We start from the raw sequence: 110,373 nt of genomic DNA on the forward strand, positions 1-110,373 counted from the left end.
AAAAATTAAAAAAAATGATATTCCATATTTAAAATGTCTACAAACCAATCTTCTTTATTTCTCAAGGTTGGCAATTTTTATCCAGTGTCTCATTCAGCTACTCTCATTCATTGAACCAAAAATGGGAAAACAACTGAAGGAATTGGGGACTAGGATCCAAGAGTTATGAGAAGCCATACCCGGTGATAGTTTTTCTTCCTTATACCTTAAATGTCTTATAATATTATGAGCAGCATAATGTCCCATTACAAACTAGTTTTGGAAGTTTTTTTCCTTAAATGTACCATTTGACAACACTGTGAAAGCTCCACTAGTTGTGTGAAACTCTTTTCAAAAGTCTTCCAATCAATGTAACAACAACAAAAAAGCACTGGGGGGAGAGAGACACTTCCTTTGATTCCTGATCAATTTTGTTTCCCTAGACATATGACATGGGTTTCTTTTACTTTATCCAGGAGCCAGTAGCTCTGATATGAAATGGTCTGGGACATCTTATATAATATTAAATTTAATAGCAAAGCACAGATTTCTATATGAACACCGAAACCCTTCTAGACTGAAACATATTCAGTAATTATGATGAATAAATTTATAAGCTCAAAAACCCACTAAACTTCGTTAGAAGCTATTAACTACTCAAGAAAGATTACATAGAATTGTCATTACTGGCTCAAACAGGTATAATCTTGTTCTCTCGTTAAAAAAAAAAAGCTTAATGCAGAAGGAGATGAGAGGTCCTTCCCTTCTTAAACAAAAATGGAGTAGTGAAGCTAGCAGTATATAGGAAGAAAGTATACTTTCTTCTTATAAGGGCTAATGGGAACTTTGAGCAAAGTCTTTAGATCAGCAGAATGACTTGGAGCCCATCCTGCTGACTTTATCATGCCCGGAGCTCCCAAGAGTTAGTTTGAAATATAACTATGCAAACCTCTTATGGTTGGATACCAAACCTGGAAAATAGCCCAACTAACTTTGTTATTCCAAGAAGACAAGATTCCCAAATTTAGAACATTATTTGGAACAACTGGATTTCCACCCTCTGAGCTTAGGAACAATATATTATAACCATGCAGGATAGAATAGAGTCACAATGTGGGTAACAGTTGACTGGTTCAGGCCACTCTTATCTGCAAAGGTTCACAAGGTAACTTTGGGCCTGTTGCTCTTTGTCTGGCCATATTACCTCACAGGACTGTCATTGAACGGAAAAATAGGAAGAGAGAACAGTGCTAATGTCACGTTATGGTTTTAAAGGAAAGGTAGGATATACATCTAAATACTGGTTGACTAACTTTGCACCCGTGTTAGAAAACAGAGGTTTCAAATTAGATATTAGAGACTAAACATCACAGATAGTTTTTAACCAGAGATAGGACAAGTTAGACAAGTCTGTCATGCTTCAAATATCTTAGAAACCACTTGAATTTATGCCAGTCTGTGATCGGTTCAGAGTCTATGCCAAATCAGAACACATTCCTACTCCTAAATTTTATTTATTTTTTTTGTTTTAAATGGGACATCTAATCACATGTCTCCCAAATCATACATATTTTGTCCATTCATAGTTTTTCAAGCATGACAAAAAACAAGCAAGGGCAGGAAAACATTCAAAGAACTCCAAAGCACTGGATTTTTTTTTAAAAAAAGCATTTTTTGGTAGTTTGGATAGAATTTTCCCAGGCTAAACATGCAACAATATGGATCCAGCATAATCAAAACCATACTTTGTAAAGTATAGAGAAGCAGCAGAAGCTGTATTATGAAAAAGATACCACAGAAAATTAATCCTGAAGTCCTTACAAAATGCTACCCAAGAGTCTATACATTTATTTCAGAATAAATCAAAATAAACTCTAAATCAGAATAAATGAAATAATCAAATGATTTTGAATGTCCAATATTTTGTTCCATTGAAAAAAACTTTATTTTATTAATAGGCTTTTAATCCTTTCATATATATATATATATATATATATATATATATATATATATATATATATATATATATATATATGTATGTATACTGTTTTTGTTCCTGCATGATTCAAGAGTGCTGGGTGAAACTAACAAGCATATCAGTATCACAATTAAATTTTTGAAACAGGTTGTCAAGCATCTTGTTTGTTTATTACCCCTTTGATTTTTCTATGTTCCTCATTTCTCATGCCATAGGGCAGTGGTTCTCAACCTGTGGGTTGGGAGCCCATTTGGGGTCGAATGACCATTTCACGGGGGTTGCTAAACAAGGCTGTCTGCCATTTTTTTCCCCTTTTCTTTGGCCACGCCCCTGGCACCCGGTGATGTATAAGTGGTTGGGGGTCACCACAACATGGGGAACTGTATTATGGGGTCGCGGCATTAGAAAGGTTGAGAACCACTGCCATAGGGAAAACGTTCTGAATGAAACTTACTAATTTTTCATGTATAGCTCCTCTCTAGAATACCCTTACTCCATTGGCAAATATAGGTGCTAGGAAAATGAAAATGCAAACTCAACTATTTCTAACTATATAGATTCTATTGTAAATGGCATATTATTATCCTCTTGTCTTTTTTTAAAAAGCCCATTTCATTATATCACATTGTTTCAACTTTCAGGAAAAAGAAAAAAAATAAGCTAAATAATCCATAAACATGTTCAGCTAAAACAATACAAATGTTGTAGATCAGGGTAACTATACATTTTCTGTCCATGCAACTGTCCTCTCTGAAAAACAGCCACTTCAAAAGTTCCCAACCACATCTGAAAAACCCTTTTGTTTACAATACTTGCAGCCCAGTTGAATTCCACATGAGAATTAAGCAACCTCTTCTAATCAGGCATTCCTGGCTAAGATTAAAGATGTACTAGATACAGATGAGTGAAATTGACTAGTATTCCAGGAATGAATTGTTACCCTCTCCTGTTTAATTAGATAAATGGCTAAGAACAATCCTGTAGATAGGGACCAGTTAAATTTCTGAGCTGAATCATTGTGTCTTTTGCAGACAAAGTAACAAAGTGGGTGGTAATGGAAAAGTTCTAGGATCTCCCAGATTATACATCAATGGGGCCTCTTGATAGACACACACTGGCTATGTTCACATAAAACACAGAGAACTTTTGAAACCATGATTTGTTGAACAAGAAGGCAGCAGTGGCAAGCCAACTCTATATTGTTGCTAAGAAAAACAGACAAATAACATGTAATCATTGGGTGTAAAGGTTGACTCAAAACGGTACGTACCACTGGTCAGGGATACCTTATCTTGACAAAGAACTACATGGCTAATACGTGAAAAAAATAGCTGGGAAAGCAGATAATAATAAGACCTGGCAATGGCTAAGAGCAGGAAAATTGAAGAAAGAGGCCGAGGGACTAATTCTGGCTGCACAAGATCAAGCCTTAAGGACAAATGCATACAAAGTCAAAATTGAGAAGACAGCAACAGACAGTAAGTGCCGCCTATGCAAAGAAGCTGAAGAAACAGTGGACCACTTGGTAAGCTGTTGCAAGAAGATTGCACAAACTGATTACAAGCAGCGGCATGACAAAGTAGCAACAATGGTGCATTGGAAGATCTGCAAAAAATATCATTTGCATGTAAGCAAAAACTGGTGGGATCATAAAATAGAGAAAGTCATAGAAAATGATAAAATTAAACTGCTCTGGGACTTCAGAATTCAAACAGACAAGCACCTGCAACATAACACCCCAGACTTAACAATTGTCAATAAGAACGATAAAAAAGTCTGGATAGTGGATATGGCAGTGCCTGGAGACAGCAGAATAGATGAGAAAGAACTGGAGAAGATAACAAAATACAAAGACCTACAAATAGAAATAGAAAGACTGTGGCAAAAGCAAGCAAAGGTAGTACCAATAGTAATAGGCTCCTTGGGTGCAATCCCAAAACAACTGGAGCACCACTTGAACACCATTGGCATTGACAAATTCGCTATTAGTCAATTGCAAAAGGCGGCCTTACTAGGAACTGCTTCCATCCTGCGATGATATCTGTAATACCATCAAACATTCACATCTCCCTGCGTAAGGACTCGATAGGTAGACAAAATGCCAAATCCAGTCTGAACATCTGGCTGACTGTGCGATGATCCAATATAATAATAATAATATAAAGTTGGAAGGGACCTTGGAGGTCATCTAGTCCAACCCCCTGCTCAGGCAGGAAACCCTATACCATTTGGACAAATGGCTGTCCAGTTTCTTCTTAAAAACTTCCAGTGTTGGAGCATTCACCACTTCTGGAGGCAGGTTGTTCCACTGATTAATTGTTCTCACTGTCAGGAAGTTTCTCCTTAGTTCTAGGTTGCTTCTCTCCTTGATTAGTTTCCACCCGTTGCTTCTTGTCCTGCCTTCAGGAGCTTTGGAAAATAGCTTGACTCCCTCTTCTTTTTGGCAGCCCCTGAGATATTGGAATACTGCTATCATTTATTTTTATTTATTTATTTTATGAGACTTATATACCACTTTAAGTGCAAACACTCTCTAAGCGGTGTACACCAGTAAGCAATGTATATATATATTTACATTGCCCCCAACCATCTGGGTCCTCATTTTACCTACCTTGGAAGGATGGAAGGCTGAGTCAACCTTGAGCCTGTGAGATTTGAACCGCTGACCTGCTGAACACAGTCAGCTAAAGTGGCCTGCAGTACTGCATTCTAACTGCATGTCTCCCCTCGTCCTTTTCTTCGTTAAACTAGACATACCCAATTCCAGCAACCATTCCTTATATGTTTTAGCCTCCACTTTATCTTCACTTTGTCTAAGAAAGCATGTAGAGTTTTTTATCACTGTCCTTCAGGTGGAAATGGGATCGTTTATCCTGAACAGAAAAATAGGGCAAATGTTTATAATGATATAACAGGAAAGGCTCCAAACTTACCAAAGCACTCTCTTTTGCATGCTTCTATTCATTTTATAGAATTTATAAACCGTAAAGGAAGAATATAATCCAAAACTAACACTAGGAACAAAGGAAGAGTAATTGCTTGTGGGGTGTACAGATATATATATAAAATCAAACTAACAGATGAAGCCAAGGTTTTTCGCTAATTCTAAAAACATTTGCCTTACACAGTTGGCCATATCCCAATCTTTCACTTGCTTTCTGAATACTATCTTGAAAGAATAGGGAGGCATCAAAAAGAGTTGGCTGCAAACCTAGGGAGCTTTATGAGATGCAGCTGGATCCATATCATATCTACCTTCAGTTCTCAGGACATATGCACATGTTTTATGGGTAGGTCTTCCATAAATGGCAGCATTTGCCTGCCAAATACATGTAAGTAGGAGCTAGGAAAAGGATTAAATTCCTTCTACCTAGGGGCCAAAGCTGTGATCATCCTGAATGGGATCTTCTTATGTTTTCTGCTGCAGCATTGGAGCACAAAATGGAAATGCATGCAACAACCGCATGTTTGCTCTGCTGTTGGAATAGTTAAGTGTAGACTGACAACAGAATGATCTGGAAAGCCCACACACTCAGAGAGAGGAAAATATCCCCCAAATTAAATCTATTGTGGTATGTTATGTTCCCCTTTGGGATCATTCTGTTTATCCTATGATTGAGTCAAGTTCTAAATTACAAGCATTTATTGTCATTAAACAATGTTCCCTTATAAGATATTTGTGCATGCAACATTTCTGCCAATCCAATTCTTCATGAGTATTTGGGCAGATTCCTTTATCCTAGACAGCCACAGATTGTAAATCTAGACTAATCAACAGTTAAAAGTAAATGGCAAATTAAATGAAAATCCTGATCCGTATTCCTAACTCTTCCCTTTTAGTTTAAGGACTTTATAAGGTATCCAAAGAATAACTAGAAAAAATTAATCATATTCTTTATTGACAAAATAATTGTGTAATGTGTGGCAGGTTTTTGTATTTCAGAAATGTACTTTATTTCTGAAATAAGAGTTTCCTTAAATTGGAAGAGTGACATAAGAAGTCTGTGATGGGAAAAGAAACATACCCATACTGCATCTTAAAGATGGGCATGTGCTTGATGCTTGATAGATCTTCAAAGATTCTCCTATAGGTCCTTTTAAGCTATATAGGTCAGTATTTATCTACTGAATAGCTGAAGTCACACCTGCTTACATGAACAAACTTTTTAAAAAAATAATCATTCCAAAGTCGGGATGGGCGAGCTAAATGGCTCTCATCACAAGCATCAAAAAAGTCCTTAGCCCTCAACGGAATTCAGTGCTCCCATTAGCCTGGGTGGAAACACTGCTCTGACCTGAATCCAGCTTCCACAATGATCAGATTATCCAAGCATTTTTCCAAAAGCATGCAGAAAGCATGGCCTGTGGAATACTTTCCAGCCTCTTAATGATAGATCTACTTTGGGTCACAGGACTAAGAAAGGAAAAGGAAGGAGCTTCAAATGGTCAAGCTGGCAGCAGTCCAACCTGTTGCCCAACTCTCTTTGTCAGCAGAATACATTGGGGGGAGGGGGAATTGTGCAATTTCTCTGCAGCCCTCGTTGGATATGATCCATTTTCAGACTTGATTTTGGTTTTGCTAGCTTCTCTTCCACATCAAATTTGGCCTCATATTCTATTTTCAAAGAGTTTTTCTGCTGCTATAGAAAGAGGTGGGCACCTGAACAGGCAGTTGGGGGGAGTGTATAGCCATGTTACATAACTTCTTTCAAATGTTGGTAGGGTTGGAAGGAATACAAATTATGTGATATTCAGCTAGTGGGCTGAAATCTCTTTAAAATGTTTGGAAAAGTACTGTAGGGTTAATCCAGTTTGCGCCAGCCTATTGTCTTTTTGAACACTCACTATAAAGAACAGATAGGGCTTTTATATATCTTGAGCCGCATATTCAACTACAACTCTTTTCCAATGGGGACACTTTCAAATGGATTATACTCCCCTCCTCATTTCCTGAGCTTTTAGCCCAATGCAGATGGAAGATTGAATGTTCACTGAATATTTAGAACAGTTGCAACGACTGGATGGTCTCAGAAACAAGGCTGCCTGACAAAACAAAGATGCTTTCATGCATGACAGTTTGAAATATTGTTAACTGAATTAAATGTTGGATAAAGCAGCTGCACTTAAAAAAAATATCTCCAAAGTTTTTGATGTTATTATTTTAGGCCACTGAAAATGAATGAAGATCATATCACCTGGGAGGAACTTTTAGAAAATTATCTGAAGAGAAAGGAAAGTGCATTTGAAAACAAGCTTTGGCTGTTATCTGCTACTAACTACTGTACTGCCAAGTAAGAGCAATGTGGAAAAATTAATTATTAGTGCTGCAAAGTATTAGAATTGCAAACGCGATAGAAAAACAAATTGCCTTGCTCACTTCTGTCTCTTTCAATGAGGCATGATTAGGTTTTTGATGGACCAAACCAAATGTTGGCTGCATTCCTGATCACTTGTAAAAAGTAACCCTGAGTTGGCCATTAATCTAGCAAGAGAAGAGGAGAGGGGGGGGGAGGGAGGGAGGGAGGGAGAGAGAAGGGGAGGAGAAAGAAAATAAGTTGGAAAAGAAGAAGAAGAAGAAGAAGAGGAAGAGGAAGAAGAAGAAGAAGAAGAAGAAGAAGAAGAAGAAGAAGAAGAAGAAGAAGAAGAAGAAGAAGAAGAAGAAGAAGAAGAAGAAGAAGAAGAAGAAGAAGAAGAAGAAGAAGAAGAAGAAGGAGAAGAGAGGGAGGGAGGGAGGGAGGGAGGGAGAGAGGAGAAAGGGGACTGGAATAAGGTATTTGAAAACTGGAAATTTCTGCAAAGCTTAGGATATGGACTATAAACTCCCACTATCAAAGAAACTATTTTTTCCAATTGTTTAAAAAGTTTTTATCCTTACAGCATGGAAGATCTGTTTGAATCCGGGTGGGGGATATGTTATGAAAATTCAAAGACAGAAGTTGCTGAATAAGATTTTCAGGAATCCATATAAGTTTTGCTCTTCTCATGACAAGGAGAAGGATTGAAAACTTCATAAATTTCATAAACTTTAGCCAAAGTTTCACAGATACCCACCACATTTCAAGACTTAGTCTGAAATGCTCATGGTTATCTTGATCAGTCATGGAATCCAGGTTTTCCTGCAAATTAGTTGAATTGTCATAGTGAATTTGCACAAGGTAACTTCCGTACTGTTGCCAAAGAAAAATAAATGTATTCCTCAAGGATCACACTTGGCCCAAGTTACATTTTGCATTTTGATTTGGCAAAGTAAAGAATGAGACAAGTTACTCACTTCTGCAGAGGCAACTGTCTGTGTTAATGCCCAGTTCAGTTCCTACATGCTACTGTTGGAACATGTAGAAGCCTCTGCCAAATGAAGACCCTTTCTGCAAATATAGCAAGCTAATTTTGCAACAGTGCAACAATTCAAAGAGCAGAGTCTGGAGGAACAGAGAAAGGGGAGGGGTATTTCTCCAATACCACCAAACATGCAACCCAAAATCTGAGCTTGCGACAGGTGCAAGTTGTTAGGGTTTTCAGCAGCAATTAAACTGCAGCTGTTCATTTGTGCCTGGAATACAAATGGATGCTCCAAAAGGTGCAAACTGGACCCTCTGAAAGGCATTCCCACCTTTTTTTAAAAAAATGAAAGAGGATCCAGGGAAACCTATATACAAAATGGGCATTTGGAATAACTTCCCAGAAATTTAACAGGATCAGATGCATTCTGTGCACTATTTTCACAGTAGCCTGTCATTTCTTGGCACAAAACTCTCGCTTGACACATCTCCAGTGCCTAGACAAATCCTACTGTTGGGCTGTACAAATTTTCGGAGGAGGGAGGCACTGAGTCTATTTTTGACTTCTGGCAATTGCCTGGATTCATCTCTGCAGTTTTCTTGGCAAGATTTCTGGACATGGTTTGCCATTAGCTGCTTCCCAGGGCTGATAGTGAGTGACTGCCCCATGGTCACCCAGCTGGCTTTATTATGCCTACAGCGGGCTAGAACTCCCGGTCTCCCAGTTTCTAGGCTGGTGCCTTAACCATTTCTCCAAATTGGCTCTTATTACTATCACCAAATCTAAGAGGCACGACTCCAGTTAAGTCTCTATAGTACTGCAGTTGTAGTAACTTGTTTGGAATGATTCATCCTCATCAGAACCAATAACTCAAGAGTTCAATTTTTCAGATCTCTACAGAAATCCATTTACGTAATGGCACATGGTAGTTGGTTTCTGAAAAGCAGGCTTTGAGTTATCCTGCCAGCAGTTTTGCCATTCACTTTTTTATTTCCAGCATGCCGTATGTATGTTTGCGGTCAAATCCATTAGTTAAGTCTTAGTGATAAACACCTAGACTCTATCAAAAACAAAGAGTCTTGTTCTATATGTGCCACTTGCCTGGGTGAACATACAAAAGAAAAAAGGAACTGCATAATTCAGAACTTGACCAGAGACGTGTTTTTTATGATGTGGCAGCATGACGGAGATCAAAGACCAAAACCAAATAAATAACAACTGGATACCAACAAAGAAAATCTGTTTAAACCTTAAAGTAATCAGAAACAAAGACCCAAAACTGCTGAAACTTCTGTGTGTGTTTACCACCACCCCTTTCATTAATAACTAAATAGCCACGAAGAATTGCTAACGTAGCCTTTAATAACTTGTAAATAGCTGTAATAACTTGCAAGATTTTTTCCAAGATGTGAACAGGCCCTAAAGGAATGATCATCAATCATTTCAATTTAATACTGCTGTGTCCAACCCATCTTTAAGGCTGCACGTGCCTTTCCAGTTAATACACAGAGACCCCATAGAGCAAAAAAGTACCCAATGGAATTTGCCAGCTCAGGTTTTAACCGTTTATCGAACCTGACTCCTTATCTGAAACATCTCTCCAGAAACTGGAACAATCTGTCTGGCATCTGTTGATTGGCAGAGCAAATTTTTCCAGGTGGTACAACTAGACACCGAGAATTACATGCCAACCCTATTTTGTAAGGGATTTTGATCAAAGGAGAAAACCCCATATGACTAATGTTCAATGTCATGTTTTTAGTACCTGCAACATATCTACATAAACAGCTTTCAATAACTACTGGTAGTGAAAAATATTTGGGACAAAGATACAAGTGAGAGAATTGAGTGGGCAAGCTGAAGCCTGTAGACAAGAAAAAAAAAGAAAGAAAGAAAAAGGAAGGGGGAGAATCCATCTGTACTTTATTTGTCAGGGCTTTACAATCGAAAAACTTTAACTCTGCAGATGATACACAAGATTATGCTTCCTGAAACCAGTTTATACAAATAATTTTCAGACTAGAGAAGATCTCTGGTACAATGGAATCTAGTGGAGAGTCACAAACTGATTTTCCACAATTAGAACATCTAGCAAAGTATTGCACTATATTGAATACAGTAGTGTTGAAACATAAATCCCATTAATAGTAAGGTTGCAGGTATAAAATAGAATCCAGGCTAGCAGAAAGAACCCTTGCCGAAGATAGTACCTCTTCCTAATTAAACATACAAATCCATGTTTAGTAACCAAAAACCAGTTGCCCAACCAAAGCTTCAGATGTTGCAACAAAATAACCCACCAATGGACTCATCTAGAAAAATGTTTCTGATGCATAATATTATGTTTAAAATGGTAAAAGCCAGACTTGAAGTCTATTTAAAACCTATGTGTTCTGATCAAGAAAACACTCTTAATAATTATGATTATGTCTGAATGTTTTGGAGAATGATGCATTGGATAGAAAAAAAAATTCTCTATCCAAATCTCCAATCTCTACTTTAATTATGCTGGTAACGCACTAAGTATTATGCCTTGGAATCTATAAGATAGTCTATTCCAGGGGTAGGCAACCTTGGCTCTTTTATGACTCATGGAGTTCAACTCCCAAAATTCTGGGAGTTGAAATCCACGAGTCATAAAAGAGCCAAGGTTGCCTACCCCTGGTCTATTCAAATGGCATCTTGCATTGCTTGCTTACTTTTTGGCTACTAATGTCAATTTTCATCAGCAAGAAGGACCAATTTTCCATCTGTAAAACCAGTATTATGGTTTTCTGTTTAAATATCTAATGTCTATTAGTGGATTTGGGAGTCTTATTTGCAGCTGTTTCTTATTATACTCATTTTTTTAAAAAAAAGAGAAGAAGAAGATTCCATAATGTTTTCTTGCAAGTTATAAACATTTGCAAGTTAATGTCTTGGAGAATGAGTTGGGCTAAGCATAATCACAAACTATGCCAGGTTAGAGATTGATGTTTGTCAAATGTGACTGAAAGGCAGTAACACAATCATTCTTGCTGTGTTCACTATCTTAAGTATTTTGTGGTTAATTTATAACTTGATAAGCCCTTCTAATCCCCTTCTATTATTCTATGAAAAATGAAGGAATGAATACAGACCAATAGTTAAGTTAGGGGAGAGGACTCTCCCAATAATTTGATATTTAGAAGTTTATGTTATCTTACTCTGAAATTTTACAGTATATGAAGTAAGAGATTACCAAGTTCACACAATAAAATTCAGTTGGCAAAATACCTATAATTTTTCTTTTTTTTCATGTTCTATAACGAATGAATGAAACTCTAGCCTTTCTACCAAGAGATTACAGGCCTCTAAATCTTATATCTGATTATTTATTTATCTAAAGAAATATAAGATCATACATTTATATGCCCCCATTCCCAAAAGAACCTGAACAAATATTATTTTTGAATAAAAAGTCATTTAAATCAAATTTCAGAATCAAATCAATTGGACGGACAATTCTGATCAACTCCCTAATTCAGGGGTTCTCAACTTTGGCAACTTTAAGACTTGTGGACTTCAACTCCCAGAATTCCTCAGCCAGCTTTCCACAAGTCTTAAAGTTGCCAAGGTTGAGAACCCCTGCTTTGGATGCACTCAGTTTGATTTATCAAATTAATCTGAAACATCTAAGTGAATCAAGAATTCAGATCAGACTGGATGTACTGGCATAATGATTGGGCATGTGCATCAGCCATGGATTAAGGAGCTGAATATGTTTAATTGCAATAAACAGGCAAGCAAGTGGGCAGATCAGAGGGACAATATGTACTACATTTGCAGTCTGAAGCTTGCCAACCTTTCAGAATTTGTTTTGACCAAAACCAAGAATATTTATGAGATGCCAAGTTTTTGTCTGGCAAGACCATGACCTGTCCAGACTGCTGCAGCTACATTTCTGAATTTTGGTTTGTGCTGTCTACAGAAGAAAGTAGTTTTCTAATTCCATACAGTACATCCTGCATAAAAATATCTGAAGTACACACACGCGCTCGTATGTGTGTGTATGTGTGTGTGTGTACAGTAACAAGGTCAATGAAAGAGACTTAAACCAAGATTCTGAATATGAAAAAAAAATGGGTGTTTCAAATTTAAATCAGTTTAAATTTGAAATATTTTACATAGAGAAAATTCTGTTCGTAACGGCAGCGCTATACCCTACAAAAAGTTATTGATTTGGACAGTAAATCAAGGGGACAACACTAATGAACTATACACACCAACCAAAGGCAATCTTAAATTCATTTTCATTTTAAAAATGTAGCCACAAGCCCAATAATGGGACTCCATTTAGAAGGAAAGGATTAAGCAGATCTCATTAATAATGCTACATAGGATAAATCAGTTCAATAGAAACAATAACAATAATGTTTAATAGTGTAGATTTATACAGTTGTTTAGCTGGCTTAGAAAATTGTTACTCAGGATAATGTGGCAGCCAGTTTTGTTATGTGACTCTAGTTAATTTCTCTTCCATCCAATACCATACTTAATGCCAGTAAAGGATTATCACAAAGCAATTTGTTTCAGATTTGGTCTGATCAGTTGCTGGTGAGAGCTTCAGAGACCACCCTAATCTCATGGAGAAAATAAAGCTATTTGATGATGGAAAAGCTGTTGATTATTTTTTCTAAAGCATTACATTTGCTTGTTTGGGAGAACTGTTCAACCCTTTTGTCATTTAAAATATCTTAAACAGACTTTGTAAGTCTCATGCAAAAAGTATTTCAATCTGGCAAGCTAAAATGAAAAGCAATTATAAGTACTAATTTCGCTTATTCAGTGATTAAGTAAAGACATTTTTAAATTTGGTATTGAGTACCAAGAAATATACTTAGCTGTGGAACTTGCTATGAAATATTTATTTGTCTATTAAAATGGGAGAATGATCCATTTGAATTTAGATTTCCACTTAAAACTCTTAAAGTGATTTAGTGCAGTGTTTTTCAAACTTGGTCATACATTAAGGTGTATGGACAAGCCTGCTGGCTGGGGAATTGTGTGATCTGAAGTCCACAAATATTAAAGTTGCCAAGGTTGAAAAACACAAGTGTGGAGCAACTTGGTAGGGTATGATGGGAGCTATAGTCCCACACATCCAGATGTGAATGGAATATAGTAGAGAAGACAATTTGAGAATGAAGGAGCAACTTGTTAAAAAAAAAACAACCATATAAAATGCTGAATGAATATTGTTGAAGGGACTTTATGTAGACAAATGAAAAGAAGGAAGATGCTAACTGTGAGCGCTAATTGGGTAATTTAAACCCTAAATTTGGATCTTTTCAGTGATGACATAGTAATAGTCATTACCAGCATTGTTGTAAGGTATGTGATTTGTTATATTGTTAAGGTTTTTCAAGTACGTTCTGTCTCTTGAAGACATCATAGAGAAGTCTATGTTGTTTGCTTGGCAATATTTTCAGAGGTGGTTTGCAGTTGCTTTCTCCCAAATTGGTGTGTGTGTGTGTGTGTGTGTGTGTGTGTGTGTGAGAGAGAGAGAGAGAGAGAGAGAGAGAGAGAGAGAGGGAGAGAGTGAGAGATTTGCCCAAAGTCTTCCAGCTGGCTTTTGTGCCTTGAAATGAATAGAAATCATTCATTTATCTATCAAATTTGTATAGCTGCTCATCTCACAAAAAGCAACTCTCGGACTTCCACACTACACCAATCTGGTTCTCAAGGCATGATGAGAATCAGATAAAGAGATATCTCAGAGACTTAAAAAATAATCTAGATAGTTTCGATTAGCTCATCAGATTCAAGGTATAGGTTAAGAAGGTGCTGTTTCTCTAAAACAGTGGTTCTCAACCTTTCTAATGCCGCGACCCCATAATACAGTTCCCATGTTGTGGTGACCCCCAACCACTTATACATCACCGGGTGCCAGGGGCGTGGCCAAAGAAAAGGGGGAAAAATGGCGGACAGCCTTGTTTGGCGACCCCCGTGAAATGGTCATTTGACCCCAAATGGGGTCCCGACCCACAGGTTGAGAACCACTGCTCTAAAACATAAAACAAAGTACAGTAAAAGACAAATAAATTTTTTTAGCTTAAAACTAAAAATGCAAGTAGTAGTATTGATAAATGCAATATTCAACTTAAGTATCAACACATAGTTATAATTGCTGCCAGCAGATTTTCACAAATACTTGCATATACATGCAAAGTGTCAAGTGCAGGAAATCAGGAATCCAGGTAATTCAAATGAATATATAGGTTTATTGTATACTAAAGCTCTCCACAAGAATCTGAACTATTAATAGTCAAAGCAAATTGGTGATAGGTAAGAGCCAATGGAATTCAAGATGGGCTAGACTTAGATCTCTTGTGGACATGAAGGGACTCTAGACTGATGACATGTTTCACCCCTCCCTCATGCTTAGCCTGGTCATCTCTCACATAAAGTAATATAACTAGATTTAGTTTTACTTTGCTCTGATAGTTTTCAGATGCACTGAATAGAAAGTCTATATGTCCCAGTATATCCAACCTAGGAAGTATACGATTATTATAAAGTAAAAATAGAGAGTAAACCTTCTTTCAAGAGCCAGTTTGGTGTAGTAATAAAGGCACCAGGCCAAAAACCAAATGATTGCGGTATATCCTGCACAACTCACTTTCGGCACAAGTGACTTTGGGAGTGGTCACTCTTTCTAAGCCAAGGAAGAGGTTAAGAGCAAGCTCCTTCTGGAAATGCTGACAAGAAAAATGCATGTGTCCAGGCAGTCTCCAGAAGTCAGTGCTGACTCAGAGGCACCTCCTTAAAGCAAGAAAATGCTTATTTCATGTGGAAGTCATCTCTTGACTATATGTGTATGTCCCTGTTGTTTTCTAGGCCAGGGTCCCCCACCCCCAATTCATGGACCAGTACCAGGCCACAGCATGCCAGCAACTGGTCCGCACAAACAAGAAAAGCCCTATCCACAGGATGTAGGCAGCACACAAAAACACGTCCCCTCTGGTCCATGGAAAAACCTCCTCCATGTAACCGGTCCCTGGTGCCCAAAAGGTTGAGAAACTCTGTTTTAGGAAAGTGGTTTGCTGGTACCTTCTGGTTTTTTTTTCAATTTCTCTGTCTAGCCTTGTATCCAAGAGTTCCTAGTGGTCCCTCCTGCAAGTACCAATCAGGCCCAACATTGCATGATTTCAGTTGGGTCCATTTATTAATTACCACAATTATAGCACAACTTTTCACAGCAAAACCAACATCACCCTCCATCAGCTCAATGGTGGAGAACAGTGAGGCATGGAGGAAGGAAGAACGTAGCTCCCTTGAACATCTTATGTAGAAAGCATTAGCTTGGATGACTAAGGTTAAAGATTGTGCTAATGGTACATTAATAATAAACACCAACATTAAATTATTGCAGCATTTTTTTGTTTCATAACAAATTAGAATATTAAAGTTTCCACAAACACAGGAATACCAGAAGGCAAAAATAAGTGAAATAGATTGAACTATAATTAATTGGAAATGAAAACAAATTGATTTGCTCTCCATGTAGCCTCCATAGAAGGGCAGAGAGTAATTATTAGCCTTGAGATCTCCACAATTCTTTCTTCTCCTCCCTTTTCCTAATCTTGTTCTTGGCTTCTTTTTATATTTTCCTTTCTTTCAGAAAACATTTTAAATGATTGCCATGTAAAGGACTAACTCAGCAGTTGGAAGCTAATTATGGAAAGCAATTGGAAGGTTTCTTTAACCAGTTGCTGCATACATTCTTTTCTCCAACGACTTTGGGAAAGCCTTCTGCTACTGTGCATATAATTCAGAGAAAAATCAGAAATACAGCCTAAATATAGACTAGCTGGCCAGCTAGCAAAGCAGGGTGAATACAATGGACTTCACATTCCTCTGGGTCTTCTCTCTCTTTTTTTTTTGGGGGGGGGGGCTTTTCCATAATAAAACCTTCAAGGAAAAGCTAAAGCAAAAACAGGTCAGCTACCAGTGAAAACATTGATGAGTGTTTTTTTAAAAGATTAATAAGCTGTTGGGTTAGATGCTAGAAATATACCCAAACCATTCTTTCCAACTTGGGGGCCCAGTTCAAAAATAGAACAGTTCAACTCAATGTCTAAAACTGGAATGAGCTTTGGAAAAAGTTATTCTTCAGCATCTGATTTGCAGGACAGACACATCTTTGCTTATAGCCACTGAACAAATAGTGTGTGATTTCTACCTTGGGGCTTATTCACCCTTTACCAGTGTGAGCTACCAATTGCTTTTGGATGGAGAAGGAGAGGATATTGTCCTGTAGTTAATAATAATAATAATAATAATAATAATAATAATAATAATAATAATAATAATAATAATAAAAAATAAAAAAAACATCCACATCTGCCTATCCCAGGTCCTGGGTAAGGACTCGATAGGTAGACAAAATGCCAAATCCAGTCTGAACATCTGGCTCGCTGTGCGATGATCCATAATAATAATAATAAAGTTGGAAGGGACCTTGGAGGTCATCTAGTCCAACCCCCCTGCTCAGGCAGGAAACCTTACACCATTTCGGACAAATGGCTGTCCAGTCTCTTCTTAAAAGCCTCCAGTGTTGGAGCATTCACCGCTTCTGGAGGCAGGTTGTTCCACTGGTTAATTGTTCTAACTGTCAGGATGTTAGTTCTAGGTTGCTTCTCTCCTTGCTTAGTTTCCACCCGTTGCTTCTTGTCCTGCCTTCAGGGGCTTTGGAGAAGAGGTTGACTCCCTCTTCTTTGTGGCAGCCCCTGAGATATGGGAACACTGCTATCATGTTCCCCCATCGTCTTCTCTTCATTAAACTAGACATACCCAATTCCATCAGCCGTTCCTTATATGCTTTAGCCTCCAGTCCCCCGTCACACCACAAAAAGGAGCTCCAAGCACATTTTCCTGCCCTGATTTCAAAATATTGTTTTCTGCTTTCAGTTCCTCAAACATTGCTATCTGCTTTGCCTGGGGCACATCATTTTCTTCTAGGTCAAGCTGATTGGCTAACTTCGCAGGGAAAGGAACAGCCCCCTCAACTGAGATAGTGGTTGCCATGGTTTTCAATATTTTCTAGAGCTATCATTAAGGTAGTTGTGCAATAAGGCAGTAATTATGAGATTTGTCTAGCATATAGAACAATGCTGGCTGGAAACCTAGCAAAACCGTTTTGTTTTTTTTGTTTGTTTGTTTTGTTTTGTTTAATTACTATTTTTCTTTCCCTGAGCTGCCTCCTTTTCCATTCTTTTCAAATTAAGTCTAGAAATTTGTTTCATCATTTCTCTTTGCAGCAAGTGACTGGAAAAATGATGAAATGGTGCTGTACTACAGTTCCTTAAAAAAAAAATAATCAGACAGTGAAACAAATAAGTAGCTTGAGAAACAAAAGTTGCATTATTAAAAATCTCCTAGCTTTTAATGAACATTAAATGATAAGCAAACCTCTCTCCCTTCCCCCCTCTCCTTCTACCAGTTTTGTGTAGTAGTTAAGGATAAAAACATGGCGACCGTGAGTTCTTTGGCCAGTCCACTTTCTTTCAGTCCTAGGAAGGAGGCAACGGCAAACCACTTCTAAAAAACCTTACCAAGATAACTGCAGGAACTTGTCCAAACTACGTCCAAGAATCAGACATAATTGAACAAAAGAAAACAAATGGAAGTAGATAAATAGGTACCTTTGGTGGGATGGTAACAACATTCAATGTGCCTTGGTCACACCAGCCACATGACCATGGAAGCATCTCTGGGAATTTCTGGTTCCCTCAGCTAGGAAACGGAGATAACTACTGCCTCCTAGAGTCAGGCATGATTGAACAGGCGGACAATTTACCTTTTTTAAAAATATCAATATTGCCATGCAGAGAAAGGGAAGGGAGGGGCTATTGATTTCCTGGAACAGGAAGGTGCGAGAGCATATCAGCAGAAGAACTGTTCAATAGCAGGATGTCAAAACTGGGTATTTTGCCTATAAGCATCTCAATCTGGACAAGATTTTCTTAAAATGATTGGCGTGCACTTAGGAGGGTAGCGGCTTAAGAGTACATTGTAGATACGAAGGGTGGTGTTATCTATGCTGCTCATGATCTCATTTATGGACAAAGGGCACTATGGCACAAGAAATTAAGGAGAAGACTTCAAGTAATTTCACTTCATAATTTCCTCCTGATGCTTTAAGACCTGTAGCTGGACTATTGGAAGTTCAAAGGGAGATTCAGTTGATTCTGTCTATTCAACTTTTTTACTGGTATTATTCCAAGCTTTGATGGTTTGATCATGCTACAGTAAGCATTAAAGAGACAGTCATTCGTATTGTCCAACACAGGAAAATCCCAACTATTCCAGAAAAGGCCAAGTTCATGCTGGTTTCAGAAGAGAATTATTGCTGATGTATTGTGAATAGTAAAGGAACCCCAAAAAATAAAATCACAAGTTATAGTGTTGTGATGTCTTGCTTAATAACCAAATGGGAATTGATGTCACAAGTCTGTTGCATTCATAGGATTTTTGTTCAGTGGCCACAGTGCTGAGGGATGGAGTTACTGGTCTCAACTCTGATTGCTAGGGGAAAACTACCAGTATTCTAATAGTTGCAAATGATCTGCAAGCTCTAGTAATGAAGGTCAAAGAGCATAAAAAATAGGGATATAGTTAAGTTGAATAAAGTCAACTAATCACAGAGTAACCAGCCATAGAATTGACCGTGGAGATACTGAAGATACTGAAGTGATAAATACCTTCTGTCTTTTTAGGATGACTATCTCTATTCTTGTAGGGTGAATATCATCAGTGAAGGAACAAGAATTCAAGAACTGTGCTGCAAACCAGCATTTGGTAGAGTAGACATGAAGACCTTGGGAAAGATATTCAGATAGCTGGATTTGCCTATACCTACAAAGTTCAGAATTGTAGATGTGAAATTGGACTTTGAAGGACTATTGATGTTTTCAAAAATTTGGTACTGGAGAAAACTCTTGAGAATATTATGGATATCCAAGGAAGCAAACAGATGGGTGTTGGTACAAATCAATCCAGAATTTTATTTGAAGCACAAATGACAGGCTAAAATTATCATATTTTAGATACATTATGTGAAGACACAAACCCTATGGAAGTTCACGATGCTGAGAAAGTGGAAGAAAAGACAATGACAACAAATAGCAAGATGGATGGTCTCATTCACAGCAGAAATGGATACACGTTGGGAGAAGTGAAAGACCATATAAGACACATTGTCATGGAGAAAGTCTATCTATGTTGTTGCTAAGAGCTGACACCAACCTGATAGCACATAATCAGTCAATGATATGTAAAACTAAATAAGTGTATATTTGGTTCCAGATTATTACAACCTGGATAGAATTAATTGTTCCCTTAAATAGGTATTTCTTGTACTGGGCCTGATACAGTCTTAAAAATCACCTATATTGGTCAGCTCAATTTAGTAGATTCTACTGGCTAGAAATAGTGACTAGAATGTAAGACTCTTGAGTACCACCTGAGATACATTAACTGCAGTTCTTATTAATTGACTAAGCAATAGCTGTCCAGCTTAGTTTTGCAACACTGAAGAAAAAAAAATTGGAAGAACTATTGGAGATTGTTAACTGCTGCCACCTGCTGGTACAATTCTTTTGGTTTGAAGTGCAATAGACTTTTAAATGCATTGCATCCTTAGAGTTACAGTACAGCTAATGGAGGTAGTCTCTTCCTGGTACACCTAGACCCGTGGTGGTGAACCTATGGCACGCATGCCACAGGTGGCACACAGAGCCCTCTCTGTGAGCACGCACACCATCACCCCAGTCCTAGACCTTCAGCTGGGTTTTATAAAACCTTTTCGCTTTAGGCCTCCACCGCCCTGTGCAAAAAAAAAAAGGGGGGGGTCAATCAATGTCAATTTCAATTTTTCGCGGGGAAAAAAAAGATCTTGCAAAGTTGGAATTAATCGATTGAACTTTTTAGTCCCACCCAGTCTACCATTACCACTGTGGCCACGCCCACCCAGTGGGCCGCACCTATTGGCATCCGACGATACATAAGTGGGATTTTGGTTGTAGTTTGGGCACTCGGTCTCTAAAAGGTTCGCCATCACTGACCTGGACCTTGGAAAAAGATTGGAAAATTTGAACTATTTTTAAAAACTATGGTTTTCTTTTTAAGCTGACTATTAGCCTGTCTAAACATAATTGTCTGATAATTTATATGTCTCTGTGTATATATAAATAAAGACTGCTCTCCAGAGGTTAAAACTGGGATCTCCTTTTTTTTGTTCCCTGGTTGAGGCAGAAATATTAACTGTAAAACAAGAAGCCCCTCAATGCTGAACCATATCTTGGATGTCAGCCTAAAGATTGCACTGCCATGCAGAACATTAATAATAATTTCCCATTCCATCTCAGGCAAGGAGCTATGGTTACAAAAGCAACTTCAGATCCTTACATCAGCTCCAAAGAACTTCAAAGATTGGACTTGTTTGGCAGATGGCAATATTAGATTCCTGGTGTGATAAAACTAGAAATGACTGTTCATTATTAACTTCCAGCTGGAAAGGATGAGAAAAGCTGCTGAATCTCTGGCAAAAATCTCGGTATCTGTGAGTTCCAGTCATGATGACTTAAGCCATCCTGTCAGAAACACATAACATAGCTGAAGAAGCAAAATGTTTGCTAAAATTCTGCAAGATATTTAAAAGTTACAAGTGGCAGAGACAACTTTGCTGCATTGGAGATCAAATTTCCTTTTTGTCAACAGGACCAGACTAAAACCCTTCATGTTTTTTTTTAAAATAAGCATTTCTTACATTCATACAATTGCGTTGGATGGCAAAGACAACATTTAGCAAATTATTAAACAGGTAACAGATAAATTTAAAGCCAAGGGAAAATAATAAAAAGCTAAAAGCTAAATTGAAAATTAATGTTCCATTCTGGGAAAAAGGTTTTAGAATAACCCCCAGCTACTGAAACCTTTGCTAGCCAATTTTCATTGCTAATTCTATGTTTAACATAAGAAGTACTTATACCTTCTTATAATCGAAATCTGTAAAGTGAATAGATTGAACTGGAATGCAAAACGCAGGAAAGTTTTTCATATAATTTTAATAAAAGCTTTTGGCTCTGAATTCTGCAGGGCAACTCCTTTGAAAACAATTCTATTCTTATTACTTTCCAGTTTCAAAATTCCTTCCTGCTTAAAAACAGTCCGGCAGCTATGCTGAAAACATACATTTGAAAAAGTATTTTTTGGAGCAAGATTGTAGAAACCTTACAAATCCAGCACAGCCAATTCTGAAGTTCAAATCTCAGAAGTATTTTATAATGGTTTACACTAGAATACAGGATTTCTGCATTGGAAAAATAGCTTACGATAATGTTTCTCAGCCTTAGCAACTTTAAGATCTGTGAACTTTAAGCAGCTGGGGGATTCTGGAGCTTGAAGTCCACACTTCTTAAAGTCACTGAGGTTGTGAAACCCTGGTCTAGGATTTTTCTGGGGGGGAAATGATAGTGACAGCAACATTTATTGCAATTCTTACAGATGGCTGCAATGAAATGGCCCTAAGAGAAGCCAAGACCCACCCCATGAGTGAGACATGTTTAAGTCATCTTTAGAGGTACTGAGGTTAAAATAACATTTTTCCATCTTATTCTAGCACTCCCTAAGGGAATTCTCAAGATCTGTAAAATCTGTTAATCTTTGTCATCTATTATCTTCGAGGAAAGATTGGTTGTGACAGAGGCAATTTTCCTTAAGTGCTACTTGCCTTTGCTGCAGCAGAACCCCAGTTTCTGGACTTCAGTGAGGGCTGATTATGGTGCCTAAAGAACTCCATGGCAGATTTTACCCTCATTGGTGATGTACCTGAGGAGCTTAGCCCTCACTGAAGTTCAGAAACTATAGATGATTAGGCTGAACCTAAGGAAGGGGTCAAATGCATCATATGTCATGAGTCCCTTCGTGCCCACAAAAGATCCAGGTCCAGCCCATACCTTCTACTCTTATTTCCCGCTAATTTCCTTTGGCTGTTAGTAATTCAGATTCTAGCTTACAATAAATCTTTATACCCATTTGAACTGTCTGGCTCTCCTGATTTTCCTGGTGCTTGACAGAAACCAAATATATGAGTCAGAATATGGCAAACAGTTTGGATATAGCAGGGGGTGGGTAGAACTAGTGCCTTTTCTCAGATTCCAGGAGTGAATTTATTATTTATTAAATTCATTTGCCGCCTATCTCACCGTGGAGCTACTCTAGGCAGCTACAACAATAAAAACAGAGAAATGAAAATGAAGTAAATCCCGGTTTCTGGAAAAATGCCGTAAATTGAAATCATGTGACCATGGGGTGTTGCAAACAGGCCAGTTGCCAAGCACTCAAAATGCAGTCACTTGTCTGTGGAGGAGTGATGTTGAAACTGGGTCATAAGGGTATGTTATAACTTCAAACAGTCACTAAGTGAATAGTTGTAAGTTGAGGACTATCTGTACACATTTGATGGGTGTGTTTTTTTCCCCACATTTGTGTTCCCACTACTTCATGAACTGAGGGTTCCAACCAGAATTTCTTCAATATTTTCCCCAGAGGCGAAGGCCATATAGATCTAAACTAAAATGAACATTACAAAGAAAAGAGAGTTTAAGCCCTTTAAAAGGATGACTTAGTCTGCTGCTATGAAGTGAAAAAAGCAAAGAGGAAAGTTTCAGCATGAGATGGGAAACATCAGACAGAAAAGCAAAATGGTGGATTGAAGAATTGCTCAAGAAGAATTGAGCAAAAGGAAGGAAGGAAACAATGTTGGTCTGGTCTCCTTTCCAACATCAGTAGCTTGCTGCTGTTGCACTGGCCTTGTGCAGAACATAAATACACCTAGCACACTGGTAAAGAAAGCCAAGTACATCAAACGTAGCAGACATGCTTGGAATGTGACACAAAATGCCCTTGACAAAATTCTGCTGAGAGGAATCAAAAAGAGGCTTGATAGATTTCAGTATTCTCAGATTCAGACCATGAGTTTATCAGGGCCCTGGATGGTGGAGGAAGAAAAGAATTGTCTGAAATCACTTCTTTGAACAGGGTTGTTAGTATTAATCCCTGACAAAGCAGTTGTAGATTCACTAAGCCACCAAAAGAAGAAAATGTGAGAAGAAAACGTGTTTCACTGTAAGTGAAAAATGTCTGTTGCTGAGAGTTAATCTAATGAAGAGAGATGGGATAAGACAATTGCACCTTTAAAGGCCATTAAACCACCTAGACTTGCTGAGAGTAGGGCAGCATATAAATTTAATCTATTGTCCTTGTTGTTGCTGTTGTTATCAGGAAACTAACAAATAACTCAAGCCAACATCATCTGGGACTGAATCAGTCTAGAATTTTTGTAGATTGCCTTGTAAACCTTGATGTCATTGAAGGCAGCCACTGAATAAAACCACATATGTAAATGCTGAATTATCAAAAGAGTTAAGGGTATTAAACAACAGCTAAACTCTTCTGCAAGCAGTAGGTGTGAACTTGAATGGACTCCAGAAAATGGTAGAGGACTGGAAGACCTGGAGGAACGTTGTCCATGGGGTCGCGATGGGTCAGACACGACTTCGCAATTAACAACAACAACAAACTCTTCTGCAGGCACATCAGTATTGAAATCAAGCCCAGTAATATTTAAAATGCCATCAGGCAATAATAACCTCCTAATTCATAATGCCAGTGGTAAGCAATCTTTTTATGCCTGCTATGGACGTTCTTTCCATTTAAATTAACTTTCCACTCAGGTTGCAGGGAGGCTGTTAAGAAAGAAACAACTGTAGAAAGTATTCACTATTTTCTTAATTTGAATCTTTAAACAATTACACATTTACTTATTTAAAATATTTATATAGGCTTCCGACTTTCAACCTACTCAGGGCAATTCCCATTCATTCATTCATTTGTTCGTTCATTTGTTCATTCATATATAGGAATATATAGATTAGAGATAGAGATAGATAGATAGATAGATAGATAGATAGATAGATAGATAGATAGATAGATAGATAGATAGATAGATAGATAGAAACAGTGCTTTTTTGTAAAAAGAAAAGATGTCGGAACTCACACACGTCATACAACCCGCCTTGCCTATCCTATAAGGTTCCATCCAAAAAAGGTGACAGAATTCCATTCTGGGCATTCTATGACAAAAAAAAGCCCTGGTAGATATAGATATATCTCTCTGAGAAAATCTCTGGCGTGGTTTGGTTCCATTCTGTTAAAGTTACTCTTAGGTACAACAATACTGCAATGGTTGTATCTATCTAGAGCAGGGGTCTTCAAACTTAGCCCTTTTATGACTTGTGGACTTCAACTCCCAGAATTCCTCAGCCAGCATGCCTGGCTAAGGAATTCTGGGAGCTGAAGTCCACAAGTCATAAAAGGGCCAAGTTTGAAGACCCCTGATCTAGAGTACCTCATAATGTCTTCTCTATCACATTATAACTTCTGTGATTCATTTGACCCCAATCATGCTGGCATTTTATACATCCTTGAAGAATTGGATGTTCCCTCAGGCATGGAATCTGGAGGCTGGATAAGATCATCAACATCTTTCGTGATTGTAATTCTGTGTATTTGAGTTAGATAAGTTTTTGGTTTTGTTACCTTTGCTGGCTTCAATCCCATGTTTTCCACTCATATATAGGTGCCTTTAAGTCAGTATTGATTCCTGGAAACTGTCAAGATTAGTTCTTGCAGTTTCTTGGTGACATTTTCAGAAAGGTTTGTCTTCTTTCTAGGACTGAGTTGATGGCCCAAGGTCATCCAGCTTGGATCATGCCTAAGGTGGGACTACAACTCACAGTCTCTCAGTTTCTAGCCTGGTGTATTAATCACTACACCAAGCTGACCGTCAAATTATATACACAGTAATACAAAAAGAAAATGCAGCACCAACAGATAATCACTTACCAAATAGGTCCTACAGAGCAGTTGGAAAGTTGCCAAATGAGGGCAAACATAATCCAGTCAGATGGCTCCCAGAATCATCTTCTACCTGTAGTATCAGCCCAGAATTTATAATAGAATCTATTGTGGTACTGCTGTAGCAACAAAACATTGATTAATGTATTAGAAATCGGTATCCCTGTGTTGATTTCTGATTTTGTACGCTTTAAATTAGCTCTCTGCTTTTTAGTTTAAGGTTATTTCAAATTCTGGTGGGCAACTGAAACACTGAAACACTATATGTGATCTGTTCTGAGTTTCATTCCATGTTTACAGATGGAAGAAAATCACATTACTGGTCCATTATTATTTTAATATAAAAGAATAGGAAGGCATGACTAAAATTGATGGCTCAAACTTGGTATTGCTTCTCTGTCTATATAATACAACGCAACTGTATTCTTAACTCCATTTTATTACTCTGTCAGGACTTTAGTAATATTCATCAAGTGAAGCTTTATATTAACATTCCTCCACCTAATTGGAACCATCCAAGCACATTTTGGTCCACATTCTTATTCCTGCTGGAGAAAAAGGGTACTTTGTTACCACTTCAGCATATGTTAGGGTGGAAATTATATTTTGCTAGCAATTACAATGAAATATTAAGAGTGAGCTTTGTGATCAGTTGGAATTTGTTCTACTCTTAAAAGCAGTTGGCAGTGTAAGCTAAAAAAAATGCCTTGACAATTAAATCAATCATCCAGGAGTTTAAATATTCCCAGAATTTTAAGATGCAACACTGGGTCACCCTTTCAGAGATATTTCCTTACCTAAACAGAGGAACAAAACGACCATGGGTGGGCAAAAAAGCAGTGGAGCAACTTCCGACTTCCTGCCAGATTTCCTGTTGATTTTGCTTGTGGGAAGCTGGCCTGGAGCATCAGGAGTCATGAACAAGTGACTGTGGCTAACTGCAGCAATGCTGCACTGGACATAACTTTGCAAATATAGTTTGTGTGAAGATCACTGAAATTTCAATAACATGAGAGTAATGAGTCCTGGATCTTGTACACATTCTTTAAGCTAAAAGATTTTACAGAATAACAGAGTTGGAAGGGACCTTGGACTCTTCTGATCCAATTGCCTGCTCAGGCAGGAAACCCTATACCATTTCAGACAAATGGATGTTCAATCTCTTCTTGAAAACTTCCAGTGTTGGAGCACCCACAACTTCTGGAGGCAAGTTGTTCCACTGATTAATTGTTCTAACTGTCAGAAATTTATTCTTACTTCTAAATTGGATCTCTCCTTCTTAGTTTCCATCCACTCTTCTTGTCTTACCTTCAAGTGCCTTGGAGAATAGGTTTACCCCCTCTTCTTTCTGGCAGCCCCCCCTCCCATTTGAGGTACCTTGACTCAAATCTTTGCACAAACATGAAACGTTTAGGCTAATTGAAGGTTACAAGCAGACACACAGGAGAATTTTAATAGTATACACATAACGATCGATTAGAAATCCTTTTAACCTTTTCCCCTCCAGTTTAGAGCACCTATGGAAGCAGGGCACTAGAAGTTCAATGAAAGCAAGATGAAATGGAAACAACAGAACTGTAATAACCTTGTATTAAACATAATTGCATAATTAGAATTCAGTAGATGAAATAACTCCTTGCTGAGTAAAACTGTCAATTGGACATAATAATTTGAAGTATTAAGTTGCCAAATAATGATCATTCCATTTTAAACTTACATTTGAAATGTAAACTTGCATTATGAAATTTATTTTATCCTATTTAGACCCTCCAAAATCAATAGTAGATAGAAATGGGCAAAATATACACATAACAGAGTGAAAAAGTATAAGATATGTTATGTCCTGGGCCTGCTGAGTCATTCAGCAGGTGCAGGAGGCTGCTAAAAGGCCCGGGCAGAAACGTGAATGCCCGGGACCAGACAAGCTGTCTCCTGCCTTGTGCGCATTCGCAAGGCGGGAGAAAAGCCTTGCATTGATTGGCTGTGACTGTCCCTGCAAGGGGGTATAAGAACAATCCGCGCCATTTTGTTTTGGTTCTGTTGGAGAAAACAAAGAGAAGACTGTTTTACTTCTTTGCCTCATCTCAATGCCTTTGCGAATGAAACAGAACAAGATATATGAACAATTTCATATAAACATGGGGAATACATGCCTCCCCAAACACCTGCTTACACCAATAAGTTTTGACACTAACTCTTTTGGAGGGTCGGTGTTAGAAGGAGTTGAACAGAAGTTGAATTCTTCTGCATCTGGCATTTCCCATAGCAGATGGGAATAAAGCTAATAAATTATAAATATTTTAATGTTAATTTTCAGGACTTCCGCTTCTGCTATGAAGCTAATGTTGCCAGACACAATAGCTATTTGCAGAGTTGAAATGTTACAGCTAAAACTTTGTTCTCAAAACAAATTTCAATTTACCAAACTCTCCAAAGACAACAATTTTGTTTTCAGGAAAACAGTTAAGAAATTGCTAAATATTTTTAAGTTGTGTTGTGGTGACATCGACTGACCTATTAATTATGGTGGTTAATTGATAGCAAGCTAGTTTCTTTCAGGAGATCTAATCTACTTTCTTGACAAAGGCAAGCAAACTAATCTGGATTTTAAAAAATGAGCTTTTCCTCTCTTTGAGAAAATGTTTATAATAATGGTGTTTAATTTGGGCCTATAGGGCTAAATCTAGTCTGCCACAGGCAAAATGACTGGTTATTTTAAGTCATAGTGTTTGCAACAACATTCAACTACATTTATTAGACTAGTTCTGTTTCAGTCTGTTGTCAATTTACCTTTTGTACTAACACTTGCTTAACTCTTTCTAGTCAACTATTTTTCTCAGTGCTACTCTGGACCATATATTATATGCACAGATCCATCAATCATGTCTGTTTTGTACGTTAAAGAGTTTGACTGTGGGGTTGTGGGGAAAAATGCCAATTAGGTGTACAAATCTTTTCCATCTTGCAACATCAGCAATGATCTCTTTCATGATGCTAATATTTACCCAGGACAGGAATTAAGAATTTGTGAAGGAGTGGGGGTGTGGGGGGAGGGGTCCAGACTCTTTCCCCACCCTAAAGTTTATCACCACAAAGTTTATCCTAACTGATTTTAAAAATCAGCTTTCAATGGCATATTTGGCCTAGCTGAAAGTTGGCCTTTTGGGTGTACATCAAAAATAATGCACAAATTTGGCATTTTTTCACAATAGTTCATGCACCAATTAGGGAGCTAAAACTAGTTTGGGCAGATATATAAAATCTGCCTTACAAGTATTAGTAATTTTGGCCATTCCTCCTACAAAAGAAACTGCTTACTGGGACTGTACCTTTACAAAGATCCAGATTTGAATGGCAAAATGCAATTTAGAGTTCTTACAGGTGACCATATAATACCTATCAGAAACACAATAAATTCAAGGCATGCTTTGATGTTTTCCATATTATGTTTTCTCCTTCAGATCCAGGTTATTCCAGCATGTACTAGCTACGTAAATATTGTAAATTCATTAGCTACCTTTTATTCCTTTAAGAAATCCTACAATATGAAACATTGCAGGTTGCAAGCAATGATTCATTTTAATTCAAATGGACTCCCACTAGTTGCAATACTCACTAAGACTCCAAAGAGCCACTCTTGTAGATTTTTTTAAAAAAATAATGTTTTTTTCAATGCTTCCATCCATCAACCTTCATCCATAAAGCTGAATCTGCACTTTACAATTCATTGTCAAATCCAATCTACTTTTTAAACTATTCTGGTTAATAAAGGCTTCCTTCTGTATATTTTTAATAGAACATTATCTTTGTTGTGTATTATGGCAAATAAGGTATAGCCAAACAGTGCATTAAGAACTGTAACTCCATCTGGGGGTTTGTTGACACTGATAATCCACTCAGGTTTCTCTAACCATTCAAGGCATCATTAGAGCAGTGCTCAGAAAACTTTAGATTTCAGTCTGCATTTGGATATAGACAAGCCTGGTACCTCATGTGGTTTTGGGCACTGAATTGAGTTTTGTAATATAATTCGAGCCAATATTTTAAGAGTTCAAACTATGGCCTATATTCTTTCACTATGCATGCAATTTTAATATACTTTCCTTTTAGCTTTGACAATGAAAATATACAGGTCAGATATATTTTCATAAGACACAGTCCATCTGAAATTAAAACTCTCTGAGGTTCTACCTGTTGTAAGTAGGAGAGAAAGGTGAGTGCTGCATGTGTTTAATTCTTTCAGTATAAAGAAGATGACTTAAGAATATGAGACTCTGCATGCTGGACATTCAAATACAAGGTCAGGATATACCCAGCTACTTCAGCCATGCAACAGGGTGAAGCAATCTTGCTTTAAATAGACATTGAAGGCAGTGATAAATAATTGCTGGTATTTTACACAGTATTTTACATATATAGTGATGGGGTCTGGATTGTCCACAACTAGCCAGGGAAAAGATTTGGATGCATGGTGAATAGCCCAAAGAAAGTGCTGACACATTGAGTGGTGGCTGTGAAAAATGCACATTCCATGTTAGGGTTCTGTAGAAAAGGAATTATATTAAAACTGCCAATATTATAATACTTTTATACAAATCTATTAGATAGTGGCATCCAGAATACTGCATACAGTTCCAGTCACCACTTTCAAAAATGAATTCAGTTGAGCAGGCAAAAAGGGCAGAAAATCTATAACCAAAGTAATTGGAAGTCAAAGCCTGTTTTACGAGAAATTCAAGGACTCTAGCTTAGACAAGGGGCAACTGAAATGGGATATGATTGAGATGTGCAGTATAAGGTCAAGCATGGTCTGGACAAAATTTATCAGGAAGTAGTTTTTCCACCTTTCTCAAAATATTAGGACTAGGCAATTTAATAACAAAAGGAGTTGCAAAAGTAGCCTATGAAATTCATTAACATAAAATAAGGTGACCTGAGTCTATTTAAAAGAAGTTAGATAAATGCATGGCGGTCTACTAGGAGCCAATAAGGCTTCCAATATCAGTTGCACAGGAACAGTGGGAAGAAAAGGATAGATTGCCACTCTCTGATATTAACACCCCAGAGACATCTGGTTGATCTTTGTAAGAAACCATCAGCTGGACCAAGATGGACTTTGGCCTGAACTAATCTGGCTCCTCTTATGCTTAAAAAAGAAAAAGCAGGCCAATCACACAATCTACAAAGCAACAGTCTAATTGCTACAGTTGAAATACCTGAAAGAACATTACTCCAAAGCAGGGGTAGGATTCAGCCACTTTGCACCACTTTGGCAGAACCAGTAGCTAATTTTTTGTTGCCCAGGCCCAGAGTGGACTTCCAGAAGCGGCACCCACACAGAGAACTGGTTGTTCACATATTTGAATCCCACCACTGCTCCAAAGTTTTATTTACCCATGATTTGCTCTGAGTTCAGAATACTTGAGATAGTTCCTTTGAGGTCAGACACATTATTAGAGATTGAAATGTTTCGCACTACAGCCCATGGTGTCCCCAAATATCCAGGAAAAGAATATTGCAGGTAGTTACCGAGCCATATAATATATTGCAATATTAATCTGCAACTTACAAAGTATTACTTTCCAGATTTTAGTTCTGGATCGAGTAAGATTTTAAATAAAGTAATTGCTTAACAAGCTATTTAGGCCACACATGTTCAGTGGTGTAGAAAGACACCCATAACTCTGTCATATTTTACTTCACTCTTATGAGACTAATCCTGGCAGAAAAACCCCACACACATTGTATTCCATAGCTTCCAGCTGTTCTTGCCCATTTATTCACATTCATTAATATAGACTAAGTGTCTGCTTCAAAGTATAAACTTTCCACTCAACTAGACTATTGTTTTAAATTCAGGATTCTTGGCAGACTGCAATTTAATTATCCACCTGATGTAGCTATTTAGTTTGTGTTGAAATATAGAATGAAATATTGATGAGGAGATTCTTTTCTTGTTCCAGCTTTTCTACATGTGCTGGACTGAATGTGTATACAGTATTATGCTGGGCTTAGGCACTTCCAAATGCAAATTATACGTAGGAGAAATATATTCCAAACTAAATATGTTCTTTTCTTTTGGTGATAATAGATGAGAATTTCATCGTGTATTTGACAGGCACTATGTGGAATTTTATGAGGATTTCTGACCAATTTATTTCAACATGGAATTGTCTGTATTTTTTAAGCTGTCTCTTTCCACGCCCTAAAAGATTGTGAAAGAGAGAAAAGTTTGGAATTGCCAATACAGAAAAGGGGGAAACAATATTTTCAGTTGTAATATGCAAAAGGCAGGATCCAAGTAACCATGGAACTAATTTGGAACATCAGAAACTGTATTTGAATAAACCTTAGCACTAATTACAATTCTTTGGCATATATATAAAACATGTTAAATTTATACTCTGCTTTATCTTTTGGAGTCCAAGGCAGCATACATAGCACATTTTCCTCCAGTTGTTTCAATATCAGCCTTACAAAATAGGTGGAAATAAGATAGAGTGACTGTCCTAAAGAAATTCACATGGTTGAAGAAGGAGTTTGACCTGTGCTAGTTCAACACCTTAAGTATGATAATGGGTATATATGGTAAACAGATGGTTTGGTGTAGTGTTGAAGGCCTCAAAATACACTACTTGCAAGGAGCTGTGGTGGCACAGTAGAATGCAGTATTGCAGGTTAATTCTGCCAACTGCCAGCAGTTCAAGTCTCACCGGCTCAAGGTTGATTCAGCCTTCCATCCTTCTGAGGTCAATAAAATGAGGACCCAGATTGTTGGGGGCAATATGCTGACTCTGTAACTACTTAGAGAGGTCTGTAAAGCACTGTGAAGCAGTATATAAGTCTAAGTGCTACTGCTAGATATTGCTATCACCCATGCTATTGCATTTTGGATCATACCATCTTTAAAGGTTCTGGGTATAGAGAAGTTATAGTTTTATCCCTTGTGTAGAGGGCCACTGCTGTAAAGAGGTAAATAGTAAACATGGTTTACTGAACATGAATCATGAGAAAGTACATAGGCACATAGCTAGGACGAGTCAACAACTACAGTCCATCCTACATAAAAGATATTTGAATCCTCTTTAGAAAAAGACATTAAACTCAATACAATTCATTTTTTCTTATTCCTCTGGAGAATGAATAAGCCTCAGAGAAAACATTACTTTAGTGCCACATTCAGTTACTAGGAGATCCTGTTTCCTGCAAATTCCAAGTTAAATCTAAGGCTAAGAGGAGATGATAAAGCCTATGGATCTCCAGCATTTCATCCAGCATCTTTTGGATTTCCAATTTGATTTTAAAAGTGCTTTTCTCTCATCAGAAAGGGAAAGGGTGTTGGGAACTGATTATGTATCTAAGCTGCCAGAATTCTGTCCTTCTGAATGATGTGGATTCAGGATTGGTGCATTTTGCTTGAGGTATATCTGCCAAAGCTATGAAGGCAAGTTGGCTTGACAAGAGGATACAAGCAAAGAAAGGAATTAAAAGGCTTTCTTCAAAGAAATAAGTACTGGCTGCTTAAAAGCTTTATTTTATTTCTGCCTAAAGAATTGTAAAAATCTGTCTCTTTTTACTTGCTTCAAGGTCAGTTTGTAGAAGGATGTGAGATTGGACCAAGTTGTAGACCAATTTTTTTTTTAAAAAAAAAAAATACTTCTGCCTCGCACATTCTTAGCCTCCTTCCCCTCACCCTCCTTTCCATGTGGCACAAGAAGTCGAGAACTATTTATGAGTTCTTGTGCAAATTCGTCAACTGATAAATTTAATTTCACATTCTCTGGCTTAAGCAAAAAGTAAAATACTTCATGCCCTACGCGCGTGTAGAGATTATATTACATATAGCAAAACTCCAGCGAGCAATACATTATGAGTTTAACCACAAGCATTTAGTATAGGAATGTCAACTACATGGCACTCTGTGTGTATGCTGCAATTTTGTTGAACCAACATAATGTATCCAGGCAGGTTAAATATAGAAGATCTCTTTACAATGGCTCTGTGAAGCTTCCAGGTTTGATTTGATTCAAAGGCAGTTTAATCAAGTCGTCCTTCAAACTGAAATCCCTGCATGGTAAGATGAGGTAGACCCCCCCCCCTCTGCTGAGCCTGCAATTTACAATACCAATGACAATATGGAGAGATAGGCAGGATCTGCACGTTCATGTCCCCCTACCCCAAATAGGCACACAACATTGCATGGGATCCCCTTCAGCAGACAAAAAGGTTGCATCGTGGATTCTGGACAGGAGCATCACAGACAACCTTAAACACAATATGAAACACACCTTCATCTGTGAGAGAAGCAGGCAGTGATTGGTCTTCCTGAAACACCAATGGCAATGCAATGAATCTCTATATCCCAATTGCTCAACTGTTTGGTGAAACAGAAGCTTCAGTGTATGAGAGAGTGGAGACTGATGTTAGATGGACTGCTTACCTTGCAGAAATGGAACTCCATCTCAGCTCACACCTCTTTAGTTCTCCAGTCTTTTCGTAGGGAGCATATCTCATATCTCTTCATCCTGGATTTCCTCTTTCTGAAGTCACCTGAAGGAAGGATGAAAATCTCCCCCTTCACTTCTAGAGTTCCCTGGCTAGAAAAACCACTAGCTTTATGGGTACCCTTGTGGTCAGGTGGCTAAACAAAAGTATTACAAGAGCCATTGTTCAGTGACAGCTGGAAATGTGCAAACTTCACCTGAATGGAAGGGCCATAGGGAAGCAACACCCCATAGCAGTGGAAGGCTGTGAAATTAGTGCTATCTGGGAGGTTTGTGACAAAGGCAGAAGATAGGGGGCTGCAGGCTAAAACATATAAGGAACGGTTGCTGGAATTGGGTAAGTCTAGTCTAATGAAGAGAAGGAGAAGGGGTGACATGATAGCAGTGTTCCAATATCTCAGGGGCTGCCACAAAGAAGAGGGAGTCAAACTATTCTCCAAACCATCTGAAGGCAGGACAAGAAGCAATGGGTGGAAACTAACAAAGAGAGAAGCAACCTCGAACTAAGGAGAAATTTTCTGACAGTTAGAACAATTAATCCACAAGCCTCCAGAAGCTGTGAATGCTCCAACACTGGAAGTTTTTAAGACGAGATTGGACAGCCATTTGTCTGAAATGGTATAAAGTTTCCTGCCTGAGCAGGGGATTGGACTAGATCACCTCCAAGGTCCCTTCCAACTATTATTATTATTATGGATCATCGCACAGTCAGCCAGATGTTCAGACTGGATTTGGCATTTTGTCTACCTATCGAGTCCTTACCCAGGACCTGGGATAGGCAGATGTGGATGTTTGATGGTATTACAGGTATCGTCGCAGGATGGAAGCAGTTCCTAGTAAGGCCGCCTTTTGCAATTGACTAATAGCGAATTTGTCAATGCCAATGGTGTTCAAGTGGTGCTCCAGTTGTTTTGGGATTGCACCCAAGGAGCCTATTACTATTGGTACTACCCTTGCTTGCTTTTGCCACAGTCTTTCTATTTCTATTTGTAGGTCTTTGTATTTTGTTATCTTCTCCAGTTCTTTCTCGTCTATTCTGCTGTCTCCAGGCACTGCCACGTCCACTATCCAGACTTTTTTGTCTTTCTTATCGACAATTGTTAAGTCTGGGGTGTTATGTTGCAGGTGCTTGTCTGTTTGAATTCTGAAGTCCCAGAGCAGTTTAATTTTATCATTTTCTATGACTTTCTCTATTTTATGATCCCACCAGTTTTCACTTACAGGAAAATGATATTTTTTGCAGATCTTCCAATGCACCATTGTTGCTATTTTGTCATGCTGCTTTTAGTCAGTCTGTGCAATCTTTTTGCAGCAGCTTACCAGGTGGTCCACTGTTTCTTCAGCTTCTTTGCCTAGGCGGCACTTACTGTCTGTTGCTGTCTTCTCAATTTGTACACATTTGTCACTATTATCATTATTATTATTATTATTATAAGATGAGGGTCCACTGAATGTCAGTCTTGCTAGTAAATTCTCAGCCAGCACTATTCCAAACAGTGGTGGCAGCCACCTACCAACTTTTCCACAAGTTTTCCATGTGAGCAGAATGTCTAGAAGAGAAAGATCACAGAAGACCAACCGTGTGATGAATGTGGGCGGAATACAAAAGTGGATGACCCTTGTAGAAGATTAAAAGTGCTCTTCATCATTTGTTCCTTTTACATTCCAAGTCATCATCTTCTACATGCCCTGGTTGTTTCCAGATGAGCCCATCACTTTTTGGGTGGCCACCATCAATACTGTTCGGCCAGTTTGGCTTAAGGCTAAGCACTCTGAAGGAGGTCTGAAGACTGATTAGTGCTCTTGGTCCAATCTTTTTCTCATCTTCGGGCAGTCCAAGAAGATAACAAATATCTAACAGGGGTCCTCAACCTTGGCCACTTTAAGACTTGCGGACTTCAGCAAAGCTGGCTGAGGAATTCTGGGAGTTGAAGTCCACAAGTCTTAAAGTGGCCAAGGTTGAGGACCCGTTAGAACATGACCAGGCTAGAAATAGATTCAGTGTCTTTCTGCAGATATACAGAAGGCTACAGGAGCTTTTCTCTTCCTCTACCAATTATTACCTATCCTAATAATTGTGGAGAAGACGCAGCAGGAAGAAGTCAGGCAAGGAAAAGTAAAATGGCAGCTTTATGTTTCAAAAGTGTATTTCTAAAATGTCCGCTTGATTTTTAAAAAGGCTCCTGTATAACATGTAATACAAGGTTATGGGCCATGTATTAGGGAAAGGCATACAGTAATTCTTCAACATTCTAATTTATTTCCTAAGAAGGCAATTGGAAGGAACACTGGAGTGCTTGCTCAGTTCAATACTATCTTCTCCTCTGCTCTAGACCTATATCAATGCTGCCATCTGCTGTTTCACCCTTTTCCCAAAAATCATCCTTTTTTCAAGTGCCTTTGGTGATTTCTTTCCATGCCATGTAGTACAGAAATATGTAAATAAAACAGAATACATTTTAAAGGATGACTAGACATTTACAGGAAAAAAGTTAATTCCCCAAGTAATGCTGTTTCTTTTTATGGTGTACAAAAATTGTAAAAGAGTGACATCTGAAAAGTCTACAAGTGCCCCTTGTGTATATAGATTTATCATACAGTCTACTGGACTTGATTGTATCTAATGTCCCCATCCCACCAACAATGCAAACTTATGTTTGCATTTCTGCTATATGTTCAAAATGGACAGTATTATTTATATGTGTATATATATGTATGGATGTGTGTGTGTGTGTGTGTGTGTGTTTGGATATATACTTTGAGAGCAGGCAATAGAATTTCATTTTTAATGTGGGCCAGCGTGCTCACAATAAAAAAATAACAATAAAGATTATCTTATGTGCTTTAGGTATCATAACTCATATCTCATTATAGTTCTATATTGCATTCCAGGCACACATGGACCTATGGAACCGAAGGTAGTCCTCAAAATAGTTCAACATCCTGTTTAGACAGGAGTTCTGTTATCTTATCCAATAGATAGAATGTAGCCTTTATTTCAATTCCAAATTAAAACTATCGGTTCCACAAACAGCTCAAAACAACCAAATTTTATTGATTTTTATTAAATCAAATTTATATGGCTGCCCATTGCATCGAAGATGACTCTAATCTAGGCAGCCCAATATAATCATAATAACCCAACGAAAAAGTGCATATACAAAAATAACCATATAACTACATGAAGCCAGTGTTAAAATTAAATATTAAAATCACAAAATAAGTCTATTTTATAGATCCTCAGCCCTGACGACATAAGCAAATCTTGAGGGATGTACTGAATATCAGTAGGGGTGGAGCCAACCTAACCTCAGGGGCAGTGGAAGAATGCCCCACAAGGTGGGTGCCATGGCTGAGAAGTTCCCACCCAATATAAGTCCCTGGCAAATGATAACTACCTTCTCTGCCAGATCTAATGGGAATCTGACATAACTGGGAAAGGCAATCCCTCAGCAAGTTTTACTCATGGGCATATTTCATGGTCAGGTAAAATCCTTTGCAACTGTAATCCCAAATTTATTAAAGCATATTCATCTTAAGAACATTACAAATAATTCAAATTATTGCTATTGCTGAACACTGATCTTATTGTAAGGGAGTCCTACAGAAAAGGCATTGAACTGTTTTACATTGTGTGGTTTAAGGTTTCTCTTGCAACTGCATGTATAAACCCACTATGCTAGTTAGGGATTATACAGTTTTAGTCCATTTCCTTGGGATTCTGGAGCAACATAAAAATTTAACAGCAGAGAGGGAATGAAACAAAAAATCAATGTTGGATGTCAAGCCCCATACTACCCAATCAAGGAAGAATGATCAGTAATTTCATTAAGTTTTAATGCAAATATTAGGTAAGATACAGAATCCTGGAAAATGTAATACACACCTCCACCTCTTTTATTAGTTCCTGAAGGTAGATTCTCTATGGATCGTTTCTCTTCTAAGCTATACTATACTGCTATACTATACTGCTCCTTATGATATTACTAATCTCTTTATTTGTTGATTATGTCTGCAGTTCCTCTGATTTCTTTTTTAGATTCCTCTATCCTGTTTAATTTCCTACAGTTTCAAAAGACTCAAATTTAGTCAGAAGGCAATATTGGGCTAATGTAGTAACACATATTACCTCTTTGCCAGACTCAGTCCATTTTTGAGGCAACCATAAAACCACAACACAGAAGGAATTCTATCTTCCCCAGTATCAAGCAATACCTTGTCAACTTGCCCACTGTTCTGCTCAGCAGGTTCTTGTAACCCACTTCACTAAATTGTGGAGTAAACATGCTTAGTGAATAAACTTTTCAACCTGTTTAAAATTGAGGAATACATTTAAGGGTTTAAAAATAAATTGTAAAAGCTTGAATCAAACAAGAGACTGTTGTGCCCTGCATCACTTAATCTTAAATCAACTTGGTCAAATAGCATGCATCAATGAACCCTTAAGTAGTCAGAAGCTAATACTGTCTAGAACTGATATTGAATCATACCACCTCTTGTAATAGTTCAGAAAGTTGTGGAGATTACAAATCTGTTTAACTACTTCCCGATTATTACCCATAAAACACTACCAATTACACCAGTCATGTAGTCTTTCTGAACAATTTAAATTTTCCAAAATAAAATCGTTCTTATGCTTAATGCAAACGTTACCATTAATCAACAGCTTAGAATTGTTAAGAGCTGTGGAAAAAATTGTCAGGGAAATTCACACAAGGATTTGTGTACTGTCTATAATGTAATCCACCTGGAGTCACCTGTGAGTAGGCCATCTATATCAATTTAACATTAAATGTATTCATACATATAATATTGTGCACGCAGGAGACTGGGGAATCCCTGAAGCAATTATCCTCAATGGAGGACATGGCAGTCTATTACATTCACAATGCACCTTGAGCATCTTTTGAATAGCTCCAATTTCATGTTTCCCTTTATACTTAGCCTCATTTGTTGTTGCACATATCACATTTATACAAATGATCCGTTTCCCTTATTTTTGCAACTGAATACTATTTCCCTCTTAAAAATTTATTCAGCATCAGGCCCAACACCCTTAAGAGTAGCGTCATACTTATTTCATTTATAAATTAAATTTCCATAGTATTAAAGAGAGTTCTTACTCTCAGAAACGTTTTTTCAAGCCTCGTTTCTGCACAAAAATCTTTAATCAACAGGTTTATAGAATTGAACCTTCTATACAGAATTCATGCCAGAAATAAATATAGAAAAGATGCAAAAACATAAATGTATCCCAGTTCTGTAGTTCATTATGGCTTGCACCAATTCCAAATTTGTAATTTTATATAAAATATTAACAAAATATATAGTAGTTCAAATTCTGATTATTCCAATTCAGTAAAAAAAATGGCTACTTGAGCAACCTAACTTTAGAATCACTCCTCAGTGATTATCGTGGGACTTCTCCGTAGCTCATTCCAGCTGAAATATTCTTAAACACTGCATTTAATTGTGACTTCTGGAAAGTTTGCTTGTAAGTCAACCACAGCAGGCTACAACTGTTTTGTAAAAATAGAAGTTCAAGTTAGGTCAGCACGTAAACAACTCTTCAGGAGTAAGCCATCTGGAGTGAGTTGGGCAGCCATATAAATTTTCTTAAATCTGGATTTGCTTGTGGGAAGCCACCAAGAAAGGTCACAAATGGTGATGGTAGCATTTTGCAATCATCATAAATGCAAGCCAGTTGCCACAAGAGCTCAGACCACGGACCAGTCTTTTAAATATTACTTGGTCACATTATTGCACCTTTAGTTACTGTAAGTGGTTGGGTAAGCAAGGGCTACCTGTATTTTTTGACTTGTAAGTCAATTGTAGATGGCCACATGACTATATAGTTGTATCACTGATAAACTTTTGTATTTTGTTGTACCATGTGTTTTTCTTTATTGTCCATCATTCAGTCTTTGTAGGTCTGTCACAAACTTATATAAATTTATTTATTTACGAGACTTATATACCGCTTTAAGTGCAAGCACTCTCTAAGCGGTGTACACCAGTAAGCAATGTATATATATATTTACATTGCCCCCAACAATCTGGGTCCTCATTTTACCTACCCCGGAAGGATGGAAGGCTTAGTCAACCTTGAGCCGGTGAGATTTGAACCGCTGACCTGCTGAACACAGTCAGTTAAAGTGGCCTGCAGTACTGCACTCTAACTGCTGCGCCACCTCGGCTCATAATAATTGAAAGACTCATCATAAACCAGAAAATACCAAATAATGTCAACTCAAATGTATTTTATTTGTTCATTTCTTGCATTTGAAGTATTCTTCGATGACATCTTTGGCCTGAGATTCTTTGCCATAGTCCTAAAACAAAAACAATATAACGCCAGTAAATTATTCATTTAAATAATCACATAATAAAGTCCAGACCAGTAAATATTTAGTGATCTATTATAATTGCAGAATCAAGAAAAAAGGTAGTTTTAGATTAAGTTAACAGCTGTTAACCATATCCTTTAGTTCAGTGTTTCCCAAACTTGACAATTTTAAGGCATGTGGACTTCAACTCCCAGAATTCCACAGCCAGCGTTGCTGGCTGTGGAATTCTGGGAGTTGAAGTCCTCATGCCTTAAAATTGTCAAGTTTGGGAAACACTGCTTTAGTTTAAAGAAAAATCCTTGCATAGAATACCATTGTCGCCTTTATTGGGACCTCAATGTCTATAAAGACTTCAAGGCTCGTACTCTGGCATTATTATTTCCAGCAATGATCTTCTGCAGAACATTTGTCAAGTTAAGCAGATTTTGTCTTGCTGGCAGTTTCTTGGTATATTAAACAACTGTGGTAATTTAGAAGACTGCCATGGCGATAGAACATTACAAAAGAAAACTTTCCCTTATCTCTCTGCCATAGTTACTGTCTTATCTATAAACTAACATCCCACAAAAAGGATTTTTTTCCACCTTTTTCTACTGTTTATTAGCAATGGAGCAAGTTCTACATGACAGAAATAAAAATAGTCTTCAACATAATTACTGTAATTGAGCTTGCAGTCATTAATTGGGTCAAAGTGTGAATGTGCCAGATTTTACACTTTTGGCTGTTAAATGAACTTATTCAACAGGTGCTTTTTTTGCCAGAAACTGGCAAAAAAATGCCCGAAATTACAGTCCTATGACTACAGGATGCTGCAAACAGCTTTAAATGTGAACTGGCTGTCACATGCCCAAAATGCAACCACATGACCAGTGGGGTGTAACTGGTTGGCAGAACTTTGGAACCGAGTCCTAAGTAGCTTTGGGTAGGTTCATAACTTTGAACAGTACTAAGTGACCAGTCGTTAAACAAGGACTACCTGTACTTTAAATGTAATGCTCAAAGGATATGATGTAACACTTGCAGTTTTAAGGAGCCTGTAGACGTATACCATTTAATAAATGCAAATTAATCTAAAATAAAAAGAACATGTTATCTTACTTTAACAACCACACAACTGCAACCCACAACTTTACGAGGTTTTCCTTCTCTGTCGATCTTGCAGAGACCTACCCACTCACCAAGCTTCTTGTTATCATCAACCTGTTAAGAGAGATTTGCTTTTTGTTAGAAGTGCTAATACAAGGCAGCAAATACAGCATCAAAAGTAGCTGTACACTCAGACCAACAGGGTAACAATTTGTGGGTTTTTTCCTCACAATTCTCAGTAGAGGGAGCCAAGTTATCATCACTGTACAGCATAAACAGCACTAACTTGTTTTAACCAAGACATCCTGAACAGTTGCATGATTTTACTATACACTACTTGATTGTCTCGTATTACCACTTCTAAATAAAATAGCTGTTACCTTTATTAGATTGATCTGATGTTCAGCACAAAGAGCTTCAACCAGCTTGACATACATAGGTTCATCACAATTGGATGCAAGAACACAAAGATGGGCTTGACGTCTAAAATGGAAAAATTATCATATAAAATGGTTAAGCTTATCTACATTTGTTTCCTTAACATAGCTGTTTGGATTAAATTGTTATTTGTAAGGTATAAGATATGAAGACAGAGGGGATTGCACCCATAAAACCCAAGTCATAATTTTCAAATCATTTCTAGTTGTGCTTTACCTAGAGAAATAGATTTTGGGAAGGTCGTATAGGAAGCTGAAAAAGAAAAGGGTAGAGCTAAAATGTTTCTATGAAGCTATATATGTTTAATTCAAAATTTAAATACTAAGTCATTGACTAGAAATATCTTAATGAAAGGAAGTGTTCATACAATTCTAAAATTAAAACCAGTTATCATTCAACTGTTGCATTTAAGTCTTTTTTTTAAAATCCATTTGTTTACTATCTAGAAGTGGGTAAACCTAGCATAACCATTTAGTCATTCAAAGAATGACCTTTAAGGTTATGCTATTGTTCCCGGCTTGTTTAAAAAATAAACTCCTCTCTACAGGTTTGTCAGACTATTGTTGTCACTCATAAAGAGTGAAGGGGTATCCGACTTTCATGAAGTCATCATTCAAACACTGTAGTTCTTATCTTTGAGTCTAATATATCATTTGCTACTCACCTAGCCTCTTCCTTCTTTGCCCTTTGGCTAAAATCTGAAATGCATCCCATTATAAAACTATACAAGCTCAGCCTACCTTTTCCCATCTTCCCAACCCCTTGCTTCCCTGTTACATTTAATTAATTCACTTGATAGACCGGTTTTACCTTTCTACTATCACTTCCACGTATCCATCCAACGGATGTACTTTACCTCACCATCACTTTCCCCTTTATCCCTCTCTAGAACAAGTCTACTGGCACACAAATGCTGTCTCTGTCCAGAAAACGTATACTCCAGTTTAGTGCATATATAAAGCCTATGTGCTTTAATCCAAGCACAGACTACTCAACATGACTGATCTGTACATATAATGGCCTGCAGATCCTTAAAATATAGGGTGTTGCATGGTCCCAGGAAAATGTACTTGAGTTAGGGAAGATGCTGATAGGGTATTATCATTGCATCTTATAACACAATTTTCCTAATATAAGCAATTACAAAGCCCTGGAAAAGATATAGCTTCTCTAAAACATACCAGACCTTCTCCAAGCACCCTCCAAGTTGGGCTCAAACAACTACATATTTTTAGAATTTGGTGTTTATAATACTGGTGGAGGAAGCAGTAATAGCAGCATTGTTTTGTTCCCTTTTCCAATGTAACTGTCAAAGATACCTAACTTTCATTTTGGAGAAACTTTCAGGACATTTTGAAAGACATAAACCCTAATGAAAACACAGCAAATAAAAGGAAAACAACATCTTCACCAATCTGTCCCATACCAGGACTCCAAGGCTGAACCCAACTGAATTAATCATGAAATTGATCTATCGTAACATACTTTTACACTAATCTTTAACAACACACTTGGGTCAATCATGTCAGCAATTACCATGCAGTGAGGAGGGAAATTTGCAATTTAAGTCCCACATTTAATTTCATCTCACATTCATAAGAGAATTTATTGGGAGAATAGAATTTAACGTTTAGAATATGTGTCTTCTTAAATAACTTAACATTCTTCTAACAAGTATTATGCCAACATGAATTTCATACAAAATCAAACTACAATCCCACTTTTGAGAAAGGCTAATCACTTACTTGTCCAAGGCTTTGGCAGCTTCACGAATTCCACGAGCTAATCCATCATGGATAAGTGCAGTTTTCAACACTTCTTGAAGGGCGGTGTTGACATCCATTATGCCTCCAGCAGTTATGCTATATAACAATATGAAATAAGCAAGCTAATGCATATAACAATAGAAATTTCTTAAACTTGAATTGTAATTCTAATGGTAACCTGAAGCACAAGGATGCAAAAGACTTGGACAATAAAATGGATTGCAAGTTCAAAATAGATATGAAGTAGTACAGAAGAAAATTAAAGAGTCCTTACAAGTTAGAAATCATCACTCATGTCAGAAGTATTTCTGAGTTCTAAGTTCTTGCAGCTGATTACTTCTCTGTTGCTAGGTAGGCAACTTGGGCCACAACTAGTCTCAACCTAACCCATAGGGTTGTTGTGGGGAAAATAGGTGCACCGGTATGTTCATCACTGTGAACTGTATATGTGAAAAAAAGGGCAGGATAATTTTTTTTTTTAAAAAAAAAAAGCAGACTGGCATTTCAAAGCAAACTAGAATAAATTAGTTACAATTACCTGAAACTGTAATTTTTTTCTCCTGGCTGCTGAATTTGGCTGCAGTTACTTCCTTACATCATAATTTTCTATTCCATTTAAATCCATACAAATTACACTCAAAAATTTTCCTATCCAGTCTTTATTCCACCTCAAATGATGCAGAACCTCTCCCCACCAACCCTACAGAAAAGTTATGACAACTTAAACTCACACCATCTCTGTACTTAAAAAGTCACCATCCGCCCAAAAAAATGTAGCCAAACCCACTTTATTTGGCTCTTGTTCTTTTTTGTCCACTAGTGATAAAAATCTCATGCTGTTTTTTTTTCTTAACAGCAGATAAATTCCTGTTCTGCGACAATTAATCAACTATTCAGTGATAGGAACATTGCATAGCTATATCACGTAAATATATTTGAAATATATATTTCAATTTATAAACATGTTTATATAGTTACATAAATATAAATGTATAGAGACAAGGTAACCTTTGTCACTTTTTTGTGAACACACTGGCATACATTAAAACACGATATTCGGATGCTTGAATATTTGTATATTCTGAGAATATATATATATAGACATATTCTGCGATTACAGAACTTACTGGCGAGCAAAAATTAGAACAAGAGACATTTTAATAGCTCTTGGCAGTAATCAAAGAAAGCTGGAGGGGAAAAAGCACTAGGCCCCACCACGTGGACTAAGCCGCCCCGCGCTCCATGCATAGAACCATGCTTGGCGAGGACAAGGCGAACAAGGAAGCGCGCGCGCCGTCTCAAATGGCCTCGCGGACACCTGGGACGCAATGCTAGTATCTCCGCCTCGCGCACACTTACCCTTCCTCGGTCATGGTTGGTGGTAATACTCCCACCAGGAGTTCCTGAAACAAGACAAATCCCCGTTAAGGGTTCGAAAATGCACCCCGAAGTTTGTCCTCCCGCCTTATCCTTTTAGTTTCCCCCCCCCCGCCTCGGCCCCGGCCCCGAAAAGCCAAAGAAACCAATAACCTTTTTTTTTTAAAAAAAAAAATACTAAACTCCAGGCCTACCAAGGCGCGCGCTTACCCTACAACTTCCACGAGTCGCCGGTGAAAAGGAAGAGGAGGGGCCTCCGGACTCTTATTTAACCCGGCAAGGACCCCCCCACCCCGCTTCTGAAAATAGGTGTCTAACTATATTGCCTGTTTCGGCAGAACTGGGGAAACTTGTAGGAATTTCAAAGGTTAAACAATAGAAAAGAAGGCGAAGGTCGCGTATTCGGGCGGCGAGAATCTTTGAAGCACTAAGACTAAGCGCTTTGCCAATAGGTGTCCAGCCTACTGCCCGGAAATATATTCCTCGGCACCATCCGAAAGGCGCGGGGGAGGCTGTCTTTCGGGAGTTTTGATTGGATGATAGAAACGGTGCTGCGTATAAAGTGAATGGTATTCATGTAATGTGTAAATTATTAGGGGCAAGCTACATTTCTGTTACTTTACTGTTTTGCTAAGTGCACCTGATTAGTTATTATTATTTTTTTAGGGGGAATGAACTTTTTGTTTGACTTGCTTTATTAAAAATCGCCGTAAAAACACCTGCACGCACGCTAACTGCGTTTCTGTCGTGCTTAACTTCACTTTCTTTCACCTAATACTGGGACTGGCAAATAAGTGCATGGTGCTTTGAATAAACCCAAGCCGTCACGCAAGTCAACATCTAACAGCTGTCAAATTTTATTTTAATATAATTATGATAATTGTAGTTTCTATATTAAAATACACATTCGAATTTTATAAATCAGGTTACTCGGTAATAGATCATTTTGTTGATTGCTCAAACCTACCATTCCTAATTCTAAACAAGTTTTTAAATTAGTAAATGCTGTTGTAGTCCTTGAGTTACTGCTGAGTGCAGCACAGAATACACTCTTCTAACTAAATTTTAGAATAAATTGAACTAAGCAAACTGTTTAGTATATATTCCTCGTTCACAGAATGTTGTTGGAATGTCAGACGATGTCCTCCTGCATTTATAATCTTAGGTTTTCTCGCTGATTCCTCCACTTTTCCTTCTTGGGAAAAATACCTCTGAAGTGGAAGACAGAATGCTTTTTGATACCTACCACTGGGAGGCGCTCTTTGCATGGTAGCAACCTGAACCTGTTGCAGCAAACTTTATGCGAGCTTGATGTCATATTTGAACTTTTGCTAGGAGATTTGGTTGGATTGCACGAATGAATTTAAAATGTAAACATGTAAGGTTCCAGTAAAGGTTCACTTATGAGGAAGTAATAATTTGGAACTCAAGGGTATTCATTTTCGTAGATAGTGATGGTTACAGTGAATATGCTGTAGTAGAACCCCATGCATCCTACTTCAAAGTTGGCCTTACCAAAGTAAATTGTTTTTTACTGTTATTTTCTAAGGCTATTCCTGTGCAAATCCATTTGGGTAAAACTTATTTAAATAGATTTAAAGAAAACTTTAGTTATATTTCTACAGCGATTAGCACTGTGGACTTTTCATTGTGTTTAGTGGAATTTGCATAACATACTGGCTAAGTAAAATGCATATGGTTTGTTTCTGAGCATCACACATAGGATCACACAATATAAAAACAGGAAATCTGCATATGGCAGTTTTGGAAAAAGCTCAAATGTGTAACGTTTTAAAAAGTGAAGGAGTCATAAAATTTTAGCATCACTTCTGAAGCTGAGGGCATTTTTATTTATGTTGATTGCCTGTATTTCAAAATAATACATACATTTCTTCCTCAAGAGCAGGGGTGTCAAACTGCCAGCCTGCGGGCCATCCATATGCATCATAGCGAAACCGTGCCCACCCATTGCCGGCAATGGCAAAAAAGTTGGAATACGTTGCGACGTCACGTGACATTGCGAGTTTGACACCGCTGAGCTAGAGGGTGCACATTTACAGAAGACTGACAGACTTTAACAGCACAGAGATAAATATTCACACGTTGATTCTAAATATTTTAATAAGTTTTGTCCAATGCTAGCTTAAGTTTTGCAGAGTGCAGTGAGGGTAGACAAAGGTGGGTTGGATACCACAATGAGAGAAATTTTGGTTGGGTGTATTTTTGGCTAGTAAGAACCAGAATTTCTCCCTCAACACCCGAAGTGGTAAAAGAGGAAGTAAAGAAGATATAGTGTTGGCTTGTGTAGAACTTAGCAGCTTTGGTAAAAAGTTGTGGGTTTTTTGTTTTTTTGTCTACCTACCAAGTACTGTGCCATTGGAACCAGCTGGAGCCATGTTTCATGAAAGGAATGGAACCACTGCAAAACAGTGCCTCAAATTCTGTAACTCTCTCAAATTGTTCACAAAGATATCATTATCTTAAAGTACCGTGGTATTAAAATACCAGTGTAACAGGATTACAAGTAGAACACTATTGTCTTTCAGATCCTGACACAGTTCATCATCTAGAACAAGCAATATCATTTTCATTCCATGACCAAGCCTGAACCCTGACTGAAAAGGGTCTAGACAATTTGCTTTTGTTAGGGCACTTGAAGGTGACTCCTTACTCCCAAAATGGGAGGTTAGAGACTGATTGATAATTATTTTTTTATAAATATTTTATTAGGTTTTACAGAGGTAAGGAAAGATAAGGTCAATATGGAATGGGGGAAGTGGGAATAGGAATTTGGGGTAGGAAAAGGTAGGTACAATAATGGGGTAACCCCCATAATAATCCCAAGCTTTAACAAACAAGCTACCGTCCGGATCTAAATATTAAATAAACATAATTTGTATAATACTAAACAATTATAAAGATAACGTTAACTATAATCATATAACTAAAATTAGATAAATAAGTAAAATTCCTCTAAATAAATATTCATACTTAATAACATCTCAACAAATTCTAGTCATCACCATTAATATTTAAAATCATTAATAATAAAGCTATTATTAATCTAAGAAATAACATTTAATTAAGAGTCTATCATTTATTCCATTCAATTTTAAAATTCAATTCAATTTTAAGTTCTGATCGTATTCTAGCGTATTTCTAACCATTGATAAATTTTTTCCCAAGTTTTAAAATAAATTGAATCTTCTTTCTCCTTCATTTCCAAAGTTAATCTATCCATTTCTGCACAGTCCAACATTTTCGAAATTATAGCCTGGTCAGATGGTAGATTTTCATTTTTCCAAAATTGGGCAAATACTATTCTTGCAGCTGTTAATACATGTAGTATTAAATAGTCATTCTCCTTACCATAGTTAGATCCTACTATTCCTAGCAAAAACAATTCCGGTTTAAATTCTATCTGTATTTTCGTCATCTTTTCCAGCCATCTATGAATCTTAAGCCAATATTTCTTTGCGTTGGGGCATATCCACCAGGCATGGTAGTAAGTGCCTGGTTTTTGTTTACATTTCCAGCAAGTATTTGATACATTTTTAAACATTTTTGCTAATTGAACTGGTGTCATATGCCATCTATAAAACATCTTATATAAATTTTCTTTATATGTTACTGCTTTAGTAAGTTTAATGTTTTTATCCCAAAGTTTTTGCCAGTCTTCTAAGTCTATAGAATGTCCAAAATTCTTTGCCCATACTATCATTGTTTCTTTTACTTGTTCTTCTTCCTGATTGATAATTATTAAGTATTGTTGAATATAGGATAATGGGAATGATTTGAAATAGAAATATATTCTTTTCATGGCAGCAAATTTAGTTTAAAACATATTTAGACTTTTCTCAGGTTTATGATTTGTGAGACCATGATTACTATTCTCTGCACCTTGTTTTCCATATAGGAATAACATGAAAGTCCCAGTGGTACATTGATTAAAGTACAGAACAGATACTGGGGGATTCTCTCAGCTCTTATCTATCTTATAGGATCATTTGGGGGGAAATAGATGAGGCAACACTATCTATGACATCTTGTGTTCCTGCAGGAAAGTCAGGATTTGAATCAAACAAACATATTAGTTGGATTTACATGATTCTCTGGAAAACCCAAACTAGCAAATCTCATTTAATCTATTATGCAAACTCAACCCATGTGGTCAGTTAACATGGTGCAGTTTACTATAGAAACCAAGAAGATTATATGTTTTCAATAAGTAATAACTGTTGACCATGCACGAACCTGCCTGGCCAACAGCCAATATTTGGAATGTACATTGAACTTAATGTGGCTGGTTTAGTTTCTGACAAAATATTGAATAAGCACATTGTAGTTTGTAAAGCAGACTTTGATTTTAATCATTGTAATTAATTAACTACATTGTAGATGATTAAGCTATAAATTGACATACATGAACCCATATATTAAAATGAATGGCAGAAAGTGCCCATTAAAATGTAGGGCCCCCATCAAAACACCTTAAGCAATCATAATTTACTGTAAAAGGCATTTGGTAAATTTCAAACAACTTTAATATGACATAAATCGTGGCTTACTCAACACAGTGGCTGAGTTCAATATGTTAACTTAAACCATATTACTCTATATAAAAAACTAAGTGCATTTCCAAATGACCACTAGAATACAATTAAGATTCAAATATCCTATGTATTTCTTTTTCGTTTACTTAACTTTGGTTGATATCAAAACGCTAAGTAGGACTACTTAATACTTAGGCGAGAGATCAAGGGTTTTTTTTTTTTTTTAAGGTAAACTGGGAAGTAAAGAAAAAGGAAAAAAAAAATCCGGAACAAAGCCACAAGGGCGTAGTAAATAAGAGTACATCCTTCAGTGCGCTGAGGAATGCCTGGGGCATCGTGATAGTAATAAATCTGGTTTGCTGACAGCTGAGTAAGTATGAGATAATTTTCGATGGCAACGGCTAACCAAAAGGAGGGACCCCAGCCTTAGATAGATTTCGGCTTCCGGCTGAATCGGAATTGCTTGCTCGGGTCCTCATGTGGCGCCTAGGAAGTTCTTGACCGCGGCGATTGAACTTTATCGACTCTGAGGGTGGACTTCAGGAAGACAGGCAGGGAGGCTCAGCCTCCGCTCCTTTCCAAGCCGCTTTACAGCAGGAGACCCACGGCTATGGAAAACTACCAAGCGACGGGTCCCCCGGATGGCGCGAGTCCAGGTGAGAGGGGACAGAGCTACTGTCGGTATTCCCGGGTATTTTTCTCCTTTCCCCGCAGCGCTTTCTTCCGAGGAATGTCAGTCCGGAATTACAAGCAGCTCTCTGTTATCCCCATATTCGATCATACGTAGGACTAGTGGATTTTAACTACTCTATCTTTCGAAAGAGGTTATGCAACCATGCTGATTCCTGGTGAGTGCCTAAGTTTTCTTGCCATGTTCTACAGTTTTCTTGGCGAGATTTCATTGCCTCCTTCCCAGGACTGACAAAGTGACTGGAAACAGATCAAATAAAAGAGGAGGTGGAGTTGCTCTCTATATAAGAAATAACTACATTTCCACAGAAATAGAGCACAACAATGACGAAAACTGTCTTGAATGCATTTGGGTCAATATAAAAGGGAGAAAAAATGACATTGCCATAGGTGTATACTATAGGCCACCCAACCAAACAGAGGAAATAGATGAACTTTTTGCTAGTCAGCTAACTAAGGTATGTAGGAAGCACATCACCATAGTGATGGGGGACTTTAATTACCCTGACATCAACTGGGAGACAAACTCTGCACCAAATAGAAGATCAAACAGATTCCTTCCTTGCTAACCTAGCAGACAACTTTGTCTCCCAAAAAGTAGAGAAGGGAACTAGGATTTTGGATCTAATTCTCACTAACAGAGATGAAATGATAGAAGGTGTTGAAGCCACAGGAAGCTTGGGAGGTAGTGATCATGCAATATTGGAATTCAACATTATGAAAGCGCAAGCAATAGAACACAGTCAAAGTAGAAGCTTGGACTTCAAGAGAGCTAATTTCAATAAACTTAGAGAGGGCTTGGGAAGGATCCCATGGATGAGAATCCTCAAGGGGAAAACAACGCAAGAAGCTTGGGAAATTTTGAAAAGCAAGATAATAGAAGCCCAGTCTAGCTCAATACAAACAAAGAAGAAAAATAACAGCTCTCAAAAGAAACCAGCATGGCTGCATAAAGAACTCTGACAAATTGAAAAATAAAAAGAACAAGTATAGAAAGTAGAAAGAGGGACACATAACTAAGTCAGAATATCAGCAAATAGCTCGAGCCTGCAAAGACGAAGTGAGGAAAGCCAAGGCTCAAAATGAACTAAGGCTTGCGACCAAAGTCAAAAATAACAAAAAAAAAGCTTCTTTCAACATGTAAAAAACAAGAAAAAAGTGAAGGAAATGATTGGTCCATTAGTGGGTGAAAGTGGTAAGAAGGTGACTAGCAATAGGGAGAAAGCAGAACTATTTAACTCGTTTTTTGCATCTGTCTTTACACAAAGGGAAAAAAACAGACCAACCTATCAAAAATAGTGCCATAAAAAACAGTATAGAAACACAAGTTAAGATAGGCAAGAAAATGATAAGTGAGCACCTGTCCAGCCTAGATGAGTTCAAATCACCAGGACTAGATGGATTACACCCCAAGGTTCTCAAGGAACTGGCAGATGTGATCTCAAAACCACTGAACTATATTTTTCAAAGATCTTGGAGCACTGGGGAACTACCAGAGGACTGGAAAAGAGCTGATGTAGTTCCCATGTCAAAAAAGGAAAAAAAAAATGGATCCAGAAAATTACAGACCTATCAGCTTGACCTCGATACCTGGGAAGATTCTGGAAAAGATAATCAAACAACGAATCAGCGAACACCTAGAGGCAAACAAAGTCATTACTAAAAGCCAACATGGGTTTGTCAAAAACAGATCATGCATTCTTTGACCAAATGACAAAATTAGTGGATCGTAGGAATGCTGTGGATATAATTTATTTGGACTTCAGTAAGGCATTTGATAAAGTAGATCACAACCTACTACTCGATAAGATACAAAAATGCGGGTTAGACAGCATCACCACCAGATGGATTCATAGCTGGCTGACTGGCCATCCTCAGCGTGTGGTCCTCAATGGAACTGCATATACATGGAGGGAAGTGTATAGTGGGGTGCCCCAGGGCTCTGTTCTAGGCCCAGTGCTCTTCAACATCTTCATCAATGATTTGGATGAGGGGATAGATGGGGAACTCATCAAATTTGCGGATGACACCAAGCTGGCAGGAATAGCCAACACTCCAGAAGACAAGCTTAAGATATAGGAGGACCTGGACAGACTTGAACACTGAGCACTATCTAACAAAATGGAATTCAATGGTGAAAAAGTAAGGTTCTACATTTAGGCAAGAAAAATCAAATGTACAGGTATAGTATAGGGGGTACCTTGCTCAATAGTAGTAACTGTGAGATCAATCACTTAAATATGAGCCAGCAGTATGCTGCAGCTGCCAAAAAAGCCAACATAGTGCTGGGCTGCATTAACAGAGGGATAGAATCAAGATCACATGAAGTATTAATACCACTTTACAATGCCTTGGTAAGACCACACTTGGAATACTGCATCCAGTTTTGGTCATCACGATGTAAAAAAGATGCTGAGACTCTAGAAAGAGTACAGAGAAGAGCAACAAAGATGATCATGGGACTGGAGGCTAAAACATATAAGGAACGGTTGCTGGAATTGGGTATGTCTAGTTTAACGAAGAGAAGGACGAGGGGGGACATGATAGCAGTGTTCCAATATCTCAGGGGCTGCCACAAAGAAGAGGGAGTCAAGCTATTCTCCAAGGCGCCTGAAGGCAGGACGAGAAACAATGGATGGAAACTGATCAAGGAGAGAAGCAACTTAGAACTAAGGAGAAACCTCCTGACAGTTAGAACAATTAACCAATGGAATAACCTGCCTCCAGAAGTTGTGAATGCTCCAACACTGGTAGTTTTTAAGAAGAGACTGGACAGCCATTTGTCTGAAATGGTGTAGGGTTCCTGCCTGAGCAGGAGGTTGGACTCGATGACCTCCAAGGTCCCTTCCAACATCATCATCATCATCATCATCATCATCATTATTATTATTATTATTATTATTATTATTATTATTATATTATATAGTTTAGTTTCAAAAATCTGACACCAACACAATTTGTCTTCCCCGACATGATGCTCTTCAACTGTTTGGACTGAATACTCTTAAGTTATCAGCTAGCATATGAATTCTAGAAGCTGCCACCCAACACTTTTGGAGGGCTCTGGATTAGGGGAGGTTAAAGTCCAGCTGAATTCTCATATTCCTAATCCTATCAAAAGACAGATTTTGAATATTAGTCTCTCTATATCTGAAACTTTTTCAAGAATGTACTGCCTTGTGAGCGTGCTTTAGAAATCTATTATTTTCACTATAGCTTTATATCAGAATTGTCATGTGAATAGATTTGGAACAAATTATGAAATAAAGTGTGCTCCCATTGAAGTATAAGATTCTGCATTTTTTTTTTTTTGCTAGTTTCAGAAATCTGTTTTAGAAATCTGAACTTGTTTGTTTCCAAATGTTAGTTTTGAAGGCTGCCTTCCTTTTTCAATTCTAAGAGAGATTTTTGCTACTCAGATAATGACAGATCACAGATTGCCAAGGAGGAACCGAAGCGGCTGAGCAGAGAGCAGATATTTATCATGATATCAACAGCATCCCTCAACTTCAGTTCAATGGTTTGCTACTCGATTCTGGGACCATTCTTTCCAAGAGAGGTAAATGGATGTATGTGTTTAAAACAAAAGTCTGCAATAAGATTCTTTAATGATAGCCTCTGTAACATAGCAGTGCATATAACAAAGACTCATTTGTTCTTGTATCAGTTTGTAGTTCACAAAATGCAAAAACTTACATTTTGTAAACTATTGCTGCAAGAAGAGTTTTGTCTTCCTCCTGAATCTAGTACATCTTACACAAAATATGTAGGAGCCACATAACAGTTAACAACATTTTTAAAAAGATGGTGTGGTTTAAAACAATTATATCATTAGCTTTTTTTCTTTGCCTATTTACTATTGTTAAAAAGTGAATAAATATGCTCAGCTCTTCCAACTTCTTGCCTCTCCGTTGGATTAGATTTACACTGTGTTTAAGCAGCCTTTTAAAAGCAGTTTCTAGAAAGTTGTATACTTGCATTCTTTGAGGACTGAGCACCATTGTGCTGCTTGATTTTTAAAAGGGAATTCAGAACTTTCACTTCGCATTCAGACTCAGAAACTACTTGCATAATAGTGGGTATGAACTGTTTAAAAAATCATGGCATCACTTCAATTTGCTGCAACCATGTTCCTTTTGGTGCCCAGACATATACACAATTGTCCATTTGTATAAATGTGCAGTTTTTCTCAAATTGTTAGCAAATGGTTATTCATCTAAGCTGACAAAAAATAATTACGCAAATGACCAAACCCAGAAAGATGTGGTACAAAAAGCAGCAAAAAAATGGACTCTTGTCACTTTTCAATATCCGCCACCATTCCGATGTCACAGGCATTCATTCATGCATTTAAATCTGCTTTTTTTCTTTTTGCAACCCTGTAATCCCTTAATTTGGGGTAGAGTCCGGGCGACTGGGTGAAGCTGAGCATTTACAAACCGAATGCTTTTCCTGATGCCACGCAGAGTTTGCAGCAGATATTTTTTCTTTGCTCCTAAGAGAAAAATATCTGCTACTACTTAGGTTTGAACTCTTGCCCTTTCTGAGTGGAAGGTGAGTGTCTTCACCGCTAGGCCACCACATAGTCTTTCCTGTTTCTGCTTTATACTTGAGAAATGCTGCAATCATTTTTCACAATACAATACTTGCAACTAGAAGGGAATGTATGAATATAAGCATAATCACAAAAAATGCTAATTGTGGGAAACAAATCAGGCAAAAGATGTGTATATGGTTCTTTTCCTATGGTATTGTGGTAGGCCAAGTTCCATTGAGCAGTTTTGTAAAATTCGAGCTATGTGATTATTTTCTGCATGTTACAGGCTTTTGTTTTCTAAGTCTTTGTGTTTTATTATTATTATTTTTTAGGCAGAAAAGAAAGGAGTTAGTAGTACAGTTGTTGGATTTATTTTTGGATGTTTTGCGTTATTCAATTTCCTGACATCTTTGATAATGGGAAAATATGTAAGTATCTTCAAAAATATCATGATAACTAAGCAAAAATATCATATAGCCTGATAAATAAAAAGTGTATTGCATCAGTGGAATAGATCATAATATTCTAAACAGATCAGTAAACACTATGTGTGGGAGAAATCAGCTTTCTAAATGACAGTGCATATCAACTAAAACAATGTCAGAAAGCCAAAACCATCTCTGAGTTATGTAGTAACCAAGGAGAATTTAGGACTATATGATAATCTTAATTCATGACCCGAGGGCAGCATTAATGTCAGTGGTACATGCTGTTCAATCTACTCTAGCGGATAAACAAATGCAAGTCTCTAACACAACATTTTCAATTGTCTCTCTTTCTCCCTCCCTCTCTCCCTACCTCCTCCCTCCCTCTCATCTGTCTAGTTCAGTGCTTCTCAACGTTTGTGTTACGGCGACCCCCATCACACAAACGTGCCGCGCATGCGCGGTGCCGCCCCCAGGCGCGGCGCGCATGCGCGGCGGCGCCCCCCGAGGGGGAAAAATGGCGGATCGCCTTGTTTGGCGACCCCCGAGAAATGGTCGATTGACCCCAAATGGGGTCGCGACCCATAGGTTGAGAACTGCTGGTCTAGTTTCTAGGCTGCTTCAATCTACCATCTCTGAGTAGAATATAACTCCACAATATATATTACAGATTGCAAACAAAAATTAAAATTGAAAACAATATTTTATATTCTTATACAATCATGACTTATGACTAAAACATTTGCAGTAAGAATAAAGAGCAATCCATCAATTTGAAGGGCGGTCACAAGAGCCTAGCCCCCATTCCTTAGGCTTAATATAGCCACATATATACTGTTGTTGTTTTTTTAAAAAAAATAAATTGTAAAAGGAAGAGATAGATCTCACATCAGTGGAAATATTCCAGAGGACGGTGGCAATGACTGAACATGTACTTTAAGATGACAGTTCTAATCTGTAGGACACTTGGTGATTCCATCCTATTACATCTTATTGGCAGGCACATGTAAATGAGAGAAGGTTAAGTTACTCAAGCCCAAAATTAAGAAGGGCTTTAAAGATGACAGTCAGGATCCTGAATTGCAACTGGAAGTTACCTAACATTTGTGCAGGTCCCGTAGTAGAAATCTTATATGAGTGCCTTAAAATGCATTCTTAGTTACTCAAGCTGCTAGATTCTAGATTAGCTTAGCTTCCAAGTGCTCCTCAAAGGCAGCCTCATGTAGGGTACATTGCAGTTGTTCAGTTGCATAGCACTTTGACAGTATTATTTATTTAATGGGGGGGTGTTGGTTTGAGATGTACAATTGGGTATCTCTTCAGTTGATTGTTGAAACATGGTCACCTGTCAAGAGATGATCTCATCCAATGGTTTCATGTAGATATTGAATCAGGTAAGAAAAACAGGGGGCCTTGTAGCCCACACACACACCCTGGAGGTACCTGGGCATCAATCTTTCCCCACCATCTCCACTGACTTAGACCATCCCTTCAGGAAGGAGCAGAAGCATCAGGCTTCTCATTCTAAACTTTGGAGACAGCTCAGTGGGATAATTGATGGTATCAAAAACCTGTGAGAGGTCAAGCAGGATCCAGAGAGCTGCAGTACCCATCTCCTGATCCCACCAGAAATCATTATAGGGACCTTACTTATGGATCTGTAAGATTATTTGGAAATCATAGCTAGTTCTGAAGAGAAACTAAGTCTATTACCGTATATGCCGCCGTATTAGGCGACCCGGCGTATAAGACGACCCCCGTCTTATAGCCGGGCCGCATTCCTAGAACGTCGTCTTATACACCGGAAGCTACCAGTATTTCTGGCGTATAAGATGACTCGGCGTATAAGACGACCCCCATCTTTGGCGCCGATTTCAGCGCTCGCGGAAGTCGTCTTATACGCTGGCATTTACGGTAATTGTTTGGAAGTTATATTTCTGCCATATAAAATGTTCCCACATTTTTCAATTCCGACAATTTTGGCCTCGCTACCCAGTAATATTATGACATTGACCATACCAGTTTTGGTCATCAAAGGCTTCCAATTGTTTCTTTTAAAGTGCAGGCCCAAGACTGATGCATGCTCTTACATTTCCTGTTTCAGTGGGTCCAGTCAATTTCATAGCACAATTTAAAGTCTTGCCTTTAATTTACGCATTTTATATGACTTTAGGCTAATTAATGTGAACAGTTGTTATAACAATGGACATATATAACAATTGTTGCCTTGTTATATATGTCCATTGGAATCTTAAGAACATCTCTAGAGATGCTACCAAATAATTATTGGTTGCTAACTAACCAGATAAATTAAGATTCTCACTGCTGTAGCTAATTTGATAAACTAAAAACCTTTATTATATTTTCTATGGTATATAAAATATTTTTTTTCAGTGTCCTGACCATCTGTGGCCTTTCAATCTTTTTTATGTCACAGAACATGTAAGGTTTTTGTTTTAAGCCCTGGAATCTTTAGTCAAGTGACAAAAATAGTGTAGTGATAGAAAATGGGCTGTCTTTGAGTTGTTATGCCTTGCAGAATGACAGTCATTTTGTAAATAGGCATAACCCCTTTTGTAGCCATTTAATGTGCACATCTTCAACATAAATGTGTCCCCTAGCTCAAAAATTTTGCCTGGTGGCGTATTATCCTGTGTTTCCCATGAAATTCCATGATGCTTCAGTAATATCAGCCAATTTATCCTGTTGTGAATTTAGCATTAGATGCATGGTATGCGTTAAACTTTTTTAAAAAAATATTTTATTGGTTAGTCACTGCTCAATCTTTTCAATAAACTTTGGTGATCATAAGCATTATTATAACATACTACTAATTTATACAGTTGATCATGTCGTTAATATATGAACTGTTAGTAATAATAAAGAACAGTTAATTGCACTAGTTCACTTTGTAAAAACTAGGTTGATTTCTATAATGTTACAAATGTAAATGTGTCAGAATATCATTTGTTTTTGAAATACAAGTTTCCAAAACAAGCATTTATTTTTTAATAATTTACAGCTTGTACATATTGGAGCAAAATTTATGTTTATTGCTGGCATGTTCGTCTCAGGATGTGTCACAATTCTATTTGGGTGAGTATAGATATTTGTTTTATGCATATCTTTTCCTTCATTGTGTTTCTGTTGCTCTTTCTTTCTTTCTTTCTTTCTTTCTTTCTTTCTTTCTTTCTTTCTTTCTTTCTTTCTTTCTTTCTTTCTTTCTTTCTTTCTTTCTTTCCCAGACTTGCTGATTGGAAGGATGGATAATCCCTGGAGTTCATTGTCTTAGTTCCTTTGAAAAATAGAAGGTTTTTTTTCTCCATTCCTTTTCATATTAGGTTGTAAGTCCCAGGCAAGTATCTTGACTTTGATAAATTAGCAGGGTGAAGTATTTGTTAGTACTTCTATTTTTTGGAGCATTGCTGAAAGTACAAATTACTTTTATGCTGCAGTAGAATATTGCTAAACCAGTCAATATACTATGACTTTAACATCTGTCTGAATAACATCTGTTATTAAAGCAGGAATCTCTGCTTTCAGAGATAGAGTGATTCATTATATCTTTCTCTTTAGATTTTTGGACAAAGCACCTGATGGACCAATATTCATAGGGCTGTGTTTTTTGGTCCGAGCAATGGATGCCATTGGTTTTGCTGCTGCAATGACAGCCTCATTTTCTATTCTCATAAATGCTTTCCCACAAAATGTAGCCACAGTTATGGTATGTATGAGGCCAGTCAAAACTATGTAATATTGTCATAATTTTTGGGAAATCACCCTAGCTATGCTAGGGAACAGAGCCAGGTGAACAGCTATTTAAGAGTAATGCCCATGTAGTGTATATATAATAACATTTGAATATAATCTATACTTTAGTTGTATACTTTGGCAAAGAATAGCAACTAAGATGATTAAAGGCCTGGAGACAAAAACATATGAAGAACAGTTGCAGGAATTGGGTAAGACCACTCTAGAGAAAAGAAGGACTAGGGACGACATGATAGCAGTATTCCAGTATTTGAGGGGGTGCCACAAAGAAGAGGGGGGTCAACTTATTTACCAAAGCCCCAGAAGGCAAGAGAAGAAACAATGGATGGAAACTAATCAAGGAGAGAAACAACCTGGAGTTAAAGAGAAACTTCCTAACAATGAGGACAATTCACCAGTGGAACAGCTTGCCTTCAGGAGTTGTAGGTGCTTTATCACTGGAGGTTTTTAAGAAAAGACTGGACAGCCACCTATATAAAATAGTATACGGTCTGCTTGTTGATCAGGGGGTTGAACTAGAAGACCTCCAAGGTCCCTTCCAGCTGTATTCTGATTGATTGATTGATTGATTGATTCTTATGACTGTTGCAAGAATGTGAATCTCTTTTCTAAAAAAAAAATCTAAAAGCTCCACACCCTGGCAAATGTAGTATTTTCCATCCTAATATACAACAAAAGAACACAGTCCTTTTCTTGAAAGCTACCCTGATTCTGTTACTTTTTTGTTTCTCCTTATCCTGTGCTTTTATTTAATTTTTACTCTAACACCTATTTTGTAATTTCACCCCAATCAAGAAACAGAGGATGCTCAATTCCAACTATGTAACATACTTTAACCAGTAGAATGTAACAAGAAAAACATACAGAACCTTCCATATTTGCACACATATTTTGACATAGTTGACTCTGCAGTCACAATAGGCTGTCGACCTAAGACAGTGACCTAAGACCTTTACCTACATGAGATATGAGGTCTTTGGTGAAGAGTAAATAACTTGTGACATCTCCCACAAATCATCTAAAAAAGAGGAGTAATTAGGTTTTGTGGTTCAATAGTGAAGAATTTTCTCTTTCTGCATTGGTTGCTAGAGATCTGATGCATTACAGAAACTCATGTAGAAGGAAAAAGACTAGAAGCCATCTAACTTTGGTTTAACATCTCTGTCATGCTTTCATAGAAAGGTTGAATAATATCCTGATAATGTAATTTAATTTGCAATAATACACTGAATTCCCTTAAGAAAAAATTTATCCAGAAAAAATGAATTGAAGAGCCCATGCAATTTTGATTTTGTATAGATAACCTAATTACATTAACAGGCAGTTTCGTTCTTTTATAAGCTAGCTTTTAAACTGGGTGCTGAAGATGTTCAATCGCAACAAAAGGAATTAAATAATAAGCATTCTTTTTTTAGCACAAGAACATACTATGTTTTTATTGTAATAAAGGTATGTCTTATCCCTCTTTCTTAAAGAAAGCCACTCTCTTACTCTACTAGAAGAGGTTTTCTTTGTTTGTTTGTTAAATTTTTCAAATTTTACTTTAATTTTATGCTTTGCACTACTTATGCCAAGAAAATATTTTTTGCTTAAGATAATACACTCTTACATACTTTTGGAATAACAAGAAATTCAGCAGAGAGTAGGGTTTGGGAAATTAGTTATCAAAGTAATAGAAACGAAGAGCAATAAGAATATTGCCAGCTATAAGGAACTGGTGAGGAGGTTGAAGAATTGAACTCCCATTAGAATAAAACCATTCTGTGCATCAGATAAGCTCACAAAAGCTTTTGCCTTTTAATACAACCTATTAGTTGAAAAAGTTGTTATTGAAAGAACAATTTTCATCAGGGTCCAGTCCAAGCTGGGAATAAACAAAATAGAGACTGCTTTAGAAAGAAGGTTGTAGTTTGTTGAAGAGGAGAGCCAGACAGAAATATGGCTCTAGGAAAGCTGACCACATATAGCTGGGAGTGGTGGGTTTTTATACCTTCTGAGCCTTTTGAGATGGTTTCCTGTTCATGTTTGAGGCTTTGTATTTCTTGTGTCATGTACTTTGACCTGAGTCTCAGTGTCCTTGTGGGTATGTAGATTTTGGGGTCTTTGTCTTCCTAATCTCATCAGCTTCTAGGTTCCTGGCTCCAACCTTTCTGAAAGGATTACCACATCTGCATTTCTAAAAGTTGGCCTCTGCCTAGTTTCTGCTTGGGGGAGAGGGGCTGGGGCTGGTTTTTGAGGGCTGGTTTCTGTCCTTTTTTAAGATCTTCTCCATTATTCCTTTGGGGAAATATATTCTGCCTTTTTAATATTCCCTAAATATTTCTTTCTCTGGGGGGATGCTGTCCTCTCACAATGTTATCAAGATTCCTCCTCAGTAGATTTACTTACTCTTACTTCCGTTTAATAACAAGAGTTGTTTCATTTTATAGATTTTTGCTTACTTCTGGTGGAATTCATTCTGCTTTCATGTTTTAATGAACCCTATCATCCCCAGGCTACAGCTAATACAAAATGCAGCAATCCAAGTAGTAATAAGCATTTAGAACATAGAATCATAGGACTGAAAGAGACCTCGGAGATCTCTTAGTTTCAACCCCTGCTCATGGCAAGAGCTCTATGCCATCCCGATTAAATGGTTGCCCAGTCTAATTTTGAAAACCTTGAGTGATGGGGCACCCACAACTCTGGGAGGCAAGATATTCTGTTGATTAATTATTCTCAGTGTCAGAAATTTTTTTTTATTTCTAAATTGGATTTGACAAGCTTCCACCCATTACTTCTTGTCTTGCCCTCTGGTGCTTTGGAGAATAAGTCCTCTCCTCTGTGACAACCCCTTAAGTACTGGAAGATAGTTATAATGTTTCTCCCAATCCTTCTCTTTAATAGGCTAGACCAGGGGTAGGCAACCTTGGTTCTTTTATGACTCGTGGACTTCAACTCCCAGAATTCCTGAGCCAGTTGAAGTCCAAGAGTCATAAAAGAGCCAAGGTTGCCTACCCTTGGGCTAGACATACCAGCTCCCTTAACTGTTCATCATACAATTCATACCCTTTATCATTTGTGTTGCTCTTCTCTGTACATTTTCTAGGGTCTCAGCATCCTTTCTGTATTGTGGTGACCAAAACCATACACAGTGTTCCAAGTGTGGCCTCACTAGTGCAGTATAAAGCAATGTTATCACTTTGCAGTATGCCAATATGTCACTGAGCTGCATAAGTTGCCAGTCAGTTTCCAGGTGCAATTCAAGGTGCTGGTTGTTATCTATAAAGACCTTTCTGGATACCTGCCTATTTCCACTTTTTTTCTCCCTGCCTAATATGTTCTGGCAAAGAATGTACAGTATTCCAGATCCTTTTTATTAAACATTGATATCTTATGGGTTCAAGGTAGTGTACCTTCTCTGTGGTGGCCCCCATTCTCTGGAACAGCAAAGATAAAACAGCATCTTCTCTTCTCGGATTCCAGAAAGCTCTTGAGTCCTGACTTTGCTGTCAGTCCTGGGGTTGATGTGTTTGTGGGGATCCTGGTCTAGTGTGTTATCATTATGATTATTTTAGTCCAGGCTGCCTGGGGTGATGTATATCTGTAAATGCTTGTATTGTTTTTGTGTTTGTAAGCAGTCCAGTATCTATGAGAGTGGGCAGCTATAACGTTTTTTAATTATATCAATACTAATAGTAGCACAAGGATCCTTTCTTTGCTGATTGTGTCTATTTTATTCTATTTTTATTCCACCAGAAAAGTACTCTTTAAGGATCCTAGAAAGAATGTTTTAAAACATCAAACACTTGCACTTAAGCATTAAGTGCTAAACAAGCAGAAACATTTTAGAGCTAAAAATGACAATACAAAGCAACTCAGAGTAAGATTCAGTAACATAATACAAAAAAAGCAGAAGCAGAGAGAAAAAAAAACCAGCTCAATATTATTAATTAAAAGGGGTCTTGTTAATGAAGACTTATTTGGAAATGACAAAAAAGATCAAATTTATATTATGTGTATGTTTGACAAAAGTAATTGACCTGTACTTTTGTCAGCTACCTGGTTGACCTTAATAGGTAACAATTCAGAATAATCTCTGTAGATAATCTAGGAAGCCAAAAAAGTTAATTGGACTGTAGTCCTTTTAATAATGATTTTTTTTTCTTTGTGGCTTCAAGTCAGCATTAATTCCTGTCAACTGCCTGGACTAATTCCTGCAGTTTTCTTGGCAAGGTTTCAGAATGTTTTGCCACTGACTCCTTCCTGGGGCTGAGAGAATGTGACTGGCCCAAGATCATTCAGTTGGCTTTGTGCTTAAGGTGGGACTAGAACTTACAGTCTCCCAATTCATAGTCTGGCACTTTAATCACTAGACCAGGGGTCTTCAAACTTGGCCCTTTTATGACTTGTGACCTTCAACTCCCAGAATTCCTCAACCAGCCTGCCTAGCTGAGGAATTATGGGAGTTGAAGTCCACAAGTCATAAAAAGGCCAAGTTTGAAGACCCCTGCATTAGACCAAACTGGTGTATCCCAGGCTTAGTTAACAACCCAAAGCTCACTTTGCTTCAGTGGAAAGGTTTTCAGTGATGTTTCCTGAATAGCCATAGAAGCTGTTGTTTTAAAGTGGCACAGCAATTCAATGAAGTCGGGTGCCATATTATTTTGCAAAATTTTAACCCATCATAATAATTTTATGATTATTAAATTTTAAAATGTGCTAGCAATTAGGGGTTCTGTGCACCTTTTACACAAGAAGCTACATGCAGTCCATTCTTATACCAGTAGTACTTTTGTTAATAAATGATGGTTATACACCAAGACCATGGTTTACTTCTGGTGCCAAAAGTCCATCCTTTCTCACTGAACTGCTGTTTCTTCTTTCTTTTTAGGGCACTCTTGAAGTTTTTACTGGACTAGGATTAGTGCTGGGTCCCCCAATTGGTGGCTTTTTGTACCAGAGTTTTGGCTATGAAATCCCTTTCATTGTACTTGGAAGTGTAATGCTGCTCATGGTGCCTCTGAATATGTTCATCATACCAAATTACAGTAGGTGGAGGATTTATTGCCTTCCTTATTAAAACTGGGAAAGGGAGCATAAGATTTATGCTGTTTAATTCGACTGATGATGTTTCTTTCCTTGAGAGTGGGATATTATTTATTTTTGTCACAACGGGTAGTCCTCAACTTACAAACAATTTTTTTTTCTGCTTAAGTGAGACAGAGAAGTGAGTTTTGCTTCATTTTTATGACTTTTTTGCCACAGTTATTAGGCAAATCATTGCAGTTGTTAAGTGTGGTCCTTAAGCGACTCTGGTTTCTCCCATTCACTTTGTCAGAAGTCAGAAGCTTACAAATGGTGGTATAAAAACCAGTCATAAGTCATCTTTTCAGTACCGTTGCTAAACGAACGGTTGTAAGTTGAGGACTACCTGTATTATTCCTGCCACATTCTCCTGTTATAATTCATAGAACTCTTGTCCATAGTTTCATGGATTCTAGAATTGTGCAGTGCTCTGGTAAAATTTCAGAGAGTAACTTTATAAGTACTTGGGAGCATCAAAAGCACGAGTTTGCAACTCTTGAAAGCAGCTTCATCTGCTTTCTCCCAGGATTGCCTGCTGCCACACGGTCTCGGGAAAAGATGGGGTTGTTTTAAAGAATTGCAGACAGGTGCCACGAAGCATGCCAGATCTCTACTGTAATGGATTTTTGCCAAAATATTTTTTTTTGTCTTAAATGGCAGTCTGACTTCATATGCCTCAGTGAAAGCTTAAGAATGCAATGAAAAACAAGAGCGATGTATTGTGGGTATTTTAGATGGGTGTGTTCTATGGGAACTTGTAGTAAAATAATTTTCTAGTGTTGAAAATTAATGATAGCAGCATTACTGCTAATGGAATATGTTGGTTCTGCATGTTTTTCTAGTATTTTAAATGTGTAGAAATGGGCTGGGCTGGGCTGAAGTTGATATCAGGACAAGAACTGTATTTGGGCCTGATACCTTCTAACTGCATTGTCATGGTTCATATCCATTCATATGCTATACACAATGCTACTTTGTTGTATATAGTATACGGGGTGCTACTTTCTGTCCTGATTTATGAATCCTGCTCATAATTGATATTTTAAATTATTTGTATTCTTGTTTATAAGGAAAATGCATAATAAATACAATTTGTGTGCCAGCCTGATTAGATATTAACAGGAAAAGGCTATTTCCCCTTATTTATCTGAATTCAGGACTTTAAACTCAGGGCAGGGTCTACTTAGTATCTTTTAATGTGTAAAATATTTGTACAGATTAGTTACTATAATAATTAATTTTATGTTCTATGCTATTCTAATTACAGGTTCGATTCCTAAAACAGATTCATTCTTGAAGCTTATCGTTCTACCAAAAGTTGCAATCCTTTGTCTAAATATATTTGGACTAAGTTCAGCTATAGCCTTTCTAGATCCTACGATGTCATTATTTGTCTTAAAAAAAGTAGGTACATTTTGAAAGAAAAAAACCCCTTTTAGATCCTATCCATTCTAGAAAAACTCGTTGAGTTTGTTAAGTGAGTTTTGTCCCATTGTACAACTTTTTTTGTCAGAATTGTTAAGTGCGTCACAGCAGTTGTAAAATTAGTAACATGTTGTTAAGTGAAGCTGATTTCCCAACTGACTTTGCTTGTCAGAAGTTCACAAAAGGGGATCACATGACTCCTGAAGACTGCAACCGTCATAAATGTGAATCAGTTGTCAAGCATCAGAATGTAAATCACATGACCATGGGGATGCTACAATGGTCGTAAGTGTGAAAAATAGTCATAAGTCACTTTTTTCAGTGCCGTTGTAACTTTAAATGGTCACTAAGCAAACTGTTGTAAGTTGAGGACTACTTGTAAAGGAAAAGTTGGAGTTAAATCCTTTAAATAAATAAACTGATGAAGTCATAATTCAGAACATCTGAAAGTCCTCAGAATGCTTTTTTATTCAACAAACTGGGTCAATAGAATATAATGAATTAATATCATATTCTGTTTTTATACCCTAATAAAAATATTGGTTTTCTTTCTATAGTTTAAATTGCCAGCAGGATACGTAGGATTGGTCTTCCTGGCCCTAGCACTCCCTTATTCCATATCTTCACCACTACTTGGTTTTCTAAGTGATAAAAAGCCGGTAAGTACAAGATCTGACCCCATCCTTATTTTAATTTTTAAACTTCTTTAGATTTGTCAGTTGTGATCATCTAGTATTGGTGTTTAGGGTTGGCATGCTTCAGAAGCTAAATAATAGAAATCCTTGTGTTGAAATTGGGTCTTACCAAATCCCATAGGATCGACTATGAAAACATGTTTCTGCCTAGTGAGTTTCCTCAGCCAAGAAATGGTAAGAAATAGTAATGCAATATATTCATAATGTGTGGAAGAACTGTAGAGCTACTTTGTCAAAGTTGTCCAATCTTTTCCCATGAAGTCTCATCTCTGATGTGATAGATGTGATGAAACTTGTGTTTTGCATGCAAAGTATTCATAGCAAAAAGATCACCAATAGCACGGCTCTCTGTAACTTGGAGAGCCATTGCCAATGATAGCAATAGCAACAGCACTTAGACTTATATACCGCTTCACAGTGCTCTACAGCCCTCTTTAAGCAGTTTACAGAGTCGCAATATTGCCCCCAACAATATAGAATAGAATAGAATAGAATAGAATAGAATAGAATAGAATAGAATAGAATAGAATAGAGGAGAGGAGAGGAGAGGAGAGGAGAGGAGAGGAGAGGAGAGGAGAGGAGAGGAGAGGAGAGAATAGAGCTGGAAGGGACCTTGGAGGTCTTCTAGTCCAGTCTCCTGCTCGAACAGGAGAACTTACACCATTTCAGACAAGTGACTGTCTAGTCTCTTCTTAAAAACCTCCAGTAATGGAGTGCCCACGATTTCTGGAAGCGAATTGTTACACTGGTAATTGTATTGTCCTCACTGTTAGGAAGTTTCTCCTTAATTCCAGGTTGCTTCTCTCTTTGGTCAGTTTCAAACCATTGTTTTTTGTCTTGCCCTCTGGTACTTTGGTGAATAGTTTGAGACCCTCTTCTTTGTGGCAGCCCCTCAAATATTGGAATACTGCTATCATGTCGCCCCTATTTCTTCTTTTCTTTAGACTAGCCAAACCCAAGTCCTGCAGCTGTTCTTCATATGATTTAGCCTCCAGCCCTTTGATCATTTTAGTTGCTCTTCTCTGAACTTTTACCAAGGTCTCAACATCTTTTGTGTAGTATGGTGACCAAAATTGGTTGCAGTATTCCAGGTGTGGTCCTCATTTTATCCACCTTGGAAGGATAGAAGGCCGAGTCAACCTTGCGCAGATCAGGATCGAACTCCTGGCAATGGATTGAATTAGCCTGAATTATAATTATACCATTATATACTAATTATAATTAGAATTATAGTAATAAGTTTTATATTTTAGCAGGCAGGAGGACTCTTATCTGAAAACAGACAAGTTGAATCCTAATTTTTGGAAGAAACAGTCTGCTTGTGAAACATTTTTATTGGTAGAAAGAAAAGCTACTTTCCCTAGTCCTGCTACTTTCCCTTTCCTGCTTCAGAAGACTGGCTACATCTGGTTACATCCCCAACCTAAGGTCCATGGACTGGCACCTGGCCACGGCATACCAGAAACCAGTCCCATTCACGGTATGCAGGCAGCATGTGAAACCATGCCCTCATTGGGTGAAGAAAAAAATGCTCTCCACGGAACCAGTCCTTGATGCCCAAAGGATTGGGGGTCACTGCTCTAAAACAGGGCTTTTCAACCAGTGGTACGGGTACCACCTGTGGTACATTGGCACTTGGCAGGTGGTACACAACTATCCTAGAAAAGTGGTAGCGGGGGAAAGGAATGAGCTGAACCGGTGGCAGCACCGCACAAGCCTGAGCGAGAGATAGCTGGAGCTGCAGGGCTGTCAGGGCTCAGCGGAAGCGCCAGGATCAGTGCCAGGCTCCAGCTGGAGCTCGGCGCTGATCCTGGTGCTTCTGCTGAGCCCTGAAGAAGCACCAATCAGCTGGAATGTTGCAGCATTTCCAGGGTCTTGTGATTTACATTCAGATGCTTGGCAACTGATTCATATTTATGATGGTCACAGTGTCCCAGGGTCATGTGAAGTGACCAAAACCTGCTGCAACCACCCAGCAGACAGGGGGAATAAAAACTAAACAACCCCTACCCTAACCCCGCTGCCAATCCTCAAGAGAAATGCTCACAACAATGAAAACATTGGACAGGAGGAAGAGCACCGCCGGGCGGGCAGGCAGGTGTCTTGCTCGTCTGTGGCTTGGAAGGCACTTTTTTCAGTGCCATTGTAACTTTGAACAGTCACTAAGTGAACTATTGTAAGTCAAGGACTACCTGTACTTTATCACTTTTTTCCTTTTTTTTTTGGGGTCATCAAGTTTTTGACACCTTGCTAGGCGACTGGTGGTACTCGGATGTTGCCATATCCTAAAAGTGGTACAATGGGTGAAAAGGTTGAAAAGCCCTGTTTTAAAAGAACATGATGATGAATGCTAGGTTATGGTTGAACTGAATATGTGAAATGATCTAATGTGAGATTTCTCAGTTATTTCACTTTATTCCCTATTGATTGAATTAATGCATTCAATTTACTCAAATATGATATTTTGATGAGAATCAAACTTCTCTGTCTATCTCTTACAGAGTTTAAGGAAGTGGCTGCTAATCACTGGAGCTTTTCTGAGCACATTATGCTATTTTTTCTTAGGGCCAGCTCCCAACTTGCATATTGAAAGGTAAAATATGCTTCACTAACTTCTACACTGACAATTTTTCTGGAATGAAGTTTTCTTGTTCCTCAAGTCAATAATGAAAAGGGCTGTGTGTTTACTAGCAATATCAAAACTTTGTACCCCAATAAATGAACTTTGCTGCTTAGCGTTAGTACCCTTATTAATGTTTTCTTTAGCTATATGATTCTGTTTTTCCTTACCTGTGAATGGGAAGGCTTGGAGACATTAAACTCCCAGATCAGGAATTCCACTATCATCTCATTTTATTCCACTTTTTATTTGGAAATAAAATAGTGGTATTCCTGGGATGTATATGAAGGGAATTAAGAGACTACATGCTTTTCATTTAAGCCAGCTGGTGTCGTCTCTCTAATAGATGATTGGAGATTCAGGGATTAACCCATGTGTTAATCACTAAATTGTAGCCCTTCCCACAAAGGTATGTAGTTTCCTGGGGCTCAAAATCCCATTTCCTACTTCCTATCCTTACTCCTGTGCAGTGAGAAACACGCTTCTTGTTATCCATTAGCAAAACATTAATTCCACTGTTCAAAATTAAATAATTAGTTATGAATGGAAGCTCCTTAGATACCTTTGAGGAAATCAGCACATCTCCATAGAAATTAGGCAGCTTTGAGCTTCAATAACACAGGAATATGTTAACAGTGATGATGGTTAGTCTGGAAAAATGGGGGTGCTAGTCTAAGGGCCCATCCACAGGGCAGGTGGCCCCACTGTGGCCCTATTTCTGGAGAGCAGGAATAAACAGTATCATTCTCCATCCATCCTCAGCCCATTGTTAATGCAGACTCTGCTTGTTTCGCCTTGCTCTGTGCATAAAGGGCTGTTTCCCAGTTCGTGCCAGTTCAAGTGTTGCTATCTGGTTTGCTTGTTCTTTCTCTTTTGCTGGAAAATTTTTGCACTTTAATTAGTACAGTGCATAGTAGCTGGAACATCCTCTCATCTGAATCACTAATTTCTAATCTCTGTTCCAGCTACTGTTATTGCTGAAATTCCAGTTGTGTACTGGTCTGAACGTTTCTCTGACTTACAGAGGATCACTGGCTTAAAACTTAGCAGGATTATTTTTGCTCTTGGCTTTGTCATTTCTTTTTTTTCCCCTTTAGCTTTCTGTTTTTTCTTGGGACTTCTTTTTTTGTCAGTCTATCAATAAAACATTGAAATGTTGGTGCTGTTCCCTTCCCTTTCCCTCCCCTCTCCATCCTTCCCTTGTATCTGCACACATGTATATTTTGACACTTTATTGCTATATGTATAGATTTAGCTTAACTTTAGATACATATATTTTTATGAGTACATATAATTGTCAATTATTTTCTTGGCATGAAACATTAGGAAGGCCCAACAGCAAGGGATTTGCTCAATGGAGGGCTTCTGTAGCTGGCAGATCTTCACTGAAGCAACCCAGAGTTTAGGCTGAATATTTTTAAAGCGGCTTAGATGAGAGGTCCCCAACCTTTGGGGCACCAGGGACCGGTTCCATGGAAAAAGGTTTTTCTCAGGACCGGAGAGTGCGTGGTTTTGTGTGCTGCCTGCATCCCACGGATGGGGCTTTGCTTGTTTGTGGGGACCAGTTGCTGGCATACAGTGGCCTGGTACCAGTCCACGGACCAGGGTTGGGGATCCCTGGCTTAGTGTCCAGGTAGAACCAACATGAAACCTGAGAGGTTTAACATAGCAGTACTGACTAACAGAAAAGAGCATGTGTTCTGTTATGGCACTTAGTGAGAATGACACTTAAGAGATAAATGGACTCTAAATGGTGGACTATAAATCTCTAAGGTCCTTGTGAGTTGGGTGGCCTTATAAATATACAGATGGCAGAGAGATACCATGAATTACAGCTGAAATGAAGCATTGTGTCTATGCTTATGATTTGCAGTCAACTTTGGCTTTTCATTCTGATGTTGGTCCTGAACGGTTTTGCTCTTGCAATGATTGGTATCCCAATATACCCTGAAGCAATCAATTGTGCATAGTAAGTGATCTTCCCTTCATATTTATGTTATTCTTTATCCTCAAAGACTAGAATAATTAACTACAGTTGTATATGTTTTTTTTCTTTTTCCTTCCATTCAATTGTTCCTGTCTTTTGCTTGGACAACTCCTTGCAGTTTTCTTGGCAAGGTTTTTCAAAAGTAGCTTGCCGTTGTCTCCTTCCTAGGGCTGAGAGAAAGTGACTAGCCCTAGATCACCTAGCTGCCGCAGACTGGGACTAGAACTCCTGGTCTCCCAGTTTCAAGCCTGATGCCTTAACAACTAAACCAAATTGCTAGGATTGCTTTAAATACAGAGTTATTTATTAAACCAAATTATGGTTTGGTTCTGCCTCTGTTCAGAAAAGCCTTTTTTCCTCCCTCTCTCCCCTCCCCCCCCCGGATAATGACCTGTCTTGCTTATCAAAGGTGCATCCATGAATTCCATTGAACATACTAACACAAGACAACATCATGCAGCAATAATATATGGTAATGTCTGCATACCATGGTCTATGGACCAATATATTGAACATATTTAGTTATCCCCCATTTATTCAATAATCTGGAATAAACATCCCAATCCATGGCCACATGTAACCCCTGAGTGCTCTGTCTCTGTCTCTGTCTCTGTCTCTCTGTTTTTTGTCTTGGTGTCCCCATTTATGGTAACTGAAACCTAGTGGCAGTTTCCTAATGTTTGAATTGGTAAACTCATGAAAAAAAAATGTAACAAGAGCCACATCAATACAAACAAAGCATACCCCCATTCCCCACAAACTGCCATCCCATATATCTGAAACTGCCCTTGACTATCATTAAAAAACATTAAATATGGCCTTTGGCCAAACCGAGAAATAATCACGATTAAGCAAACAATGGCAGAATTCAACATGCGAACCAAATCACTGAAAAGATTTTAAATGCTGAATATATTCTATTGAAGAGAAAGATAGTGCTTGATATTTTTCTTTCTACATTTAAGGAGAAACCGTTCTGTTGCAAATGTTGCTTTGGGACTACATAATTATTTTTGTGATGATTGCCTCCTAAAATGTTTTGTAGCTGTAAATGAAAATATTGTCCTTGGAAATAACTCTGTTTCTGCCTTTCCTTCCACAGTGAGAATGGTTTTGAAGAAGGATTAAGTTTGTTAGGACTGGTGTCTGGACTTTTTGGTGCATTGTGGGCCCTTGGGTATGCAACCACTCATAAAATACCTATACAATTCATGATCAGAAATACAACTGTTAACTAAAGATTATGTAGACTAAACAGCATCATCAAGTACACAAGAAATTATTAAGAGATGGGGAGAAATACATAAAAGCCAATAACCCTTCAGGAAATAGGATAGTAGACATCTGTGGAGGAGAGCCAACCAGTGGTGGGTTTTTTTTTTCATACTGATAAATACAGCACCCCAAATCAAGCCCTACCCATAATTTGTCTGCATCATGATAGTGCTACAATCATTGCATCATCAGGATGTGCTTCATGAGCAATAGAATGTGTAGTCAGCCTTTAACTTCTAAAACATGATACTTGAGATTTACAAAATGGCGCAGACACAGGAAGGAAAAATTATTATTGCTTCAAGTGGTGATGCTATTTTTGTTGGATACTAGGCTGTGATGCTTGCTCAGCCATATTGTATGCAATCTTTGCCATAAGAATCAGGGATATTAGCTAGAGACAACTCAGAAACATTGCACCTTAAATTTTTACAATATATGATTTCTCCCAATATCTATATCCTCTATAAGTGTTGAGTAACTCATGTAGGACCTTGCCAGAAGTAAAAAAGGTTGAACTGCACAAAGACATCAGAGCACTATATAGAATAATTCTAGTTCTAAGAGGCAGCTGATTGTCTCAGATGTATAGATCACAATCATGGTCATTTTACTCTCTTTTGGATCTCATTATAATATTAATAATATTAGTATTACTTTTTGCACTGAAAGCTGGTTATAGGCCTAGCTAAAGGACAGATATTACATTGTTTTCTTTAGAAGCTAGTATTTTGTAAGTGATGGGAAGAAAAGCAATACAAATTGAATGTTTTCTGATTATTGATTTGGGATTTGTTGTCCTAATGCAACAAGTAAAATTAGCCATTTCCTTTTAAAAAAAAACATTTAAAAGCAAACTGATATACAGGAAGTGCTTATTAATGCTAAATGAAATTATTAAGATTAATAGTTGAATGCCATTTTCATTCCCACTGGGAAAAAAAAAGACAAGGATAAAATCATGTGAACAGATAGAGAAGGCTTTTTTAAAAAATGTTTAGAAAGTCACATGTACTGAATTTATTTTGCAGTTGCCAAAAATGTCTTCCTTCTAGAAACAGACATTGAGATTGATTCATCAGGAGCACATCTCAAAGCTTGTATTTCTTAATTGCCTAGGAGGATTAGAATTTATTTATTGATTTGATTTTTACTCTACCTTTATTACTTCATAAGTAACTCAAGGCAGCAAACATACATAATACTTCCTCATCCTTTTATTTGTGAGGATTTGAATCGGACTGAGACAGAGGGACTGGCCCAAAGTCACCCGGCCTGTTTTCAGGCTCAAGGCAGGACTAAAATTCACAGTCTCCTGGTTTTTAGGCCAACAATTTAAATTCCTCTGCCAAATTGGCATATATGCAAAGAGCTGCTGGCTACCCCTTTCTCATAATGGCTCTTAAAGCTAGGTTCACATCCCCTCTCTTCCTTTTCTTAAAGCACATATATCTTTTTTCAGGCTTCTATATGATACTGAGAAAAAAGATTTAGCAGCCTTAAAAGTTGCATGCAATTATTTAATTCATTAAAGTAGCAGTAATCTCTGTTTCAGGAAGCCTCAACAAAGATATGCTGTAAATGAATAAGAGAGGTATTGTGCATAGGCAAGTTCAAAGGACTTCTTCCAATTCATTTTTAAAGGATGCAGCTACTTAATAGCTTGATACGTACCTAAATTATTTACTGTTAGGCAATAGAGACTGATAGAACTCTGACATATCCTACAGGATTTCTCATTACAGTTGATTGTTGGACTGGATCAAGTTCAGAGAGGTTTAGTAAATATTGTACTTTATGCCTCATTCATTCCTAATCAGTTTATAATTAAAGCATCTATGTCCAGCCATGGTTAATGAGAAGAAACCAAAGATAATAAGGAAGGAAAAAAAGAGGCTGCCAATAGAGAATCAGAGATAGGATGTTAAAGGTGCATTGGAAATACAGTTTATAAAACTAGCATATTCCACAGAATTGTGGTTTATCAATCAGAAACAATATGTTGACAAATATCTACTTGTTTGTTTTTCGGGAATCAGGAGCTCACCAGAGGAAACGGTTTAGAGTTACATGTATATCAGCGTTTCCCAAACTTGACAATTTTAAGGCATGTGGACTTCAACTCCCAGAATTCCACAGCCAGCATTGCTGGCTGTGGAATTCTGGGAGTTGAAGTCCACATGCCTTAAAATTGTCAAGTTTGGGAAACACTGATGTATATAAAATTGGAAATTTTGGTCTATTGGTACCAATAAGTCAGAGTCTGAAGCCATAGTTTGGAGTCTGTATCAATAATAATTAAGAGTTTTCTTCCTGAAAAAATTCCTGAACTTATTCCTACTGGTGGGAAAAATCAAGTAGGATCAGATGGATCAAGCCCACCAGATTGCTTATTTGTAAACAATGGATCAAAATGGTCCACTGCAACAAGTGATGTCAGGAATCCAGACTACCAAAAAAGCTGTCATCTGTGAAGTCGCACCCCTCATGCACCCTTCCTAATCTGTGCCACATCCGCACATGCCCTCCCTGACTCCCATACTGTACCCTGTGCTACCCTGACCCACACAGTACCTCTTGCACTTCTTGCACATCTGTATGAAACTGATGCACACTCTTGCCAACCCATGCCATCCATTCATGCTGGGGATGATGCATGGCATTGCATGACGGTGTGCAAGAGGGCCACATGGGTCAGGAGGGTGGGTGGAGTATGAGTGGGTGTGCAAGAATCACCATGACATGGGTCAGGAGAGAGCAAGAGCCGTGTTGGCGCAGTGGTTAGAATGCAGTATTGCAGGCAAACTCTGCCGACTGCCAGCAGCTCGATTCCAACTGGCTCAAGGTTGATTCAGCTTTCCATCTTTCTGAGGTTGGTAAAATGAGGACTAAATCTAAGTCTTAGTGCTATGAGGGTGCAAGTGGAGGGTGCAGGGGGGTGGCACAAAAGGACCTAGTGGAGGGTGAGGCAGGGGCACAAGAGATACTGTGCGGTTGGGGAGGATGTAAGTGTGTGAGGAAGGGTATGAAGAAGGTGCAGCGAGGGTCAGCGAGAGTGTATGAGAGATAAGGAAATATATATGAAATGATAACCCAATGGATCACGGGTTGCCTAGTCTTTATGTAAATGTGAAAGTAGTTTTTGTTATGTTGTTCTAGAAAAACAGCATGTGACTTAACCAGTTGCTTCTGTGGGGTGGGGTGGGTAAAATTTGGCTTCAGAAAGTGTCTCTTAATGCCAATTACATGCACTTCTTTTATATATTGAACTTGATATACACAGTGTACTAAAGGTCAATTACAATATGTTCCATTATATGTTTTAAAGAAAATGTTACTATACTTTAAAACATTCAAACTATCAATGGAGTAAGGAATTGTTTAGAAATAACTGGCAACTAATTCAAACATTTAATGTAACATAGGCAATGAAAAGGCTGCGGGGCCTGACGTTTGGTACATCTTGTATATTTGTTTCATACTTTGTAGTAGATCTATGAACCGGGGGAGTGAGTGGCCAGCTGGATCTCTAGGGATTCCTAAGTAATCTACAAACATATCTACCATCTTTCTCAAGTGTGAGGCAGGAGATGGAATTCAAGGGAAACAAAATTAGGAATCTATTTTTCTTGCGTCTTGGTTAATGGTCTTAGGGAGAAGCAAGGACTTTAAAGAAACAGATTTCATCTGATTGAGCCTAGGAATTCAGGTTTCCCAAGAGATTTGGAAAAAGCAAATTAAAGTTGCCAGGGAATGTGCAGGAATCAATGTGTCTTACTCAATTTGTTCTTGATCGATCTCTTAGTCTCTTCAGGCTAATGATGGCTGCCTTTGGTATGTATTAGCCTCACAGAAATTGTGGCATCTCCAGTATTTTGTTATGTTTATTAAGATAAAATCATTTATTATTTTTCACTCCAAGAGAGCAATAGTATTTAGACTTATATGCCGCTTCACAGTGCTTTACAGCCCTCTCTAAGCAGTTTACAGAGTCAGCATATTGCCCCCAACCATCGGGGTTCTCATTTTACTGACCTGGGAAGGATGGAAAGCTGAGTCAACCTTGAGCTGTTGAGAATCGAGCTTCTAGCAAGGAGCAGTGAGTTAGTCTGCAGTACTGTATTCTAACCACCGCACTATTACGGCTCCTAATGGAATTTGGGTGGAGTTTGACCTTAGCAATCTACAGTCTGAAACTATTCGGGCCTGGAAGCCCTGGTTCTAAAGACAAAACTGGAGGCATTTCTTTAAAAGCTTATTTCTGGGGAAGGTTCAGAGGTCAAGGGTTCAGAAGAGGGCAGCATCTCCCCACTCCAGAACAGAGGGTGGCAGAATAGTTCCCTGCCCAAGTGGACTGTTTTACCTGTGAAATAGCCCCCCCCCCCGTATACCCCATGGCAGAAGGGTTGGGAGTGTGGAATTTCCAAAAGGCGGTTTGTATGGACATTGATTACCCCAACCTATTCTTCCCTGCTACGTATTTATTTCCCGATCTTATATATTTTTAGACCTATGATAAATTTAGTATGTGTGATTTTTTTTTTCTGTTTGTATGTTTGTTTGTTCAGATCTTTTGTAGGCCCAACTTTAGGTGGCTTCTTAAATGAGAAACTGGGTTTTGAATGGTCCGCAGTCGTACAGGGAGGATTCACATTGTTAAGTGTAGGTACACTAACATGATTTATTCATTCTTTTATTACATTTAAATATGAAATCTCACAAATATACTAACAACTGCTTTCTCTGAAGGGACTAGCATCTGCAATTTATTATACCTACGAAGCCATACAAAGGAGGAGGTACAGTGAAATTTTATTCTTTTTGTTAAAATTTGATGAAAGGAGCAGAATACTTCGTTACTGATTCTCATTTAGACCACAAAAAAATGAAGGCCAATTCTTTTTTTTTTTTATTGAATTTTTTTTAAAATTTTACAAAAACAAAACAACCCTTCCCCAAACCTCCCCAAACCTCCCATTCCCTCCCCCGACCTTCCCAGAGCTGAATATGGGCTTAATTGAAATTTCTTCAAAAAATCTTTAAAAAGATATAAACTATGAATAAATCTAAATACATTACTTAAACAAATTAACAATTCTTGTTAGTTATATGTTTTCCTGAATTAATTGGCTGGGCTTTTCTTTTAACAGATATCAGCCGTTCAAATAGCATTGTGAACAGGATGCCAAGTGGTCTCTTTATTTCAAAAATTAAAATATTGTTATAATTATTTTAAATACTTGAATTGCTGAATTGTCCTGCACCGAGTTGTCCCACAGTGAGTCGGTCATGTCGAGTTGGCTACAGCAAATTGCCAGTGGCAAGTTGTCCCATTCCATGCCCAGAGACCCAGGCTTGGACCTTACAAAAAGCCAACAGGGATGGAGCTAATCTAATTTCAGGGGTGATGATATTCCAAAGGGAAGGTGTCAGGCAGAAAGGATTGTCCTTCTGGTCCCTGCTAGCCATCACTCTTTAGGATAGGGTATTCAGAGCATCCATCTCCTACCAGATCTAATAAGACAGATAGATACCACTGAGGAGAGACATACGTAACCTAGTCCCAAGCCATGAAAGACTTTAAAGGTGACAACCAGCACCTTGAATTGCACCCAAAAGCACACCAGAAGCCAATGCAGCTCACGAAACAGTGAGGTTATATGCGCTAACTAACTGGCACCAGTAACTGCCCATTGCCACCTCTCTTTGCACCAGTTGAAGTTTCCAAATACTCTTCACGGGCAGCCCCATGTAAAGTGAATTGCAATAGTCAAAGTGGAGGTCACAAAGGCATGAGTGACTGTGAATAGGACCCCTGAGTCCACAAATGGGTACAATTGACGCACAACCTGAAGTTGTGCAAAGGCCCTCCTAGCCACAGCTGCCACCAGAGCTGTAAATCCAGGAAGACCTCCAGATTATGCACAGGGTCTGTTTGAGGTCCTAATGAGGAGGATCCAAAAATTCAGAGCCACTCAGGTCTGGTTTGGGTTGTGCTGAAGCCTACTATGGCCCATCTAGGCTCCATAACTTCCAGACATGGAGAGAACCTCTGCAGCATCACTCAGGTGGCCCAGAGTATAAAGATGAGTAGTATCATCAGCATGCTAAGTCGGTTAGGTCAGGGGTCTTCAGACTTGACAACTTTAAGATTTGTGGACTTCAACTCCCAGAATTCCTCAGCTAGTCAGGGCTGGCTGAGGAATTCTTGGAGTAGAAGTCCACAAATCTTAAAGTTGCCAAGTCTTAAGACTCCTGTGTTAGGTGATCTCCCAGTGGCTCCAAATAAGATATTAAATAGGAATGGAGAGAATATTAAGCTTTGTGGCACCCCATGAAGTAGGTCTGTGGGCTGGATCTCCCCTATCAACACTGAAACCAATCCCAGAGGAAGGAAGAGAACCAGTACAACATCATGTCTTTCACCCTCAACTCCTGGAGCCAGTCCAGAAGGATACCTACCATTCTTTGGTATCGAAAGACATGAGAGGTTAAGAAGAGCAAGGATGGAGACACCACCTCTATCCTATTCCTGCCAGAGGTCATACAGTGGACGCACACACATCCATTCTTCTCCTGCCACAGATCATCCAGCAGTGCGATCAATGCTATTTCAGTCCCATACCCAGGCCTGAATTCTGATTGGAAGGGATCCAGATAATCCACTTCTTCCAGAGTCCTCTGAAGCTGCCACATAACCACCTTCTCTATAGCAGTGTTCTTTTCTGGGGTTCCTGTGTGAATCAGTCAAAAAAGAAATTGTAGCTACCTATGAGTGGACTCTATAAAGCAATGTCATTGTTTCTGCAGCCAATTTCCACAGTGTAATACAATTTATTTATTGGTTTACGCAAAATAAATATGCCCCGTTATGAGAAAAGTGTGCATGTCTTTGTAGTGTCCAATATTCTGAGAACACTTTTTTTTTTTTTTTTGCATAGGTCCCAGCCTGGAATTCATCTTGGTTCAAAGCAAGAAAGAACTCTTTTATTGAATGAAACTTAATGAGATATTTTTCTCATTGCCAGTTTAAATCTAACTTCATTTGCAAATTTAAGAGCACAATGTGCAGAAGACCAGGCAAATGTCATGAAACGTAGTTCTTTCAAAATCCTTCTTCACAATCTTTGGATTATAAAAACACTAGTCTCTAATTAGACAATAATGTGCCATTTTAGTATTAGACACATCATTGTTTTCATGTCTGTAGTGGTCTTCTGAAAAGGTTGCACTGGAAAACGACAATCAAAGAAATTTACAGGGTAAATGTGTTTTGCACAAGAGGTGACTTTTGTACACGAACAAAAAATGCGAACAAATAAAGTATTATTTCGAATGATCCTATGTTGGTTTGGTCAGTTTACTGAACGTTAATATGGAACTGTATTCTGTATATGGCTTTGTATCCTTTCCGTTTTTAGACATTTTCTGAAAGTCAGTATCAAGACAGAAGAAACAGAATGCATTCATACCAAAGCTCATAGGGTCAAAGAAGTCAACATACATTTTAGACTTCCAAGAGTGGAACAAGTTGAAATTTACTGAAATTTAGGATCCACTGGCTTAACAGACCCCTATAGCATTACCTATTATCTCTGGTAATTTTTAAGGAAAAGTTATGTTTCTGGTCTGATTGTGGAATACCTGGTTGACTTTTTCTACCAAGTGTCTTCGAAACCTGAATAGGGAATTTCCCAGTCACAGTGTTAGGGTGGTGAGACTGACTTAATTTCAGGAACTGAACGCTGTTTCTGTCTCTTTTAATATATTTCTTAACAAAGATAATTCTAGTTTCAGGAAGTCTGGGTACAAAGGATATAATGGGATGATCACTGTGTTTCACAATATACTCTTCTCCTAGAGTAGCTGGTGATGTAACAGGAAAATTGTCACTCACCAAATAACTCCATCCCTCCCTTCTTATTAACTTAAAGAGACCTCCCATTTTGTTTCATACTGAGCGAGAATTAGGTTCTGTAAGCATGGCTGCCTTCCAGCGTCATCTTTGGGTTGTCTTCCTGACTGGGGTTGTTCTTGGGGCTTCTGCTGTGGAAACATTCCTTGCTGCTGTCTATGAGCATGCTGTTATACTTACTGGACCCACCCCAAAACTTGTATCTCCAGAAGAAGCCCTGAATTTAATGAACAGAAATCTAGACATCTTAGAAGAAGCCATCAAAACAGCTGCTGAACAGGTACCAACAGATGCAGGGATAGGAAGTTCCACTGTCTGTTCTTGGAAGCAGTGAAATCTATTAATTGAACAGCATTCTTCTTCTTTTTTCTTTCTTTTTGTAGGGAGCCCGCATCATTGTGACCCCTGAAGATGGCATTTATGGGTGGGTCTTTACTCGGGAAACACTTTATCCCTATCTTGAGGATATACCAGATCCTGAAGTAAACTGGATTCCGTGCGACAATCCAGAAAGGTAATCTTATCAAGTCTAAGTAGAATCTCCTTGAAGGTGAAGAGTGGCTAGTGTGATGGATGGCATATAAATTTAACAAATACGTTTGATACACAAAGTAGTATAATGAGTCTCAGTTACTTACAAGCACACTTCTCCATTCTTACAGTGAATTAACAGCGGGTTTTTCTAATGCTCTTCTGTGTACACAATAGTGATTCCAATTTGCATTTGTACTGTAAAGGCAGAATTATAGCTTGTTGGATAATTAAGAATAGGCACACAGCTTTATTTACCTCATATATAACCAAATCTATGTATAATGTTTTAGTATGCTTTTATTGAATTTTATTTGAGTAAGATAGCACATGCAATTAGGAAATGCTCTTAAAATGTGAGTTTTGCAAGTGATTCCCAGTGAAATTTGATTTCTCATTTTTTAAAAAAAATAATAACCCTACGTTTCTGTATTTAAATTTATCAACGCTGGGTTCTTTGGGAAGTATATTTCCATATTAAACAAATCTCTAAGAGGAAATGTTCATACACATTTTGTGGATTTCTTTTATTGGTTTATGTTGAGAATTAATGGAGTTCTAAAAATATATTGTACCAGACTGAATTGATAGGCAGTTGTCCAGTTTTATATCACTAGGTGGCAGTACGGCAATAGATTTTCCCACTAACATAGCTATGTTAATTTCCTTGTTTACTGCACTTTTGTGTATCTGAGAGCCTAATTCTCTATAAAAAATCGAGTTAATTTCCTTGGGAGAGTGCTACCCTGTCTGAATACTATTACCCAAGTAGACACAGAGCTAAGCGGTTTTCTGAACAAACAACATTCCTGTCTTGGTGGAATTCAACTTCAGCCTGCTTTGTCCCAGCAAGTCCCCACAGCCTGTAAACACCAGATCAAGAGTCCACTGGCCTTATGGACTGGCTCTGGGTGGAAATATGTGGATATCATCAGTAAAGGTGTCAGCCTCACTAGGTAGACCAGACCATAAAATCAACTTCACAGGAAAGCTCAGGATACTTTTATTGAGATTGGTTATAATAATAGAATCTTGCAAATCTAATTGTTGGGTACTACCTCCCCCTTCTTACACTCTAGTGAAGTGGGGAGTGTTCTGTTTCAGGAAAAGAGGCATTGAGACAAAGCAATGAGTTCCAACAGTCTCCTTTATTGCAACACCAACAGAACAGCTTTTAAAATGGTGCATCCCCCTTTTATAGCCCCCCTGCACAATACTTTGCTGGCCAATCATTGCAAAGGCTGGAAGCAGCCTTTCTTGTCCCAGGCAGCACAATACCTTGCTGGCCAATCATTACAAAGGCTGGAAGCAGCCTTTCTTGTCCCGGGCATCCACATGGTCTGCCTAGGCCAATCGCTGCAGCCTGTGCCTGCCGGCCCAGGACATAACACCTCTCCCTCCTTGGCTAAAATAATAAGGCACACTTATTATTTTAAATACTCCACACTCCATTACATTGCATACGTTGCATCTATCTATACACAACACTACAGTCTTGCTATCGCCATGCTCCCCACTCCCCTTGAGCTGGATTACTTAACCCAGACTACCAGGCCTGCCCATGAACTGACAAGGACTGTACATAGTTGTGTAAGTATTTGGGAGGACCTCTGGACTGCCCTGATCTTCTCATGGCCAGAGTATGTGCCTGGCCTGCCAGCTCGCCTGCTGCTGACTGGCTGGATCTGCTAAATCCAAGCCAGGGTTCCTGGGGGGGGGGGGTAGAATTCCCCAAGTCCAGTGGTGGGGTGAAATTCCCCAAGTCCCCACTGGACTCCTCTTGAGAGCACTGTCCCTTGAGCCCTAGACCAGCAGCTGGAGTGGCCTGAATGCCGGAGGCTGGAGCTGCCTCCATGGCGAACCCCCTTTCTGTGGACTCCCTGTTTGGAGCAGTAGCTGAAGCCTGGGGATGTTGGAGAGACCATGGTCCACAATCGTAATTGTGGTCCTCCTCCCCCCAAATAGCAGAGCTAGGAGCGGAAGAGTTGCTGGGAAGCTTCCAGTGCAGTTGGTCAATGAGACATTGGATCACACGACCATCATCCAAGGCCACTTCGTATGACAGCAGCCCAGAGGCCTTGCATACCACTGCTGTGACCCAGATACATCCTGGTCCATAGTTCCTTGCCCAGACCGGATCTCCCACTTGTAGTCTCCTAGGTGCCCACGGCTGTGACACCTGTGAAGCCACCCGGTCTGAGTGCAATCTGTCCAGTTTTGTGATGAGGCGGCGACCCCAGTGGAGTTCAGCTGGGCTCTTTCCAGTAGCTGTGCAAGGTGTGGTGCGGTGGCACAGAAGAAAGTCCGCTAGCCTGTGATGCCAGGTCCTGTGAGTGATCCTCTTTAAGGCATCCTTGGTTGTGCGCACCATTCATTCAGCCTGGCCGTTGGAAGCTGGATGGAACGGTGCTGATGTGGCATGCTGGATCATGTTGGCCTGGAGGAATGCCTTGAACTCAAACGACGTGAATTGGGGCCCGTTGTCGGAGACAAGGACATCGGGAAGTCCATGTGCGGCAAAGATCTCTCTCAGCACCTGGATGGTCCTAGCAGTGGTAGTGGAGGAGACAGGCATGACCTCTAGCCACTTGGAATGGCTGCCCATGAGAATTAAGAAGAATTGTCCCTGAAAGAGCCCAGCATAGTTGATATGGACCCTCGACCATGGGGTATGAGTCTCTTCTCACCTATGAACTGGGGCCTGGGGCATCTCCGGCCTTGACTGTTGACAGACAGTGCACCTGTGGACCTGGGCCTCATCATCTTTGTTGAGCCCAGGCCACCAAAGATGGCTGCGCACTAATGCCTTCACCCAGACTATTCCCGCATGTCCCTCATGCAGAGACTGCAGGACTCTAGTCCTCAATGAGGTTGGGATTACTACCCAGCTACCCTATAGGACACACCCCTTGAAGGTGGAAATCTCATGCTTCCTCTGCCAGAAGCTCTGGAATTCTGAGCCTGGACATGTGTCAGGCCATCCAGACAATGCCCAAGTCAGCACGCGTGTTAGCGTGTGATCGGTGGCTGTTTCTGCAGCCACATCCCTAGCACTGAGGGGAGATTCAGGCAAGTCCTGAATAGACAGGATGCGATGGGCAGGTGCTGGATCTGCCTCTATCTGCTGTAATGGCAACCTGCTGAGACCATCTGCATGACCCATTTCTTTGCCTGGCTTGTGAACCAGTGCATGGTCATATGCAGACAGGAAGATAGACCACCTCAGCATTCAGGGGGGATATTATGTGTGGGGTTTGTTGGAAGCAGCCTTTCTTGTCCCAGGAAGCACAATACCTTGCTGGCCAATCATTGCAAAGGCTGGAAGCAGCCTTTCTTGTCCCGGGCATCCACATGGTTTGCCTGGGCCAGTCGCTACAGCCTGTGCCTGCCGGCCCAGGACATAACAAGGAGTATCTGTCTAAACAATTTCCAAATATCATCTGGACATTCTGATTAAAAATATTTCAGCCCCTTTTGCCTAAGCAATAGCTTCTGCATATATTCATCAAGGTTATTTTCATTGCTTTCTATACCACTGAAACAATCCAAAGCAATGGGTAACCTCTTCCAACAATTTTATGCAGAAGTTAAAAAGTATGGTGATAGGGCCCAATCTGCAATGCTGGGTTCACTGAATTGACTTCAGTTCCCTGCCACCCACAGCTGCTGTTACCTAACTAGAATGGATCAGAATTATTGTAGAAAAATATTCTTTATTCCTAACTCTTGCAGACAATTCAAAAGCATCCCATGTTCAATGGAATCAAAACAGGAGTTGGTTTAGAAAGGGCATATTTCTCCAGTCCATGTCATCCACCAGAGATATCATCCACCAGAACAACTAAGCGTTTCTCCGTCTGATGCCCTGGTCTGAATTGTGACACAAAAAGAGTCCAGATATTTTATTCCCTTTAGGGCACTCTGTAATTCAAACCCTACCACCTTCCCAGCAGCCTTTCCTTGAAAAAAGTAGGGTGGAGGTAGGACAGTAATTGTCCGGTATGGTTGCACCCAGGGAAATTCTCTTCAGCAGGGACCACTCCACTGCCATCTTCAAGGCGATGAGCAATATGATCCCCTCTTTTAATGAGGTATCAAGTACTTCCTAGATCAGGAGTAGGCAACCTTGGCTCTTTTATGACTTGTGGACTTCAACTTCCAGAATTCCTGAGCCAGCATGGCTCAGCTTGGAAACCTCTCCCTTTCCCCTCAGCACAGCTGGCTCAGGAATTCTGGGAGTTGAAGTCCACGAGTCATAAAAGAACCAAAGTTGCCTATCCTTGTCCTCGATCCAGCTCCCTCCCCAGCCACTTGAAGAAGCTAGGAGTATGTATCGAAGCCAGAGGTAGCAGAGCTCACATCAGAGAACACCCTACCTGCCTCATCAGAGTTCACAGGGTAAAACAAATCCCTACCAGGCACAGTCAAGCATTTGAGTCACTTTATTAATTAAATAACAGCAGCAGACATTCCCTGTTTTACATTGTTGGTCATTTACTGGCAGTGATGTGCTGTTAAAATGTTTAAGAACCAGCTCTGCTGGTTTCATTACCACTGCCAAACCCCTAACTGTGGAACAGCTGATTGGCACACTAGGCATGGCGGCTGTGTTCTCAATTGGCTGGCAAAATTCCAGAAAGCGGATACAAATCAGCTTCAGCACACCACTGTTACAATCCAAACTATATGGCCTCAGTGCAACTAATCCTTCAAAAAAAAAATCATCAGCTTGTCACCATTTTATTATTTACAGAGAAATATTTTATTTATAATATTAAATAAAATGTTGCACTCAGCTGAGATGAGTAACTGAATCTCAACAGTTTGGATGAATATTTATATATTCTGGCTGAGGAATTCTAGGAGCTGAAGTCCACAAGTCATAAAAGGGCCAAGTTTGAAGACCCCTGATTTATAGCAAGGTCACAGCCAGTTCTGTCTTAGGGCTGTCAGGAATGTTATAATATTAGTTAACCCTAGAATACTGGTCAGCTGTGACCTGACCAAAGGCCAAGTGTCATTCAGAAGTATGGGTCTTGCAACTCTCAGAATTCCTCCATCAGGACGGCCTGACTAGAAATTTTAACAATTGCCAATCTAGAACTACTGTACTGGCAGACTAATGCAATGTTTCTCCCAGATCATGATGAGAATTTTAGTAGAATGTAGAATATGTACATACTGCAAAAGAATATACAAGCCCCAATCTTGATATATATTATGAAGACAAACAGTTATACAAAATATGAATCAGCCACAGATAATAAATTTGCCTCTTCTTTTGGGGTCACTTTTCTAGCCACCATTGATATATTGATAGTAAGATGTCCATATATCATTTTTGCTTAAGATTTCCTTGAAAATATGTTCTTCATTTGTTTTCTTATTAAAAAAAAGAAAAAAGATCTCTTTAAGGCTGTTGATACTTCTGAACAAAGGGATCTGCAGAATCAGGGGCTTTCATCAAAATGAAAATCAGCAATTGCATGACAGAAGCTCCATCCCTTTGATGAAGGCACGCCAGTGGTGGGATTCAAATACGTGAACAACTGGTTCTCTGTGTGGATGCCACTTCCGGAAGTCCATTCTGGGCCTAGGCAGCAAAAACTTAGCTGCCAGTTCTGCCGAACTGGTGCAAACCGGCTGAATCCCACCACTGAGGCATGCAAGAACAAGATGCACACGCAAAGGGGGCAAAATGTGCATCAGGATGATAGAATGCTGCTTTCATAATTTATCCTGCTGAGTTCTCCTGCCTGCTGCTTCTAATTTCTCCCTTTCTTCCTGCCTTATCCTAGCTCAGCAAGAATTCATTTATCAAGCTAGTGTCTGTGTACTGTGGAACATTCAAAAGATTTTTAGAAGAAAGATAAAGTTTACTCCTCAACTATTTTTACTTGGTATTTTCGTTGACTTAAATGAAAAAGAAACTACTTTGATGTTGAATTTATTAACTGCAGCAGGGTTATTAGTAGGTTTATACTGGAAGAAAGATTCTTTGCCTACTTTAGAAGAATGGATATCTAGTTTTGCAGAAATGGCAAAAATTTCTGCTTATTTAAAGGATCATACACAAGAAAGATATATTATTGTATGGAGAAGGTGGATAGATTATATTCAGAAAAAGTATGGAATTAAAAAGTTTCATTTATTTTATGAATGAATATTAAATATTATAGAGAATTGTTTTATAGGTTATGGAGTTAAAGGTTAATTATGACATTTTTTTTCTTTTCTTTTTTCTTTTTTTTCTTTTCTTTTTTTATTATTATAAATTTTGTTATTATTAACCCTGTATTCTGCTCTGGGAAGTGAAGGGAGGGGGGTTGGGGGTGGGTGGGAGGGTAAGGGGGGGTAAAGGTAGTATAGACAATGGTTGCTTATGAATTTATTTTACTTTAAAATTTTATTGTATTTTTATGTTTGTATGTTAAAAAATAAAAAATTTCAATAAAAAAAAAGCTAGTGTCTGTGTACTGTTGATCGATCTACCAGATTTCTAGATACTGCCTTTCTCATTAAATTTTTCCTTTCAATTTTAGGTTTGGATTTACCCCAGTGCAGAAAAGGCTTAGCTGCATGGCAAAGAACTATGGCATCTATGTGGTTGCCAACATGGGGGACAAGAAAACATGTAACTCCAGTGATCCTAAGTGTCCCAGTGATGGTCGCTATCAATACAATACCAATGTTGTTTATGATGCAGAAGGAAAGTTTCTGGCCCGTTATCACAAGGTAACTATTTCTAGAGTGACTAATCTAGGCTTCAAATGTAATGTCCATTAGCTGCTGTCTAAACACGATAGCCCTATCAGTCAGACAAAATATAAAGTAATGCTGCTTTGTTTGAATTAAAAGTTCCATAAGAGCTTCAAGGAGCAAGAATTGCTACAGGTGCTACTTGGATCATGAAACACTCAATGGTTAACCTCTTTGTTTTGAGAATATAAAATCCAGTTGTTATCTGGACTTTTGTTTTCCCTGTTTGTTTTTTTCGTAACATTGTAAAGGACAGGAATAAAGTACAAATATCTACTAGAAAACATCAGCATCACATGTTTTTTCCCGTATTTTTAGTGAAATAATTTTCTTCTAATTTCTCTCTCTCTCTCTCTCTCTCTCTCTCTCTCTCTCTCTCTCTCTCTCTCTCTCTCTCTCTCTCTCTCTCTCTCTCCCCTCCCTCCCTCCCCCCTCCCTCCCCTTTTTATAAACAGTACAACCTTTTTGCCTCAGAAATCCACTTCAATTTTGCGAAGGAGCCACAGTTTGTCAACTTCAACACCTCCTTTGGGAAGTTTGGTGTTTTCACTTGTGCTGATATGCTTAACTTTCGTGAACCTGCCATCTCATTGGTAGAAAAGTTCAAGGTGGACACCATTCTTTTCCCAACTGCTTGGTTAAATACTCTACCCCTTTTGTCTGCTGTTCAATATTACTCAGCCTGGGCAATGGGAATGCATGTGAATATCCTTGCGGCTAATATACACAAACCCAGCTTGGACATTACTGGTAATTACAATCTTTATATACTTGGTTTAAAATTAGATCTTAATATGCGTAATACATATAAATGAATACATACTAATGATCGGCTTCACACCTCACAGAAAATCATAAGGTGGTTTGTTTGTCTTACTTTACATGCTGTGTGTACTCAGCTGTAATGCTTTGGAACCATGGCTTAGCATGTGATGGGAATCTATCCAACTGCTGTGATTTATTGAGGCTTACCAAAATGTATAAAATAAGCATATAATATATAAGCAAACACAATGGAAAACAAAATTAGTTATTGCTGATAAGCATTCAATGATAAGAGATGGTGTGACACATTTGATTTGGCGTCAGGCTTTCATTGCTTTCAGTGTTTTTATTGTTTAGTTTTATAGTTTTAATATGGCTATTATGCTGTTCTAACTTTTGATTGGGAGTCGCCCAGAGTTGTTTATTAGATGTATGGCAGTATAAATGTTTTAAATAAATAAACTATATAGCAAAACATAAATGGGAAAACAGCAACTTGAAGTGACTCAGCATAATACTGTGGAGACAATGTTGACAGGATGTCAAGAGTAAGAAGGGAAATGAGTAAGCACAATGGGGACAAAGCCAGAGAAACACAGAGAGGGAGGAGTTGGAAGAAATTAGCTTAAACTCACTCCTGTTTTATAAAACTGCCTGATTGTTAAATAATTTCATTTGAAAATTGCTCTAGCCAAATCTAGATTATGAACAAGCCAAGATGATTTTGGTGTCATACTTCAAAATGCCTTTGTTATTCTTTAAAGTAATTCAGTCATCCAGGGACAAACAATCTCCTGTTGACTCCAGATCTTAATTCCTTATTTGTTTTAGATAAGGCAATTGCATAAACATATAAAGAGGCACCACACAAACAAGGATAAGTCTAGGACTTTCTTTGTAGAGTGTTATTTAATATTAAGGTGCATTATGTATCGTTCCTATATTAAAATATAGAACCACTAGAAAAACTGTGTTTTTGATTTTTATCAGCCACAGTAATAAGATTCAGTGGCTCAATTAGAGGACACTATAAGGGCTATAGAAAAATGAATTCAGGGACTGGCTAAAGCTGTGGAGCAAAAAATTAGATGGACAAAAAAACACCTTTTTTAAAACTTGCGAGAACATCCTTTATTATTACTATTATTCCAGGAGAATCAAAAAGCTGACAAAAATATATCCCATATCAGACCACATCACTTTTGAAATTAGCATAAAAATACTATTTTCCTGAAATTTGTGGCTGCATGATTTTCTAGGTTTCTGAAATTATTGCTCCACAGATATTTCTTATGACTTTTCTGTATCCATTTGGATACATGGGAGAGAGTCACAAGTGGCTTTCTTCAAAGGCAAGATTGAATGCATTTCATTAGTCCTCACTTACCAATCACTTATTCAGCAACCGTTTGAAGTTATAATTTGGGTACTTGATAACTGGCTGACAATTACAATGTTGCAGGGAACTGTGATCACTGTTTACAACTTTCTCTGCTGGCTTCCTGAAAGCAAAGTCAATGGGGAAGCTAGAAGGAGATCATGTGAGGTCACGCTTAACAACCATATAGCATTTGCTTAATGATCACAGCTGGAACTGATGAACTGATGAAGATAGGCACAGTCATGAGCTATTTCACTTTATGATTGCATCATCTTAACAACAGAGTTTCTGGTCCCATCTGCTGACAGTAAGTGAGGACTGCCTGCATTCCTTTTGCTATTCCTTGTCTAAGGAATACCAAGCAGCCCCTTCAGCTGCACGAGGAAACTGAACAGTTGTTTAAGAAATAGATTTCTGAACTGAGCAGGATTTGAATTCTGAGTCAATCCATGTTCAAAATCCAGGCCTCTTGTATTGGAATCTGGGTTTGTTTCAGGTTCAGGCCAGTTTCTAGCAAGTACTTGACAAGCTGCATTACAAGTAACTTCTTTATTGTTGCGATCTACCAGTAGAACAATGAACAGATCTGTCCATCTCTTTTGTCTTCACAGGGAGTGGCATTTTTACACCCAATGGCCCACAGGCATATTACTTTGATATGGAAAGCCAGGATGGCAAACTCTTACTTGCAGAAATTGAAGCACGTCCCCGTCTTTCTCCCAACTACCCTCCCCCTTTCAACTGGAGCTTGTATGCATCAGGGCTTCAACATTTCTCACCACGGAGCCCAGTATTTCACAACAGTATCTATTTTGATAATTTCACCTTTACGGAACTATCACAAGAAGCAGGAAACTATACGGTCTGCCAGAAAAACCTCTGCTGCTATTTGAACTACAGTATGGCAGAGAAGCAAAAGGATGAAGTTTATGCTTTGGGTGTTTTTGATGGGCTTCATGTGATTGAAGGAGAATATTATTTGCAGGTAAAAGACTCAATGAGGTATGATGGGTTGTGGGACTTTCATTTATGGAAAGGAGAAGAGTAGGGATCCATATCTGAACTGGACCAGGGTATTGTTCTGATTAAGGTATATTGTCAACAATTACATTTCCAGCTAAACTGTCCTTCTTACTGGCATTTTTATACAGTGGAAGGCAGCAAGCTATTTAGAAAGTGCAGCAAAAGCCAAATAGCTTTTTTTTAATGAAAGTTTTTTATTTTTTCCATATAAACATTATAAAAAAAAGTATACAATACAATTTTAAGATAAAATAAACATTATTACGACCTGCGCACTCCCCCCAGGCCGCGTCCACCCTCTCTTAAAACATTCCCTACTTCCCTCCTCTTTCTCACCTCCCATCCTACTCTCTTCCCCTCCCCTTCTCCTCTCCCTACCCTACTTCCTCTCTACACTTGCCCACCTCTCATCCCTATCAAACCCATGAACGCAGCATCAGGGGAGTGCCCAGGCCGCACCCCTATAAGCAACCATTATCTATATTACACTTACCCCCCCCACATTTCCTCCCTCCCACCCCCAACCCCCCTCCCTTCACTTCCCAGAGCAGAATACAGGGTTAATAATTAAAAGGATTTATAATAATAAGAAAAAAGAAAAAGAAAAAGAAAAAAGAAAAAAGAAAAAAAATAATAATAAAAAAGGAGAAAAAAAATATCATACTTAACCTTTAACTCCAATAGCCTATAAGACAATTCTCTGTAATGTTTACTATAATATTCATTCATAAAATAAATGAAACTTTTTAGTTCCATACTTTTTCTGAATATAATCTATCCATCTTCTCGATACAGTGATATATCTTTCTTGTGTATGATCCTTTAAATAGGCAGAAATTTTTGCCATCTCTGCAAAACTAGATACTTTAAATACCCATTCTTCTAAAGTAGGCAAAGAATCTTTCTTCCAATATAAACCTATTAATAACCTTGCGGCAGTTAATAAATTCAACATCAAAATAGTTTCTTTGACGTTCAGCATTAGTATCAGATGCCTGAAACATCTGCTTCGTTGCCTACCAGGGTATGGCTGAGTACTTTCTACTGAATGAAAAGTAGGGGAAACTTTGTATGAAAAAGTACTTTGTATGAATTGAAGGGAAAAAAAACTTTCAGCATGAAAAAGCCATCAGGGTTTTACACATACACACAAACACACACACACCACACACACACACACACACACAAATCTACATTAAGAAATAAATAGTATAAAAACAAATATAAAAAAATACCCACACAAAGACTGTTCTTCCATCTTTTCTCCATATTTAATTTATTACATGTGTATAGCTGCCATAAGTGACTCTGGGTGGTATACAACAATGAGATCACACACACATAACACACAAACACACACATACACACACACAGAGAGAGAGAGAGAGATTTACATTAGGAAATGAATAGTATAAAAACAAATATAAAATAAACCTAGGCAAAGAGAGGATAAAAATGATCACCTCAACAATGAAGCTATTTAAACTAATCTCTGGTTCCCTGTGAGCCTCAGGCCTGATAACATAACTAGGTCTTGAGGGCCTTCCGAAATGATGGACTGGGCTGATATAATTGGGGAGAGGTGGTCCTTCAGATAACCGGGTCCCATGCCAAGATGGCCTTTAAAGGTTGAAATTGGGTGTGGAAGCAAACTGGCAACCAATGCAGTTCACAGAGCTGGGGTGTAACATGCACTGTTCTAGAAACAGACATGTTTAGTCATAACCACTCTATGAAACTTGGCAGTTCTCATAAAACAATCCTTTTCTAGGCAAAAAGATTGAAATAAAATACAAACTATGCTTAATAGCTTCATTATATCTCAAAGAGTCAATGGATCCTGAGAGACTTGCTAGAGCAGTGGTTCTCAACCTGTGGTCGGGACCCCATTTGGGGTCAAATGACCATATCACGGGGGTCGCCAAACAATGCAGTCCACCATATTTTTTTTCCCTTTTCCTTAGCTGTGCTACTCCCTTTTATTCTATTGGCTTTTGAAAGCCAATAGAATAGACTCTCTTGAATAAAGTCTAATTCTATTGGCTTTCAAAAGCCACTAGGAATTGTCCAGGCTGTCTCTGCCCTGCTGAGCCTGCCAAAAGTCCCTTTCTGCAAACGGTGCTGCACCAGTTGAGTAGTCCTCGACTTATGACCGGTTGAGTAGTCCTCAACTTACTACCAGTTGGGGGTCACGGCATTAAAAAGGTTGAGAACCACTGTGCTAGAGTAATATGCCATACAATTTTTAAAAGATGGATTACAAAATAATATTGAAGGACTTGCCTTTTTGCTCTTTCACTCTTTTTCTTTTAGTTTTTTCAACCTTCTGAACATAGACTGTCCTATATTGCTTGAGGCTGTATGAATCCCTCTGGGAATCTTTTCAGCTGAAGAAATGGAAGTTAAAATAATTTTAATGCGTAAGTATTTATGAATGGGCTGTTTTTCTTATAATTCTGGATGACTAGATGTTATAGAGCATTTTATTTACTTGTTTACATATCATATATTAACTAATCATATATTAACCATAGAAAAGTATCAATTATTCCTCCCCTAGCCATTCCTTTGTCCGTATTTACAAACAAATTGCTTAGTAAAGAGCCAACAAAGGAGCGCTCACCAAACTCTGCCTGAGTTAGTTTGCATACAAATCTTTATTCAAAACAACATAGCTCATTTATAATCTCAAAAATTTTCTCAACTCCTTCGTTTTAAACAAGGGTTGAATTACAATTCCTTCAATTCTCTTAAGTATTTTTTTATCAATGTGTCCTGCACACAGACATAAAAACATAAAAAAGTAAAACAACAACAAAAAGCAACTCCACAAAATAAATAAATAAATAAACAAGCTTAATAAGATATTCTGAGTTACTGAAATAGTTTTGTATCAAACTCTAGTATCAATTCTTTGCTTTTAATATAAATTTAGTCAAATTCCAATTTAATCAGATTCCATTAGAAGGAAACAAATTTCCATTAAGTTTACAATCTAAGCAAAACAATTCAGAGTCATATCTTTTGGTTGATGGATATATAGGTGTATTCAAGTTCTTCTCATATTTCATTTATTTAAAAAAAGTAACCTTATTTCTTATTTCAAGAATGGGTATTAAATTTCACATCCACCCCACCTTCCTCAAACCAGAATTCTATGCAGGAAAAAAAATTGTTAAAAAGATCAGACCCCCCCCCCTTTTTTTCCTTTCTGTCTCTCTCACTCTTAAAGCAACATAGCCAGCTGGGCGTGTGGGGGGAGAGACAGGAAAAGAAGAAGAAATTACACAAAAAATCTCACCAGTAACAAAATGTTTTTTTCTTCTTCACATGCATTTTCCACAAATTGTCTCACATATCCTCCATGGGACTCTTCTCATGCAAACACTTGCTATTGCCTTTCCATTTCACTTTTATAGCAAAAAAAAATCTGCAGTTTACTGTTTCTTTCACAGTCTGGGATGGGGGGAGAAACTCACACATACACACACAGAGACACAGGAGCAGCATACCCACACATTCACTTCCATTCAAACTGCTTGTATAAACACTTTCACATACAGATATTTTATTTCATGCTTTCTCCTGACAAACCAATAACTATTATTATAATTTCAAGGAGTTGTACACAAGCCAATGGGCTCCTTTTTTTCTTTTTCCAGTAAATCTCTTTGTTTCTTTTTAAATAAGGCCTTTTAATTTATTATTATTATTAGACACAACACAGACAGACAGACATATACTACCTCCACATTCCTCTAACAAAAATGGACTATATATTGCCTGGGATCCAACAGGCATATAAACTTCTTTTATTAACCTATATGTTTAGTACTTGATATAGCCATTTTTAAAAACTTCCATATTTTAAGCAAAATGCACTAGTGCTTTTAATAGGATTTCTTGGTCACTCAAAATAACAATATTGAGTCATGATACTTTTATTCTTATCCCAGGTCTATTTTCCATCCCATCCTGCTAGCATTTAAAACAGCAATACTTTATCATAATACTTTTACGTTTACCTGAAGTATATAGTTTATTCTGCCAACCTTACCCTAAGGGACTTTCCAGGGGACACCTTATCCCCTTTTCCTTTTTAGCAAATACATATTCATATAGGGATTGGCACATAAAATAATTAAAACTACCTAACTGTGGCCACTGAGTTCCCTCATCTATCTGTTTTTGTTCCCAAATAAAATAACAATATTGAATCATCAGGTCTTTATCTAAATCTTTTACCATTCTACTATAAGGAGGATGATTCCACCCAGCCAAGATCTTTCCCAGGGGCCTGACCTTGGGAGTCCCCTCTTTGATCCTTTTGTGGCTTCTTGGAAGGTCTATTATCCACCAGTGGTTGGCGCCTGGTTCTCTTATTGTTTTCGGTCTTGTGCGACCACCTTACGCTTCACCGAGCTGCTTCTCTCCTTTTCCGGTTAAAGGAGTCCGCTCTCACCTCGCCTTGCCGGCCTAGCTTCAACTCTTGGGGCGCTGCTTTCTCCCTCTTCACAAGTCTTCAGATTCACACCATCCCTCCCACTCAGCCCGGATTTTCTTACTTGGGTCTGTGCACAGGGTTTCCAGGCAGTTGGTACTTGACCCACCTCCTTGCCTTGCCAGTCCTGCAGACCCTCGGGATATTCACACCTAGTGTATGTATGTCTTGCCAGTCTTCCAGGACCCTCAGGATATTCACAACTATGTGTATTTCTTGCCAGTCCTCAGGACCCTCGGGGCATTCCCAAAAAAATGACCTGACTTGCTTTGTACCTGGAATCCACTATTTAGTGTCCAGTTCTTCACGGTACCAGGCCAGGGGTGGTCACCTTTCAGGAGACCGTCAAAATCAGTGTGGCACCTGTCCCCTTAGGAGTGGCCACTCCCAGGGATCCAGGGACCATTTGGATATCCCAGGACGATCCCCCTGGTTGTTTGGAACGTGGCTCAAAATCCCAAAACAAACGAATTCTCTTGGAATTCCAGCAACAAAATTTTATTCAAAAAGAAGAGTTTGCAAAGGCCTGGTAAGCTGAAACACACGCAGGAGTTCAGCCACACCTCTAAGAACAGTTTGACACATTTTTATATCCTACCCCCAATGCAGATTTCCCCCTCCCCTATCGCACTCAACGCCCCTTCCCTAATCATTGGATAAAACTAACCGCCTAAAACCACTGTCCCTCCCATGTTCCAGGAAGCCCCTTTATGCACTTCCTATCTATCACCATCTAATTTTCTGTTAACAAAGCTCGGCTCCTATAGTAATTTCTGTATTTCCTCTGCTTGCGGTTTAGGTTAGCTAGCAACTTCTGCTTTTCTTATTTGTCTGTAATTTACTTGTCTGATTTTTATGACTTTCCGGTGGCTTCTTCTATCGACCTTCATTAGAAATTTCTGAATAATACTTTATTCCTTTCACACATAAGCCTTTTTTCCTCCTCTGACTATAGATCTGCACACTTCTGAAGTGTAATGGCACAAACTTGAAATCGTGCGGCCAGCGAGTTGATACTGCTGCTACCAGGTTCAATTTCTTTTCCCTCAGTGGCTCATTTAACACTAATTATGTGTTTCCTGAAGTGCTGCTCAGTGGGACCCAATTGGCTCCTGGAGAATTTAAGGTAAGTTTCAAACTTCAACAAGCATATTGGCTTCTTGAGATATTTTTAAGTTAAAAAATAAGCCACTTGAAAAATACATATGCAGTTACAAGAATGGTGTTGTGATTATGCTAAAAGCATATCTGCAATTTCACCAGTCTCTATGGAGGGTAACTGTTTTTTCTAATATCACTAGTTGATGACTCTGCCATATGATTCATCCAATGTATTATTTTCCCTCAGTGAAGAAGACTTGCACCCATTGTACCCAGCAAGTAACCACTGGGAAACCAATAGTGTGTTATGACCCAGATTGCCTAGGCAGAGGCAAGCCTCGATAGAGTCCTTTATTGCTCTGTTAATTTCCACAACAAACGGCCTTGCAATGGCCAGTAAGGCTCCACTCCAAACTTCCTTGAAGGTAACTACCCACAGTCCCCCAAACAAAAGCCATAATGGAACAAAACCAAGGTGCAAGCTCATGGAACAAGGTCCAGAATCAACAAGGTCCACAGGGCAAGGCAAGTCCACGAGGCACAGGCAGAAGGCAAGGCACTGGCAGAAACATGAGTCAAGGCTATGTTTTTCCAAGATGGGGGGGGGGGGTGCATGCCAAAGTAAATAATCATTCCTGACAAAGACAATCTCCCCCTGGCCTCTACTTAAGTCAACCCAAGCCAGGTATTGTGAGGAAGAGCAGGGCAACCTTCTCCCGAGCAGCTCGCAGATCTCCTTTGAGCTTGCCTCTGCTCTTCTCTCTGTGTCCTTGGATCGAGTGGGGGGGGGTAGTTGTTCTTCATCAGAGGGGATCTGCTGCCAATTGTCACCCCTGCCTGTCCCCCATGTCTGTGAGGGCAGGCAGCTCCCCATCCAGTTGACCAACCTCCCAAATGCCTGAGACGGGGCCTGGGACAGGGGCCTGGGACAGCATTGTCTTCAGCCCCTGGCCTCCCAAACATTCCAGGGAAGACATGCCATCCCCATTGGATGATCCCAGTTCCAACTTCTCCTCCTCCTCTGAACTGGGATGCAATGAGGCTAAGACACTGGTAGATGAGGAAGAGCGTTTGCTGGAAGGGGTGAGGATTTCAACTAAGGAAGGCTATATTAGGCTGGAATAGCCCATGGACCTCCCATGCCTGTTCTCTATGGTTGTATACTAAATTATTCAGTCACAAAAGGCAAATTGAATCCCTATGTTCTTAATTTCTAAGCTTATAATAAAGAGAATATTTGACCATGTTCTGCTAAGGACACTTCTGTCATATTTGCCATCTAGGGTCCATTTAGGCCTGTTCTGAGAAAGCCCCTGTGCCTCAAGTCTAGCTTCATATTTGAACTGAGTTCTAACTCTTCTCCATTATGTGTTTATATTGTAATTTGTGACAAAACATCTCTGCCAAATATCACCTGTAATTTTTGCCCCAAAGTACCAGGGTTATGAATTACAGAGGCCTCCAAACAAACCAGGCCATTTTCCCTCCAAGATCAGTGAGTAACCAGGTGCTGTCTTTATTTGGAATAGGCAACAGTAGATGTTGATGAAACTGGATTGTTTTGCAACTCAGATGGCAAGCTGTATAAAGCAAAATAATAGTAACAATAACAATAACAATAACAACAACAACAACAACAACAACAACAATAATAATAATAATAATAATAATAATAATAATAATAATAATAATCCTGATAGGAAGCTGCTGTGCTTAATTTTCAGTGATTAAGCTGTCTGTATTTTCAAGCACCTTCCTTCTCCAATAAAGCTTTTGCATGTGTGATTTTTAAATGTACACTTTTTTTTTATGTCCAGGTTTTGCCCGATGGACAGATGATTAGTGAGAAAGGCCTGTCAAAGCCACTTCTAGTGGCAGCTCTTTTTGGAAGATGGTATGAAAAAGACTCTCCACACCCCACCTCCAGTACACCATGAACTAGGCCTTCATAATTTGCTTTCCTTTCACGTGGGCAATATTTTGTGTTTGGCATAGAAATTATGTCTATTTTCTAACATTTCTGGTAGCTAAAGAGAAAAGCCAAAGCGAAAAATGATCAATATTCCATCATGCACAGGATTCAAATGAATGCTTCAAATGATGCAATCAACTTTCTTCATCCATGAAAATGTATGGGAATCCAGATGCTATTCCTTTCTCTATATGAGACAGGGTATTTTTCATAACAACTTCCATCTTTTCACTTTCCACCACAAAGCTGTTGAGCAGGAAAAGAAAGGATAGTGTAACTTGGAACGTTAGGCATGATTAGCATTTTGATAAAGCTGTTATTAGGATTTTAGCATGGCATCCATGTCTCCTTTTTAAGTTTAAGAAAAGTTTTTCCTAGCCCTTTCAGGGTTCATTAATCAAACAATAGGGTTGTATTCTGAAATCCTTGAGTGTTGCAAATGTTAAAGAAACAAGCTTGAATGGAAAAGGAGAAGATACAACATATTTAAGGGTAGGGGTCCCCAATCCCAAGGCCGTGACCCATTCAAAACTCAGCTGAGCAAGCAGGATGTGCTGACAGCTCTGTTTGTGTGAGTGGTGGGTGCTCATGCTTGTGAGCAAAGCTCCATTTGCATGAGAAGCAGGTGCACATGCCCACTACTTGCACAAATGGAGTTGTGCGAGTTCACAAGCATGCCTGTGACTCGCACGGAACTATCCCTTTGCCCCTGACCGTCCACCAAGCTGCTTTTTTAGGGGGTCTGTTTTTTCTCATATCTAATCAATGTCTTATTTTTATTTCTGACTCATCGTATATATTAAATGTATGTGTCATTTGTTTCTGTGCCCCATATAAAATCTTGAACCCCCTTAATAAAATGCTCGTCGCTTTCCCAAAAGTATTTATGGTTCTTATTGTCAGTGGTGAGGGGAACAAAAAACCACTTTGCAATGGTATTAGGTGTTTGTGTCTAAAAACAGATGAAACTCTATAGATTTCTGTTAAACTTAAAGATGGAGGAAGAACAAGTAAAAGAAACGATAACATGGGCAAAGAACTTTGGATATAATGTAGAATTAGAAGATTGGCAAAAGTTATGGGAAAGAAATATTAAATTAACTAAAGCAGTGGCATATAAAGAAAACGTATATAAAATGATTAAAAATACTTCAAATAACTGACAATTTGACAATTTTTGATAGAGCTTCCATGGACAACTATAGTCTATCCCTGACACAAGATAAATGATTTTTTTTCTTCTTTCCTCCACTTTTAGGTGTGGAAGCAAATACATTCTTATGTAGCTTCCCAGTTTTGTCAGATCTTATTCTGGGAATTATCAAGAAATGGGAAAGCAACTTTTTCGCAGAAAAAGCATTGAGGGTGTCTAGAAAATAAAGTCCAATTGGTAGAAAAAGGAGGTAAAATGTTTAAGATGTATTATAGTTGGAGGGGAAAGGAAAATAGATAATAAAAGGGTTAAAGCCCGCAAAGGAGGGAGACCAATAGCTGTATATAGAACAAGTACTGGGGTCTCTGTTGAATCTGCTGTCCAGATAGCTAAGAAGGGTTGGACTCACTACACAGGAGCAAAGGTGGCGACTGGACCTGAAAGAGATTGGACGGTCATTCCAGGACAAGGACTGAAAGCCACATTTAAAAGGACTTGAATGGGTGGTGGACCAGAACTCCTATCTGTTTTGAACATCTTTATTAGAATTCCAGGTGACCCCAGATGAGGAACAAAGGTGTTGGTGGTGACTCATGAGAGAAATAAAAGTGGTTTGTTACAAATAAAAACAATAACTGAGTCAGAAGTCATACCATTAGAAACTGAAAATGTAGAATTGTAAATTGTAAGAATTAGGTGGTAAATGTGTGTCTTTTTTATTGTCAATGTGGTTGCTGCTGCTGCTATTATTGTTGTGATGGTGGACCAATTTGTGGGTGTGGAACACTGTGTAATAATCATGAGAGGGTGGATTCTAATTCTAAGATTATTAAAAACAACACATCAGAGCAGTCTGGAAAGTGAAGATAAAAATTTGTTTCTGGGATTTATGACATTCATGAAGCAATAATGTATATTGCACAAGAAATCAGGAAAGTGGCTAAAAGCTGCTGAATAAAAGTATGAAAATATGTGGGGTGATTGGAGTTTGTTAACTAATTGGCTTCCCAACATGGAATGGTTAAGACAACTGTTTCTTGGCCTGATATTTTTAGTGGTGATAGGACTTACGTGTTGTGCATGTCTGCAATGTATTCCTCTATGTGTATCTGCTCTAACCAAAGCTGTAGGAAACGCTTTAGGAAAACCTTAAGAAAAGAAAAAATTATACAATTAATAGTTGTAAGATTTTCTAAGCAAGATAATGAAGACCTTTCAGAATAATAAAAATTAAAAGGAGGGATTTGATAGGAATAAGTGAATGGTCTTCAAAATTCAATATTGAAAGAAAAAATTAAAATTGAATCTGCTGTGTAGTGGAAACTTACTGAGACAAACAAGCTTACCAAAGAAACTACAATGGATGGGAATCAGGAAAGGGTAGTGTTGAAAAAATAATCTTCATCAGGGTCCAGTCCAAGCCAGGAATAAACAAAATGGAGACTGCTTTTGGAAGTGGCTTGCTATTGCCTTCTTTCTGGGGCTGAGTGAGAGTGATTGGCCCAATGCCACCCAGCTGGCTTTGTACCCAAGGTGGGATGAAAACTCATGGTCTTGTGGTTTCTAGTTTAGTAACTTAAAATTACATCAAATTGGTTGTCCATTGGATTTTGCCTGAGTTGAATTAACATTGAATACATTGTCTTTTTAACTATGTTAGGCACCTGGTACAAGTAGTTGAATGCTGGTTAGACTGCTCATCGAGATGATTATATTTCATGTGAGAGAAGTTAGCCCAGAGAAGGAAATATTAATAAGGCAGAAAAATATATTTTTCCTCAAAAGGACTTTTTTTAAAACCAAACCTGGCCCAAATCTATCTCTCTGCCCCAAGTAAGAGCTAGCCCCATATGAATGCAGGTGTAAAACCATCAGAGAATTGAAGCCAGAGCAATCAAGAAGACAAAAGAGAAGATCTGCATACCCCACCCAAACTCTAGGAGTCATTAGCCCCATCACCTGGGAAGCAGGATATGACAATAGGATTAAACTGCAGATATCAAGGCCTAGACAAACACTCAGAAACAGCCTCAAGGTTCATGCCACAGGAACAGGAAACTATTCCAAACAAGGCTAGAGAGGGTATAAAAAACCTACTGCCCATGTGCTCTCTCTCTTTCCTCTGCTCCTTCCTGCAAGGACCATCTTTCTGCTTCTTCAATAAACTGTAACCTTCTTCCCAAATCAGTCTCCATATTTCTTATTTATTCCCGGCTTGGATGAACCAGGATGAAGACTTAATTCTGACAATTTGGCACCCCGAGATGGGACTCCAAGCTAACCTCTTCAATGGATTGAGACTGGTAAGCCCCATCTTGCCGGCAGCAGACCCCCTTGTGTATGTGGATGGGTTTCCCAGGCCTTGCCCATGTGGAGCTAGGGTAGTAAAGGGAGTTTTGAGAGTTTGAGCTCAAGGGCTGCTTTGGAAAGAAGGTGAAGGTGAGTACCTCTAAATTTTAAGTTTAAAGCCCAGGGGAACAAAGAAAATGTGTGTATTTCTGTTTGTGTGCGTGAGAAGACCTTTTTTTTCCCAATCACAGTTGGATTTTGCTCTTTCTGGTCTTTCCTAACTGCAGAAAGGATCTGTTTAATTGGCGGAACCTGGAAAGCATGGGGGTTTGGTCAGAGCACAGAACCTTTTGTTAGGGAAAAGGGAGAGGCTGTGTGAAAATGAAATGGAATGAGTGAATGAAAGAATTGGATTTGGGCAACTAGCTGGTAAGGCCCTGTAAGCAAAGCAAAGTTAGGAAATTAAGCCCCAAGAAGGGAGCAGCCACCTACCTTTGAGGGCAAGCGGAAGTGCCCACGGATATTGGAGGTCCAGGTGTCCGTAAACGGTGGCGTGAAGCCGGCCGGTCGAAGAGTAGCCCGTACCTTCTAAGGAGGGAATCCAGAAGGTCTCTGCAGACCTCTTTTTGGTCTGAAAACGTGGTGGATCCCTCGGAGGAGCCCACAAACTCTGAGAAGGATCCAGAGAAGCTCCGTAAGTCCCCTTTTTTCCGGACTCACAAAATCATGGTGGTAGGAAAGAAGTCTCACAAGGAAGCTTTGACTATGTAGTGCCTTTTAGCATTAAGAGGAAAATCCCATCATAGAAGCATGGGAGATTCCAATTCAAGAGTGTAGGTTTCCCCATTGAGAGCTTGCTCATAGCCTGGGACAGGAATCAGCTTCCTGTCCAGGCCGGAATGGAAAAGAAGTAAGTAAAGAAACTATATGAAAAAAAATAGACTTTACTTAGGGCTTTGCTGGGAAACCAATTTGGCTAAATAAAGGTACTTAAAAGGGAAAATAAGAAATAGGATTCTCTCTATCTCTCTCTCTCTCTCTTCTCTATGCAACCACGTGGTACGTTTAAAATGTATGCCTTCCCTAACTTGAGTTATCTGAAATTTATGGTGGGAATGACTAGCATGTGTAAAACTAAGACTTGTTTCCTTTTCTCTTGTCTTTGTGTATATATGTTTGTCAAAGTCTGTGTGTGAGAGGTAAATGTGACTGTTAACTGTTTCAAATCCAAAGGAAAAAGAATTTTAAAATCTGCTAGAAATTCTGCTTAAAATAAGCTACAAAAAGGAAATACCTCACTCTGTTTGTCTGGCCAACAAACAGAGTGAAGAGGAAAAAAAATGTGTTTGTTTGCTCTGTGTACTCTCAAGAACAGCCTTAAGTTACCAGGAGGGATTGTTTTAAGTTTATCTGTTGGAAAAGTTTCACTTGCATTTACTGTAGGTGTTTTATCTATCCTTTTCCTGAAAAATGTCTGTCTATCTACAAGAGCCTTTTGAAATTCAAATCTGCTTGTGTGGGGAAATAATTTTCTTAAGTTACTTTTCTTATCCTATCACTTACTGGTGAAACTACTATGAAGCTTTCTGAAACATAAGCATTTTCCAATCTCTAAAATAATGTGATCTATTTTAGAATAAATGTTAAAGGCAGATCCTCCTGCCCTTGGCAAGTTGCACATCTTGAAATATTAGGCTTTTAAAATTATTTGGAGTTTTCAGCATTCTCAAGCTGCCTAGCATTATTTTTCCTTTCAAGTTGCAAGTTCTTGTCCTTAAAATGTTGCAAATGGTCAAGTTCAAAGGTGACACATTTCATTTTGTTGTTCCCCATTTGTCTATCTGTTTCTTTAATAACTGCAATATTGATGCCTTTTCAAACTGCCTGCAAGCTACCCTCCCTTCTAATTCTTTTCTTGCTCTTTGTTCTCCATACCTTTTGTCTGCCTCTCCTGGGAGAGTCCACCCAGAAAGGGGAGGGGAAGACCTTGTTCTTGTATTTTTCAGCCCTGCAATCCTCCTCCAAACCTTTGGAAGCAGAACACACAGACCCAGATTCTGCCTCCATCCATTTGAGCCATGGAATTGGGTTTTGAATCCAGCCATCCACTAAAAAGCCACCATGCAATCTGAGTGGAACAGCTTCCCAAGTCCTACCATTCCCCAGATGCCTGTGAGAGCTGCAGAAGGAAGGAGTCCTGGAGCCAATGATGCCATGTGAAGCCTCAGAAGAGAAAATTAGACTGTGGGGGGGAGGGTGGAAACTCATTGTAAACTTTCCTTTCTTGCCCCATTTGTATTGTAACAAGCCATTTGAATATTAATGGATTTGGTGGGAGGGAAAATTATCCAGAATGTTTGTATTGCCTGTTTGTATTAGTAGTTGCACACACACTCACACCATTCACACGTTTCAGAGTCTATCCCCTCCACCTACCTTTAGTAAAGCTCCCCCCGGGCTGATTTTTTTTTTTGTTTTCACTCTATTGCACCAAAGCTTTGCAAGCACAACTTCCTGAAAATTCCAAGGGGGAGGGAACTAGGCCCCTTCAGGTGATTTGCAATTCTTATGCCCTGACTAAGGAAGCAACAGGAAAGAGATCCCAATCCTTAGCCCTGAATATCTTGCACTGTTGGGCTCAGATTGGGATTCCTAGAGCTCATTATGTGCAATTTAAAGGAAAATTTAATAGCCTGACATATTGGCAACCTCAATTGGACATTACAAACCTGGATGCACTGAACTAAGAGCTAAGGAAGGAAACAACCCTTGAAAATGGGCAGCCAGTGGTCATGTACTAAGGAAAACCATGTTTGTGAAGAATTTTGGGAGGTATGCAAACATGACTGGAAGCTTAAAGTGACATCCAACATTTGAAAATGATTGGCACAGAATATTGGACACTATAAATTTCTTTTCCACCTAACAAATTTTTTGCCCTGACTTTTAGAACTTTATGGGTCCAAGCTTCCCTTTTGGGAGCCACTAAAGGGATCTTTTTCTGCTGCCTCCATTAATGTCTTTTTTTTTTTTTTTTTTGCTTAACAGTTTAAAAGCTGGTCTACCAAGTCTCCTTGACCAGATCAATTTTAATGTTGTGCCAATAAGTGTGTCATACATTCACACACTTAAGGCACAAAGCGGGATTGAGGGAAGTTAGCCCAGAGAAGGAAATATTAAAAAGGTAGAAAAATGTATTTTTCCTCAAAAGGACTTTTTTTAAAACCAAACCTAGCCCCAAATCTATCTCTCTGCCCCAAGCAAGAGCTAGCCCCATACGAATGCCGGTGTAAAACCATCAGAGAATTGAAGCCAGAGCAATCAAGAAGACAAAAGAGAAGATCTGCATACCCCACCCAAACTCTAGGAGTCATTAGCCCCATCACCTGGGAAGCAGGATATGATAATAGGATTAAACCGCAGGTATCAAGGCCTAGACAAACACCCAGAAACAGCCTCAAGGTTCATGCCACAGGAACAGGAAACTATTCCAAACAAGGCTAGAGAGGGTATAAAAAAACCTACTGCCCATGTGCTCTCTCTCTTTCCTCTCCTCTGCTCCTTCCTGCAAGGACCATCTTTCTGCTTCTTCAATAAACTGTAACCTTCTTCCCAAAGCAGTCTCCATATTTCTTATTTATTCCCGGCTTGGATGAACCAGGATGAAGACTTACTTCTGACACATGCCACCTAGTTATTTTTGAATACATGTTTTATGTTGAGAACTCTTGGGCCTTTTCTATGTAAATTTGGAGTGTTGCCATCCTATTGCTTATTCCCAGGAACATCCCTCAAGTGTTTGGGAGCCAGTGAGCTGAAGCACTTGTGACCTTGGATTGTTAGGCTCCAGGGTGCTTAAAAAATATCTAACATCATATCACTGTATACAGTTCCACTGATCCGAAGTTCTCCATTGTCAAAATCTGTTCTGCTACTTTAAACAATTCAGCATCCCAGAGATGGGTCCTCTCGTGTGGTTCTCCCCCCTCCCGATTCCATTCATAGCATCAACCATCATCACAGGAAGGGATCAAAAATACATACTTATGTATATAGTTGTTCTGTTTCTTGTGTTGATAGGCATTGAAGAGGCAGGAGTAACAAACAAGTACTTCTTTATTTCAGGCTAAACAGAACTTCAACAAAGATGGCTCCACCCCTATTTATACATTCAGCTTGGGGTGGTGTCAGCCAATGAATGCAACGTATTCTCCCGCTCAAATGCATACTAGTCAGCCCTAGCAGACAGCAAGTCTGGCCCAGCAGGCCACGTTGTCTGCTAACGGTTTCAGGGCAGCTCCCTGCACCTGTTCCCAATTAAGCTCAGTGTAAGGACCCACCCCACTTTGCATCTTAAGAAGACAGAACTCTTGGAATAATTCTTCCAACAGGAATCCTTTATTAAGAGAAAATGGTTGCAGGCATGCTAGACAGGACTTGGGGTCCAAGCTCTCCCATTCAAGGTTTTAAGGGGTTCCCCAGTAGTCCCACCCAATCAACCCCCCTTCCAGTGATAGTTTCAAGTATCACAATTCCACTCCCTTTCTTCTTTCTTCCGTCTGGATGGAGACTTCAGATAACTACATGAAAGGCAATTACTCTCCTTTGGTATGCTAACACTTCGAGGTTACAATAAAACACATTCAGCATTTAGCTCTTTGAAGTGTAAAGAAGGAAGTGAGGGCCATAAAGCCCCTTTGTTCTCCCCCTTCTCTCCCTCTTATGGCAGAATCCAGAGAAGGCAGAATTGGGAGTTTCTATATTTGATAATTTAAAGATGAAATATAATTGGATTCTGACATCCGGCCCCTCTTAACAATAAGAGAAATCCACCTGAAAGAAAACACAAGTATAAAATTTAGTCAGGCTTGTTAGGATACTCTGTGTGAAACTTCTTCAATAGCTTCGGGGCTCTGACATGACGTTTATGGACCCACTCATTTTGTGAGGGAGGGAGGTGTTTCCAGGCAACTAGGTACTGAGTTGCTCCATGATATCTCCTAGAGTCAAGGACTTCCTTTATTTCGAAGTGTTGTTCACCCTCCACCATGATTGGAGGTGGTGGGGGGGGGATTTTTGGCCGTAGAGGTGACTGATGCTCTCTTTTCAGCAAGCTGCAATGAAAAATTGGGTGTATTTGCCTGAGATTTTTGGGTAATTCTAATTCTACTGTTACTGGATTTATGATTCTTTTAATTGGAAAAGGTCCTATGTATTTTGGTCCAAGTTTTTTACAGGGCTGTAGGGACTTTAGGTATTTTGTAGATAAGTACACCATCTCTCCTATAATGAATGGTGTAGGCTCAACCCTTTTTTTATCGGCTTGTGTTTTGTAAGCCTGCCTAGCTTCATCTAGTGCTTTTCTGACTATTGGCCAGGTGTTTTGTAATTTTTCCATCCATTCTTTCAGCGAGGGGATCGTTGGTTCGTTTGGGGTTAATTCTGGCATGGGGTTGAAGCTTTGACCGGTGGCTATTTGAAAAGGAGTGTAACCTGTGCTGGAGTGGACTGCATTATTGTAGGCAACTTCTGCAAAGGGGAGTAAGTCCGCCCACTCGGTCTGCTGGAAACTAAGAAAACATCTTAAATATTGCTTAAGTACTGAGTTCATTTTTTCAGCCCCCCCATTTCCTTGAGGGTGGTGGCTAGATGTCAGTCCCTGAGTGGTTCCTAAGAGGGATAAAAATTCCTTCCAAAATGCAGACGTAAATTGCACCCCCCTGTCAGAGATGATGCGTTGGGGTGCCCCATGCAATCTGTAAATGTGTTGGATGAAAAGTTTTGCTAAGGCTTTTGCAGTGGGAATCTTTTGGCAAGGGATAAAGTGCACCTGTTTGGAAAACAAGTCCGTGACCGTCCAGACCACAGTATTCCCATTGCTTTCTGGCAATTCCACTATAAAATCCATGGCTATTTCTCTCCAGGGGGCTGAGGGACTTGCCACTGTTTGCAATAGTCCTGGCACTTTCCCTTGCAACCTCTTTGCCGTGGCACATTTTGGACAACTGGCTATATAACTTTCAATGTCCTTTTTCATGGATGGCCACCAAAATTGCCGTTTAATTAAATGTAAAGTTTTTACAAATCCAAAATGCCCTGCTGATTTTGTGTCATGGCAAAGGTGCATGAAAGTTACTCTTTGAGTTGTTGGTATATATAACTTTTCCCCTACCCAAGGCAACCCGTCTCTCATTGTGCACACATTTTTGTTTTTCTGGAACCATTCATCTGTTTCCAAGCTTTTTCTGAATTCAATCCCAGTTTGGCTGTCCAGTTGTGGTTTTATTTTGGCTTGGGTTCTTGTGGTTACTGGTGCTGCCAGTTGTGACTCTGCCATTATTGGTCTAGAGTCTGTGGTTCGTGCGCTGTTATATTGGGGCATGCGAGATAGAGCATCTGCCAGGAAGTTCTTTCTTCCTGGTAAATGTTTGAGCTTAAATTGGAATTGGTGAAAATGCTGGGACCAGCGGGCTTGTTTGGGATTGAGTTTCCTGGAAGTTTTCAGGGCTTCTAAATTTTTGTGATCAGTCCACACCTGGAAGGGGATTTTGTTGCCTTCCAGGAACTGTCGCCACGTGAGTAATGCCCAACGTATCCCATAAGCCTCCTTCTCCCATACGGGCCAGCGCTGTTCTGTTTCCGTGAGTTTCTTGGATGTATATGCACAGGGTTGCAATACTGCATCATCATTTTCTTGTAATAGCACAGCCCCCACTGCCACATCACTTGCATCTGCCTGTATTACGAAGGGCTTGTCCATGTCTGGGTGCCTTAGTATTGGTTCGGCAGAAAAAAGTCTCTTTAGTCTCTCAAACGCTGCTTGGCACTCCATTGTCCATGTTAGTGGCTGGCTAGGTTTTACTGAGGATGCTCCCTTCATTTTTAGTAAGTTAGTGAGGGGCAAGGCTATCTGGGCAAATGAGGGGATGAATTGGCGATAAAAGTTTGCAAAGCCCAGGAAACTTTGTAGTTGCTTTCTTGTGCGGGGTGGTGCCCAATTCTAATACTGCTCTGACCTTCTCTGGGTCCATTTCAATGCCCTGTGGGGATATGCGATAGCCTAGGTAGTCTATCCTTTCCTGGTGGAATTCGCATTTTGAGAGTTTGGCATATAGGTGAGCGGCTCGCAGCTTCTTTAAAACCGCTCTGACAAGTTTGACGTGTTCTTCTTTTGTTTCAGTAAAGATAAGAATGTCGTCCAAGTAAACAAGGACCCCCTTAAACAGGTGCTCCCTTAGAACGTCATTGATTAATTGCATAAAGACTGCAGGGCCCCCTTGTAATCCAAATGGCAAGACTTTGAATTGATAGCACCCCATGGGGCAGTTAAATGCAGTCTTCCATTCGTCCCCTTCCTTGATTCTCACGCGATAGTAAGCTTCCCTTAAGTCTAGTTTAGAAAAAATTTTCCCTTTCGATAGGTGTGACAGCATGTCTTTCATGAGGGGCAGCGGGTATAGGTTGCTTTCACTGATTGTATTCAGGGCCCTATAATCCACGCATAAACGTAAAGAGCCATCCTTCTTCTCTCTAAAAAGGACCGGGGCAGCCACTTTAGGCTTGGCTGGCTCAATGAAACCTCTCTCCAGGTTTTTTTTTATAAATCTTTCCATTTCCTCCTTCTCCTTTGGGCTCATGGAGTATAATCTGGGCTTCGGGAGTTTTGCCCCAGGCTTGAATTCAATGGTACAGTCTGTGGGTCGGTGGGGGGGAAGCTCATTCGCCCTCTCCTCACTGAAGACTTCAGCAAGGTCCCTATATTCCTCTGGTATTTCTGTTAATCTTTTTTCCTCTCCTATGGATGCTTTTTCTATTCTTGATTCTGGTAGCCTCCCTTGGGGTTTTAAGTCCATAGGGTCCCCCTTCGGGAATTTGATTTCTGTCGTCCTCCAATTTACCCAGGGGTTCCATTTTTTCAACCATTCCATCCCTAGAATCATTGGGCATTCCATACCTGGGGTCACCACAAACGTTAAGTCCTCTTCATGGTTGCCCAGGGAGAGATGTATTGGCAAAGTGGCTAGGGTAGCTGGCACCCCCCCTGCTATGGATCCATCTAGCTGGCCAAATGAGATTGGTTGTTCCAGTCTCCTGGATGGGACGCCCAGATTCCCCACTAGTGTTGGGCTAATGAGGCAGCGGGTACAGCCAGAGTCTATTAAGGCTTTCACCTTCACAGCTTCGGGCATGGGGGGGATTAATATAGTCACTGTTTTGAAGATGGGTGTGATGCATCCACTTACCAGGGGTTCGCCCTCCGAGCTGTCATCTGAGGCATCCACCGGCCCTGTGGTGTAGGCTGGAGTCCTTTCCCTTGGTGAGCAGAGGTGGGGGTTTCTGCAATTTCCATCATTCTCATGGCCGTTTCTTTTGGCTTAGCTGAATACTTTCCGGTTTGTTGATTGGGGATCTGTCTGGGTTGTGCTGGGGGGCCTTTGAGCGGCATTCTACAGCTCGATGCCCTTCTCTTCCGCATTTGAAACATCCCATTTGCTTCTTGGCTGTATCCGATGATTTCACCGGTTGGTGTGTCAGCTCAGGCGGGGGGCGGCTCCATTGTTTTCCTCGGCGGTGCCTCTTCAATATGTCGATCTCTGCTTCCTCTGCCAAGATGTACCATTCCTCAAGTCGATGTGGGTCCCCTCGGGGCAGGCAAGCATCATATAGATCATAGTTTAGTCCGTCTTTGAAATGGCCAAGGAGGATGTCTTCTGGCCAATTCAGTTTGCTGGCAATGGCCCGGAATTCTTGTGTATACTCAGCCACTGGGCGTTTGCCTTGCCTCATCGTTGTTATTCTTTCACGGGCTTTGCGATCAGCCAGGGGGTCTTCAAATCGTCTTCTCAAAGAGGACATGAAACGGTTGAAGTTACTGAGTTCTGGGGCATTGGAGTCATGCAAGTTCACTACCCAATCCGCAGCTGGTCCATCCAGGGCAGATTGCACGATCCGGATGCGGGCTTTGTCGCTGGGAATATCCTGCCCATATTCCTCCATGTAGCTGAGGACTTGGGTTAGGAAAAACCCCAAGCGTGTTGGCTCCCCTTTGAATTTCACTTCCAACGGTGGACGTCTTGGAATGGATCGGTGCCTCTGTTGTGGGTGGTAGTGCCTTCCGTCCAGATTGCCATCTGTGGTCCGGTAGGGGGTGGGAGCTCCTGGATCAGTAGATGTCCCTGGGGTTGCAGGTTCCATGTCCCCCTCGGTGTCTCTCCCTTTGCGGCTCCAGGAACTGGGGCGGCC

At 39.0% G+C, this 110,373-nt stretch overlaps 3 protein-coding genes and 3 non-coding genes across 11 annotated transcripts; 2 read left to right on the plus strand and 4 right to left on the minus strand.

Moving 5' to 3' along the window:
* Window positions 1-39,921: 39,921 nt before the first annotated feature.
* RPS12 (ribosomal protein S12) lies at window positions 39,922-45,018 on the minus strand. Of its 3 annotated transcripts, XM_039323930.1 has the most exons (7): window positions 44,906-44,947; window positions 44,678-44,721; window positions 43,593-43,758; window positions 43,298-43,414; window positions 41,495-41,597; window positions 41,127-41,228; window positions 39,922-40,013 (listed from the first exon to the last, which is right to left on the minus strand). In XM_039323930.1, the coding sequence occupies exons 3-7, from the start codon at window positions 43,604-43,606 to the stop codon at window positions 39,951-39,953; spliced, it is 399 nt and encodes a 132-aa protein (XP_039179864.1). In that variant the 5' UTR covers window positions 43,607-43,758; window positions 44,678-44,721; window positions 44,906-44,947; the 3' UTR covers window positions 39,922-39,950. The 3 variants fall into 3 exon arrangements, with proteins under 3 accessions (XP_039179864.1, XP_039179848.1, XP_039179856.1); XM_039323914.1 differs by lacking the exon at window positions 43,593-43,758 and having other exon boundaries at window positions 44,906-45,018; XM_039323922.1 differs by lacking the exon at window positions 43,593-43,758 and having other exon boundaries at window positions 44,890-44,934.
* LOC120300213 lies at window positions 40,341-40,468 on the minus strand. Its single transcript, XR_005554600.1, has one exon. It is a non-coding gene; the product is annotated as a small nucleolar RNA SNORA33 (small nucleolar RNA).
* On the minus strand, window positions 41,296-41,385 carry LOC120300218. The gene has a single exon (XR_005554601.1). It is a non-coding gene; the product is annotated as a small nucleolar RNA SNORD100 (small nucleolar RNA).
* LOC120300209 lies at window positions 42,100-42,171 on the minus strand. Its single transcript, XR_005554597.1, has one exon. It is a non-coding gene; the product is annotated as a small nucleolar RNA SNORD101 (small nucleolar RNA).
* Window positions 45,019-49,486: 4,468 nt separating the features above from the next.
* On the plus strand, window positions 49,487-79,080 carry SLC18B1 (solute carrier family 18 member B1). Its single transcript, XM_039323903.1, has 14 exons — window positions 49,487-49,904; window positions 53,358-53,497; window positions 54,808-54,903; window positions 57,923-57,996; window positions 58,477-58,624; window positions 63,545-63,701; window positions 65,006-65,142; window positions 65,721-65,822; window positions 68,360-68,451; window positions 70,352-70,447; window positions 71,568-71,642; window positions 76,309-76,402; window positions 76,490-76,539; window positions 78,682-79,080. The coding sequence occupies exons 1-14, from the start codon at window positions 49,859-49,861 to the stop codon at window positions 78,743-78,745; spliced, it is 1,371 nt and encodes a 456-aa protein (XP_039179837.1). The 5' UTR covers window positions 49,487-49,858; the 3' UTR covers window positions 78,746-79,080.
* Window positions 79,081-79,199: 119 nt separating this feature from the next.
* LOC120299250 (pantetheinase-like) lies at window positions 79,200-98,571 on the plus strand. Of its 4 annotated transcripts, XR_005554368.1 has the most exons (8): window positions 79,200-79,935; window positions 80,039-80,169; window positions 86,729-86,921; window positions 87,401-87,695; window positions 89,703-90,076; window positions 95,571-95,741; window positions 95,964-96,141; window positions 97,534-97,659. XR_005554368.1 is itself a non-coding variant. In XM_039323877.1 (7 exons), the coding sequence occupies exons 1-7, from the start codon at window positions 79,723-79,725 to the stop codon at window positions 97,651-97,653; spliced, it is 1,497 nt and encodes a 498-aa protein (XP_039179811.1). In that variant the 5' UTR covers window positions 79,200-79,722; the 3' UTR covers window positions 97,654-98,571. The 4 variants fall into 4 exon arrangements, 2 of the variants coding, with proteins under 2 accessions (XP_039179811.1, XP_039179827.1); XR_005554369.1 differs by lacking the exons at window positions 95,964-96,141; window positions 97,534-97,659 and adding an exon at window positions 92,428-92,534 and having other exon boundaries at window positions 95,571-95,706; XM_039323877.1 differs by lacking the exon at window positions 95,964-96,141 and having other exon boundaries at window positions 97,534-98,571.
* The last annotated feature ends 11,802 nt before the right edge of the window (window positions 98,572-110,373 follow it).

The sequence above is a fragment of the Crotalus tigris genome, unplaced genomic scaffold, assembly GCF_016545835.1.
Source record: "Crotalus tigris isolate CLP2741 ecotype Arizona unplaced genomic scaffold, ASM1654583v1 scf7180000017611.44802233496:7321179, whole genome shotgun sequence".
NCBI classification, from domain to species: domain Eukaryota; kingdom Metazoa; phylum Chordata; class Lepidosauria; order Squamata; family Viperidae; genus Crotalus; species Crotalus tigris.

Coding starts and splice junctions, on each gene's coding strand:
- RPS12 (XM_039323914.1), bottom strand. Junction 41,598..43,297: donor GCTGCCAAAGCCTTGGACAA/GTAAGTGATTAG, acceptor TTTCCATTTTAG/ACGTCAAGCCCATCTTTGTG. Junction 40,014..41,126: donor GCAGTTGTGTGGTTGTTAAA/GTAAGATAACAT, acceptor TTTTTGTTTTAG/GACTATGGCAAAGAATCTCA.
- LOC120299250 (XM_039323877.1), top strand. CDS start 79,723: ATGGCTGCCTTCCAGCGTCATCTTTGGGTTGTCTTCCTGACTGGGGTT. Junction 80,170..86,728: donor CCGTGCGACAATCCAGAAAG/GTAATCTTATCA, acceptor TTTCAATTTTAG/GTTTGGATTTACCCCAGTGC. Junction 87,696..89,702: donor ACCCAGCTTGGACATTACTG/GTAATTACAATC, acceptor TTGTCTTCACAG/GGAGTGGCATTTTTACACCC.
- SLC18B1 (XM_039323903.1), top strand. CDS start 49,859: ATGGAAAACTACCAAGCGACGGGTCCCCCGGATGGCGCGAGTCCAG. Junction 65,823..68,359: donor TTCTAAGTGATAAAAAGCCG/GTAAGTACAAGA, acceptor TATCTCTTACAG/AGTTTAAGGAAGTGGCTGCT. Junction 71,643..76,308: donor GGTGCATTGTGGGCCCTTGG/GTATGCAACCAC, acceptor TTGTTTGTTCAG/ATCTTTTGTAGGCCCAACTT.